General features: G+C 35.2%; 13 protein-coding genes across 20 annotated transcripts; 7 read left to right on the forward strand and 6 right to left on the reverse strand.

The window, feature by feature from the left end:
- The first annotated feature begins 4412 nt into the window (after positions 1-4412).
- On the forward strand, positions 4413-6654 carry LOC102616858 (probable mannose-1-phosphate guanylyltransferase 3). Of its 4 annotated transcripts, none has more exons than XM_015525730.3 (5): positions 4413-4554; positions 4734-4853; positions 5193-5255; positions 5370-5609; positions 5692-6654. In XM_015525730.3, the coding sequence occupies exons 2-5, from the start codon at positions 4743-4745 to the stop codon at positions 6361-6363; spliced, it is 1086 nt and encodes a 361-aa protein (XP_015381216.1). In that variant the 5' UTR covers positions 4413-4554; positions 4734-4742; the 3' UTR covers positions 6364-6654. The 4 variants fall into 4 exon arrangements, with proteins under 4 accessions (XP_015381216.1, XP_006493574.1, XP_015381217.1 ...); XM_006493511.4 differs by having other exon boundaries at positions 4414-4554; positions 4720-4853; XM_015525731.3 differs by lacking the exon at positions 4413-4554 and having other exon boundaries at positions 4561-4853; positions 5085-5255.
- Positions 6655-6894: 240 nt separating this feature from the next.
- Positions 6895-9229, reverse strand: LOC102616561 (CASP-like protein 5B2). The gene is made up of 3 exons (XM_006493510.4): positions 8771-9229; positions 8079-8211; positions 6895-7235 (listed from the first exon to the last, which is right to left on the reverse strand). Exons 1-3 carry the CDS (start codon positions 8899-8901, stop codon positions 7035-7037), a joined length of 465 nt encoding a protein of 154 aa, XP_006493573.1. The 5' UTR covers positions 8902-9229; the 3' UTR covers positions 6895-7034.
- A 6212-nt stretch (positions 9230-15441) lies between these two features.
- Positions 15442-18152, forward strand: LOC102617169 (NADPH-dependent aldo-keto reductase, chloroplastic-like). 3 transcript variants are annotated; one of them, XM_006493514.4, is made up of 8 exons: positions 15442-15676; positions 15767-15817; positions 15921-15997; positions 16150-16237; positions 16354-16425; positions 16886-17158; positions 17373-17612; positions 17736-17880. In XM_006493514.4, the coding sequence occupies exons 1-8, from the start codon at positions 15557-15559 to the stop codon at positions 17748-17750; spliced, it is 936 nt and encodes a 311-aa protein (XP_006493577.1). In that variant the 5' UTR covers positions 15442-15556; the 3' UTR covers positions 17751-17880. The 3 variants fall into 3 exon arrangements, with proteins under 3 accessions (XP_006493577.1, XP_052299651.1, XP_052299652.1); XM_052443691.1 differs by having other exon boundaries at positions 15443-15676; positions 17851-18152; XM_052443692.1 differs by lacking the exon at positions 16354-16425 and having other exon boundaries at positions 15446-15676; positions 17851-18152.
- Positions 18153-20207: 2055 nt separating this feature from the next.
- On the forward strand, positions 20208-23978 carry LOC102617839 (NADPH-dependent aldo-keto reductase, chloroplastic-like). The gene is made up of 7 exons (XM_006493515.4): positions 20208-20503; positions 21559-21609; positions 22170-22246; positions 22395-22482; positions 22795-23070; positions 23209-23457; positions 23544-23978. The coding sequence occupies exons 1-7, from the start codon at positions 20384-20386 to the stop codon at positions 23628-23630; spliced, it is 948 nt and encodes a 315-aa protein (XP_006493578.1). The 5' UTR covers positions 20208-20383; the 3' UTR covers positions 23631-23978.
- A 1558-nt stretch (positions 23979-25536) lies between these two features.
- Positions 25537-27635, forward strand: LOC102618121 (NADPH-dependent aldo-keto reductase, chloroplastic-like). 2 transcript variants are annotated; one of them, XM_006493516.4, is made up of 6 exons: positions 25537-25837; positions 25929-25982; positions 26165-26241; positions 26381-26468; positions 26735-27010; positions 27115-27635. In XM_006493516.4, the coding sequence occupies exons 1-6, from the start codon at positions 25706-25708 to the stop codon at positions 27451-27453; spliced, it is 966 nt and encodes a 321-aa protein (XP_006493579.1). In that variant the 5' UTR covers positions 25537-25705; the 3' UTR covers positions 27454-27635. The 2 variants fall into 2 exon arrangements, with proteins under 2 accessions (XP_006493579.1, XP_006493580.1); XM_006493517.4 differs by having other exon boundaries at positions 25932-25982.
- Positions 27636-45513: 17878 nt separating this feature from the next.
- LOC102618598 (NADPH-dependent aldo-keto reductase, chloroplastic-like) lies at positions 45514-48369 on the forward strand. Its single transcript, XM_006493518.4, has 7 exons — positions 45514-45740; positions 45995-46045; positions 46638-46714; positions 46899-46986; positions 47155-47430; positions 47556-47804; positions 48055-48369. Exons 1-7 carry the CDS (start codon positions 45621-45623, stop codon positions 48139-48141), a joined length of 948 nt encoding a protein of 315 aa, XP_006493581.1. The 5' UTR covers positions 45514-45620; the 3' UTR covers positions 48142-48369.
- Positions 48370-57712: 9343 nt separating this feature from the next.
- On the forward strand, positions 57713-59536 carry LOC102618890 (uncharacterized protein At2g39795, mitochondrial-like). Its single transcript, XM_006493519.3, has 3 exons — positions 57713-58066; positions 58745-59082; positions 59175-59536. Exons 1-3 carry the CDS (start codon positions 57827-57829, stop codon positions 59332-59334), a joined length of 738 nt encoding a protein of 245 aa, XP_006493582.1. The 5' UTR covers positions 57713-57826; the 3' UTR covers positions 59335-59536.
- Positions 59537-60576: 1040 nt separating this feature from the next.
- Positions 60577-63238, forward strand: LOC102619186 (NADPH-dependent aldo-keto reductase, chloroplastic). Its single transcript, XM_006493520.4, has 8 exons — positions 60577-60796; positions 60912-61067; positions 61175-61225; positions 61305-61381; positions 61597-61684; positions 61869-62144; positions 62246-62491; positions 62595-63238. Exons 2-8 carry the CDS (start codon positions 60936-60938, stop codon positions 62679-62681), a joined length of 957 nt encoding a protein of 318 aa, XP_006493583.1. The 5' UTR covers positions 60577-60796; positions 60912-60935; the 3' UTR covers positions 62682-63238.
- Positions 63067-72715, reverse strand: LOC102619471 (delta-1-pyrroline-5-carboxylate synthase-like). 2 transcript variants are annotated; one of them, XM_006493522.4, is made up of 21 exons: positions 72510-72676; positions 70741-70878; positions 70104-70175; positions 69886-69989; positions 69278-69380; positions 69040-69201; positions 67767-68044; positions 67486-67630; positions 67190-67354; positions 66939-67016; positions 66592-66681; positions 66198-66284; positions 66021-66107; positions 65848-65944; positions 65668-65771; positions 65416-65491; positions 64917-65067; positions 64749-64817; positions 63645-63711; positions 63487-63557; positions 63067-63353 (listed from the first exon to the last, which is right to left on the reverse strand). In XM_006493522.4, the coding sequence occupies exons 2-21, from the start codon at positions 70798-70800 to the stop codon at positions 63272-63274; spliced, it is 2148 nt and encodes a 715-aa protein (XP_006493585.1). In that variant the 5' UTR covers positions 70801-70878; positions 72510-72676; the 3' UTR covers positions 63067-63271. The 2 variants fall into 2 exon arrangements, with proteins under 2 accessions (XP_006493585.1, XP_006493584.1); XM_006493521.3 differs by lacking the exon at positions 70741-70878 and having other exon boundaries at positions 72510-72715.
- A 25426-nt stretch (positions 72716-98141) lies between these two features.
- Positions 98142-100150, reverse strand: LOC127903111 (uncharacterized). Its single transcript, XM_052443777.1, has 3 exons — positions 99557-100150; positions 98364-99263; positions 98142-98276 (listed from the first exon to the last, which is right to left on the reverse strand). Exons 1-3 carry the CDS (start codon positions 100148-100150, stop codon positions 98142-98144), a joined length of 1629 nt encoding a protein of 542 aa, XP_052299737.1.
- Positions 100151-111995: 11845 nt separating this feature from the next.
- Positions 111996-112871, reverse strand: LOC102620333 (uncharacterized). Its single transcript, XM_006493525.4, has one exon. It carries the CDS (start codon positions 112869-112871, stop codon positions 111996-111998), a length of 876 nt encoding a protein of 291 aa, XP_006493588.1.
- A 5354-nt stretch (positions 112872-118225) lies between these two features.
- Positions 118226-118705, reverse strand: LOC107174654 (uncharacterized). The gene has a single exon (XM_015525718.1). The coding sequence runs from the start codon at positions 118703-118705 to the stop codon at positions 118226-118228; it is 480 nt and encodes a 159-aa protein (XP_015381204.1).
- An 18584-nt stretch (positions 118706-137289) lies between these two features.
- LOC102620618 (uncharacterized) lies at positions 137290-138618 on the reverse strand. Its single transcript, XM_006493526.4, has one exon. The coding sequence runs from the start codon at positions 138571-138573 to the stop codon at positions 137521-137523; it is 1053 nt and encodes a 350-aa protein (XP_006493589.2). The 5' UTR covers positions 138574-138618; the 3' UTR covers positions 137290-137520.
- Positions 138619-143345: the final 4727 nt, after the last annotated feature.

Below are 143345 nucleotides of genomic sequence, written 5' to 3' on the forward strand. Positions count from 1 at the left end.
TGCTTTCAAGCTTTATATAGTAATTAGTTTTTTATGTTACATTGAGATATAGGAATGACTCATCAGTTAGCAAGAAAGAAGAGAGTCTTGGTAGTCATACAAATTGTGGTTATGATGTTACAAATAATGGAGGATTCAAGGACCCAAAATGGAAATGGTTTAAGGTGCGTTTAAATTATTGAAACACAGTTTCAAGGTTATTAAATTTTTAAAATTAATAAACTTGTGAAATTTTTTAATTTTATTTTGTAGAATTGTTTGGTACTTATATCAAGGTTCACGTTCTGGAGGTCGATAAACCGAAATATAGAATTAGGAAAAATGAAATTGTAATTAATGTTATGGGGGTTTGTTCCCAAGATATGCAATTTATTTGTGTCTAACCCGGATGGGAATGTTCAACTCATGATATGCGTGTATTGAGAGATCCATTAACGAGAAGAAATGGTTTAAAGGTTCCACATGGTAACTACAAATTTTAAAAGAACGTTTCCATTGATGCATAATTTTTTATATTATGTAGTTTATTTGTCTTAATAAGTCATTATGAGGCATTCAAGTGCTCACAATGTCATCGAAAGACATTTTTGGTTACTAAAAAGAGATTGATTGTTTTAAGGAGTCCTTTATTCTATGATATTCAAACACGACACATAATATTTGTTTGTTGTATGTTATATAATTTAATAAGAAGGAAAATGACTTATAATGATATGCAAATAGACTTTGATGATGAACAACTTGATGAATCAAAATATATTGATAACGTTGAGCCCACAAATGAGTGGACTACTTAGAGAGAAAATTTGGCACAAGAGATGTGGAACACATGGAATGCCAGTAGAGAAGCATGAAGTGATTTCTTTGTATTGTTGTTTGTTTTGTCTTGTTATTTGACATTATGGTGTTTTTTTATATTGTTGTTCGACATTATACTGACTGAGATGTAATGCCTTTCATTTTTATTGTATTTCATGACTTTGACGTAATTCCATTTAATTTGATTGGTTTATATTTGGTTGTGTTAAGATTATTTAAATTTGTAAATGAAATTGTTTGTTAATGATATAGAATGAGTTCTTCTACAAGAGGTAGAGGGTTGAACAAGCATTTCTGGACTAAAGTTGAAGATGCGATCTCGGTTGATTCATTGTTGGAATTAAGTCAAAGTCCCTTGTGGAAGACAAATTGTGGATTCAAAAATGGCTATTTGCAAAAATTAGAAGCTATTTTGGAGGAAAAGTTGCAAGGTTGCGATTTGAAAGGAGATCCCCACATAGGATCTTGAGTAAATACTTTGAAGACTAAATGGAGTGTTTTGCACGATATGCTATGTCTCAGTGGCTTTGGCTGGGACAGTGAAGTAATAAAGCTTATTTACCACAAATTTGTTTTTGAAGATTATGTCAAGATATTAGTATTTGTCCTGTTTAAGATTATATTAGAATTATTATCTATTTTTGAATTTTTGAATTATGTGAGAATTATTATCATGTTAGATTAATATTTTGTTTCTATTACAGAAGAGACCAACTGCAAGTGGTTTGTTCAACAAATCATTTCCACATTATTACACTTTGGGTGAGATTTATGGTCGTGATCGTGCTACTGGAGCTAATGCGGGGAATGCTGATGATGATGAAGAGGAGGTACGTTAAGAGGACAATTTGAATGTGAATTTGGGAAATGACTCAACTAATGAGGTTTCAATGAAGGATTTTGGTGATGATATATCTTCAGCAAACAAGAGTGCACCCTCTCAAGCTGAAAATACTCTTAGTAGTTCAACAAATAAGTCCAAGAAAAGAAAAAACAAAGATAGAGATACTGGTGGTATGTACTCAAGTGTTAAGGGAATGACTGAGTCAGTGGCTGGGATGATACCCAAATTAGATGGTTTGATTAATGTTCTTTCTACACAAGATAAGGAGGTGGTAGATTTTCTAGCTAAGGTGTTTGATGAGATGCTAAAAATTGATGGCTTGGATGAAGTGCAGAACATGAAAGCTACTAACATGCTGGCAACAAAGCCTGAACTACTGCGTGTGTTTTTTAATATGCCTAGTTCGATGAAGAAAGGATATGGTGATATGTAGTTTCATGTGATAAAATATGTTTAAACTTTTAACATGATATTTTGGATGATGTTTTTTTGAAGATATATCGTGTTTTAGATGATGTTATTTGAAAGGTATATCTGTAGGTGCTATTTGGGGATTTTATTTTTATTTTTTAATTAATATCATTTTTATAATAATATTTATACATATATCTAGTTAATGAAAATTACATTATTTAATACTATGAGTATTTTGGTAGATTGATTCTCATTCTCATTCCTCATTCCTATTTATTTTGCTAAGTAAACACATCAATGGCATTCCAACACATTTCGATTCCCATTTATTTTTATTAAGTAAACATTGGAATCTCATTCTCATTCACAGCTCATTTTTATTCTCATTCCATTCCATTTCCATTCTATGAAGTAAACGCACCATTAGTCCCTTACTTTTAGCCTAAGGGACGAAGATATTTATCACTTCTTTTTTTGTGGCATGTAGCCCACACACATGTGAGGCCTCAACTTGCTATTATTTAATTCACTTTTGCCCTTTACAATAGACAAATCTATTAGAGTTATCCTCTCTCTCAAATATTACCCTTAGCTTGTCTTAAACTATTCTCCTTTTACGTAATGGTGTGTTTACTTGTGGGTTTGAGGAATGAGAATGAAACATATGTTTACTTGACAAAATGTAATTTGGGAATGAGAATAAAATGTGTGGGTCCCACATAATTTGGGAATAAGGAATGAGAATCCCATTCCCATGGGGGGTTGGGAATGAAAATGTGAGAATGTGAATGAAATATAAATTTACTTTTTTATCCTTATAATTTTTTCATATTTTTTAAGTTACTCTTGTTCAAATCAAAAATAATTTTATTATTTTAAATGTCATTAATAATAATAATAATAATAATTATTATTAAATTTTATTGACTTTATTATTTTAGTTATTATTAATTATTATTATTATTATTTTCATTAAAATTATCATTATTAACAATAAAAATAATGATAAAAATAATAATTAATAAAAATAATTAATTTATCATTATTAACAATATTATCCTTATTGTTGTTATTATTATTATTAATTTTATTAATATTATTAAATTTTATTAACTTTATTATTTTAGTTATTATTAATTATTGTTATTATTATTTTTATTAATATTATCATTATTATTAAAAATAATAATAACAATAATTAATAATAACTAAAACCACAAAGTTAATAAATTTTAATAATAATAATAATAATAATAAATGTTAATAATGATAATATTAATAAAAATAGTAATAACAATAATTAATAATAAAGTTAATAATAATAATAAATGTTAATAATGATAATATTAATAAAAATAATATTAACAATAATTAATAGTAACTAAAATAAGAAAGTTAATAATAATAATAATAATAATAATAAATGTTAATAATGATAATATTAACAGTAATTAATAATAACTAAAATAATAAAGTTAATAAATTTAATAAAAATAATAATAAATGTTAATAATGATAATATTAATAAAAATAATAATAACAATAATTAATAATAACTAAAATAATAAAGTTAATAAAATTTAATAATAATAAAAATAAATGTTAATAATGATAATATTAATAAAAATAATAAAAATAATAACAAAAAAATAATGATAATATTGTTAATAATGATAAATTAATTATTTTTATTAATTATTAATACTATTGGTATTTTGGTAAATTTATTCTCATTTTTATTCCTCATTCCCATTTGTTTTGCCAAGTAAAAACATCAATGACATTCCAGCACATTTTAATTCCCATTTATTTTTGCCAAATAAACATTGAAATCTTATTCACATTCCTTATTTTTATTCTAGTCCATTCTCATTCTCATTCCACTCAATTTCCATAAAGTAAACGCACCATAAAAGTACTAAAATTTTTCATCTTTCACTCTTTACTGCCACATGTCATTTACTGATTGATCCAAACCAATATCTCAAATTTATCCCAAACAAAAGATAATACATTAAAATTTTGTAATGATATGTTAATACTAAAATTTACATTCGGTTTTGAATTCAAAAATACTTTTTAAAGGTTGGGATTGGATAACATCACGTACTAAATACTAGCAGGTATTATTAATACTCGAACTTTAATAATCACAAACACAAAATACATTCACCACGAGCCGAGCTATGCACCCATAAGAGTCGAGACATTTAAAACACACTTACATTATTATAAAATTGAAATTAAAAAAATTACCCAATAACACTTTCTAGCCTCACCATTCACCCAAAGAAAAGAAAAAGAATCATGCTATAGCATTATGCCAGATACGGACGCGAGACGCCAACTCGCCAAATATTATAATTTAATAATAATTATAAAAATTTACTCTCCATTAATTTGTAAATTCGTTGGCTTGAAGTCCGTCCGGTCAAGCCTGATCGAGCCAAAACTCACTCTTCTCTGTAATCCTTTATGTTCGTACATCTTCTCTCTAATTGATCTCACTGCTTCCCTCTCACTTTCTAGACATTTTGGGTTGCAAGATTAATTGTTTTGAATTCGTTTTCTTTGATTTTATTTTACATTTGCTCTTTCTGGCATTGTTGCCAAGTTGAATTTCTTTTTGATCAATTGAAAAGTGTCTGCTGTGAAGGGTATCAGCATGAAGGCACTTATTCTCGTCGGAGGATTTGGAACACGATTGAGGCCTTTGACCCTCAGTGTCCCTAAACCGCTGGTTGATTTTGCTAACAAACCCATGATACTGCACCAGGTGAGCTTCATAAAAATTTTCTTTTGTTGTTAATGTATAATTTCTATGCTTTGGGCTTTTTTATTAGGTTATCACTGGTCATTGTAGCAGTTTTTATTTTTGCCCATTTGTGTTATTCTTCAGCTGTTGCTTCTTAATGACTTAATATGTTGTAACTGTAACAACGAATTTAATTAAACTGTGATTTTTCTGTATGGAAATCTGAATTTTACTTGGATGACCATGATATAGAGTTATTGAGACGAAAAGGATGTTAGGATGATACTTTTGAGACAGTTCAAGCACTATCTAGATATGCTAAAACTTAAGAATCAGAGGTATGTGTTCTCTTTTGACTAGATTGAAGCTCTCAAAGCCGTTGGAGTAACTGAAGTGGTGTTGGCCATCAATTATCAGCCGGAGGTAATTTTAAAGGGTTTGTTGTTCTAAGCAGTTCTTGTATTTGTAATGATGGATCATTGTCGTAATATATTCTGGTCGTTTCTGCAGATTTATCACTGTTTCTTTGTTTTGCAGGTCATGTTGAATTTCTTGAAAGAATTTGAGAAGAAGCTTGAAATTAAGATTACCTGCTCTCAGGAGACAGAACCACTTGGCACCGCAGGTCCTCTTGCTTTAGCACGGGATAAATTGATTGATGATTCCGGTGAGCCTTTTTTTGTTCTCAACAGTGATGTTATAAGTGAGTACCCATTAAAACAAATGATTGAATTTCACAGAGGCCGTGGAGGGGAAGCTTCCATTATGGTTACCAACGTAAACTAATGCCAAGATTCTAGTACTTTTGTCATTAAGCTATTTGACATTGTACTAAAAGAAATGTTGTTTCTGTTGTCAGGTGGATGAGCCATCAAAATATGGTGTGGTGGTTATGGAAGAAACTACGGGGAAAGTTGAAAAATTTGTAGAGAAACCAAAAAATTTTGTTGGCAACAAAATTAATGCTGGAATTTACTTGTTGAACCCATCCGTTCTTGACCGGATTGAGCTGAAGCCTACCTCAATTGAGAAAGAAGTCTTCCCTGAGATTGCAGCAGAGAATAAGCTGTTTGCTATGGTGCTACCTGGGTTCTGGATGGACATTGGACAACCAAAGGATTACATAACTGGCCTGAGATTGTATCTGGATTTCTTGCAAAAAAATTCATCGTCAAAATTGGCAACTGGATCCAACATTATTGGAAATGTTTTGGTGCATGAGGGCGCTAAGATTGGAGATGGATGTCTTATTGGACCAGATGTGGCCATTGGTCCTGGATGTGTAATTGAACCTGGGGTTAGGCTCTCACGCTGTACTGTAATGCGTGGAGTTCGAATCAAGAAGCATGCTTGCATTTCCAGCAGCATCATTGGGTGGCATTCCACCGTTGGAAGGTGGGCTCGAGTGGAAAATATGACGATCTTAGGTGAAGACGTTCACGTGGCTGATGAAGTTTATAGCAACGGGGCTGTTGTCCTGCCTCACAAGGAGATAAAGTCCAGCATTGTGAACCCGGAGATCGTCATGTGATGGTAATTGTGAAATATAGGGGGTGCTTGAGAGTGTTCAATATGCTGATATCCTTCATCCTTGGTTTGATTTTCTCCTAGTTTTCATTTATACAAAAAGTTTTACCAAGCATTTGAACTGCATCACCATCGTGCTTTTCATCTACTGCTGTCTGACCACTTCTCGGCTGATTTTATATGGCCGGTTGAACTAAATCATCATAATTTGTTTACACTTAATCATTTTTGTAATGTGCCTTCATGTTCTTGGGATTATTACGCGTGAGCTTTCCTGAGTGTGCCGTTTGTACCATATTCTGTCCGAAATTAGTTCTGTGGTAACAAACAAGTTGTAAAAATCATACAACACAAGGTCACCTTTTATATTTGGATTGTGAGTAAGATGCTCAGTTTATGTGCCAACAGAGTAGAAGCAAAAACCATTGGCTACACAATCCATATGTCTAGCTTGAAGGACGATACGAAATGTTCAATAACACACTACAATGGAATAGAACCCATGGCAGCAAGCAGTAATGTTGACAAAAGTTAGTAAATCAACAGAGAAAGTTCTAAAAATTGCCCAAAAAATTTCGGTACATTATGGCCAGATAGTAAAGGAAGCATTTACATGTCAAACAAAAGATAGAGTATATATATGTTGATTAGGGGGCAGCAAGAGCTCTGAGTTGTCTAAACTGAGGCTAAGATCCAAAACATCACATGAGATGACAGGGCAATCAGAAGCCAGGTGATGAATGCTAAAATTACTGAAACCTCAAAGCTGTGGCATGCAAGATTATTTTGAGGCATGCAAAAATTCAAATCTTTTGCATAAAGAACTACAACCCCAGCTGAGGAGCATGCAGCCGCAAGTGATAACATAGCCGTGACCTGCATGTTTTGAACTATAAATTTGTTACACCAATTATTGTCTAATGTCAAATCTACAAAGCAGAAAAATAGCAGAATATACATGGTTATGTTGCATCAGTTCTCTCAAATCGTGTAGGTAGTTTCCGTTGAGGTCTTAGTCAAGAACTACATGACATAGTAGGCATTACTATTATTCAACAAAAGACCAATCTCACACCCGTTTTGCCAAAGGACAGACAATCTAATTGTTTAGAATAATTCAATGTCATTTCAGCCTTGATATATCATATTTCAAAATTGAAAAAAAAAGACAGAATTCCAAAGAATCACGCTACGTATACAAAAACAAGATTTGAAGAAAATTAAGAGGAAATGAATTTCAAAGATTGGAAACCTAAAAACTTCAAAATCGTGAAACAAAACTTGATATTAGAGAGAGCTTTTGCACAGATGAGTCCACGTACAATTCTCAGATTAAGTTAATACTAAACCAGCAGTGTTTTTAAACATATTCCATAGTTTTTCTTTTTATCTTTGCTTTTTTTATTTTGTTGTAATAATTTCCTGTGCTCCCTCTTCCTCCTCCCAGTTTAGATATTAGGACTTCATCATCCCAAGCATGAGGAGGTTATACTAGGGAGATTACTGTCCGCAATCAGGAACAACACGAATACAACTAGATATAAAGACAATACGATGATAAGCAGATATTTGAAAAATGATAACAGTAGATATTTGAAAAATGATAACAGCAGAAATTTGCAAATATGTGGTAATATGCAAGAATCTGATTTATGTGAAAAGTCTTTACATTTGGAAAAAAGAGAAATCAGAAAAGAGACCAAGAGACAAGTTACATACCCAATCACCTACAACAAACAGGCTGACTAGGACTGGATTTTGAAGGTCTCGTTTTCTCCTTAAAGCATAAATATCAAGACATGCTAGTCCAAAGCTCCACAGCATTTGAAGCCCCATTGATGCAATCAAATAGCTGAACCAAAGGATACAAAGACACATGATAAATTGTCACAGAAAACAACTAAACATTTATATGGCTTATGCAGTACGTGATAATAAGTCAGTTCCACCTGCCTGGCATTACATATCTTTCAACCTTTTGGAACCATTATGCAGTTCTGGCATTCCACCAAGTTGGTGGCAGATGCCCAAAATAACAAATCATTCTGTCCAATTATCAAATGTTTGCATCTCCATTTCAATCTCCAAGACTGAATTGCATATGATACATTTGAATATGGTTCTTTAGCAATCTGCATTAGACGACATGCTTAACTTAAGTCGAACAAAGCTTAACCAGCCCCAAACATATTAGGCCGGCCACAATAGATAATCCGATTCATCCACAGTGGTACTTCCAGTGACTTATCAATGTTTCATCCCAAACAATCCTTTATGATCACAAAATAAAAACATTGAATCTAGACTCTTATTAACTGAATCTGTTCAGACCCAGCTCGGAGACTCAAAGTCTTGCTTCAAACAAAATAATAACATAAAAATTTAAAAGGCAAAGAAAAATGAAAATTTACCAGAAAGCAGTGTAGCTAGAGAAGCCAGCAGCAGAGGTCATGGCTCCAATAGCGGCAGCAGCAAATCCACATTGCCCGATCCTCAGCATCAACCCACTCACTGTACCCGGACTCCCTACTAACTCCTTCATTATCTACTCCTATGTCTATTTCTCCAAACAACAGGCCCCTCCTTTTCCCCCAAATTTAGGACCAAAAAAGGAGAAACCCTAGATTGAATCTCCCCAAATCACCTTCATTGCATTTTTTTAACAAATACCCACTATCCCGATTTAGCTGAAGTTTGAACTTTGAAGAGATTGAGCTCAGATTCTCATTTGTTCACCGTCTTTTTTTTTTTTTTTTTTTTCCTCCCCTTCTATCTTCTGGTGATTGTAATTTCTTAAGCTATCGAACCTTTAGCTTTAAGAATCCCTATAATCGAGTTCCACTTCCTCATTGGAGTATTAATTGTAATTATATCTTTTTATTCCGTAATTAAATATAGTGTTGATTCTATTTTAAAGTTGGTTAAAGAGTAAAGACAAAGGACCGTCTCAGTCGAGTCAGTCCTACGTCGATTTCTTTCTAACTGCGTAATAACATATGGGTCCTTAACCTTTATGATTTTCACAAATAAAGATGTAGTTTATTAATTCATTTATTATTAAAAAGTTTATAAAAATAACAGGCAGCCATACAGTCACTTCTGGCAGCTGCAAGCTATACCGTCCCCCGCCATTGGCGACCAATCATCGAAGTCGATGAAGCCAAATAAGATCTTGTTGTCCAAAAAATTTGTTTAGAATAGTTGGCTAGTTTAACTCGCCACCGGCGATTGAAGACAAGTTACGAGATAGTGTCATTGTGATAAAGAAGAATGTATGACGCCTAATCTAATGGTGGCGGTATCTTATCTTCTAAATCGCCACCTTTTACCGGCAGTGATTTAAAGAAGTTAACGATTGTCGACTCTTTTTTGGGTGAATAGAATCTTATTGGGCAATAATCTTTGCATTGTTGGGTAACCCTAATGATAAGGATTGCAACAACATTAAATTTGACTTGAATATACTTTAGTGACTTATCACCGGAGAAGGTAAATGATGGCGTACTCTACCGGCGGTGAATTTTTTTATTTTTTAATATTAAATAAATATAATTTATTTAAAAATAGATAACGAATAACCATATAAAATATTTAATTATACAGTACATGCTTTACATTCTGGAGATGGCGAATAGTGCCTGCTCGCGCTCGACATAGACCATTTGGAGCAAACCCACGAGAATGACTCATGTCATGGTGGGCCGTGGACGGTGCCATCCCACTTTTTTAATGTTCCAAATTATTATGCTTCTAATTAAAAAAGTTAAACTCTTATTTCGAATGGGACTCAAACTCAAGCTCATTATAAACTTATTTTAAGTCTTTAACCATTGAGCCAAAGCACTTTTAAATTGAGATACCTTTTTGAATCATCAACTTTAAATTTAAATAGCTTTTGAATAATCAATCTTCTAAATTTATATATTATATTATAATATACTAAATCAATAAATTATAACATTTCCAATAAATTTTTTTAGAATTACATTATATAATTGATTAGAAAAATGTTTAACAAAATTATTACATTTGCATAACATAAAACCAACAATAATAATAAAACTTAATAAAACAATATAAAAATAAATGATAATACAGATTCAATTCAGATTTAATTAATTAATGATTTATAATTGATTTACAATTTAACATAACACAACATTAATTAATAATAATAATAGAACAAAATATTTTAGATTTAATGTTGTTTAATTAATTATGCTATGATATATTATGGAAAGTCATTGTAATGCACCACTTAAATAATTCTCTGTACTTCAATAAAATACCCCTCACCCCCCCCCCCCCCCCCCTCCCCCCATAAATTCCCTTTTTGTCGTTTCAAAATATTTTGTTTAAATTTATCTTTTTAAATAATATATAGACTCTGTCTAACGTGCCTCTTGGGCACCATACCTCCCTGTTTTGTCATCTAGCAAAGTGCCCGTTGGATAAAAAGGAGCAAGATCATGCAGGTGTGAAGTGGCCACGTGGCAGTTGAAGGAAACCGAATGTGCTGGTCACTAGACAGGAACTGTTAATGTTGCAATTATTTGTCCAAGAAAACAAGAAAATGTTGGTGTATATAGCAATAAAATAGTTATATGGAACAAAACAATTATATGCAAAAGCAAGTAATATGTGAGGGACAAAAAAATGTACGTGTTGAACACGTTATTTGTTGCAAGAGGCATATAATGGATCATACTGTAACAATGAAAAATATAGTGAGATTAATTGATGTTAATTAAAGTAATAATAAACAAATAATGAAAAGCTTTGTTTATATATATATTGGACATGATGTTGATTAGTGGTGTTTAAAATGCAGTCGGAGCTAATAAATCCTGCAGGTTGGAAGAAACAGAGCCAAAAAAAAAAAAAAAATCTTGTTGCGATGAAGTAGATGGATTGTTGAAGAGGTTGAAAGCATAGAAAAAATTCAGTCGGTGGATTGGATGCAAGTAAAGCGGCAATTCGGAATTGCACTTATTATTAACAATGGAATAATATAGAAAGAAGAGAACTTGTATAAGTGGCATTATTTGTAGTGTATGTATGCATATGTAAATAATGCGAAAATAAGGAAAAAAATAACAGCACAATATGTATTACAAAAAAAAAAAAAAAGAGGAATGAGGGAAAAGAAATGGGCAAAAAAAAAATAATTGAGAAAATAATGATGTGGAACGAGAAGACAACAAATAGTGGAATGGAGAGAATGAGAAAAATTTTAATAGGAGCAATGGTTGATTAGACTGTGTGAAATTTAAGTCCAATTTAAAGATGTCTAGATTGAATTATTAAAGAATTTGACCGATTTATGGCTAGGATTAGAATAACAAGTGTAAATTTAAAAAAAAAGGTGGAGTAAATATGGAATAGAGTGGAATGGGGAAAATCAATTTGGGGAACAAGAGCTATGGAATTGATGGTGTTTAGAACACCCATGCATGTGCTTTTATATGGCTATCACCAAAGGCGGTGCTTCAAATAAATAACAAATATGAACGAAATTGGGTGGTTGGTTAAGACGCAAACGACCAAATGCACAACATCCGTGAAATAGGTTTGTTGATTAAAGAATAACCTATTTTGGAAGCAATATGATCAAATATAAGCCATCAATTTAACAGCATAGTTGAACTGCGTTTCAATTGAAAATGAGCATACATGAAGTAAATTAAACGGTGGTGCAAACGTAAAATGAAAGGGAAAAATGGAGCAGGCAGGTTGAATATACTATAAACAAATATGTAATATCGAGACAATGCTGCAACTCCAGGGATTATGAAGTGGATTCAAAATGTAAGTTGAAATGTCGGCATAAGAAATAGACAACGAGAGTTGGAAACGCATAATGGTGATCCTTCCACAAGATTGTAGCATATTAGGAACAATTGTGAAATGGTTAGTAAAACACAGTTTAGGAGATCATATTTTGCAATAACTGAATATACAAAGCACACAAAATGTGTATAAATTTGTTGGTTGGTGGAGTTCCTTTGATGGCGGTGATTATAATCGTACAGACGAATAAGTTCATCGTTAGCATCGCAAGAAAGATAAGATGGACAATTTTGGAGGACACAACAGATGGTAGGTTTGAAAAAAGGCATGTTCCCTGAGAGTGACCGCTACAGGCCTGCAATTTTGAGTAAAGAAAAAAGAGTTTAGTGAGAATTCAATTATGAATGACAGTCTAACTCACTCGCTTATATAAGTCCAAGAAGGAGGTTCTGCAAGTTTATCCAACAAATTAGCTTGCAAAAGTAAATGTAGATATGAATAGGATGAATGAAATATTTGCAGCAATTGAGGAGGAATTGCAAGTAATCATTTCATGAGCATCTATCCAATCGAACGAATTATCTTATCCCGAAAAGATTTATCGTAAAGGTGAAAATATTGAGTTATTCTATTGTCAAATACATATTATCTACATCATGGTGTTGCATCGAATGGAAAAAATACGGCTCCTACAAGGTACTAAACCCTAAGAAAAGTAAGGATTGTCAACCATGAAAAATCACTGTCATACTTACAATTGCAAATGGTTACTGTTATAGCTTAAAGTTTTAGTATGCATGCATAGCCCATATCAACAGGGATACCAAAGACAAACACCAGAAAGGAGAAGGTAACATGAAGCAAGTATTGTTGAAACGCTTGTGATGGAGAAAAGTGTGTGAATTACAATTGCGATATATACTAAAAATAACATAAAAATAAGTACAAGAAGTAGAGAAAATGCAGAAAATATCCTATCTTGCAGTAGGGTTGGTAAAATCCAGATCCGGATACGGATGTAGGTTTCTAAATCCGAATCTACATCTGGATCCACAAAAAATTATGTAGATCCGGATGCAGGTAATATTCGCAACGGATGCGGGCAGATATTACGAATATCTGGATCCGCAAAAATAAAAATTTAATAATTTACCTAATAATATAAAATAATTCAACAATTAATAATTCAACATGAATAACATACAATAATTTCATAAATCTATAAATAAAATTTAATTTTTTATTTTTTATTTAATTTTAAATATATATTTTTTATTTAAAATAAAATTCAATAATTTACTTAATAATATCATACAAAATTCAAGCATAATCCAACAATTAATAATTCAACATGAATAAGATACAACAAAATCATAAATCCACAAATAAATTTTAAATTTTATTTAATTTTTAATATATATTTTTAATTTAAATTTAAAATAAAATTCAATAATTTACTTAATAATATCAAATAAAATTCAATCATAATCCAACAATTAATAATTCAACATGAATAATATAGAACAACATCATAAATCCACAAATATTTTTTTAATTTTTCATGTAATTTTTAATATATTTTTTTAATATAAAAAATTAATCCGGATCCGAATATCCGGTTTTCCGGATGCAAGTGCGGGTCCTAAATTTCCATATCCGAATCCACATTTTTTAATATGCGAATCCACATTTTTTTGGATGTGAATGTAATTGCCATCCCTATCTTGTAGTGATTTTTTTTTTTTTTTGCATATAATTACTAATGTTTTTGCACATATATATGTTAGGTTGGGATAGGATAAACATAATGGCCAAGTTTAATACATGGTCAATTCCTTATTTGAACATTAACTGTTTGAACCGAAATTGTGCCAATGGCAGGCTCGATAACTTGTAACCCGATTGATATCCATTGACAGTTTGACTCCTTAATTGACCCAAAAAAAAAAAGAAATAAAGGCTTACTTATTAAATCTTCATCACTGCAACTTGACGGTAGTCACAAGAAGTCATGTGCAACATCGAGAGTTTTGGCAAATATTGCCCTAGACTCCCAAATTTTGCCATTATCTATACAAAATGTCATTTTCTATTGGCTATTTTATCAACAACAAATGATTCACATCACAAATCTCAAATTCAAATTACATTGACCTTAAATTTTGTTAACGCAGTCCCTTTCGCTTCATTCAATACTACTACAACAAGTTGTAAATCACCGCAAGCCACTTCAAAAATTCCACACGGCAGCGCTACTCCAGCCACAATTACACCTTGCCCACTTCAATTTTCTTGTGTCCTAGAAACCACAGATGTCGATCAAAATGCAAGCAAGTGTTTACAGTCCCTAAAGCTAATTTGGTACATGAAACGGGTTTAGGCAGCTGCCCACTTCAATTGATTTGTATCCTTTTCGGATTCCATCCATTGGATTAAATTCATTATAATCTAACGGCTGAACTGAATAATTATAAAATGAAGGGGTACGGCGCCCAAGGGACATAGTAGCTAAACCCATATATATAGTAATATAATTCAAATAAGAATTAATTATAAAACTTGAACGGTAATTTTTACAAATTTTTACTTTTTTTAGTATTGTGCTTTAACTCATCTCAAATCATTTGATGATGTTGGAAGTTTTACGATAGACAATATGTGAAATGAACGATCAGGATTAGTTGATTATATAAGTTGAGTGGTTTGATGACTAGTGAATATTCCCAAACGATAGCTACAGACCAAAGAGGGAGTCCTACATAATGTGGATATATCGCACATGTTCTTTCGAGAAATGGCAAATCTATGATAATGTGCGTGAAATACTGGTCGTTCGATTTGTGGCGTTTAGCACCATGTAGACATACTCCACACAGGTACCAATATTGCTAAATGGTTAAAACCGATTGGCAGTCTTTTCACCATCGTAAAGGGGTCACGGGCGTGGGCCGTCGGGCATGCGGTGATATGATGATACGCCACGTTGTTTAAAACATAATTAAATGGAAAACAATACTATGTCCCTATGTTCTATGATTTATCATACAAGGATACAGTTTTTGCATTTGTTTCAAATGGGTCCTTCTATTTCCCCCCTGCGATTTACTTATAAGTCGTCGTAATAACTGGCTTTATTGCAATGATTTCTCGGATTTGACTGGTTTGACCACTACTACTCCTCAACAATCAGTTACTAAAACGACACCGCGTCACGGCGCAAAATTCCAAAACAAAGATATCTTATTATCTTATGCCACGTCAAGGATGAGCTTAACCGTCTTCCCGATTACATTTCACGATCCTATTGGTCCACTTTTCAATTTCGGGCATATTTTTCGTGCTAACAAGGAACGAATTCTCCATTTCTATGAAGAATGTGATAATGCTAACATACATCTCGCTCACAAATGGAAGAAGGATTTCGTTTCTTTAAATTGAACGCAGGAGCTAAGATCCCTTCGCTTGGGCTGGGAACCTGGGCCGCTGCACCCGATGTTGTTGGTGACGCCATTGCTGCTGCTGTTAAGGTTTTTCCTTGTAGCTGATTTTGCTCTTTTTTTTTTAAATAAGAATTATCATCGATTAATATCCTGTTAATTCGTTTATTGATGATACAGGTCGGGTACAGGCACATTGATTGTGCTCAAATTTATGGCAATGAGAAGGGGGTAATGCATACTTCTCTTTAATTTCTTTGTTATTTGCCATCCCCAAATTTTTTTTTTTTTTTAAATTTTCGGGGGTCTCATGATGATTTTTTGATTTGTCCAGATTGGTTCTGCATTGAAGAAGTTGTTTGATGACGGTGTAGTGAAACGCGAGGACTTATGGATAACCTCCAAACTCTGGTGCGTTTCTAATTTTTTTTTATTATTTTTTGTTTCTGTTAGGCTAAAAAATGCTACAGTTATGAGCAAATTCACCAGTGCTGTTAGTGTTATTACATGAACTATTTTTATTATTATTATTATATTGGAATTAGTGAACTACAATGATGCAGGTGCAATAATCACTTGCCGGAAGATGTACCAAAGGCATTGGACAGAACTTTGCAGGACTTGCAACTGGACTACGTGGATCTCTATCTGGTATGTTTGTATGACACCATTCAGCATCTCTTCATATTTCATTTGCTTATTGAGGTTTCATTGAGAAATTGCTTTTAAAATTTATTGCCGCTTTAACTCAATTGATTTGACCATAGGAGTCAGCTGGGCCAAGTTATGTTGTCACACACGTTGAAATAATTAGGGGAAAAAGACACCTGACCTCTGAGGTAGGTTTGCCCTATGGGAAGTTGGGAACACCCTTATGTTTCAGTAATGGACACACAAACCTCTCTAGTTTGGGCCGTTGCAGTTAGCACAGCACGTGCAATTCCTCCGTTGCTCCTATTTAGAAACCAATCTTACAATTGTGTAAATCTGAAAAACCGTAGTATTATGGTATATTTGATGTCTCTATTTTAATGGAAAACACTAACAAGAGGTTCTCAATGTGTTAATTTTTTAAATATTACGGATCTACTTGCACATTTGGGCAAACTAACAAGAGGTTCTCAATGTGTTAATTTTTTAAATATTACGGATCTACTTGCACATTTGGGCAAACTGCAGGGGTTTGAGCAATCTTTTTTCTACTAGTTATTGAGTTATCTTGTGGGAATCATCTTGCACAATTGCTTTGTTTAAGTATGGCTGTTTTCTTACTTTTAATTTTTTTCCGCTTCCTTTAAGATCCACTGGCCAGTCAGCGTTAAAAAGGGGTCAGATGCGAAGCCTGAAAATCTGACCCGACCTGACATACCTAGTACATGGAAAGCAATGGAGGCACTTTATGATTCAGGAAAAGCTCGGGCAATTGGAGTGAGTAATTTCTCTTTGAAGAAACTTGGGGATTTGTTGGAAATAGCACGTATTCCACCTGCTGTAAATCAAGTGGAATGCCACCCAGCATGGCAACAGACAAAGCTACAAGCATTTTGTAAATCCAAGGGGGTTCACTTATCTGTGAGTAATTTGTTCTTAAGCAGTTTATCGTTGTATGGGAATTGAATGGTTATAGTTGATGTAATATGCCCATTGCTAATGTGTCATGCTCCATAGAAAGTTTTTTTAAGTGCTTTTACAAAGATTAAAGATGAAATTCTTTCTTTTCGGGTAAACGTAGAAAATTTCATTGGTTAAAAAAAAAGAGTAGGTTTGATAAAATGTCATCTCTCAGGGTTATTCGCCACTTGGTTCTGCCAAGAACACACACCGAGTTCTTCAAAATCCAATTGTCAATACAGTTGCAGAGAAATTGGGTAAGTCTCCTGCACAAGTGGCTCTTCGCTGGGGGCTGCAAATGGGTCACAGTGTTCTGCCTAAGAGCGCAAATGAGGCTAGGTTGAAGGAAAATTTTGATATTTTTGATTGGTGTATACCTGAAGACTTATTGGCCAAATTTCCTGAAATTGAGCAGGCAAGTAGCATTTTCTTTTCATCATTACTTCTCTCCTGCATTGTACCATATATATCAATTTTCTTTTGCACTTCCTTGACATTTTATGTAGTTAAGACTGGTTTTTTTTTGTGTTTTATGTAGAGCTTAGTGTCATAGAATCTACCAAGAATCCGAAATGTAGGCTGGCAGGGCAGCCATTGTTGTCTTTTGATATGTTCCAAATGAATTAATCATTTTTACATTTCAAATAATTCAGGAGAGGCTTGTAAAAGGTGCCGGATTTGTGCACGAGAATTTTGGCATATACAGGACCCTTGAAGAGCTTTGGGATGGTGAAATTTGAGGTGGATGTGATATTTCAGACATAGGATTTTGCTGTACTTTCTATTTAAAACCTACTTATGATCAATGACACTAGAGCTCTCAATCAGCATTTGTTGTAGAGAAGTGCAGATTGTGTGAACTCAAATGTAGCATTATTGTTGGACGTTATGATCACAAGAACAAGAGCTCGAAGTTATGTTAATCTGCTAGTGATTTTCTTCTCTTTTCTGCCAACCTGATCTATTGTTGAGTTTTGTTAATTTGCAATCGTTCCAATTCAACATTTCCCATTCTAACGGGTAGCAGGGTTGCTCTGTTTTTCAATGACCATCATGGATTTGTGGGAGTTTTTCGGTTTAGTGAAGCAGGGAGATATTTGATAATTGTCTTTTCTCTTGATTTCTAACGTTGAATTTCTGTTTTTCTTTTCATTTTCTTACTTTTAATAGGCGAAAAAAAAAATCATAAGACTTAAGGTGACGAGAAGTTTTGATGAGTCGGAATAATGTTGGCTACTATAATCTAATTTTGATGCTTGAAATGAATCCAAACCAAACGTCAGGCAGGAGGTTAGCTTGAGGGAAGAACGAAGGATGGGAAAAACATTTTCGGAGAAGACGTGTCAAATTAACGAAATTACTCAGCTTTATGGTTTTTTCGTTCTTATTTTGTTTTGTCTGTCTAGACATCATAAGTGTTCGATCCTATATCAATTTATTTTTAGTTTGAGAATTTAAAAAAATTTTAATTGCGCGATGTCTCTTCACATTCATATGTTGATTTGTAAAAACGATCTGTAATGAATCTGCCTTATTTCGGGGATACTCGCTAGGCGATTCCCCAGGCACAGGACCTGTCAAGGGTAATGCTCTTAAGCGTCTGTTCATATATAGTTATGGTTTCTGAATCCTTATAACACGTGTTGTAAGGATTACACCAGCTGACACGTGTTGTAAGGATTAAAAGAGTCGGGTAATTTTTAAAAACCTCTCCTGAGATTTGGGCTTGTTGCAAGTAGATGGCGAAAATTGATTTATTTGTAAAAAACCCCCTACCGTCAGTTAAGTTTAACATTGACCGTTAGTTGACCGTGCAAAGACAATATTACCCTTAACAATAGTTTGTAAACGAAAATAACTAAAAAAAAACTAAAATTATTGGTGCAAAAAGCACAAACCCTATTTTTTGATAATTTTATCCTTGTCAATTCTAAAAATTTACAATATCATAGTTAAAGATTATGACTATTTCATTTTTAAATTTTTAATTTTATCTTTCTTGTAGGAATTTTAAGGAAATATCAATAATTTAAAGAGGATTTTTTAATTTTAACTTTTTTATAGAAACTTTAAGAAAATATCAATAATTTAAAAAGTGTAAAATAGCTAATAATTTTGGTTTTTTTTTTTAGTTATTTTCGTTTATAAACTATTGTTAAGGGTAATATTGTCTTTGCACGGTCAACTAACGGTCAATGTTAAACTTAAATGACGGTAGGGGGTTTTTTACAAATAAATCAATTCTCGCCATCTACTTGCAACAAGCCCAAACCTCAGGGGAGATTTTTAAAAATTACCCTAAAAGAGTTTGATTATTTACTTAACTAAGAGTGAGAAGTATGGGGTTCTTTCAATTTTAATATTTACATACTTATTTAAAAGTAAGAGTAGAAATCTCACTCTATCTATCTTACTCACTTTTAGAGTGTGGGATGTAATTTTTACTCTTATAGGAGTAGGTGGGAGGGAAATTCTCACTCTCACCTATTCTTTTTTAACTATTTTCTTTAAATAGAGCATAATTATATTTATTGAAGTAAAATATTAAAAATAATATAGTTATATTCATTAAAACACAATAAGTTACATCTATTTAAAATAATAATAAATATTTTATTTTAAGAAATATTAATTTTCTACTATGTTATTTATGATAATGTTTCATTTATATTACTCTTATCAATAATTTTTAATTTACATAATTAAAATTAAAATTAATAAAAATCTGTGATTATATAATTAGAATATTAATAATTATTATTAACTTATATAATTAAAATTAATAATAATATAAATATTTTATTTTAAAAAATATTTTTTTTCATTTTTTAATAAAAAACTATAATTTTTTATATAAAAATAAGACAATAATTTAAAATAATTTACTTCTTAATCCAAGATAAAATAAATTAAAATTAATAAATATGAGATTCTAATTCTTATTCTTTTATTCCATTCTAATATAAATAAATAATTTTTTCTTACTTTCACTCCTCACTTCGCATCCCTCCAAATTTCCAATCCACTACAAAAGTACCGAGCCGCATTCCCTTGTCTCCACGTACCGACCCACTTTCTCTCTTCTAACGAGAGCCTTTCATTTGTCGTCTTCTTCTTCTTCTTCTTCTTCTTCTTCTTATTTTCATTATTCCAGTTAAGAGATTATCGCCTCTTCGAACTGCGGAAATGGCGAATGAAAACGGATACTTTGAGCTGAATACAGGCGCCAAAATGCCTTCCGTTGGATTGGGCACGTGGCAGGCTGATCCTGGTATTGTCGGTAACGCCGTTGATGTCGCCATCAAGGTCTCCACATTTCTACCGTCTGCTTATCAAATGTTAAAATACTGAATTATTTTTGCCTTGTCTTGTTGGTTACTGTGTGTGTGTGGGGTATTTGTTTTTTAATTTTTTTAATCTTTTTTTTTTATTCCCTAAATATAAACTGTCGTTTGGTTCAAAGAGGAAAAACCATTGTTTGCTTTGAACAAGGTGGCACATGATGATGTTGAGATTTTGGTTAAGAGTTGATTTAAAATAGATGATTTATTTAACGGGTTAAATTATGTCACCTATTTATAAATTATGTTGAGTTCGGGTTTTAAGGCATACTGATGCGAACCAGTTTATGATGTGATCAACCTTTCATTAATTACTTTATATTAACTTATTTTTGTAGAATAGAACTATCTTTTATACATACATACATACATACATGCATGCATATATATATATATATACACACCCCCAAAACTGGTTAGAGATTTATTTAAAAATATATTAAAATCCTGTGAAGTGAGGTTTTTTTTTTTTTTTTTTTATAAATAGTGTATATTTAAAAAGTGTTAAATACTCTAATAATATATAGATCAAGTTAATGTTTAAAGTTTTTAACACAATTAAATAAGTGGGCCGAATTTATGTCGGCATATATTTGACATGACAAGCTGATGTCAATTTTGTCACCCCTAACTTTGGTGATAAAATAAAATTGAGACTGAAAGGAAGCTTAAATGCTTCATAACTAACAAAACTATTTGGTTATGTTACATAAAATAAATGGGTAATTGAAAATTTGACTTATGTTGACTTGGTTTGGTCTTTAGAATATTTTTGCAAAGTTCAAAATTAGTTCCTATGGAAGCTCTCCCGGATGTGCTTTTACTGATTTTTTGTCAGCCAAACCAGTTTTCTCATCCCAGATAAGCAATATCCATTTGAGTTAAAAAAAAAAGAGCTAATTTCTTAAACTAGCTTAACCATTTTCTAATTTCTATAACAAATATGGCCAATCTTTCTAGTCAACTTTTTCCAATATCAAATACTAGCACTCAACTACACATGTTTTCATGTGGCTGCAGGCTGGGTACCGCCATATAGATTGTGCTCGACTCTACCTCAATGAGAAGGAGGTAAGTGCAAATTATTCTGCTAACTCTTATTGATGTTGTCGTCATTTTTGGCATTTTTACTAGTATCCTACTTTCGGGTTTAAATTGATGCTGCATGTATGGTTTTACTGTGTCTTGGTTTGGTTTTGGGGATAGCATTATCTATTGGCCATATGGTGATTTTACATTTTGTACGAATAACTATGATGCTGGATACATTGGGAATGTTATTTATAATGCTGTTAAACGATATTCACTTGAGCGGTTGAAATCACTCTCCATTTGGTTGTTCATTTGAGGGGTTGAAATCACTCTCCATTTGGCTGTTCATCACACTTGACTTTTTTTATTGGATTGGTCTCTTTGACTCTCAATTCTAGGGCACTGCTATGTGGTTTCCTGGTAGTGACATGGACATATTAAAAATTTAAGATAGATGCTTTGTGCTGGGAGACTTGAAGTGAACTGTCTATGACACTTGTTGATTTAGCTTCAGTTGTTTATTGTCCTGTTCTGTGAAAGTGCTTAAACTTTTCCAATGACCTTTTGTGATTCTGTGATCTTGTCTATGTTTCTTGCAGATTGGTTTTGTGCTGAAGAAACTGTTTGAAGATGGCGTGGTCAAGCGTGAGGATTTATGGATTACCTCCAAACTCTGGTTTGTCTTTGTCTTAGTTGTTGGTTTGATTGAGTGGGAACACACGATGGATGGTTGAATGCAACAACTCGAAATGATTTAGCTAGTGCACTGACTCATTAAACTGCCAAGGAATGTTCGTACTATCTAAATCTGTCATGATTCACAGGTGTACTGATCTTGCACCAAAAGACGTACCAGAGGCATTAGACAACACTTTACAGGACTTGCAGATTGATTATGTTGATTTATATCTTGTATGTATTTTTTTTGATAAATCTTATCTAATAGTTTCCGTAGCATTAGCTATAATGTTGCTAGGGTCCAATTCTTGGAAGCTAGAGGACAAATTCCGGTTAAAAAATTTATATAGTTGAGCCATTGATCTTGAATAATGCATTGATAAAAAAGTGTACCTTCTGATGCCATATTTAAATTTGTGAAGGATCAGCATCCAACGTAGCCTATATTTAGCTTAGAAATCTATAGCTTGGATTTGGTCATGCAATTATGATTTTATTAAGACACTATTTTAGATTGTAACCATACATGGCTATTCAATTTTGAAGATCCACTGGCCAGCTCGGATGAAGAAGGGGTCTGTTGGCTTCAATCCTGAAAACCTTCTTCCACTAGATATACCTAGCACATGGAGAGCAATGGAGGCGTTATATGACTCTGGCAAGGCTCGAGCTATTGGAGTGTGCAATTTCTCTACGAAGAAGCTTGGAGATTTATTGGAAATAGCTCGTGTTCCTCCAGCTGTTAATCAAGTGGAATGCCATTCTTCATGGCAGCAGCAAAAGCTACATGCATTCTGTAAATCCAAAGGAGTTCACCTGTCTGTAAGTTGGCAATTCTTGATGATCTTCTTCTTTTTATTTTATTTTTTCTTTTAACACTTTCTTGTTTATTTTGATTGGGAAAATTATATTTACTTTGATATGTTAGAGAGAGATTAACTTCTTCTACATTTTGCTCAGGGATATTCCCCATTGGGTTCTCCCGGCACAAGGTGGATCAAGAGTGATGTACTCAGGCACCCAGTTCTAAAGACGGCTGCAGAGAAATTAGGCAAAACTCCTGCACAAGTTGCTCTACGCTGGGGCCTGCAAATGGGTCATAGCGTACTTCCCAAGAGTACAAATGAAGCGAGGATCAAGGAGAACTTTGACATATTTGACTGGTCTATACCTGAGGATTTGTTTGTTAAGTTCTTAGAAATTGAGCAGGCAAGTAGCTATTCTATTGGGTATGACTAACACAATTCTCTTGTAATCTATTCTCCTAAAAGCAGATTTTGCTTTCGACCATGCAGGCTAGACTTATAAGAGGTACTGCATATGTCCATGATACCTTTGGTTCATACAGATCAGTTGAGGAGCTTTGGGATGGTGAGATATGACTTACGAGCATTCCCATGCTCATTATGGCAATGTTTGATTCATTGGAACTCTTGCATTTCAGGACTTTGGTTGATAATTTAGTCGACTTTTATAATAAATTATTGAAATCAAGGTTTTGGCAATTGGGAAGGATGATGAAAAAAAAAAAAAGACACCCACAATTTTTAAACTCTTAAGTTCCATCCTATAGTAACTGCCTTGCATGCCAACTAATTTGGAGGTAAAAAACCTTAGTGATTTCATTTGTATTTTATCTTAGTGTATGTTTGGGAATGCTTTAATATTTTACTTTATGAAATAATCTGCTTCCCGATATATTAAAATAATTACTGTAATTTAGTAAATAATCTGCTTTTGATTTACTGTGGAAAAAATGGCTCATTATTTGATTGACGATACTGTGGAAAGTGTCTTTAATTTTTACATGAGTTGGCATGAAGTAAATTTTACTAGTTAAGTTTTATCACGATGTATAATGATCGCAATAGAAACATGTTAAAATTTTAAATTTTGGTTTGGTTTTATATTAAATATTCATTTTTTACCAACAAAGTGTTGACTCCACTGGCAATGGAGTCCCCTTAAGTGGTTTGACTGGGTTTGCTCCCCAGTTCGAGTCGCAGGGAAGTCGCATCTGTTGGAAGAACATGTGCCTCTCGGTTCGAGCGGGGACTTCTAATCTGAGTTGTGGTACGAGCTTAAAGGTGCCTCCCACAGTTGGGGCCCTCCCCAGGATACCTCATGGTCAAAACTAAAAAAAAAAAAATATTCATTTTTCAACAGCTTCAAAGTAATCTCTTTTATCACTGAGATAGTGTGCTCAAGTCCTCTCATTAGTTGCCTAATTGGTGGTATTAGTATTACTCCAATTCCACATGTGATGCATTTAATTTAATGCACAATTTGTCTAGAAAATTGTTGGAACTTGGACAAAGAATAGCAAGTGATTTGGTCGGCCACCATTTTTCTTTTCTTCACTCTTCCAATTTCGGCGTCTCCCTCTTCTTCCTTCTTTCTTTTATTTTTATTTTTTTTTATATTAAACTATCTGATATTTAAAAACCACATGGAATTTCGACTAATTCATATTCAAGCCAAGTAAGACCACGAGGGCGGCAAAGTTCTCCTAACAAATATTTAACACAGTTGCATTTTTAAACTTCGAACCGAAAACTTTAATTAAATTAAAACAACTTCATACTAGTTGCATTCCTTGTTTCTTTTATTTTTAATCAATATTCACGATTATTGATAATAAACCCATCGCTATATCCAATCAATTATCAAAATCAATAATATATTTCCACGGATAATGGATTCCCGAAACTATTAAGTGTTTTGATTCATATGTCAACTTGAATTTGAATATCATGTTTAACTTATTTGATGGATAATGAATTTCATCATTAATCAAATATTTATTTATCACAAAATAATTGTTTTTATTAATTACTACTACTACTACTACTATTACTACTATTAAAAAAAATTAGGTGAACAAAAATTAAATTTATTTTTTAATCTCTTATCTTCTTAGATTTGAAGTCGAATGGCCAATTAAATTAAAATTTTGCTTATAATAAGCCATTGAATAAATTAATATTATAATAATTAACACTTAAGTTGAGAATCAAATATTAAGATACCTGACAATACTTGTTTAGAAAAATATAAAAACTATTCTTTTAGAAAAATACAGAAACTACGCGATTGCCTTTGCATTTATTCCATTTTCAAATCTCTCCAAAATAAAGTTGAATTTTGCTGAAAGTGATTATTAAGAGAATATCAAAAAACCCAGTGTTTGAGGGATTTGAAAATTAAAAATTTGTAATAATAATCAAATTTTAGATGACCAAAATTTGGGGGGGGAAAAAGTCTAAACCACATATTATTATTTCTTATCCGGTCCCCGCAGATAATTGGCTTCTCACCCAAAGATTTTTTTCCAATTTCTTTCCATGAATATGAAAATTTCTGCCATCTCCCCGCAAATTCAATCTCATCTCTCCACAAATTAAAAGGCCAGTGATCACTCACTGCCCCTGGTCATTTCACACACATAACTTGGGAAATGGACCAAATAGCAAACGATAACGTTCAATACTTCGAGTTGAACAATGGAGCCAAAATGCCGCCTATCGGATTAGGCACATGGCAGGCTCAACATGGTGTTGTTGCCGAAGCCATTGCTATTGCCATCAAGGTTCGCACGTTTTCTTTAAAATTTATTGCAATTAAATTCTATCAAATGTTTAGCTGTCAGCTGTTTATTATTTTTTGCCCGTCGATTGCAGCAGGCTGGATACCGTCATATCGATTGTGCTTATTTCTATGGCAATGAAAAGGAGGTAATTAATTACAATATATTAGCTGTGCAAAGTTAATTATATAATTCTTCAAAACGGGTATATATCCTTTTCCCCTGAACGTAATTAAAAACATGTGATTCTCACTCCACTTGTACTGTATTTTTATTAATCACAATAGTATGTCATTAATTAATGCAGTTCAATATTTGTGCATGTTGTAGATTGGTACCGAGCTGAAGAAACTGTTTGAAGATGGAGTGATCAAGCGTGAGGATCTATGGATCACCTCCAAGCTCTGGTTAGTTTTAAGTTAATTAATATTCTCTTGACAATCGAGAACACGCATGTTCTTGCAAGGACTCATGTCACATGGCCTCTCGTAATCACATATGAAAACCCAGTAGATGCTTTTGGTTTGTACTGTGTATTGTTCGTAGGTGTTGTGATCATGCACCAGAAGATGTACCAAAGGCAATGGACAGAACTTTGCAGGACTTGCAGATTGATTACGTGGATTTGTACCTCGTATGTATAGTACATGCATGCTCCATGGAAATTATACAAATTAAGTTACCATATCTATTTTACCTTTTATATAATACAAATACGAGCGAGTTTTTAAAAAGTATTCTACGGATTCTGCACTTTAGTAAAGTGCCAGATAGACTTTTACACTATTGATGTAAACAGTTTAACAATATTGTGTAAAACTCATTTACAATATTATGGAAGTACAAGATCCCTTACCTCATAGTTTCTAATACAGATATAAGACCGTTTCCTTTATGTAGGTGCACTGGCCAGTGCGAACGAAGAAGGGATTTATAAGCCTCAATCCCGAAGACCTTCTTCAACCAGATATACCAAGCACATGGAAAGCAATGGAGGCACTTTATGATTCTGGCAAGGCTCGAGCTATCGGAGTTAGTAATTTCTCTGTAAAGAAGCTTCAGGATTTATTGAAAGTTGCCCGTGTTACTCCTGCTGTTAACCAAGTGGAATGCCACCCTGGATGGCACCAGGAAAAGCTACATGAATTTTGCAAATCCAAAGGGATTCACGTATCTGTGAGTTTTTTTTTTTTTTTGGGGCCCCCTTAATCAGTTTACTTGATTGGATTCAATTCTTAAGGTAAATTAACTTCGTTCATATTATGTTTGTGATCATGCAGGGATACTCCCCAATGGGTTCCCCAGGCTCACCATGGTTCAAGAGCGATGTGCTGAAGCATCCGGTTATAAAAATGGTTGCGGAGAAATTAGGCAAAACTCCTGGACAAGTTTGTATTCGCTGGGTACTTCAAATGGGTTACAGCGTGCTGCCCAAGTCTGCAAATGAAGCAAGGATCAAAGACAATTTTGATGTCTTCGGCTGGTCTATCCCTGAGGATTTGTTTGCCAAGTTTTCTGAAATTGAGCAGGCTAAGCTATTCACTATGGAGCACTTTTTCGTCCATGAAACCTATGGTCCATACAAGTCTCTTGAAGAACTGTGGGATGGTGAGATATAAGTGATGATCTGTTTTTGGACGTGTAAATTTAGCCAGGATGCTTAATAAGGCATGAGGATAGCCATGCGATGCATTTAAATCAAACTGAAATTTTATGTATATGCGCATGTTTTCTTTGTGTTGAATAATTTCAGGCCATTTTTTTTATAATAATATTAAAAATCTCAATATTAAAGTTCTAACTGGAATTTTAATATCATATGTCAACTCATTTATTGATGATGAATGTAAAAATTATTTGTTAATTTTTGTATAATTCACAAATATCCTATTATGTTTTACGTGTAGGATATTTCGCATTAAAGTAGTTGTTTATTTTGCCAGACCAAATGAAACACAACAAATTAAGTTTATAATATTTTATAATGTCGAGCCGACCTCATAAGTACAACTTCGAGCCTATGTTAGTGACTTGGTTTACAAGTACGACATGAGATTTATGTGAATGACCTGATTTAAGAATACAACCTAAAGCCTATATGAGCGACTGGGAAAGTCAACAGTCCGATATGGAAGTAAAGAAATCCGACCTCGAAGTAAAGAAATCCGACTTCAAAATTTATTTGTCCGACCCGAGAATTAGCTTAACATAGAAAGCTATTGGTTAAGATAATGTGGCCTAATTTCTAGGCAAGTTGTGTAACACGATCTATTTAAACCACCTCTAACTGATAACCACGTGCAATTGTTGAAGAAAGTGGGCAGAAGTTAAGGTGGTAATCACCCACGACCAAGGGCATATTTAAGTTGGAAAGGGCCACTGAGGAGGGGGTTAGCAAAATGAACCAAAGCTTCTACAAGTTTAAACATTAACTTTCTTTACAAGATTTTCAGCCCCTCAACCGGAAAATTGTCTTACTTGAATTCATTCACAATTCTTCATTCTCATTTTTCTCCATATATACATAATTTCTAACTTAAGCATCAGAGGATTTACGCCGGAACCCCACCGGCGTATCCTAACCGTGTTTTCTGGTTGGTAGGTATAGAAAATTGTGATTAGACTGGCGTTTGAGCTTGGATTCGAGCTGTAATCCCCAAAAGAAACAAATTAAGTTGTTGAGGTCGTTTTTCGGCATCATTTTGGCGTTGTCTGTGGGGAACGGTGCGAAAAGCCATACGTTTGAAGATTTAGAAGGAGGAGGCTATCAGATTACGAAATAGCGATGGATGATAATGACGAAGATATGCAGACCTTGCGCCAATTGGCGGAGGAAATGAATGCCACGGCAGATAAGAGATGGAGATAAGGGATCGAGAGGCAAATGACACGATTTGAAGAGATGATCAGGGGGCTGGTTGATGCCCAAGTCAGAGGGGCTCACGTTCAAGCTAGTGATCTAGAAGGTAGTGGAGTACGAGAGAGGGAAGAGCTTGGTGGTGAGCAGCAGAGCGGGATGGGACCACCACAAGTTGGGGTACGACAAGAGAATAAAAGTGCAGAAGAACAAGTGAATTGAGGGGGAGAATCAATGACTTGAATCAAGAAAGGAAGAGGGAAGAGCTGAGAGACCCCCAACGAGCAAATGAGCTCGAGCAGCGAATGCTGAAATTTCAAAAAACTTTAGAGGCATTATAGGTGAAAATAGAGGGTAAGAAAGTGGTAGGAAGGTTGTTACTTGATGACGAGTACCCCTTGGTACGTGAAGTGATGGCAGTAACTTTGCCACCCAAGTATGTGGTTCCAACCTTGGTGTATAAAGGAAAAATAAATCATCACGTGGTGAAGTTTAATGAGATGATCGGGATTCAAGGTTTGAATGATTTTTAAAGGTGTCGTGTTTTTCCTTTAACCTTAGAAGGACAAGCACGGGAGTGGTACCGGAGATTAAATAAGTGAAGCATAGGAAATTTCAAGGAGTTATGTGAACTTTTCGTTGTGCATTTTAGAAGTTCATGCATACCAGAGCAAGATACGAGCAGATTGAAAAAAATTGGTCCAAGGAGAATTTGAAAGTTTGAGGAGCTTTGTGACCAGGTATCATAAGAAAGTTACTGATCTAGGGACCTTTGATCATCCGGATGCTCTGGAGGGATTAAAGAAGGGGTTGAGAATCAATCGATTGTGGAATAACTTATATAGTTAGGGGATAACAACATATGCTAAGGCGTACGACCAGGCAAAATTAGATATGAAAACTGAAGATGCAGAGGAAGAAAATAGGAGAGTGAAAATGCAGACATGGAGTCCGGTGAGAAGGGGAGACCTGAGAAGGAGAGGAGATAACTTTGAGTATAGCTCGATGATGAACACGGATAATAGGCATCATTACGACAGAGGGTTGTTCAATTACAAACAACCAAAAAGGCCGGTTCAAGATTGGGAAAGAAATCGTGAAAGAAGAAAAATCTCATTAGTAAGAAGATGCCGAGATGAAGGAAATAATTATAAGAGGAACCAGCGGGAGAACCGAGTAAGATGCTACAATAGATTGCCACCACCTGTAGACCGGAGATGATCGAGATCTGACCATGGGGTAAACTTATTAGAGCAGAGTGGAAGATACACACCACTAAACACGAGCAGAGCAGAAATATATGTTGCAATAAAAGATAAGGGGTTATTAACACCACCAAAGCTGATTGTAAGGGGTCTGGGCGGAAGTGCTCGCCACAAGTATTGCGAGTTTCACAAGGTGTCCGACATGGAACTGCAGATTGTATAGACTTGAAAGAACGGATTAAGTGGCTAGTGCAAAATCAACATTTAAAGGAGTATGTGGATGACCAAGGAAGAGGTGGGAGAAGAGGAGACATAAGAGATAATGTAGCGATGATGATTATGGGAGGGCCGACCCTAGCAGGAGACTCAAACTGCTCAAGGAGAAATTATGGCAGATACTCATTAAAAAGTTATGAGGTGAATTTTAATATTTCAGCACCAAAGAAGTAGCAGGCTCAAAGGGTGCCAATCATGTTCACAGATGAGGACGAGGAAGCGGTCGTACATCCACATGAGGATGCGTTTGTAGTGAATGTTGCCTTGGCAGGGCAAGAATTAAACCGGGCTCTTGTAGATGGGGGAAGCTCGGTCGACATCTTGTTTAAGCAAACTCTAGACGACCTACAAATAGGAGACCTCAGGCTTGATGTGGTCAGAACATCGCTAAAGGGGTTTGGCGGAGCTGAGCTGATTCCCCTTGGGTTGATTGACTTGCCACTGATAATTAGGTCCAGCCTACTACAAAAGACAATGATGGTGACATGGGTGGTAGTTGATTAGCCGAGCCCTTATCAAGTTATTTTGGGCAGACCGTTCAATAGGATAGTAAGAGCGGTGAGCTCAACCCACATGCAATGTGTGAAGTTTAGAGTTCAAGGTGGAGTTGGAGTGATGAGGGGCCAGCAACAAGTGGCTCGAAGTTGTTACGCTACAACTGCGAGAGAATCCATGCAGATCACAAGTATCGATCCACGAGCTGAGAATAGGTTATGCCAACAACGACCTAACGAAGAAATGAAACAAGTGCCAGTAAGTGAAGATGATCCGAGCAGAGTAGTAAGAGTAGGAATAAAGATTACGGATGACATTTCCAATGAGCTTCAGAATTTATTGGTGGAGTATAATGACATATTTTCTTGGAGCCATGAAGATATGCCGGGAATAGACCCATGAATTATGTATCACCGGTTGGCTATAGATAAAAGACATAACCCTGTGAAGCAGAAAAGAATAATGTTCAACCAGAAAAGGTATGAGGCTATCCATGATGAGGTAGATAAATTGTTAAAAGCGGGGTTTATAAGGAAAATGAATTATCCGGAATGGGTTTCGAATATGCTAATGGTTAAAAAGGCGAATGAAAAATGGAGGATGTGTGTAGACTTTACCGACCTCAACAAAGCTTGTCCTAAAGATAGTTTCCCTCTCCCAAAGATTGATCAGTTAGTGAATTCAACAGCCGGGCATGGCTTGATGAGTTTTATGGACGCATTCTCAGGATACAACCAGATTCGTATGTCTAAGTAGATGAAGAAAAGACCGCTTTTGTGACCGACCAAGGATTGTATTGCTACTATGTGATGCCATTCGGATTAAAAAATGCAGGAGCTACTTATCAAAGGTTGGTAAATAAGCTTTTCAAGGGCTTGATTGGTAAAATGATGGAGGTATATGTAGATGACATGATAACTAAAAGAATCAGATGAAGTTGAATCTGGAAAAATGTGCCTTTGGAGTGGAATCAGGGAAAATTTTGGGCTTCTTGGTTTGTCAAATGGGGATAGAAGCCAATCCGAAAAAAATAGAGGTCATTTTCAAGATGAGGTCACCGAAGGGTCTTAAAGATGTTTAGAGTATAGCTGGGAAAGTAGCTGCGCTGAGCAGGTTCATTTCGAAAGCATTAGATAAATGCCATCCGTTTTTTGAATTGATGAAGAAAGGAAAAAGATTGAGATGTTCAGAAGAATGTGAGACAACATTTCAACAATTAAAGGCGTATTTGGCCAACGTACTAACTTTGGCTAAGCCCTCAGTGGGTGATATTCTCTTGCTCTACTTGGCGGTTTCAAATTATTCAACTAGCTCGGTCCTGGTGAAAGAAGAAGGTGGAGTCCAACATCCGATATACTACACGAGCAGATCTCTTACAAGGGCGGAAGTAAGATATCCTATTACAGAAAAGTGGGCAATGGCTTTAGTTGTAGCCGCAAGAAAGCTGAGGCCATACTTTCGAGGTCATGAGATCGTGGTCGTCACCAATCAACCTTTGAGACAAATTTTGCACAAACCGGACATTTCAGGTAGACTAGGTAAGTGGTCATAGAACTAAATGAATTCGACATCAATTACCGACCGAGGTCTGCAATTAAAGCACAGGCTCTGGTCGACTTCATTAATGATTGTAGTGAAGGGAGTAAAGAAATAGATGCCGAGCAGGAGATTAAAGAGGCAGAAAAGAAGAATGATGTATGGGAGGTTAATGTAAATAGAGCTGCAAACCCAGAAGGGTCATGTGGGGGAATTGTACTGGTTTTGCCAGACCAAGAAGAAGTATGCTACACTCTCAAGTATGAGTTTCATCCTACAAACAATAAAGCAGAATACAAAGCTCTTATTATGGGTCTAAAATTAGTAAGGGCATTTGGGGCTCAACATTTGAAGGTGAAGAGTGACTTACAACTGGTAGTGAACCACTTGAATTGTACATTTCAGGCCAAAAGTGAGAACGTGTCCAAGTATTTGAGCAAAACCCTATAGCTATGGGGTAGTTTTGATCAAGTTACAATGGAGCAAGTTCTGAGGGGAGAGAATTACCGAGCAGATTATATAGCAAGACTGACAGCTGCGGAATGCCCAAAGTTCCCACGAGGAATCTCATTGGAATCAGTTTCAAAGCCATGTATAGCTGATCTCGAGATGGAAGTTTGTATGGTAAAAGATGAGAAGAGCTGGATGGTGCCTATCATGAGGTATATTGAATTTGGGGAATAACCTCAAGATAAAGTAGAGGCAAGAAGGCTGCGATGCCAGGCAACACGTTACTCCATTATTGAAGGCGTACTTTATAGGAGATATTATATTTTACCTTACCTGTGATGTTTGGGCTCGGCTGATGCCAACTATGTGATAAGAGAGGTGCACGAGGGAATTTTTGGATATCACGACGAAGGTGGGGTATTAGCCCATAAAATAATAAGGCAATGTTATTTTTAGCCGACCAGGCATGAAGATGCGCAAGAGTTATTCTGGAGAAGCGATGAATGCCAGAGGTTTGCTGTAATTGCAAGACAGCCACCAGAAAATATTATGACAATGGCGAGCACTTGACCATTTGCACAATGGGGAGTAGATCTCATCGGACCTATTCCGACCGGGAGAGGCCAAATGAAATACGCAATGGTGGCCACTGACTGCTTTACCAAGTGGATTGAAGTTGAACCGCTTCAAAAAATAACTAAGAAACAAACAACCGATTTTATATGGAGGAATGTGATTTGCAGATATGGCCTATTGCAAGCTATTATCACCGATAATGGAACCCAGTTCAATAATGAGAATTTCAAAAAGTTTTGTGCTCAGCTCGGCATTAAACTTCGGTTTAGCTTACCTGCTCATCCGAAGGCAAACAGACAAGTGGAAGCGGTGAACAAAACTATAAAGCAGTTGTTGAAGAAAATGTTGGGTGAGAAGAAGGGGGCTTGGGTGGATGAGCTTCCAGGAGTAATGTGAGCCTATAGAACGACCGTGAAGACTTCAACGGGGGAGACTCAATTCTCACTTGCTTTCGGACATAAGGTGGTAATCCTAGCTGAGGTTGGCATGAAGACACACCGCAAAAAATATTATGATGAGACAATAAACATGGAATAAATGTTGTTGGATTTAGATTTGCTTGATGAGAAGAGAGAGGTAGCAAGAGGTCGAGCAGCAATTTACCAGCAAAAAGTGGCTAAGTTCTACAACAAGAATGTCCCGCTACGACAATTTTAGGAGGGGGACTTGGTGCTCCGTAAAATCAACCAATCAACTAAAAAGCCAGCTGATGGAGTTCTGGGGCCAAGCTGGGAAGGACCATACAAAGTACTACACTTATTTGGCAATGACGCATAGAAGTTAGGTTATCCAGAGGGTAGGGTTGTCCGCAAAACATGGAATGCAGAGCACCTACAAAAGTACTATCAGTAGGCCAATCTCATTTATGATGTTCATGTTTGTTTGTTTTCTTTAAATATGCTAGGAAAGTTTGATTCTTTATTATTTCAATTTTTTATGTGTTTAATTCTGTAATTTTTACTATATTAATATCAATGAGGTTATTCAGAAGTGTAACTTTATTTCTTATCTACTTGTGACCGGTCTTATTTGAGATCGAGATAGACACTTGGGCCTTATTGAGGTCCAGCGTGAAAAAAAAAACTTATCCAATCTTATTGAGATTGAGATCGGTATTTTTTAGACCTTATTAAGGTCCAATGTGAAATTTTTTTTCAATCTTATTGACATTGAGATCGACATTTTTTGGCCTTATTGAGGTGTAACGTGAAAAAATTTATCAAATCTTATTAAGCTTAAGATCGGCATTTTTGGGCCTTATTGAGGTCCAACGTGAAAAATTTATCCAATCTTATTGAGATCGAGATCGACATTTTTTTGCCTTATTGAAGTCTAACGTGAAAAAGTTTATCTAATCTTATTGAGATTGAAATCGGCATTTTTGGGCCTTATTGAGGTTCAACGTGAAAAATTCATCTAATTTTATTGAGATTGAGATCGGCATTTTTGGATCTTATTGAGGTCCAACGTGAAAAAATTTATCCAATCTTATTGAGATTGAGATCAACATTTGGCTTTATTAAGGTCCAACGTGAAAAAATTTATCCAATCTTATTGGGATTGGGATCGGTATTTTTAGACGTTATTAAGGTCCATCGTGAAAAAATCTATCCAATCTTATTAAGATTGAGGTCGGTCGTAAGCTTAATATTTAAGTTTTTGAATTTCTAATTTTGTTGAGGTTGGTCCTTACCTTGTTGAGGTTGGTCACAAGCTTCACATTTAAGTTCTACAATTTTCAATTTTGTTAAGGTCGGTCATTGCCTTATTGAGGTCGACTGTAAGCTTAACATTTAAGTTCTATAATTTTTAATTTGGTTGAGGTGAGGTCGGCCATTGCCTTATTGAGGTCGGCCATAAACTTAACATTTAAGTTCTACAATTTTTTATTTTGTGAGGTCAGCCATTTCCTTGTTCAGATCAACCATGAGCTTAATATTTGAGTTCTCCAATTTTCAATTTTATTGAGGTCGGCCATTTCCCTGTTGAGGTCGGCCATAAGCTTAACATTTAAGTTCTACAATTTTCTATTTTGATGAGGTCAACCATTATCTTGTTGAGGTCAGCCGTAGTATTGACATTTATCTTGGGGATTAAGATAAATTTGTGCAATTGCAAAAGTTCAAACTGGTTTGCAATCTATGGAATCCAAACATTGATAGGCCCGAGCAAACAAAAAGAGTAAGAGTACGGGTTGAATGGCGGTTATCCATATACAAAAGGAAATTAAAGTTCCAACAAAAGTCTACACAAGTTCATGGCCTATACATAACAAACACCATGATAAGGAAAATGAATTCACGTAGGAAGTTTCATCTTAGCCTTCAACAACTCTATTGGTTAGGGAAGTCTCACCCTTGATCCCGACCTCACCGCCCTCAAGCACTTGGTTATGGATCTCTTCTTGGCTCGTACCTAAAGATTTCTTCCTAGCTTTCTCTTTGCTCACATAAGCTGTCAACATCCACTGAAAATCCATGTCCAGATGTTTTTCTTGAAATAACTCAATGCACGTCTGAATGACGTCAGCTTTTAATAGTTTTTTCTCTGACCGGATGCGTTGATCCACCTCTAACTTGACTTTCTCAAACTCATGACTAAGTTCGGCAATCTTGGAGTCTTTGTTCGTATTGGATCATTTCTCCGTTACCAAGTCTTCCACTAGTTGGGCATTTTCGTCATTCCGAGCATCGAGGTCCTGCTTAAGCTAATCTCACTCGTTTGCCATCTTCTCATTATTGAGCTTGGCTTTGGACAATGCACGCTCAAGCTCTTCTATCTTTCCTTGACCCTTTAGTGATTTGTTCGCATTGGATCGTTTCTCTATTACCAAGTCTTCCGTTAGTTGGGCATTTTCGTCATTCCGAGCATCGAGGTCCTGTTTAAGTCGATCTCACTTGTTTGCCATCTTCTCATTATTGAGCTTGGCTTTAGACAACGTACGCTCGAGCTCTTCTATCTTTCCTTGACCCTTTAGTGACTTCATTACAAAAATACAAGTGCGTGAATTCCTTAAAACATTGTTCAACCTTGTTCTGTTCGGCCCACACAATATGCATACTGCCTAAAATCCTCCAACCATTTGGATCAAGCTGACCAGGACTCAGACCCAACCTCACTAACATCCGGGCAAAATAAGGTTGAATTGGCAACCTGAAACTTAGTTTAAACATCTCCATATAAATTGCGGTTTCTCTATGACCCAGTTTACTGGCCATCTCATCTTCCCCCAATAACCTTAGCATAATACCGTCGGGAATGTGATATTCCTTTCTTAACTCTTTAATGTCTTTTTTTTGTTGTATCAAAGTTTATTATGTTTACACCATATTCTTTATAATCATCCCCATCATCACTAAGTTGTGTATTAGATTCGCCACTAGCTTGCCCATGTATTTTACTTCTTGCTCTCTCGGAACAATTCTCTATCGCACTATCATTTAACTCAGCTTCACTATTTCCTCCGTTTTCCCCAACCCCCATTCTCGATTGAATACTATAAAGGGAATCATTATCATCCCTAAATTTCATTATTGCCTAATATGTACGCTTAAAAACCTAATTCCTCATTCCACGCCAATACACAATGCATCAATACCTCCACTGTCAACCCAACTAAATGGCAGCAACCCTTTACTACCGACACCACTTTACTTTACTTATCAAAGCTTACACACAACACAGTACACATCACTACAATCCCAATGCGCAGTCAACTTCACATTCATAAATACAAGAATGCAACAACCAGATAATGCTTGAAACGAGGCAACTCACCAGAGTTGTTTACAAACCCAAATGGATTCTATAGTATGCAGGAATGACAAAAGCAAGCGACACAATATTCACTACATCAATAATACACACTACTATGAGCCCGACATTTGCAAAAAAAAAAAAAAGTTTGGTTTCAATACATGTTTATCCAGATTTGGTTTAAAAAAAAAAAGGAAAGAAGATAAAGGAGAGGAAAACTAAACTCACCAAGACTCGTGTGCCATTCATTCATGCTAATAAAGACGAGCTACCCAAAATCAGCTGCACAAGTTCGAGAGGAGAGAAAACCTAGGTAAAGCTTCTACGAGACGATAAACATAAAGCGCAGGCATGACAATAATAATAATCAAGAAAAACAAGTCATTAAAATCATGGCTGTAGAGAACGGACAATTATGATATTGTGGGGTGTGGCTGATTTGTCAGATCGCTGCAGTCAGGCACGGTATTTGCTATTCAAATTTCAAATTCTCTTTATTTGATTTTACTTTATTTACTCGCCTAGGCCACACATGATGCCCATGATGCATTCCTCTTTCATTTTCATTTTGCTATTTTAACTTTATTCTACTTTTATTCATTACATCTTTGCTAGTTATAAATTCGCACTCATTTCTTGCTTTTATTTTTAATTACTTAGCAAGTTTAATCCATTTTCTCTGCTTTATTACTTATCTCACTTTTTCTTTTTTATCTTCCTTAATTTAACAATTAGCTTTATAATAAAATAAAAGGCTTGCATACTCATTACTTTCTGTCATCATATTGTTATTGATTGCCTAATTATTTTTATTCAAGTTTCCAACACCGATCTTACCTTCTCGGTATTGAAAACTAGGGGACTGGTGTTGAGTTTGAGAAAATTTTTCTGCTTTTAAATAATTAGTTTCCAACACCGGCAATGATTCTAGTATTGAAAACTAAGGGACTGGTGTTTGCATTGGATTTTTCTAAAAAGTCTAGAAATATAGTCGACCCCAATCTACTCAGAACTTATTGTTGTCGACCCGACCTCGTAAGTACAACCTGGAGCCTATGTTGGCGACATGGTTTACAAGTACAACCTAAGATTTATGTGAATGACCTGGTTTAAGAATACAACCTTAAGCCTATATGAGCGACCAAGAAAGTCAACAATCCGATCTGAAAGTGAAGAAATTCGACCTCGAAATTTATTTGTCTGACCCGAGAATTAGCTTGACATATAAAGCTATTGGTTAAGATAACGTGGCCTAATTTCTAGGAAAGTTGTGTGCCACGATTTATTTAAACCACCTCCAACTGATAACCACGTGCAACTGTTGAAGAAAGTGGGCGGAAGTTAAGATGGTAACCACCCACGACCAAGGGCCTATTTAAGCTGGAAAGGACCACTGAGGAGGGGGTTAGCAAAATGAGCCAAAGCTTCTACAAGTTTAAACCTTAACTTTCTTTACAAGATTTTCAGCCCCTCAACCGGAAAATTGTCTTACTTGAATTCATTCACAATTCTTCATTCTCATTTTTCTCCCTATATACATAATTTCTAACTTAAGCATTAGAGGATTTATGCCGAAAAGCGTATCCTAACCGTGTTTTTTCGTTGGCAGGTATAGAAAATTGTGATTAGATTGGCGTTTGAGCTTGGATTTACTCTGTAATCTCCCAAAAGAAACAAATTCAATTGTTGAAGTCGTTTTTCGGCATCAACAAAACCTAAAATGATTAAGATGATGCTGTTTGGTAATTAACCTAGATAGAAAATGAAAGAAAATATAACGAAAAATTAATTTTATTAATCTTACCACTAAGCATGCAATGGGAGAGTTCCTTACGTGCTTGCGACAAATTAATTGCCAAGTTGGCAATCCATGTGACACTCAATCTCAACCACTGATCTTGGGTTGCTTCTCAATTAATAGAATCTAAGAATAAGAAGTATATTTGTTGTATATGTGTGCTTCTTAAATTTACTTAAAATCAAAGGCCACATATGTTATTCTGTAAATAAAATGTACATAAAGATTATTATAAGATGCATCATGCATCCATTATATTACTATTCTTTCAATAGGTCCTACAGAATTTTTCCTTTTTCCCTAATTTGGTGGCGCCATTTAAATATGGCCAATGGGCTGAACGGTACGTGGCACGGCGTGGCACGGCACGCACGTGAGCTGGGTCAGGCTTAGAATTTTAAGTACGCGGACCTTAAAAGCATGACACGATTAGAAATGGGCTAAAGCACGGCATGGAAAATACCCGCAATAAGCACATGTAAACTTTAAATTTTATGATTTTACAAATAACTTGAAATTGAATCTTTTAATATATTTATTAGTGCATGTTTTCTAAATTCATATAATTATTAGTTAAAAAATACTATAATTAATTTATGTTTACAATTTATTAAATAAATAATTGATATCATGATTTTAATAAATAAAATTATAAATATCATGATTTATAAATATGTATTAATATTATTATGAATTATAATTTATGACTCTATGTAAGTCTGAGTTAACAATTAAGTTAACTCTTAAGAAAATTTTATTATTGTTATTGTTGTTAAGTATTAAAAAATAATTCTAATGCATATGGTCAAACTTAATAATTAATATTACATTCTCTTACTATTATTAGTTTATTATAATTGAATATGGACTTAAATTTTGAATTTTGTATTTTATCAAATTTGAATAAAAAGCACATGAACTCAAAAAGGTAAATAAGCTTGAAAACATATACCAACAACTTGGCATGCGCTCTTAAAAAATAAAAAGAAAAAATTTTATCAGACTTTTTTTCTTAGGGGCAGCACGACACGAACACGAACATGAACATGCATGACCTTCCTTTGATAGGTCAAGCTAGTACGGCATGGCCCATTGGCCACCTCTAGTGTTATTATATTTTAATTTGTTCGTGGGGGGTTGCACTGCTAATATGCTAATGTCAACATAGGATCCACGGACCAAGTCAAGATGTCCAGAGGCAAGACATAACACAACATAGGAAGGCTTTATGTCACGGGCCGCTCAAATCTCCCGCAATCGGAGGTTAATTCTGCGTACATGGGTCCATCAGCAAAAGTCCGCCTCGAAGTGGAGTGCGCTCATAAGCAGGATGCGCTTAACAATCAAGCGAGATGTACTTAAAAGCGGGTTGCGCTTAGAAATGGGCCACTAACATAACAACCCATCCAAGGTGCAGTTAGTAAATCACCCACCATGGCCCAAGACCTAAAATTTTCTACAAATTGTACATAAGCTAGAAGTTTCTAGGATTCTCCACATAAGTCCCTAGATATTTATGCAAGTGGGTAGGAACTCTCTAGACCTAGCACTCCCACACCTATAAATATGGGTGGGCACTCCTCATTTGTAAAACAATCACCACACCACCCAACACAAACACAACACACAAAAGCTCTCTACATCTCTTTTAAAACTCTTTTGTAACATACTTTTAAGTGTGTAATATAATTATATTTGGTCATTACGTTCTTCATTCTCCTAGCATTTCCTCAAAGCATTCTTGCTTAGCTAGTTGAGAAGTTCGGAAAGGCTTACTTAGCGACTTGCGTGCTAGAAGTCGTCTAAGTGCCGCACGGGTTGCTGCGCAACAAAACTCATCCCGTGACATTTAGCTTACTTGCGGTTGGCTCAACACAACCTACCAAGCCAAGCCCATGCTTGTAGAATGTCGGTCAACACGGGCCCCCAGCCGCGCCAAGACAAAATCCAACTTAGGCTATCAATCCCGGGGAAAGGGGGAGGTTGGCCTAATTTTTTTTTTTAAGAGGCTATTGCTCATGATATTTACAATCATACAATTACTGAGACCAGTTTACATCAAATCTTATATAGTACCGCCCAGATTTTAACCCTCTCAAATATTCGAGGTCAACTCCACTCTTGGGAGAAAGACTATATTCGAGGGATGCCATACAATTATTGAGACCAATTTACATCAAATCTTATATGGCACAACTCAGATTTTAACGCTCTCAAATATTCGAGGAAAGACGTCAACTCCATCAAATCTTATATGGCATCGCTCAGATTTTAACTCTCTCAAATATTCTGAAGTATTATAAGAGGGGACCGCGATATAGTGATAATATGAAAATAAAATAGATAAATCAAAATTTAGTAGAGTATGTCTTAAGCATATACTTTTAATAATTTTTATAAAAAAAAAAGAACATGTTGATTATATCAAAATTCCGAAGCAACAAAATTTTCAGTTTATCATGGGCAAGGACATTATTGGTGACATAATAACTTCTATACGAAATGCTGACACGAATAGAAAGGGAACGATTCAAATAACATCTACTAACATCACAAAAATGTTGTTAAAATCCTTTTGCGAGAGGGTTTGATCGAAAACGCAAGGAAACTCGTGGAAAACAAAAACAAAAAAAGAGTTTTTGGTTTTAACCCTACAACATCTACATCAAATCTTATATGGCACCGCCCAGATTTTAACCCTTTCAAATATTCAAGGAGAGATGTCAACTCCATCAAATCTTATATGGTACTGCCCAAATTTTAACGCTCTCAAATATTCGAGGAAGAGAGACGTCAACTCCATCAAATCTTATATGGTATTGCCCAGATTTTAACCCTCTTAAATATTCGAGGAGGGACGTCAACTCCACTCTTGGGAGAAAGATTGCATTCACTCAAGCTTTGAATAATGAAATTTAAATTAAACCTCTACAATGTGTATGTGGGGTTTGAACCACTTCTCTCACACTTATGAGAGAGTGGCTCTAGCCACTGAGCCAAGCCCTTGTGGTTGAGGTTGGCCTAATGTTAAAAGAACTATATTACATTATTTTTTAACATAGAACAATTAAATAGGCTGATTTTAACTTTGAAATATAGTCATACATGATTTTTAAAAAATATAATTTATCTTTAAAGATAGAGTGGTCAGAGTCTAAATATAATTTTTAATCCCTTACCTCTTCATGAATCAAATTCGAGTGGATAGCCAAATAAAGAGGTTGAGAGCCCCTCATCCATAAAAATATATGCCAACATATGCCCAGCTACAATATTTCATGCCCCCAAAGCAAACTTCGCCTTAACAGGGTTACTCCCTACTCCCTACGTGAGCTTGCAGAAAAGAACTATTCGTAGAATATTGTGCCTTTAGAACTCTAGCGAACAAAAGAATCCATATTAAGCATTATACACATACCTTTGTTTCATCAGCATCGCCGAATTAAAATAGGTTGTCACACATCAGCCTCCAACATTGCTTTGTTTTAAAATATGATCTTATAGATCTTGAAAAAAGACTCTGACGCCATTGATGTCGTGGTATAACTGTCGGTTGCTCGTGACACGTGCTACCATTTGATTTGTCCTTTTTTAAATAATTAAATTTTAATAATTTTATTGGTAAATAATGAGTAATTTATACCCTACCCCCAAATAAATTAACATTTTGCACCGCGCCCCCAAAAGATTTGACTCGTTGTACCGCGCCCCCAATTCCGTTATTTTCTCCGTTAAGTTTAACGGTGGAGTAAAATTGGAAGTTCTTTCCTTAAATTAATTTTAATAAAAATTCTCTTTATTGCAATTGAAATAATTTTTTTTAAAATTAAAGGAAAAATAATAGTGGTGACAATGTATATGTAACAAGAAGTTTTTTCTTTATTGTAATTGAAATAAAAACCTTTAAAAAAATTAAATGAGCTTAAAATTTTGATTTTTTTTTAAAAAGGCATGTGCTCTCTAATGAACCTTTTATTGGAGGGTATTAACGTAAATATAAAATGTTGGACTAGGTTTTGTGTAATTAAATTTATTTGAATTCATATAGAGGGGCATTTTTGTCATTCAATCAAAAGTCAGATGGAGCCGTTAGAAATAACTGAAAAATTAACGGAATTGGGGGCGTAGTGCAACGAGTCAAATCTTTTGGGGGTGCAGTGTAAAATGTCAATTCATTTAGGGGTAGGGTATAAATTACTCTTAAAGAATTGTTTGTATAGGTTGTGCAATCAAATTTATATTTTTCTCATAATTAATTTGAAAACTATATATACAATGTCTATTTCGATAAATTCCAATACATATCCAAATTTCAATAACATATCAAAAGATGAGGCTATTTGAGAACTCAACAAAATATTTTGTAGACCCACTTTTTAACGAAATTTTTTATTATTAAAATATTGATAATATAAATTAGGGATAAGTTATTCGAACCCACCAAAATACTCAATATACCTATTTTTGAATAAAAATTTTTATTACTAACTAACCAATTGTGTTACTTACTGTTAAGTATACCACAAGAAAGTTAAAAAAAAAGTATTCTAGTCTTGCATCTGTTTCATATAATAATTACTTTAGCACATTTTTCCCATCTTGCATCAATTATCAACATCTTTTTTCCCACGAAAATTGGGGATTTTTAATCATATACCCTTAGTTTACTCCGTTATCAAATTTACTACAACACTTTCAGGGTATATCGGTCGTTCATTCTAAGTTGACAAAATGTATCTATCGTTTACCAAACCGTTAGTTACCACTTAAATATGATGACGTCAGATGGGTAATCTGGTATTTTCATATGATACAAGTGATAATTTAAGGGTATATAAATAATAATAAGAGATTTTAAGGGTATACAAGTGATAATTTTTAAGGGTAAAATCGTCAATTCACTATAGTTCCGTTAATTTTCAAACGACGGCTAATGGTTTAGTGGTCGGCAGATAACTTTTGTCAATTTAAGGTGGACGATTAGTAAACCCTTAAAAGTGTTGTAGTATTTTTGATAAAAATGCAAATTTAAGGTATATGAATGATAATTTCCCAATTTACTATAATGTTTTAAGCCATTTTTATTTGCACATTTGAATCGATTTTTGTTTAACTGCTACAATAATAATCATACAAATCAAGCAAGTTTGTTCAATGGATAGTAAATTCAATTTCAATTTCATGTTTTTGACTAACCGGTTTGTAAATAACTGTAATGAGTTCGTAAAAAAATTATTAATAACATAAGAAATTAGTTTTAAAAGGTTGGTTTTTGTATTTAGGTGGGTGTGCAGAGTATAAATTTTATTTTTAATTTTTAATAGTGAGTATAATAAGTAAATATGTTTAAAGAGTACTTTGGTGGATCCAAATAGTCCCTCTCTATAAATTATCATCATGAACAAATTATTTAATTAAAGAACTAATTTTATACTTACATAGCAAGTTTAACCTACATAGTCATAAAAAATGACTCCTCAGTTCAGAAACCAACAATTACAGAAACCAAGAAAAAAAAAGAAAAAAAGAAAAAGAAACAAAAGAAGTTTATCAGATTTCAAGACAGGTTAATATGTTATCGAAATCCAAAACTACGATGGGATCATAATCGTTGTTATAGTTTTGATTCGGATGGAATTTCGACTTGATTTTGACATATTATTTAATCAAGATTCGTACGAATAAAAAGTTAAATAAAATTTTCAAATCAAGTTACAAAATTTAGTATTTTAGTGGACTTATAGAGTAAAATCTAAATTTTGAAATTTTAGTAATACTTTTATTGAGTAAATAAGTGTGGAAAAACATTTTGGTGGATTAAAATACCTCCACCCCATAAATGAACTTATTTTGATAGATTTAATTACATATCCAAATTTCAATAATGTTATCAAAACTATCTAAATCCACCTTTTTGTTTAGTCACAACCAAACACAAAATGCTTTCCAAGGCAAACAAAACTGTATGATTTAGTAGTACTCCCAAACTGAACTTTTTACTAATAAAAAGCGTCTCTTCAATTGAAACAAAAAGAGGGTTTAATGAGTTACGCAACTACAGAAACACAAAAGGTAGTGAATAGAATCGTCCCTTCCAAACACAATTTATTCACATATCCGTCCTCCCTTCTAACTTACTACCAAATACTAACCGACACTTGAGACTTTAAAAACAGAAGCTAAAACTTATTATGTGCGGGAAAATACTTGATAAAGAAAAACACGAGAGAAAGAAAGAAGAAATAAAAAAAATATATAAAAAATATGAGTGGATAGAGAGAGAAAAAAAAATTCTCGCATTTTTCTCCAGTGCTTCTGTACACCTAGCACTGCTCTTATACGCGCGCGTTCAGTCCGTTCTTCCAAAATTAAAAAAAAAAAAAATATCGAATCAGTGACAAAGTGGTATATAACCCAGAGATCAAGTGCGTGTAAGTGGGTGGCCCACTAAAATGGACGAACGAATAAAAGCTTTGGGAAACGGAAAAAGGGTACTTCTCCTCTACACGAGCAAACTTTGTACCGCACGTGTATTTGGGTCACGGTATCTCATTGTTTTAGTCAACAATCACTCGGTCAAACTTCCCATTTGTTTTTTTTAAATAATCAACGATCGCGAAAGATTTGTGTTGGCACGAAAGGCGTTTCACACGTGGCAGCGCGCTAATGAAGAAATTTCTCGCACCTCCCGCCTTCATGCTACTACTAGAATCCAAGTTAAGATTCTCTCCTTCGTTATATAAAAGGCCGGCCGGTGCCTGCTTTTACCTCTGGTCCACTCATTCGCTCACGCTTTTTTGCTCATTGCTCTCTCTCTCTAACGCTTAGCTTTCGAAAATGGCAAATGAGATTCGACACTTCGTGCTGAACACCGGAGCCAAAATCCCGTCCGTTGGATTAGGCACGTGGCAGTCTGATCCTGGTGTCGTCGGCAACGCCGTTGCTGCCGCCATCAAGGTTTTTCCCAATTTTTCTTTCTTTACTTTCTGTTTCTTTTAACGCTTTGTTGTGTTAGGAGCTTTTAGGACCTCATTGATTTCGAAATTGTTGTTGCAATTTTTTTTTTTTTTGGTTTAATTGCCAAAGTTGAGAGTTATAAAAATGAAATATAAAAAAAATTAAAAGTTTGGATACAATTTCCTAAGAAATAACTCGAAAATAATAAATTATATCGGAAAAATCTAAACATGTTTGTTTGTTGATCAATGCAGGCTGGATACCGACATATTGATTGTGCTCAAATTTACGGCAATGAAAAGGAGGTAAACACACTGTATTATTCTTGCAAATTTGTTGTTGTTCATCCCCTGTCATTGTCACTACAAAACGATTTTCATCACCCCATTTTCCTATAATCTTTATGAGATATATTTATAGTTATATATACTTTTTTTACTTTTCTTTGGGTACTCTGCTCAGCACCTATCTATTTTTGTTTCTGTTTACAAAAGCTAGACGTCCGCCTTTTCTTTTCTTTTTTTTTTTTTGAATCTCTAATGCTTACTGTGTTGTATTTCATGTTGATTGTGACATTTTATATGAATTAATGCAAAAGATGATTTGTACATCGTATAACGATTTCACTGCAAGTGCTTGAGATCAGTTTCTCCATAATTTGTGTTCGCCATGATTAAATTATGATTGTCCATTCTCATCCCACAAAAAAAGTGTGTTGTTCTTTTTGGGGGGGGGTGTTTTTTGAATGTGTTCCAAGAGCTGCTATCTTGCTTCTTACTATTGTGATCTTTTTTAGTTGATGGTGAGAAAATGCTTAACTATTCCTGTTGGGGGAAAAAAGCACTCAACTGTTGCAAGCACTGTATTTAATTCTGACCTTATCTTTCTTTATCACAGATTGGTTTGGTGCTGAAGAAGTTTTTTGAAGATGCTGTTGTCAAGCGTGAGGATTTGTGGATTACCTCTAAACTCTGGTTTGTTTTACTTTATTTTTAATATTGAGTAGGAGTATATATAATTGAGAACTGTTTAATACATTGACTTCAAATTTTTTGATGATTGTTCTGTGGTGCTGGGTGGGATAGCGTATTGAATTTAATCTTATATTAAAATCCAACAATAGTTCTCTATGATGTCTAAATCCGAGATTATTTGCAGGAATGCTTATCATGAACCAGAAGATGTACCAGAGGCATTGGACAGAACTTTGCGGGACTTACAGATTGACTACCTTGATCTATACCTTGTATGCTTTACTTGATCCCTTAGCCTAGTTACCTAGTTTTTATCTAGTCTAGAGATTGATAGTAGAAATTACGTAGTATTTATCTTCTTGTTTAGACTATACTAATAAATTGTTGACTATTGAGGATGCTGTTCTAAAGTTAACTACCTGACTATTCAAAATTTGAAGATGCACTGGCCAGTTAAGATGAAGAAGGGGTCTGTTGGCTTCAAGCCAGAAAACCTTGATAAACCAGATATACCTAGCACGTGGAAAGCAATGGAGGCACTTTATGACTCTGGCAAGGCTCGAGCGATCGGAGTAAGCAATTTTTCTACAAAGAAGCTTGGAGATTTGTTGGAAGTGGCACGTGTGCCTCCTGCTGTTAACCAAGTGGAATGCCATCCTTCATGGCAGCAGCAAAAGCTTCGTGAATTCTGTAAATCCAAGGGAGTTCACCTATCTGTGAGCAGACAAAACTTCTGTTAGCCTGTTTTTTAATTCCATATTTCTTTACCTACTTGTGATTGTGAAGCTTTCATTTTTACTTTGATTTCTTGAAATAAGCTTCATTTTTATTTTTCTGTCAGGGGTATTCCCCATTGGGTTCTCCTGGCACAACATGGATCAAGAGTGATGTCCTCAAGCATCCAGTTGTGAATATGGTTGCTGAGAAATTAGGCAAAACTCCCGCACAAGTTTGTCTCCGCTGGGGTCTGCAAATGGGTAACAGTGTGCTTCCCAAGAGCACAAATGAAGTACGGATGAAGGAGAACTTGGATGTCTTTGACTGGTCTATACCCGAGGACTTACTAGCCAAGTTTTCAGGAATTGAGCAGGCAAGTAGCTGTGACATAATAACTATGACCCTTCTTGTTACTTTATTAAAATGATCATAAAGTTGTACTGTATCAAATCCATTTATAATTCGTCTTAGCGGCAAAACTAGTGTTTGGCCTCCTATATAACGCTTTAACCATGTTTTAGTTGGGTGACTGAACTGATCTCGCTCTTTTAAGGATATATGATGTTGGTACGAGGCATTGCCTCGGAGACACTTTTCCTGAAAAGTTTTGTTCAATTTTGCAGGCTAGACTTCTAAGAGGGACTTCCTTTGTCCATGAAACTTATGGTGTATTCAGGACTCTTGAAGATTTATGGGACGGTGAGATATGAGCAATATGACGACAATCAGTGTTCGGAAGGAAAAGTCTTAAGCATAGCCGTGATGGACGTTGAAACTGTGTTGAACTTCGCACTTATTCTTTGTGCTTAATAATTTTAGACCATTTGGAGAACAATTTGCAGTTTCAGATTTATCTCGCTTTTACTCTGAATGTTCCAAACTTACTTATATCGAAGGCCATGCTATGTGCTAACAGCATCGAAGGGTTTCTGTGGCTACTTTTTTCTCAAATTGTTATGGTAATATTATACCATTATCATATATTCCACATTTTGAAGTGAATTTAAAAAATTACCACAATTTGTAATGGTATAATTACTGCAGTTTTTACAACAATTTTAGATGTATCAACGTGAAAAGAAAATTTTTCTTTAAAAAAAAAAAAAATTATGGTAAGGTGTTGGTTAGTTGTCGACTCTCAAAAGTAACTCGTATCATATAAGACATAATATCTTTAAAAATTCAAGGAAATTCAAATAAAAGAAAATTCTGATGCTTTATAAAAATAGATTTTCAGAGAGAAGCTTAGTTGTAATTGTAACTGTTGCACCGCCATCTCGTAAATTTGATGAGTATTGTAGTACAACAAATTTTTTTATTTTAAAATTATATTATTTAATTTAAAAATCTTATTGCAAAATCTACCAAAGTAGTGCGCCTGCTCCGCCTATTTCACATAAATTTTTCTTTTAGGGAGAGAATCCCTCCAAATGCTCCACGTGACGCCAGTTCGCAGCATGAAAATGAATTTATACACAGCAGAAATTCATATCAAGCGAGAATCTTAAATCTTTCCATAAATCCGCTAAAGCCCTCGAGTTCCCTCCTGCTTTATTCTTAATTTATTTGTACCAAAAGAGAAATAAAAGCAAATGGCACATCTCAGAGCTGTTTCGGCTGTATTTCCTCCGGCAAAAAGAACCTTTCGAAGTGTAGTTTCCACCGTCCAAAGCATTGAGAAGCACATTCTGATGAACCGGTCCAGTTTCATTCCGTTTCTATAATTTTCCACTCAGCGGAGTTTCGATAAGAATCTGATTCGAGAAATTGATTCTGCAATTGATAACGCCGAGAGATCCGAGAGCGTTAATACATACATACATATATATATATATATATAAAAGAACATGTAGAAAGGCCATTTATTTCTATAACAATACAACACCTAATAATTAGAATAAATAGATAAACAAAACTGAGGTACAAAACATTCTTGTGTCGGTAGTGTAAGTACTTCAGACTGTGAATCATGAACAATAGATAGAGGTATTCTGTACTCCATTTCCATTATTTGCTTTGGTATTTTACATTAACTGGAAATGTTTTATCACAATATAGGTAATAAAAAATTGGTCCAGTCATTGCGATATTCGGACCCGGCTCGGGGTTTTGCCAACCCTATTATGGATGTGCTGAACTATTGGCTTGAGTTATCATGAGAGATTTCAAGGGAGTTGAGTGTGCGTGAGAATGAGAGTGAGGTGGTGTGCTTTTTTACCTATAATTGTTAAATATTAACTTTGGTTGCTAAGAAAAAGTTGATGTTTATAATTTTATTAAATAAAATTTTCATTTTACACTCCACGAGTTATAACAAATTTCCTCCACTACAATTGAAAACATCAAGTAAAGTGCAAGCTTGTCCTAACAAAAAAAAATTCGAAACTAGCCGTTGAGAATGCTCTCAACCGAAAACTCTCTCGACAAGAACAGCCCCCCTCCCTTTGAGGATGATAGATCGACTAAGAAAACCAAATTCAGAGCACAAGGGGAGGATGGAGATAACCCATCTATGCTATCATTTCGAGATAAGCTAATGGAACAACAAAGGGGGATGATCGATGCTGAAAACAGTAGAGAAGATTTCATGGGGAGGGAAAAAGACATCGAAATCGAAAAGGAGGATGTGGTCATTGAACAGGAAGGCTATTTACCTTCGATTTCTTTTTCACAAAAAGTCCATGAGCAACTCATAAAACCATGGCAATCCACTGTGGTGGTAAAACTCCTTGGTCGCATGATTGGATACAAAGCGCTTTGCTCACGGCTGGAAATCTTGTGGCCTAATATTGGAGAATACTCTGTTATAGATTTGGATAATGGATATTTTCTCGTTAAGTTCAGGAAGGAAGACGATGCTAACTTTGTTCTTACACAAGGGCCATGGCTTGTGGCGGGGCATTACTTGACTGTCCAGCTATGGTTGCCTCATTTCGACAGCTCGAATGAAAAGATTGAAAAAATCACGGCATGGATAAGGCTTCTAGGTATGCCTCTGCACTATTACCATAAAAAAATCATTAGAATGTTGGGACATGTCATTGGAAAGGTTATCAAAATTGATTATAATACGGAATTGGTGACGAGAGGGAAGTTTGCCCGTATTGCAGTTGAAGTATCCCTTGGAAGCCCTTTAATCTCTCAATTTTTACTGGATGGAAGAATCCAAAGGATTGAATATGAAGCACTTCTAACAATATGCTTTGGATGTGGAAAGTATGGACACATATCTTCCTCTTCCCCGAATAATTTGATTTTGGAAAATAGAGGGGAAAAGACGGCTGTTATGGCTCCAGGTGAACCTACCAACGCAAAGTCCGAGGTCTCGACGATGGCAGTTAATCCGGACAATCCAAAATTTGGCCCTTGGATGATCGTGGCTAGGAGAGGAAACTATAGAGGAAATAAGGGAAGAACATATGCAAAGGAGCCTCATCAAAATAGCTTTGGGAAACAGAGGACAGGTTCCAGATTCGGTGTCTTACATCAGGAAAGTGGATTAGACAATGATGCTGGATGTGTTCAAACGAGACTACCACCATGGACAACCACAAGAAGACCGTTGATCCGACCAAAGACAAGGACAAGATGATATCACGTGACTCTAAAGGACCCACCCAAACGAAGTTGTATGGGAGCAAAGGAAAACCCGTGACAAGCAATAAGAAGGCTGACACACCTGAACACACTGCACCCACACCATCACGTAAATTACACACTAGACCTCCCCCCCACACAAGTGATCCCAGCTCATCAAATCAACACCCCCTAGAGGCCATGGAAAAAAATATCTCAAGAAACAAGTCTAAGTTATCCAGAACCCATCATTTTGAACCAACTTTAATCCCAACGTCTCTGGATCCCAAATATCATTCAGCAATTATTTCCAAAAACAAGCTTGAAAATGAGAACTTTCAGGCACCCCTGTCGATTCCTCCTAAACCAAATCCAAATGAGAAGCCTCTTGATAGAGGAAATAGAGACATGGAACAGATGGGGGAGGACTCATCAGACAGTGAGTATATAGAGGAATCAGAGGAGGACGAGTCTGAAACCTCAGAAGAGTCTCAATTTTTTGTTAAGGCGGATAATATGGATATTAATCAGCAAGGCTTTGAGCCTTTGGAGTAAGTCGGTCTCTCTTTTCCTTTTTTTATATAATGAATCTGTCCTTTTTGTTTTGGAATTGCCAGGGGGCGGCCTCGCAGTCCTTTAGACGAATTTTCAAGATGTTTACTCAAAATCATAAACCTCAACTTGTGGCTCTTTGTGAACCTCGAATTAGTGGAGTGAAAGCGGATGACTTTATTCGTTATAGTGGGTATGATCACTCCCATCGAGTGGAGGCGGCTGGTTTCTCAGGTGGAATTTGGCTTCTATGGAAAGCGGGATTAGACGTCACCATCCTCATTAACCATAAGCAATATATTCACCTCCAAGTGTCGGATACAAGAGGGTTAATTATTTGGGTAACAACGATTTATGCTAGCCCAGTTCCTTCCCTCCAAAACTCTCTTTGGCATGATTTAAATTATTTGGCTGAGACTATTCAAGAGCCATGGATGTTAGCTGGTGACTTCAATGCCATTCTTTCAATCTCAGAGAGCAAAAGAAGCACTAATAATCGTAGCCAGCCTTGTAAAAAATTTCAAGAATGGTTCCACAAACACGGCATCTGTGACCTCCATTATACGGGACCAAAGTTTACTTGGAACAGGGGCTTGCTTTATAAACGCTTGGATAGAGCCATTTGCAATGATAAGTGGTTCAACACTTTTAATAAGGCGCGAGTCTTTCATTTACCAAGATTGGGGTCTGACCATCGGCCTATCCTCCTTAGTCTGAATAATGAGAGCACTGGAAACAGAGGGTTGAAACCATTTAGATTCCTTGCTTCTTGGCTTACTGATAAGCGATTTTTGAATTTTGTTTCTTAGGTGTGGAAGAAGGATGTGGATTATAATGTTTCGGTAAAGGAGTTTACTGGAAAAATTGACCATTGGAACAAGAATGAGTTTGGAAATATTTTTAAGCGAAAAAAGAATATCTTAGCTAGACTTAATGGAATCCAAAAAGCTCTAGAGAGTCACCATTCAGATAATCTGTTAAAGCTGGAGACTCAGCTCAGCAAGGAGCTCAACGACATTCTTAATCAAGAAGAACTTTTGTGGCTTCAGAAATCTCGTTGCGATTGGATCCAGTTTGGAGACAAAAATACTTCCTTTTTTCACCAGAAGACAATGACGAGGAGAAGACATAACCAAATTGTCTGGATGAAAGATGATAGGGGCCAGTGGATTTCGGACGAGGATGATCTTAAGGCTCATGCTATTAATTTTTTCACCAAGTTATACACGGCTGATAATAATTCTATTGATAGCTATTATACTCCTAATGATTTTCCTTGCATTGATACAGGGAGGAACCATGCCATGGAAAAACCTGTGGATGACAAGGAAATTCGTGACACTATTTTTAGCATGAAACCGTTAAAGGCACCGGGAAGTGATGGCTTGCACGCAATTTTTTACCAAGCTCAATGGGAGGTGGTGGGCAAGTTGGTGTGCAAGCAAATTAAAGCTGTTTTCAATGGAGAGACAGTGCCTGAAGACTTTTTGAAGATTTTAATTGTTCTTATTCCTAAAATTGACAATCCAACTAGCTTAAATTCTTTCCGGCCTATTAGTCTTTGCACAATTATGTACAAAACGATCACTAAGATAATAGCTAATAGATTAAAAAACTTTCTCTCTGATCTTGTAGGTCCACATCAAACCAGCTTTGTTCCAGGGAGGCACATCACCGAAAATATTATTAGCACCCAGGAGGTCATTCACAGTATGAGACGGAAGACGGGTAAACGAGGCTTCATGGCTATCAAAGTAGACTTGGAAAAAGCGTATGAAAAATTAAGTTGGGAGTTTATCAAGGAGACTTTGGCTTTTGTGGGTCTTCATAAAAACTTTATACGAATCATAATGGAGTGCATCACATCCGGCTCCATGCAAATTCTTTGGAATGGAAAGCTGACCGAATCCTTTAAGACTTCAAGAGGGATTCGACAGGGGGATCCGATCTCTCCTTACATTTTTGTGCTCTGTATTGAAAGACTTAGTCGTATCATTAATCGAGAAGTGCAGCAGGAACGATGGAAACCCATCAGGCTGTCCAAGAATGGTATACCCCTCACCAATCTTTTCTTCGCTGACGACCTTCTTCTCCTTGCAGAAGCCTCCGCTGATCAGGCGAAGGTGGTGATTAAAGCTTTAAAGAATTTCTGCAACATGTCAGGGGGAAAAGTTAGCACAGAAAAAACTAGATTGTATTTCTCAAAAAATGTGGCACCTACTGTGTCAAAGAAATTTAGTGAGCTAAGTGGGTTTTCAACCTCCAAAAACTTGGGGAAGTACCTGGGCATGCCGCTTCTTCATGGTCGGGTGACCAATAAAACCTATCAAGAAGTGCTAGATCGGGTGGACAAACGGCTCTCAGGATGGAATGCGAAGCATCTCTCTTTTGCTGGAAGGCTGACCCTTACTCAAGCAGTAATCCAAGCCTTGCCAATTTACTCTATGCAAGCCAGAATGATTCCGCGAGGCACTCAAGAAAAAATCAATCACATTTCTCGCCGATTTATATGGAGTGGGAATAGCGAGAGGAATAGCATGGCCATGGCTAGTTGGGAAAGAATTTGTCAACCTAAAATGGTATGAGGGCTTGGCTTAAAAAATCTTCGCCACATCAATGAGGCGCTTTTGATGAAGATTGGGTGGAATATTATTGTGTCTCCTACTAGCCTGTGGATTAAAATGTTATGCTCTAAATACGGAGTTGAGAATGATAACCTCCCCACAGAGCTACCTACAAAATATGGTTCTTATGTGTGGCGTGCAGTGGGTACGGTTTGGCATAAAGTTTTGCAAGGGATTTGTTGGCAAGTTGGAGATGGGTCAAAAGTTCGGTTTTAGAAAGATTGTTGGGTTAGGCAAATTGTCAGTTTGAAGGATTATGTTGTGAGGCCAGTGCTGAGTAATATGCTGGAAAACTCGATTAGGGATTATGTGAACGATCATGGGTAATGGAATTAGGTTACTTTCAGTAATTATCTTCCTCACAGCTTAGTGCTTGCTATTGCGGCCATTATGCCACCTTGTGTCGAGGGTGGTATGGACCACATATTTTGGGGCTTCTCGACTAAGGGTAATTTTACAGTGAAATCAGCCTATCAAAATATTTCAAACAGAGCCTCCAGTCATATTGGGCCAAGATGGGAACTTATTTGGAGCTGGAAAGGGCCACAAAGTGTTAAAACCTTCCTATGGTTGGCTATTCAAAACAAGTTAAAGACCAAAGCTGAGCTTGCTAGAAGACACATTTTGACAGAAAATCAATGTGAGAGATGCAAAGTTTGTGTGGAAGACTCCCTTCATGCCCTTAGAGATTGTGTGGCGGCTAAACGTATTTGGTTAGATATAGTCCCGTGTAGATTACGAGGAAGTTTTTTCTCTTCAAACTTAGAGGATTGGATTATTACTAATCTAAAGCCGAACTGTTATGATTGTAATGGAGTTGACTGGGCGGTAATTTTTGGCACAGCAATCTGGTGGTTGTGGTTTTGGAGGAACCAAGCTCTGTTTAAGAATGTGCAGAGGAGCAATCAGAACATCACTTTAGATATTATGACCAGAGCTGAAAATTCTCATAAAACCATGATGGCTTTGATCAAGCCTGGAGCTTAAAAAATGGTTAAATACTTTAGATGGAAACCACCCCCTGAAAATGTTTTCAAATTGAATACTGATGGGGCCTGTAAAAAGATGAATATGGCAGCTACAGGTGGGTTGATAAGAAATGCCAATGGGAAGTGGATTGCTGGATTCTGTGCGAATATTGGAATTAGTTCGGTTACCAATGCTGAACTTTGGGGTTTATTTTATGGTCTTGACCTGGCTTGGAAGGTGGGTATTCGGTCTTTGTTGGTTGAAGTTGACAGCAAGTGCATCATTGATCTACTTGCAGACACGAGCAATAGCCCTAATAATTTTTCTTCAGTGATTCAAAGTATTAGAAGGCTCATCAACCGATAATGGCATGTGTGCATTAGCCATATTTATCGTGAAGCAAACTTTGCAACGGATTTTCTGGCAAATTTAGCAATAAGGCAACCTCTTGGCTTCCATTTCCTTCACAACCTTCCTAGTGGTGTTGTTAATTGCTTATTTCACGACATGTACGGGAATGCTTTCCCGTGTTTTCTCTCGGTTTAGCCTTGTTTGGCTCCCTTTTATATCAAAAAAAAAAAAAAACATCAAGTCCCTAAAAAATCAATAGAATATGTTAGCTTTAATGGATGATTGACTTTTACAAATAAAAATACCATTTCATCCTAAAAACATTTGCATCTATGGTTAAAAGACAAATTGACAGTTAAAAATTATTTACTTAAAATTACCATAGTTGCGGTTAAAACTCATTTCAACAGATTAAAAAAAAACAAAATAATTTCCATGATTATCAACAATTTTTTGTAATGCATAAACAAAAATTACCAAAACTAAATATATCAATTCTAGGGAAACTAAATTGAAAAATGCTAATCCTAAAACCCAACTGAGGGAAATGCCAAATCTTAATCCTTCAGTTAATTCACCTAAAATTATTAAACTCTAGTGCCGCGGCGTAAGGATTTTGGGCTGTTGTCACACGGTGGCGTGAGGTTTGCAGTATAATGTGCACTGTGTTGATGTTTGGTAGTACTACACACAGCGACCAGAGATTTAGAGTTGCGGCATGTGGCGGAAAGAGGAAGGAACCGTTGCACGAGGTGAGATGAACTTGATTACTTTTTTGAAAAAAAAAAAAAAAATCTTAGTACTAGAGAGTTACAAAATGACATATAATAACAACTAGTAATATTTTCATAATCTCATGATTTATTTCTTTCACAGTCGAACTTACAAAATAAAAATTTACATATGTAATATAAAACTTGTAAATTAACAACAAATGTAAAATAAAAACATGAATTAAGTAAATAAAATATAAAGACTTGTAAATGAAAGGTAAAACAAGTAAATTAATATAGGAGTTATAAATTGGAGCAATATTGGTAAACAAAACAAAAATTTACATATGTACTATAAAATTTGTAAATTACTATTAAGTGTAAAATAAAATATAAATTATGCAAATAGAATATAAAACTTGTAAATAGAAAATAAAACAAGTAAATTAGTATAAGAATTGTTGAAAAAAAAATAATAACTTACAAATGAAAAATAAAAACTCATTAAAATAATGATTACCTTATAAATTTTCTGATTTTGTTTCTAAATTGAATAATAATAGTTTTGGTTTTATGTTATATATGTGATGATACATGTGAAATTTTATTAAAGATAAAATTTATTGTCAAAATAGGATTTTGAAGAACTATTCTTTTCATGAATTTAAAGTTGCTTCTAAAATAAGTTATTTTGCATCCTTCTAAACCTCTTTGACCGTAACCCCAAATAATCTTTAAGTACAAGTAGAAAGCAAAATTAAAATTACATGAAGTATCTATAAAACATAAAAATATATATAATTTTATTGATATATCATATATGTCTAGTAATATATGAAAATAAGCTTGGTCCATATCAAGAAAAATAATTTTCCTTAATTAACCTGTGTAGTAAACAATACTACGATAGGAAATGAAAAAAAGAATTATGAATGTCTAGAATATGTATAGAATTTATAGTTAAACAAATTCTATAAAACTTGTTCCAATTGTTTTCAATTTTTTTTATATTCTGAATTGATAAGTGACTTTTTTCTTTATCTAATTAAATTAAATGAATAAACTATTTTTTGTTTAATGATGTTTAATATTAATTTATATAATTGATATAATTTTTTTTGTAGTTTTAGAACACCAATTTACCATAATTATATCAATTTACTTGTTTTATTTTTTATTTACTAATTTTATGTATAATTTATAAAATTTATGTTTATCAGGACATTGATGCTGTAAATTTAATTATAGCATCATAATTTTTCTATTTCTAATGACGTCCTGAAAATTAAAAAAAAATCGGTATCATAGAAACCCAAAAAATAAAAATAAAAAGGACGTAATTGATTGATTGTGTATACTACCACTAATTATTAAGTCAAAAAACTAGTAGGCCCTATAGCCATCCGCACCAGACAACTTTCCTCGGCCCATTAGCCCAATGTTAAGTAAAAATATAATGAACAACACAAAACCCAAAAGTCAAAACCCTTCCTATCACGTGACTGATTTAAAAAAAAATACTAATTTAAAAAGCCTAAAACCCTCGCTGCAAAACCCTAGCATCATCTCCCAAAACCCTCAACTTCAAACCTAAAAAATTTTGCAGAAAAATGGCACTCAACTTGATGCTTCGCAGAGCTTCCTCCTCCGTACTTCCTTGCGCAATCCGCGCCGTTGGTTCTCAAAGAACCTTCCGCAGCGCAGTCTCCGCCGTTCTCAGAGTCGAGAAGACCACTCTCAGCCGGAGAACTTTCATTCCGCTTATTCAACGATTCTCCACGAAGCCGAGCTCTGACGAGAACCTGATCAGAGTAATTGAATCTGAGATTGATTGCGCGGAGCAACCCACCGTCAGTGCTTGCTTTCACTTCTTTACATTTTTTCTCTGCCCATTTACTTCTGTTGTAGTAATTGTCAAATTTTTTTCCCCTTTCTGGGATCCCAGAAAAAGGTTCCATTTTTTAATGTTCTCTTGAAATTTCTTTGCTTTTAATGTGTTTGGTGTTAATTAACTTCTAAGTCACTGTATAATATCAGATTACTGATGTGTTTCTAGAAGCTGTATTTCAAATTTTATACGCCGTAGTCTGAGCATGTGAATTTGATGAATTGATTAGTTGTTTGAATTGTAGTATTTGTGATGATTTAATTAGTAGTTGGCATTAAGAAGAGATGGGCGGTGGTGCCGCTGTATGAAGATTACATTGGTTCATTGAATCATTTGTAGGAAATTTTTGATGTCTTGAAATGTAGAGGTTTATTTTTTGGTAAAGTTCATTGAATCATTTGATAGTTTGATCGGATCCAGGTAAATTTCTTCCAAGTTAGTGCAACGAAATATGAAAATGCAAACAGATGTCTGTGCTTTCCTTTTCTTTGTAACTCTCATTTATATTTGCGCGTGTGCAACTCTTTTTTATGGTGGGATGATGATCGTTGTCTCTTTCTTTAAGTCATGTTGCTGATGAAATATACTACCTGTTACCATTTTGATCTTATTTTACTCTCGTCTTCTGATACTTGAACAGGCAGATGAAATTCCGGACGAGTTTCCTTTTAAAATTCAAGACAATCCTGGAGAAAGGACCATATTACTAACAAGAGAGTACGGAGATGAAATTATCAAAGTGGAAGTTGACATGCCTAATCCTGATGATATTGAGGAAGAAGAAGGTGATGGCAATGAAGACGAGGGGGCTGATAACCGTACTAGCATTCCTTTGGTTGTGAGTATATCGAAAAAGAACGGTACGTGCCTGGAATTTGGTGTAACTGCTTTTTCGGATGAAATTTCAATTGATAGCTTGTCAGTGAAGCAGCCCGAAGCTTCTGATGATCAGCTTGCATATGAAGGGCCTGACTTTGGGTAAGCTTTCCATAATATGATCTGCTTCCTGAATTTCTCATAACTTCAAATGCTTTAATTCATGTTCTGATTTTTTTATCATTTCTTTTCAGTGATTTGGATGAAAACTTGCAAAAAGCTTTCCACAAATATCTGGAGATAAGAGGTATCAAAGCCAGCACAACAAACTTCTTGCAGGAGTACATGATAAACAAAGACAGCAAAGAGTACTTGGGTTGGTTGAAGAACCTCAAGAAATTTATTGAAAAGTGAATTCATTATGAACCCATGACTCTTTTGTGAGTGGGGATAAGTTTATGTTTTAGGTACTGCTATGCATTTGTTCCAGTACTTTTACCATTCAAGTGTACTTTAATTGAACCCCTACTCTGTTAGGCAGGGGGAGATAGTTCAAAATCAAACAGTGTCACATAAATGTTTTGATTATTAGATTTTTTTTTCTTTGGCTGCTTAATTACGTTTTACAAGCCTCACTTGCGTATTGATGAATTCATTTCTTTCTGTGCCTCTCTAGTTTTTAATCGTTTCTTTGAGACCTTCGTTTGCTGAAATCACGACACCGTCTTGAAATCTGAATAAGATGCATCCTTGGAATAATTCTTTTAAAAAAAAAAAAATTAACAGTTGGACATTTATTATTGCAACTCGAAAGTATTATTTTCGCAATTTTTTTTGAAATGAAAAATTTAGTTATTAGTTTTTTAGTTTGGAAAAGTAAAAACAAAGAACATTAAGGGGTATTTTTTTTTTAATTTTAAGCGTGTGGATAATTATTGAAATAAATAAAATTTGGACTTCCACTCGAACTCAATCTGTAATTAACCATTTTCTCAATAGAGTTTTCAATAAAAACACTGTTTGGTATTGAGAAATTATGATTTTTAAGAGAATGGTATAGTTATGAATAGAGCTGACAAAATGGTCATGCTCGTGTCAATATATATATATATAATGTAAATACTAAATAATACTATATATCAATACAATAAAATATACATGTTTTTCAATATTTTACAGACTTACACTATTAAAGTTCTAAATGTATATAAAATTCAATAAATGAAACAATTGGTATATGTTCATTCTTTCAAAAATAAAAAAATAAAAAGAGAGAAGCATGTCTAATATTTGAGTTTTGATAATAAGAATTTATAAATTAATTTAGAATAAAAAATATAATCGTGTTATAAGACCCGGACGCAGCATATTTAATAATTGTGTCAAATTTGATGATTATACCCATTTATTTATATCATTTTCATGTCAGGCATTCAGATCGTGTCAAATTTTACCAACCTTGGTTGTAAAATAAAGTTGATAGTGCGTTGTAGATGTGATTTTTAAACAACAATTTTATAAAAGATAGTAAAAGTATTATAGATAAGTGTGAGGTAAAAATCTACTTTATCTTATAATTTACAAAATTAGAATTTACGAACAGTTTTATTATTGTAGCTGTCTAACCAATAACACCAAATAGGACCGCAGAATTAATTCACATGGAACTGTACTTCCTAAAAATGTATACTTGAAATTTTATCGAGGCAAGCGAAGATCCTAATCTATTGCCGAGAATATCTATGCAAATCGCAATTAACAGTATCCACATAAGCAGAGATCAATACAATTGAAATTGCTTAAGAGTTAGCCTACTGGCCACAAGTTGCCGAGTCTGAAGCAGAAACATCGCAAATTGGAGCTCACAGTCACAGAGGTAAAATAATTTAACAGAGTTCAACTGTGTAAATCTATCAAAATCAGTTCGTTATCGAGAGTTAACGGCATTGTAATAACAAGACCCTTTTCCATTATGTTGTATGTCATCATAGTTTTGGTCATTACTGTGGAAGAATATGAGTGAAAAAGCTCAACATGGCCCTGTGTATTTTGAGCTCAACACTGGGGCTAAAATACCCTCTGTTGGCCTGGGGACATGGAAAGCTCCTCCAGGTGAAGTCGGCGAAGCTGTCATTGCCGCTGTCAAGGTTCTAGTTTTATATGTATTCAACGATTTTATCTTCCTACAATTAAATGTCGTTAACTTCATTTTTCAAAGAATCATTGAGGTTTTATTTGTTCTAATGTTGTGCAGGCTGGTTACAGGCACATTGATTGTGCTCATGTTTATGATAATGAAAAAGAGGTGAAATTTTCCTCATATGTTGTGTAAAATGTATGTATGTGTTCTGTTTTTTCTTGTTCTTATATTTGATGCAATGCAGGTGGGTGCAGCGCTGAAACAACTCTTTTCAACAGGCGTGGTGAAGCGCGATGAGATTTTTATCACATCTAAAATATGGTACCTGTGCCCTTTTTTTTTTACAAAACTTTCATTACTTACCAGTTTCATCTATTATAGCTAATGAAATATTGTACTGTCACCTAAATGGCCAATTTAGATTAATATATTATTGATCACTTGATAATGTATAGAGGGGTGATATTTAACCTAGAATCACATTTAGCTTGTAGTGAGCTTTTAGATTCAGCTGGCTTTAAATCTGAAATTTACAGGTGCTGCGACCTTGCACCTGAAGATGTCCCCAAGGCTCTGAGCAGAAGTTTAGAGCATCTGCAACTCAACTACATTGATTTATATCTTGTATGTCTCCACTACACGTCAGGGTTCTTACAATTTAGCTAAAGGTTTAGTTTGTCAGCCTTTAAGGGAAGGAAAAAAAAAAAAAAGTGGGACATGTTGCCCTTCTTAAGCAGAACTAATTTTGGATGTTTTCATCTTTTCTGATAGTGTTTTGTTTGAATGTTTTGTGACCTTTGAATCACAGATCCATTGGCCATTTAAGACAAAACCTGAAACGCGAGGATTCGAGCCTGATATCATGCTTCCCTTGTGTCTTCCTGAAACATGGGCTGCAATGGAAAAATTGTATGATTCTGGCAAGGCGCGAGCAATTGGAGTGAGCAACTTTTCAACTAAGAAGCTAAAAGACCTTTGTTCATATGCAAAAGTGAAGCCTGCTGTCAATCAAGTGGAGTGTCATCCTGTCTGGCAGCAACCTGCACTTCACGAATATTGCAAGTCATCTGGAGTTCATTTGACGGTAAAACTTCAGGGAATTTCCACTGCTTATTTAGATCTTCAGCTTCATTTATCCATTGATGCGAGATTCAAAGTCATCTGATTGGTAAATTTTTCTCTCAGGCATATTCTCCTTTGGGATCGCCAGGTTCTTGGGTGAAGGGTGAAATCTTGAAGGAAGCAATATTGCAAGAAATTGCTGGAGAACTTAACAAGTCACCAGCGCAAGTAGCCCTCCGCTGGGGTCTCCAGAGTGGTCACAGTATCCTTCCGAAGAGTGTGAATGAGTCTAGGATCAAGGAAAACTTGAACTTGTTCGATTGGTCTATTCCGCCAAAGCTCTTTTCGAAATTTTCAAACATCCACCAGGTAAATAACCTCTGATTTGCAAACCCCATGTTTCAAATTTCTTCTGCAAGTTTAAATGCAGAAAAGCTCATTTATATTGTACAACATGCTTTCTGTGATGCAGCAAAGGCTCCTCCGAGGGACTTTTGCCGTCCATGAAACCAGAAGTCCTTACAAAAGCCTCGAAGAGCTGTGGGATGGGGAAATATGAGATGATTTGTTAGTTTAGCAAACAACCTCATCAAGGAAGATACGTGCATTGCCATTTTTATAAATTTTTTCAGGAAGATTTATTTATTTATTTATTTATTTTTTGGGTGCAGCCTTGGCAACTCTCTTGGTTATTGGTATGATTGGTTAGCAGTCTCCAGTCTCAATTCACAATTTTTAAAATAATTTTATTTATTATACTAGTTTACAATCCACATGATCATTGCCACCTCCTTTAAGATCAATTTTATTTATTTATTTTGTATAAGGCAATACTTTCAATCTAAGCATAAGCCATAGAGCGTACTTTTCCGATCAAGGATTTCACCTTATTGTGGGATTTCTTCCCTTGTTAGGGGTCAGTATATATCTGTAGAACTTAAAACTTCAATTCAAATTCTGAACTTCATTATTGACTTGAGGAAACTTTCTATTACATGAGGCTCTACCCCAAGCAAGATCCAAGTAATAAAACTAAAGATCTTAATAAATAACATCAGCAAAGTGCAATAAATATACACCAAGTAAATAGAGTCTCAGAAGCAGCTAGCATAATATTATACAAATGACATGGTTTAGAACCATAAGTTACTAGGATTGCAAGGCAAGATTCTTGTGGGTATAGACGACTCCTTGATCACCATCTACGACGTGTCCATTCCCTCTCAATATCCTAAATTTACAATGAAGAAGCAAAATCAGGTTTTATGCACTGTTGTAAATACACAATTCATCTGGCATTCTGACGTACATTAAATAAAAGAACTAAAAAGTTATAGAAGAAGGGACGCTCAGGATTCCTATACCATCGAGTAGTTAGCAATCCTTCAACTCCGACTGGACCGCGAGCATGAATCCTGCTTGTGCTTATTCCAACCTGTTACTCATAAAAAAAAAATAATAATAATAAATGAGAACACGTAATCATCCACATCAATACCAGTACTGCGGGAAGGTCATGTACCTCTGCACCAAGTCCAAATCGTGCTCCATCACAGAATCGTGTACTTGCATTATGAAATACTGCAGCACTGTTTACACAAGAAAAATAAGCCACATGGCAAGTTTACCAACAACGATGTGCCACTACTTAGAAAAATATTTGCAGAAATTGAATAGAAGAAGATTAGCAACTGATGCAATCCTTCTCAAGAGAGATGGTAAATACCAATAAATCTTCCAAAATCCCAAAAAAATTTGAAAGAAATGACCGTAATTCAGTTTGGATACGAAGTGAACTGAAAAATTATGAAGACTTAAAATGTCCTCAAAATGAATTTGTTGAGGCACCATCTTCAGGGAGTCCAGAACCAACTTCACTACCATAAGTATCCTACTACCAGGGACCTTCGGTAGTTGTTGGAATTACATATGAACTTGTTTGCCAAATATTAATTATGCCATTACAAGGTACCTGCACAAGATTTTTTTTTTTTTTTTTGTGGGGGGGGGGGGGGGGTGGGGGGTGTGTGAAAGGACCTGTAACAGAGTTTTGTAGCTCTCGCAACTGCGATTAATTTGTTTATTATGGTTTTCTTGCTGTAAACAGAATTGAGGAAAGTGTTGGAATAAGTTATTACGGAGCCTCAACGGTCATAAAGCCCAAGTGTCAATAGACGAGCTTTGACCATATCCTGGCTTGGAGAAGGAGAGATCAGAAAAGGAAAAGCAATGTGTTAGGCTGAGAGAATTGTAGAATTATTGAGGTGATAGAATAGCAATAGTTGGAGGCTGTTGCTGTAGTTTAACATTCATGATAAATTGGCAAAAAGAGAAACATGTCTTGATATATTCACAGGAAAAGGAATCCCCTTTTCTTTTATAGAGATACCATGTAAAGTAGGAACAAACAAGGAATGTTGCCAGTGTTACTGATTGCCATTCAATAGGAGAATACAGCAATTAGGGTTTCGGCAAAAGGCATACACATGCTTCCTAAGTGCACAATATCTATAAACAAAGATAATCACAGAAAGTATATCAACAATGATCTTATAGTTTGTGGCTAATGAGATATGACATAATCATGTTTTATAACATCATGATCTGCAGTGCAAAACTAGCTTACCTGTCAACTTGACATAAAAATGTTTCAGCAACTTTTTGATCTTCTGCAACAATGCAATCAGTATGGGCACTGCAAGTAGGAGAAAAAAATAAATAAATAAATTACAATGACACAACCTTCATCTCCAAAAAAAGTACCAAGAAATATAAAATGGTATCTTCAACATGCCTTCCATGTTGATGAATATGGTCAATAGCAGCACGCACATCGTCCACAATTTCAACCGTACAAACCATTGAGTTGTACTCATGATGGAATAAGCGTGTCTCAGGAATTTTTAGTAATTTACTTGCTCTTGGTCCGCCAAATAAACCGACACCTGCAACAGAAGAAACTGCAATTTTGAAACTGCCGCTCTTATGTTCCCCAGCCACAGAAAACATATAACTACATTACTTTCCACCCAAGAGATTTTACAAATTTTTACATTTCATGTTCCTGTTCATGTATTCAAATTTTATTTTACATCTGGACTTGCCACAAAGTAGAATTCCTTGGCCAGTTGCAACCCTTGTCTCCACCTACAGTAAACACTTTGCTTCTTGATTGTGAATAACAATCTTGCAATACAATCAGCCAAGGAAATAACAGTCCATGCCAGCTGTTTAACTTGGTGCCGCTTTCCTATATAAATTAGGACAGTGAAAGTAATTAATGCAATGCATACCTTCATGTTGAAGTTCTACAACAAGCTCATTGAGTGCACCATTGCATGCTAAATCCTTGTGTACCAGAAGAGTTTCCTGGAAATAACATGATAAAAAGAGCTATGAGGCAATTCAATGACAAAAATTGCTTTTGAGATAATCCTGTTACAGTGTGCACGTATAGCGAAAACAGGATGACATCTGTCAAATATTCTCATAGGTACACATGAAGGGAGATCTCAATAATGGCATAAATTGTGGACTAAAACTACCATAGCATTGCAGGCTGCAGGATAGTCTATCTTCGCATCAATAACAATGTTCTTTGCCACATCAAGGTTAGCCGATTTATCAACATAAACATGACAAATTCCATCTGGAAAGAAAAGGCTGAGTTTACTAAACACTTTAGTTTGTAAACAATGACAAACAAGTAAAAAAACCACTCTTACCAGCATGACCAAGTACAGGAATTTTTGTTGACTCCTTGATTTGAGAAACCAGCTTATTGCTGCCTCTGGGGATAACAAGATCTATCACATCATCAAGCTGCAGCAAAACAAAAGTTTGTCAGAAAACACCATAATTAAGGAACAATCAACAATTTTCAAAATTCAATCTCCACCTTGAGCAAATCAGGAATCTCTTCCCTGGAAGTCACAAGTCCAATAAGTTTCTCACCAACAGTATCTGGGATAGCTGAGGTGATGACCTACAATACAAATGAAATAAAAAATACCATAAAGTGACTGACTGAATTGTTTAGTACAAGAAATCATAGCCCAGACCCGGCAAACCAAACCTTGTGCAAGATTGCATTTGACCGCATAGCTTCTTTTCCTCCTTTCAGTAGTAGACCATTTCCACTCCGAATGGCCAATGAAGCTATCTGTCGAAACCATTTGGGGGAAAAAAAAAAAAAGGTGGTCAAAATGCCACAATGATAGGAAGAAAACTTAGCTATATGCTTGAAAACCAACTTATAGAATCCAGAAATATTTTTTAATTACTTAACACTGAAAAGACGAACGGCCAATAATAGAAAAAATTAAAGGCATGACGAAAGTTTTCAATGAACGAACATAGTACAAGGGAGGATAATTACAGTCTACCACAAACAACTTAGAAATAAATAAACTCAAAGACAAGCTTTTCAGCATACTTCAGGACATAAAAATATGTACTCTCTCTCTTACCTGGACCAGGGCATCAGGTCGAGATTCAAATACTATCAAGAGGACGCCCAAAGGACATGATGTTTTCTCCAGGATGAGTCCATCCGCAAGCTGGGTGCAAGAACAGTTACCAAACAGTCTAAGTGAGTAACGAACAAACTAAAGAGGCACTTAAATGCTCAATTTCACTTTTATAAGTCCAAACGGCAACTAAAACTTCCATGTTTATTTTTTATACAACAGTGTTCAACTTGAAACCAAAAGCTGTAAAGCAAGCAAATGCTATCATTTTCGTAAGAAGATGCATTCGCACAAATATCCTTGATTCACTGGTTAAAAACAAATAGATTTCTGAAAGGTTTCCTAACCTCTGTTCTCTTTAAAATTTGACCAATGGGTTCTTCCATGTCTGCAAGTATACGAATAGATTTTGCAAGGCTAGAGATCTGCAAAGTACAATAATCAAAATGAAGTACAACTACGAGCTCATCCAAAAGCTATATGAAACAGGTTTTGGTATTAAACAATGCAGTGCCTAATGGAACAATTATATACAAAAACTGAAAAGATGAAAAGTTTGTCCATCATTCAAAAACTCTTATAATTAACAAGTTCTTGCCTTCCCAGGCTTCAGTGCCAAACGTGATACTAGTGATTTCGCATATCCAGCTTCCTGTGCAGCAGCTACATCGGCTTCATTCTCAACCTTAATCAAGCTTTCATTTGCCTCTAAGGCATCAGCTACGTCGAGCAAAATTTTCCTCCTATCTTGAGATTGTAGAGCCTACAATCCAGATAATTTATATAAATACTCAAGCTCTGCCAATCTAACTAATTCAAAGTTTTAATAAAGCATAAACAGAAATCAGAAAGTATAGAGAAAAATGGATCCTGATATAGAGCTTCTAAAATCACCTGAAGCCGTCTAGAACTTTCTCGTGCTGCAACTGCCATCTCACGGGCCCCAACTTGTTTTACCCACAAATGTGCATCTCTATGAAAGAGAGTCCCAACACGCTTTCCTTCAAGTACCTTTATGATGCTGTCCATGGCAAAGCCACTTATAGAAGAGTAGAAAGAAGAGTTAGCTTATCTATGACGATATCATCCACCAAATATGATAATCCAGAGCATTAAGATTGACAACTGAGAAACTAACCAATAGCTAGTATCTAGAATTTTAATTTTAGTCATACCTAGTAATAACAACAGGGATACCGGCGCAAGCTGCACAATAAGCTGCATTGACCTTAGCAGTCATTCCCCCTCTTCCAACCCTTGACTTGTCTCCAAATGTTATTTCTGCTTGGTGTTTTGCTCTTATATATGTATGGATCAGCTTCGAATTTGGCTCACTTGGAGGACCACTATAGAGGCCCTCTACATCACTCAACAGAACAAGAAGATCAGCTTTTAGTTCCAAAGCCAATAATCCTGCCAGACTGTCATTATCCCAAAATATACCAGAAGAATCCTGAAAATTGTTTCTATTATCAAAACTGACAGGCATATTGTCAAATTTAAAAAAATCGAGCAATTCATACAAACAGAAGGGCATCAAATACATAAAAACAAAGGAAACTTGATCTGAAGGGTTTCAAATAATTCTCCAAGGAGGTGTCTTTGTGAGTCACCTAGTAATACAACAGTAAGTGTGATTTAAGAGTTTTGCACTCTTATCATTCGGTTCAAGGTTTTATAACTTTATAAACAATAACTCTGATGAAGTGTCTTCGTTATGACCAAGTGGTTTGGCGCAACAACAGTTGTACATGCTTTCTATGTTTGGCCATTTTTTTCACTTGAGACATCTTTAAACATCCTGTACCACACCAATAGTATGCATAAATGTGCATGCTAAATGAACTTATCAGCAAGTTGAGTAAATTCATCGGTCCATGCAAGTTTCTAGAAGTCAGAGAATAAAAACATCACTGTCTTTCGCTTATACGTTTTTTTGTTCCTAGATTGTTTTAAGTTCTGCACGAAAGATATGAAGAATTAACAAAGCACCAACATGTTTTGAAGTCTATGTGTTTTAGAAACGTGCATGAGCATAATTTAATACACTCCTAAAAACAAAAGGACATGTGGTGCAAAATGGATACACAATACATTTATTCCAATATTGTTAGCCAAGATTAGAATGTGACCCAAGCCATGTAAGAGCCTTTTAAAAGTAAAAATAAAACATTAATAAGGAGTTTCTTACTCCTAGTTATTCATTATAAAGCTTTGAATAAGCGATGCTACATCAAGAGATATACTTGCTATTTTCTTTTTTATATAAATAAATAATAAGAATAAGAATAATACATCAAGAGACAAATTTCACATAGTAGCATACCCCTTAGTCCCAAAAGGGAAGAAAAAGAAATTACAATAATCCCAAAGGGGAAGAAAAGGAATTTATAATAAAAAAAAAATGCACAAGAAGTTTCATTTTAAATTCAGAAGGGAACAAGATACCTCGTATGGTGCTTTCCTAGTACTAACTGCGTCATTTTCATTAAAAATAGGAATAACCCTCAAATCTAACAATGATTGAACAGTGTCATAGAGTTGCTTTCTGAAATCTTCATCCCTAAAATCACTATCCGTCACAAGAAGTTGGGATGAGGTCACATCAAGCTGCATTAAGAAGGATATGACATTAGCAGTTACAAGAAAGTAGCATTAGAAATGATAGTTGGTATTATATTTTCACCTGGCTGAACAAGGTATCATAAAGAGCCATGAGACTACTCTGCCCAACTGCGGCACAAGCCTTCCCATCAAGCTCATTCTGCGGCTTTTGGAGATCAGCCAAGCTGCAAAACCAGAATTAATTTCATTCCACAGGCATTCATGCCTTCATATTCCTTGACACTGAGTCACTAACCTTAAATCAGAGTACCGTTTAAAGTAGAATAAGTAAATTTGTTGCTTGTGTGTATCCAAAAATACCAAATTCAACATTTCTTGAATTTGTATTTATGCTAAGAGACAAACAGCTTGTATTTATGCATGTGGTAATGCAGATGTTAACTCAAATTTTAGATGCCAATGCAACTGTAAATGTCTTCACGTGTCAGTATGTACAATTTTCAAATTCTACATTTCTCAAATTTTTTCCACTGTAATGACCAAATAATTCGAATTTATATATGCTGAATTCCCTATTTGCTCATAATCAGCTAGCCAAAATAACTTCTACCATTTGTCAAAAGATTCAATGATAAAACAGATGAGCATATAATGTGCAAGGAGAAAATGGACATGAAATATGTAATTCCAAGAGTTTGATTTATTAAAGAAAAAGGAGACTTGAAGCACCTGCTATTGACCAATTTTCTGTATCTAAGCCTTTGGCGGCCAACACCAACAGCGCCTGAAGAAACTAAAATAATCTCAAAGCCTTGAGAATTTAACTCTTTAAGCTGAAGACAAATCATTCCAAAGTTACTTCGTCAGAACAAAATTAAGTCATAATCTATGGTTCATTTCAGAAAAAACTACGGAGACTTCGTCAGATAAATAAAGATCACACATACCTGCTCTAAAAGAGCTCCAAGCCTTCCCAAAGCTAATCGTCCATCACTTCGAGTAACCACAGCTGTTCCAACCTTCAACGAATTTAAAAAAAGATCAGCAACCACAGCAATCATGTGAAGAATCAGTTCAAAATTCACTTGAAATCACATCATTTCAAAATCTTACAACCTTAGAAAATGAATTAATGATTACTTATAATTCGTTCTTACCAATGCTATACACAGCAATGAAACCTCACTCTGAATCATATAATAAAGCTAACAAGCAATTGAATCTTTCTATTTTTTTATATAAAAAAATTATTAAGCACTTTTATACTCTGATCTAAAATTCAAAATTATTGAAGCCTGGGAGGTAGATCCTAATGAAGATGATAAAATATTAGAAGCAATAAAACACAACGATATCATCGACCAAATTTTTCGAAGTATAACAAGCTTGCTCTTAATTATACAATGAATAAGCACCACATTTAAATTGTTTTAAAAATAAATAACTGAATCTTAAAAAAAAAAAAAATCAGCGTCCATTTTAAAAAACTCGCTCGCCGCTCAAACGGGAGATGTAGAAATTAGCACGATGCTATAAGCATTGACAAGCCAAAAAAAAAATGAAAAATGAAGGCAGTAAAGAGACCTTAACAACGAGACGCTTAACGTCCTTGACGAAAGCTCTGGAACTGTCCGTTGAGTCCATTTGACGGAAGAAGAAAGCGAGTCACGCTGAGTGAACTCGGAGCGAGCCAGCGAGAGAAGCAAAGGCAAGAGGTTGAAACTGAAAAGAGTTCAGAGCGTGCTCAGGAGTTCAAAGACGAGGCGGCGGTTAGGCGCGTCAATTTGTTGCGATTTTACAAATAAAGGCACTTTTTATCAATCATTTATTTATTTATCACGGAATCTTTATGATTATTATTTTTTGAAGTACGATGGTGGTCACGTCACATCACGTGAACGTAAGAGGCTTTGTGGCTTTTGTTCTCTAGTCTGATTGGATTAGTGGGTCAACAAAGACAAGATTATTGTCAGCCACTTCCGCAGACACAAATGGGTACGTGGCGGCCTTCTACGTGACAGAACATGTAGCATTTTTGGTCATATTCAGTGTCGACAGATTTACAATTTCTTTTTGTCAAAAAAAAAAAGGGAAAATGAAATCAATTCTTTGTTTTTTTGGGTCGTGATCTGAAAGCATACACCGTTAACATTGAGACACTTGTCCAACAACTAATTGCCGATAAATTTGTTTATTTAGTTTCTAAATCATGATAATTATTATATCATTTTAAGAGATCAGTATTTATCCGCTGCATGTTTACCACAATAAGCTTCCATCAATAATTGCTTTCCTCGACAGCTCATTCAAAACTGTGTGATTGTTATTACCATTTATGATGATTTTTTTCCCCTTTCTTTATATTTTTTTTTCACCATTATTAACTATTGTCAATTACTCTCCAACAACCTTTTTCCAAACTGTCAAAGTGATTAAGATATTAATCAAGTGAAGGTGAGATTATTTATACCTAAAAAAATACTTTAAAACACTTAATTTGTTAAATTTGAAAAAAATAAAAATTTCACTCAATTAGACACCCTGGAAAATACCAAATAACCATCAACTTCTCTCATTAATTAGATACTTCAACCTTTGTATTCTCTACACCCATATAAACAATCTTTCTAATAAATCTATTATTCACGGGTTTTCACAGGAAACGCCTAAAGTTTTGTTTGGTCAAAGACTCAAGATTGCTTCAATGGAAAATGGTGCGAAGGGTCATGTTTTCTTGGCATCGGGAACTGGTTTGATTATTTCCCGTTACCTTTAGAAAGAAAGCACAAGCTCTCTCTTTAGTTTACCAGTTTCTAACGAATTAGTGTGAAAATAGACTTCAGATCTTCAACGTATCTCCGAGTTTAAGATATACTTCAGATCATCCCATAATCTTTAAAATACCTATTTAAGTATTATAAACCTCGATTTACATATAAATATTATTTAGTTATGAAACAAGTCCTCAACCATGAATTATCATATTGCTAAGATACATACGTTTAATAGTACTTTCTGATGATCAAATAGCCACACCTTTAAATGGGTGGCAGCATTTCCTCGCCAATGGTAAAACGTACAGAGTCTCAGAGTCTCACCAAGTACTCGGTGCAACGGGCGATAAAAATCGAGATTTTAGTTAGATGGGGGTCGGAATGAATAAACTACAAATTCATGGACGCCAAAATTGTAAAATTCTTAGAGAAAGAGGGTAAAATCAAAATTAATTAGACCACTGGGCCTCATCTTTCCGGTGAAGGAAATACCACTACTTTTTAACGGTATTTTACTTATTTCGTGAATCGGTATGGCAAGAAACTAACATAAAGTTTTGCAGTGAGCAGTTGGCTTACCTTAACAACAACACGCTTGACGTTCTTGAGGAAGTCACGAGTATGATCTTGGAAAGATTCCATCATGTGTGTGTTTTTGTGTGGGGGAGAGGAAGAAGGAAAAGAGAGTTTTGCAAATTAAAACTTTGGGAGCAAATTATCTTTTGCTCGCGGAAATTTAAATAATAACGAGTGGGCGAGAGGTGAGGCGACTCGAGCACGCAATTGAGGGACGCTGTGACTGGCCACCTGGTTTATATAATGGCGTTATGTAATCATTGGTGATTAATTGATTAAGAAAGCTAAACAGAGCAATTAAATTTCAACAGACGGTCCAGTAACAGCTCGCCACGGCATCTGCATTATACGACAAAACTGCGCCAGCCATCGGGTGATCGGCAGCCGATTCACGTGTATAAAGTCTTCTCGGGTGGGCGGGTCATGGGATGATACGTGTGTTGTATTGTCCATTATTTTTTTAACTTATGTTCTTGGAAAATCTATCCTGTAATCTTAAGTTACGTTCTCTACCGTCCATGTATTTCAGGCGACTGGCCCTTGAGTTTTAAAAAAAAACAAAAAATAAAAATAAAATAAAATTAAAAGAAAACAAAACTTTAAAAAAAAAAGTGAAGTAAATTACACACCAATGGAACAATGCCCACGAACAATGAACAAAAGAAATTAATAATTCTATCGTTATCTCTATGGCTCTATGCACCAGTTTGTTGGAATGTGTTTGATTACGTGGTTGATTGAGTTGTTAGAATCTTATTGAAGCTTATGTTATAATATCTTTTCTGTCGACCGAAATGTACATGGCTACATTATTGGAACAATTACTATTTTATTTGCAACAAAATTAGTCAACTAGATTCTCAATTATTGAAGTGCGTTTATACGGGAAAGTTTTGCCTTTCAAATTTATCTTTCCTTAATGGTGATTAAGTTTTGATAGTTTCTTATGAACAATAAATAGAGAAGAATGCATATATAATATAGGTAAATTTAGGTCCTGTCTAGTATTGAGGTATTATACCTTTTAAGTTGCAATTATTAAAGAAAAAAATTATAATTATAAAAATAAAAGTTAATAGTTTGTGGTAAATATAATTTTTAATAATAATTTTAATAAAATTATTAAATATATAATAAATTTTTTATCGTATAAATATAAAATCAAATCAATTTAGTTTTCAAACTACAATAATTAGTGTTTATCAAATATTTTAATACTATATTTTTAAGTTACCACTATCCAATCTTAATTCCAATCACAACCTTAATTGACAAGTGCTATGAAACAGCTTTGGATATAATTCCTACAGCCAACTCATTCCTAAATCTTGTTTAATCAGGTGCTTCTTGACCAAATGAAAAAGAAGAATATGCCCGTATCGGATAAGAAGAAGAAGAAGAAGAATATGCCGAATGGCCAATGTCCACTCATTCTTAAAAACCACCAGCACCTCCAAAGCCCAAACTCAGAGTCAAGAGGTTTGATGGGTCCCATGATAATACACAATTTTTTTTTTAATTAATTAGATCTTGTTAAGTTACAACTAATGTAACTTACAACCATAAAACATGGCAATAAGTCCCACTATCATATAACTAATTTTTGCATGTCTTGCAAGAGTTAAAAGTTATGGAGGTTGTAACTTAACAAAACCCTAATTTCATATGAATTTCATGACATTTAATTTGTGAGTCCCACAATTCTTTAAACTTGCCAAATGGCAAGTTTTGACCAGTCATGGCCGTATTGAAATAGTACATTAATTCATTTAAATGAGTAGTGTTATAAATTTTTAATTTTTTATTCTAAAAAAAATTAAATGATGTGACATTTATCAATTAGTTGATGAGATAAAATAATTAATTTTTTTAAATTGTGTAAATAATTACCAACCACTTAATAAATGACACATTATTTAAAATAAAATTTAAGAATCATTACTCCATATAAATTCTTCAAATGACAAGTTCGGACAAATTGGACGAAATACCTCAGCGGTCCTCCACTATACGAGATTAGATGCATTTTGATAGATGCTTGTGGACGACGGTATAGCAATTAACTTGTCGACAAGAAAAAGTTTCAGGATATAGCATTTTGTCATCTCATTTTGTCAAGGTCACAAGCCAAGCATGACAGAAGCAGGAGAAGAGTGGATTGCATTGACTGCATTAAATGTGTTGTTAATTGGTCAAATTTAATGTCTAAATATGGAAAAAAATTTAAAATATATCGGAGGAATTATATTAGTTATATAATAAATAAATAAATAATATCATAATATATACGTATTTATTTTGAAAGACCGCCATAAAAGTAGTGATTATATTGAATATAATTATATATGTCATACATATATTAATTAGTTGTATATATTACCTCTAATTTATGCTAGAATTCCTCCTAAACATAAGTTGTACAAGCCACTTCAAATAATTAATTAGACAAATTTCGTTTACTAGACATTTCGTAAATAATTCAATAAATATTGATGGATTTCGTCGAGGACATAATTTGTACTTATCATGCTAATATCATCTATATCAATGTGCAAGTTACTTAAATCTTTCACAATTTTTTTTTTTATATCACCATTTGAATTATATACATTTTACTTCATGTACTAATTGTTCCATTTGGTTTGCCAAAGCCCGCCCTAATTTCTTGTTGACTGTGCACAAGTACATTTTTTTCTCTAAAAAAAATTCGTTTCTCTTCCAAAATTAGCGTGCAAGGAAGGAATTCATCTCTTAATCTTGTTTTTCACCGTAAAAACTAAACCAATTAAACTATCTTTTTGAAGATTTGAAGAGCTGTTTCACCATTGATAATTGATATAACTTGCTATCATTACTTGCGTTAATCAAGCCGAGCACTGGATATTATGTGGTCTTTGATGTTGTTTGAATAGTGATATATGATGTAGTTAAATCAATATTAACGTTAAGATGGTTGATTAAAACTAAACCTTAAATTAACAACAATCAACAAAAACATGCTAATACTCTATTTAATCGATCTATCTTTAGACAAAAAGTGAGTGGGTTTTTAATTCCTTTATCAGATAACTGATCACGTACGGGAGATCAATGTATTTGTTCGGGTTTCATTGATTCACAGCCCTCACAAATGAGGGATCCTGATGTGTAATTAAATCATGAAACCAAAACAAACAACTACAGCAAGATTGCTAGGGTTCCAGACTTCCAGTCCTAGACTGAATTGAATAATAATAATAATAATAATAATAATAATAATAATAATAATCATCATCATCATCATCATCGTCGTCGTCATCTTTAGGCCACTCCAAAAAAATAATGTATCAATACAATCCTAATTTTAATATAACCTACTTAGGCTTTCGATCGGCCAAATCAATGCAGGGTTAAAAAAAGAAAAAAAAATCCTCCTATACGTTGGGGTAGAGATCTCGATGATTGATTTGCAAAAATTTTTAAGTTATGCTTAGTTGACTGTACTATAAAATATATAAATTTAAATTGTTAATAGATTTAGATTACCAATCATGAACCATAGATATTCTCTAATAATAAATATCTCTCATATGTTAGGATGCCGATGCTTTTTTTTGTTTTTTATGCGGACACACTTAATTAAAATAATAATTAAATCACATGACTTAATAACGTGTCTGCAAAAAAAACAAAAAAAGATAAAGACGCATGTATTTATAAAAAACTCTAACTCCATTGATTTAAAACCATTAAAAAATATAGATATATAACTCCAACCCAACTCCGATCCCAATAAAAAAATCCATTTTTTAACAGATGAATTTTAATTAACTTAGAATACCAACAAATATTTAAGATCAGATTGACGATGAGATTGAAGAACACGCGGAGCAATTTACACCAAAAGAATGAAGGGAAAATAGCAACAAATTTGTTTTGATTCACCAAGAGACGAGTGCCTAGTAAAGGAGGAGATTAGTCAGATTACAATCTTTTGTGGGAACACAATAATCACTCAGTTTGACTCGCCATTGAATTCACACGTTAGCTCTGTAGTGAGGTCATCTCAGCTTAATTATAAGAGAGAACATACTCTTGTTTTGGCTTTTGTCCATGTAAGCATCGGTGAATATCAGATGCTAACACTCAACTAAATACTATTGTCATACTTGTCAACAAACTTCTTGAACCTTTTAAATAGGTCCAAATCTATTTGCACATTAACCCACTAATATTCTCCACCTTAACAAATAAATTCAAATGATCTACTTATTTACAGCTGGCAGTTGGAATCACCTTGACTAGCATGTCAGCCGAATTGACAACAGTATGAATTTTGGCCACATTCGCAGCCCCTTACGAATGTGCTTGGTTTTTCATAATATGCTTGAATCTTGATCAATTGTATTGCACTCAAATTATCACAAAACACACGTAATCTTCTGATTAAGCCATTAAAAGGATCCTTGAGCCACACAGAGTCCTTGATGATGGCTTCAGTTGCTACAACAAACTCAGTTTTAGTAGATGATAAAGCAACCATATATATGCTGCACTCAAAATTGCTTAATTTCTAGTTGATCAGGCAATTGTTGGACACAAATAAGTATCATGTGATTAACTTTCTTCTATATAATATAGATCACCAATAAAGTCAGTGTCTACTTATCTCATGATTTTACTTAGTTCATGCTTGAAATTGAAGATCAACTAAAGATTATGTCACAGAATTAAAAATTACGGCTTAAGAGTTTCTGTACCTGACTAGGTTAAAATGGAATCCTACAAAAAATATATCGCATAGAATTGTTATTTGTAATCTAGAAGAATTTATTTCGAGAAATATTTAAGTTAAAATCTAAGGTTAGATATGTGCTGTAAAAGTGGCCATGTCACTTACATTGTAAAAGTCAAGTAGTTGTAGAATGTGGTAGGAAAATAAGGTTTGTGATACATATCGGTGGGTAGTTAGAATGATGATAAAAGAATAAGTTCGTTAAAAGTTATGGTTAATAAAGTGTTTGTCAAAATCGGTTCTAAGTCTTAGGGTGGGTAAAAAATAAGTTACTTAAAAGTTATGGTCAGTAAAGTGTTTGTCAAAGTCGGTTCTAAAGTTTAGATCGGATTAGGATTAATCCGATTGGATTTTAAGTTAATCGAATTGGGCAAAAAGTCATCTGAACTCAATTCGAATTTTTGATTCTATCCTATTCGATCCAAAATATATTTGGATTGGAACAGATAGGACAAACAATTCGGATTGAGTTTGGATCAAATTCGGATTAAAAAGCATTCAGGTCATATGGATATCCATTGTATATCTCTATTGCCTTATTAATTTCAAAATCTTTTTTTTTTTTGACTGAACCAATCAAGCAAAACAATAAATCTCATTACATAATTTCATTTCAAACTTTTTCCATTAATTATTTAAAATAATATATTCAAATACCATGAAAAACTTGTTGATGGTGGCTGTCAAGGTGAAGGAAGCTGTAGCAGTTGCAGTAACTAGTGGAGCACGCGGCAGCAACCAGCAGCGGTCGAGGTGCTGCAAATCGCATCGGGAACGTCGCGGTAGCAGCGATGGCTTAGCTTCATGCGGTTGCGTCAGTGATTGCCAGCTACTGCTTTGTTCAGTTGCTATTTGGCGTCTTGATGTCTCCGATCTCTGAGGCCCGAGCTCTATGTGCATGTGCTTGTGTGTGGTGCAAGTGTGTGGTGTGACTTTGTTTCATTAATTTATTTTTTTAATTTTACAGGCAACTCGATCGGTTTTCACCCGATCTGATCATGATCCGATTGGGTTAGTAAAAATGTGTGTTCGGGTTTTATTAATAATTTGATCCGATTTGAACCCAATATTGGATAAGATAGTTTGTGTTGTTCTACTAAGGCCTATAAATACAATGTAAGGAAACTTTTGTCTTTTAGTCAATTATAAGGATTTATGGAAAAAATAAAATATAAAATTATCAAGGAAATTTTTAAAAATTTACTAAAAGACAAGTATTTTTTCCATGGTTTTGCCTTGCTTATGTTCCTTTATCATTTTCCATAATTACATGGTCATGTCTCCAATTGTCCCTTGAAGCACCCGAAAAGGCATAAAGTTAATAAAATGCTCACGTTATTTATTTATTTATTTATTTTTAAAAATTATCTACCACTTCTCTTCATCTTTAGCCAAATATTCTTTAATCAGATAAATTTTCTACTTTAATTATTCTGGCCTGCTGGCTTCCCCCACTCCAACAAGAATGACTTTCTAAAGGAAAATTGTAGCAGAACATAGAATCAAGAGTGACTGGCATCATGCAGGTGCTGTAGTAAGTACATAGACCCAATTCAAACTATCTTGATAATCTAAAATGAAAGTCGAGCTGAAGCCTACCTTCGTGCTTAGATGTACCACGAGCGAGGACTGAGAGACCAACTAACTTAAGTGGCAAAAGACTTTGAGAAAATAACTTTTTATGCAAAAAACAGTATGCAAAAATGGAACAAAAACATCAGAATTGAGGTTATAGAAGATGACCTTGCAATTGCATCTCTATGATCTACCAACAACAAAAACATAATACAAAGTCTCCCTCATAATATCAAACTCAAGATAATCTACTTATACTTCTACTTAGGAAAAATACATATCCAAACATAAATCTACAAATACCGCATATACGATCAAGAGTCGTAGAAAAAAAATTACGATATTGGGGAATTGTAGGAAAGAGATCTAAAGGATCTTTTTCCTCAAATTCCTCTTTGGCCTTATTATATCATCCCCCCCTCTCCCCGCCAATTAATATTTTCTTTATATTGTTTTGTTCATTTTTGTTCATTCAATTCGAATAGCAAATACCAAGAGTGATAAGTTGAATAAAAATTCTTATAGTATCACAGGCGGGTGATTAAAAAAAAAGAAAAGAAAGATGCTTTATAAAATAATTCCCCTTTTAGTTGATTTTAGTCAATTCTTCAATTCAACGATTGACCAAAAGAGAATATTAATATAATAAATTGCATGGCCGTACCTCAATCAAATACTGATATTTAGTTCTATGCAATGATTCGCCCCAATGAATTCGTCTATTTCGATTGTAGCCTGGTGGATAATGATAACGAAAAGGAATAGAAAAAAAAAAAAGAGATTTATAAAAAACGGGGTGATTCGGCGAGGGGTACATAATTAGGTATATGGAATCAAATGCCAACTCTTGTGTATTTTTTGAGTTTTAAAAGGGGTTCGAGAATACGATTGACTTTAAGATACGAATACTTGGAGTCTAAGATATTAATAGTTGGTTTACGTTCTGTAAGAAAGACATGTATATGGGATATTAGATATTGCTAGTTATATATGAACTAAAGATATATCTAATCCACCCTACTCTTGTGATTATTGTGAATTTCGATAGGGATTCTAATAGAAATTTAGAAATTGTTCGATTTCGTCTTTGCTTTGATGCTTTGACTGGGAATTGAATCAATAAAAATAAAGAGATGAAAGAAAGAAAACGAACGAAGAATTCAAAAAAGGGTTCCGAAAAAAGAAATGGAAGAACAAAAGTCGTATGGATTTACAAAAATCCTGTGTTGTGCCTGTGGATCGAAACTAAAAAAGAGATATCTAAAAAGTTTTGATGGTTCAATAATAATATTATTATTACGCCAATTGGGAGTTCTTAGTTACTTCGGCTGGGCGAATCCTAGTGACGGAATAATTAAGTCATAATTTATTGGACGATTGTATCATTAACGATTTCTTTAGTTTTTCTTTATTTTAGTGCGAGGGACTTATCATGAATCCACTGATTTCTGCCGCTTCCGTTATTGCTGCTGGGTTGGCTGTTGGGCTTGCTTCTATTGGACCTGGAGTTGGTCAAGGCACTACTGCGGGCCAGGCAGTAGAAGGGATCGCGAGACAGCCCGAGGCAGAGGGAAAAATACGAGGTACTTTATTGCTTAGTCTGGCTTTTATGGAAGCTTTAACAATTTATGGGCTGGTTGTAGCATTAGCACTTTTATTTGCGAATCCTTTTGTTTAATCCTAGAAATAGGAAGGGCAATTTACTTATTTTTTTTCTCTTATTTATTATATCCGTGTTTCTGGCTTTTTTGAATTCTATCAAGATTTAACTCCTCCAATTGGAAGGACTGATTTGAGGATGGGGAATTAGGATAGGCATACCAGTTCGCCTTTTTCTTTCCCTTTCTTAGTCTAAAGGAAACCCTCTTTTTAAGTGATGCTGCAACAAACGAGGGGTTTTGCAATGGACAGGAGTCCCGGCCCCTAATACTAATAAGTATCCCTCTTATCGGGAATCCCCAATTGCCAATTCAAAGAAAGGATTTCGAAATCGAATTTTTGACCCTGTTTCGAAATAGGTAAATTACTAAAAAAACAAATAAATTAAATAAATATATATTACGTAGAAAAAAAAAAAGAACTGCGTTCTTTTTTTTTTTTTAGTCTATCTAAAAGAGGAGATCATATGAAAAATGTAACCGATTCTTTCGTTTCTTTGGTTAACTGGCCATTCGCCGGGAGTTTCGGGCTTAATACCGATATTTTAGCAACAAATCCAATAAATCTAAGTGTAGTGCTTGGTGTATTGATCTTTTTTGGAAAGGGAGTGTGTGCGAGTTGTTTATTTCAAGAATAGGCTGGACCCAACCAGCTGCACTTTTTTTCGTTATAACTAGGACCAAAGGGAAAAGGGTGCATGATTCCGCGAATTACTTCTGAATAAATTTCAAATCATATTTAAGAACCATAGCATTTCGTGATTTGTTGGTAAATCTATTTTGATTCTCTATCAACCAAACCAATAATGTGGGACCATTAACATGGTTAAAGCTAAAGTTTGAAGTCCAGACACAGCACGGTACTCTTTCTACTACTATGTTTTACTATAGAATAGAAATGTTTTCAAAATGAATAATTAATAAATGAATAATTAATAATAATTATTGGACTTTTTTTTTTTCGATATAAAACACTCATGTTGATAAAAAGATTTGAGCCTTTTATTGGTATTGGAAATTTGATTGGAAAATATTGGAAAAATAGGTATTTCAACCAACCCTTATTTATGCTGAATCGATGACCTCCATATAAAGTAAGAAGAATTCTTTGGATTTGAAGAAAAAAAGAAACAACTTTGCTGACAATTATATATTTTGATTTGGTCAGAAGAGTCCTCCGAATATTCTGTTCTTGGATTAGGGATCAGTCGCAAGATTCATTTTGGAATATGAATAGAGAAGAGAGGGAGAGGATAGGCTCATTACATAAGTAGTAGCTAGCAATCACTGACGCAAATCATTTATTATCAAGAAGTTAAAAGCAGTAACAATTCCTTTCAGCTTAAGCCTTAAACCAAATCATCCATTCAAATAGCGTCATATAAAATCAAAAGGCATCTAGTTGGAATACCGTTGTCCTGTATTTACACATCTTTCTGATTTGCCTGGAGGTAAGGAAAACTTGGGCATAATATAGTAAAAAGCATTTTGGCGTCTTGCTGTCTCCGATCTCTGAGTCCCGAGCTGTATGTGCATGTGCTTGTGTGTGGTGCATATACAAAACAAATAATGTGGTGCTTTTTTTTTTTTTTGTAAACCACATCTAGCGAGAATAGCACTTGAAAATTAAAATAATATTTATTTAATTTCTAAATATCTTTATGAAAATTTTTAAAATTACAAATTATAACTATTGCTATTTTGAAAATTATTTAATTAAATGTAAAAGTTTTATGTTGAACTACATTGAGTAGCGTCGCACGCCAATGGGCACTACTATTGATCATCATCACTCGATCTTTCCGTAAAAGAATTAAATTTCTTGGCAATAGATTTACTATTTTATATTTATATTATTAGTGTTTGAGTTTTTGTTAACTAGAAAATTAGAAAGAATGACTGAATTTGTTGTAATTAACTTTATGATGAATGATACAATTATACGATATTTTTATTGTTAAGATGGTACTACTTAAAAATTGTTCACGTGAATTTGCGTATGCATTGGGCAAATAATTACGTACCAAAACATGATTAGAAGTAGATTAAAATCCGGATATAATAATATTAATTCAGTTGGGCCGGATAATTAATTGAACGTGAAAGAATCTGGACTTCTGTAAATTAAATGTAATTGGGCTGGGCCGAATATTGGTGTTTGCTGTTTGAAGAGTTTTTCCACCCAGTAGAGAAAAAGAATATAAATGAGTATTCTAATCATTTCAACGTTTGCTGATACATTCTAATTAAAATGACAATTCATTTATTAAATAGTAAATATGTAATTTTGAAAGTTATGAAATCTATGATTTGATAAATAAGCGAAATATTGCATTAACAATCAAGTTAAGGCTTTAATGTTAAGAATTTCTGTCAATATTGATAAGCAAAAGACATTTCATATATATTTTTTTCTTATCTTGCACTAATTAAAGGAAACTCCTTTCATTGTTTTAGGAGAAAATTACTGTATTTTCCTTGAGATTGGAGGACTTGAACTTGTTTCTTTCCAGTAATGCTACATCTACTTTCCGAAACAAAGAATCTAAATTCAAGTCTACAATTTTTTTTTTAATTTTAAAAAAGACAACAAACAAAAGGGAAACTAATTTGAGCAGCTTTTGTTAAGCTGGAGTAGATTGCAGGGTATATTGGGGATCCTAGCTATCTTGGTTATTGATACTCTGCAGCAATAAGGTGCAAGGCCTCTTTGGTGAACAGGTATTGTGAGCTAAATCTCTTGTGCTCCTTATTATTGCTAGTGTCTCGTGTTAAGTGAGATTTTATTGTAATTTTGGTCGATACATTTTGCTTGGATGTCTGCCTAGCATTTGTTATTTGCTAATTCTTTTCTGGGAAATTTAAAGTTTCTTAGGTTGATATTTTAATCTATGATTCATTGACCTTGTGAAGTTAAATGTGTTTACTCCCGAAAGAAATGTGCTACAGATAATTAAATTGCTTGAAAACAGTTGTTGGCATTGAGGTCCAGTTAAAAAAAGATTCCCCAATTTTCAGTGAATGCATGCAATTACAGCTGCTGCATGTACATGATAGTGCTGTATGTTAAGTTTTAGTATCTACTAACATTTCGTTTGTATAGTTTTCTGCTGCACTCACATCATATGTTGCCGCTTTAAGGATGCATTTAGAATGTGGTTTTGTTTTGATATTAATCGATGTCAGGCTATTTGATGTTGGAGGGTGGCAGAAAGAAAGAGACTCCTATAGAAATGGAAAGAAGAGTAGGAATTAGAGATTATGGAATTACAGTGGAGAAATAGTTTGAGAGGGCAAAAGATGCATTTTCAGGAGAAAACCACACGTTCATCCAAATTTCCAATAAGCGGACAGAATTGTGTGGATTATTGAATTTTTTTGCGGCACTATAGACCTTGTAAATCCAGTTTTCGCATGTTTGATAAGATTAGTCCATTCTACCGAATGTTTGAGGTTCCAAGATAAATTGACTTGTTACCATCAGTATTTTCGCTGGATCTTATTTGTTGTATGCAGCATTGCTCATACTTGTCGAGCTACAGTCAGATTTGTTGCGGGTTGTCTATGCAATGTGCTTGGATATTGCGTATCCATAGGGACTTGCTTCATGTTCTTGTTTTATTGACAACGGCATAAAGTTTCCACTTCCAGCTCAAAGTTACGGGGAGTAAGTCCCATGCCTGTACATTGCTTATGGACACTGGACAGTGTGAGAATGCGGCATTGATTACCCGTGTGAGCACCAACGTGTAAACTGGTGCATTGGCTGTCCGTGCACTGTTCAAAGTCACTGTGGCTCATTGTACCGGGAGCTCGAGCTTCAGAGCTTATAGCAGTCAATTGATGCAAAAGAATCAAAGAAAGATGATATCACTATTAAAGATAAGAACCATATTCCAATTACTCTTGCAAAGACACGGCTTGGAATGAGTTTTGAGACCTATAACATTAGAGGTAATGATCTTGCTAATTTTTTGTTAATCTGCAGTATTATAAATTTAATTTCCCTAAGACAGATTGTGTGTGTGGGTAAATGTAGCGTAATAATCGCCGTGTTTCTTTCTTAGAGTGCGTTTGTGATTGAGATTGGGCAGCTGTAACTTTTAAGTTACAACACTAAAGTGTTTGGTAAACACTAGCTGTTGTAGCTTGTAAGCTATGTTGATATGATTTTTCACTTGTATAATGAAAAATTTATTATTGATTTAATAATTTGTCAAAATTATTATTTAAAATTTATATTTACTACATATTATTAATTTATATTTAATAATTATAGCTTTTTTCCACAACAATTGCAGCTTAAAAGTTACAGCACATCAATCACAAACGGGACCTTAGGCTTTGTCTGTCAATTCCCCAAATTCTTGAAATGTTTGATTACAGTCTATCAATATCGTTATTTATAACAATAAGTTTGTTGGGAGCTTGAAAATCTACCTTGATAAAAGAGAAATTTAATCCAGCAAATTATGTGTTGTGCTACTAGTGAGAACTGAAATCTCTTCCAAAGACGGGGATGGGAATTGAGATTCTTATCCTTAACAAAAACATCCAGTTGCCTCTCGTACAAAACTCTCCCAATATTTCAATATTTTTAGTTATACATCTATAATGTTCAGGGGCAACAAAATATCATTTAAAAACCAAATAATAACCATCATCTTTCATAAGATATTAGTTCGTGTTATTAGTTTGTGAGATTTTCTGTTGCCATGGTTTAAGATATTTTCGAGCACAAGCTGTGGGGTTAAGGAATGGTTTGAGCTTCTTGTAATTTGCAAAAATGAGTGGATCTAAGAATACGAACTCTTATCCAATTACTCTGTGACTGATTTGTTTTCATTTATCAATACTTTCATGCCACGGTAATAATGCTGTAGCTAAAGAGGTTGTCATCGGGGACGATGCTTGCTGCTCTCCTTAACTGCAGTTGCGATCGAAATGGTTTATAAGAGCCTCAATGAGAGCTAAATAGCTGAAATATGCTGCTTCATCAAGTGTTTGATAGAAGAAGCAAGGTGTTTGATGAAAGTCCTGAAGCACATTTTGGTAATAAAACATTAGACCTCAAACCTTGAAAACAAGCCGTGCCTCTACTGTTATACGCATTTGGAAGAGCTCAATGCGAGAGTATTTATAGCAAGAATTTACTCAGAAATGATGGTTAAAATACTATGCTGAGTCCCAAAGCAATACTTTTACAATTGATGTACAATAAAAGAATACAGTAATATAATAATCTAAAACCTTGATAGCTAAGGAAAATTCAGATGAGGAGAGGTAAAGGCCCAATGATTTGATTCCTAAGTCAGAAAGGATTTCTTATTCCTCATTGAATTTGGTAAAAAATACTCTCTCCTATTCGCTATAAAAAGGTGGGGGGGAGGTGGGCAAGGAGAGAAGAAATGCAAAAAGAAAGGGTTAATTAAGTTCTCTTCACAACTGTAGGATGATGGAAACAGGAGGGAATTCTCTACCATCTAGAGGCTGACGGCATGAAGAGAAAGATTAGTCACTTTTATGACCCTGAAATTAGCAACTATTACTACGGTCACAATCACGCCATGAAACCTCAGAGAATCACAATGACTTATGCCCTGCTTTCCGAGTACAGCTTGCTTCATCACATGCAAGTTTTTAATCCCACTGAATATCTTTGCAAGTTCCATGAGGAAGATTATGTCAAGTTCTTGAGGTCCGTTGCTCCTGAAACCAAGCAATGATCATTTGACATGGATTAAAGGATTCAATGTTGGTAAAGACTGTCCTGTTTTCAATGGCCTTTACTGCTGCCAACTACGTACTACTTTTGTTAAATACGTGTTCGTCACATAACACATAATAAATTAAGTACTTTGCATGAGCCACATTTTATTTTATTTCATCACATCCAAAAAATTAAAACTGTAGCAGAGGCGTTTATTATTACAACTAGGATGTACTAGTACTTAAATCAAAACGTTAATTTACTGTGAAAAGAATATGCTTAGCCATGGAAAATGAATTCAAGACTATTTGGTTACCAAAAGCTACGAAAGTCCAATAACAGTTGATTAATTAGTTAATTTGTGATCAACCTTTCAAATCTTGTACCATATAAGGAATATGGTAATTGATCACTAGAAAGAAACCTATCAAGCTATATTTTATGATGTTAATTAACATGTAATTAAGCATTTGTTATTATAGAACTGGTTCATAGCATGAAAGTGAAATAAATTTAACTAAATGATTGATTGATTGATTAAAACCAAGTACAAACATCGTTAACAAACACCGAAATTGTCTAAATTAAAAAAAAAATATAATTCACGTAATATGTAGTTCTTACATCTAAAGCATTACCTCACAAGGTTTAATGAGAAACGAAAGACGAGTTTTGCTTCGAACAATTAAAGTTGCTGCTACCAACCTCGGCAAAGATGAAGAAGACAGAACAGGAAGCTAATGCCATCAATGTCTTCTTCATTATAGCTGCTGTGCATGAAGGTGTAATTTCTTCATTTGAAGCTGTTTATACAAAGGCATTTCCCCTTCTTAGGCACAAATAAATGGATAACCTTGAAGGTTTTTTATTATTGGCATCAAAAGGATTACTAATTGAGCAGGAATTTATACATTTTTTTTCTCAATTTCATCAGGAATTCCCTTTGAAAATAGCTGCCAAAACAGTTAGTCAGCTTTTATACTCTGTTTCCTAGAACAGAGTCCCAAGTAACTTATGTAGATTGTTAGAATTTTGCGGTAAGAACACATAACAAAAAAGCCTCTATCAACGTATGTAGACTCTGGGATTGGATTGGATTGAGTTTTCGTTTGATAGTGAAGAACCTCTTTACTGTCGCTATGTAGAGTATGGATTCTTAAAATTACGGGTGATAAAAAGTTACTAATAAAAATATGTTTAACTATTCATTTTAAATTTTTTTAATAATTTTCTGTTTACCATTTTAACAGCTATAAAAAAGTGCCACATCAACGTATCAATTGACTTAGAAATTATTTTTGAGTTATTTTGTTATCATGTGAAGGTAATTAAATAATTTTGTGAAATTCATTTGGTTACGGCGTTATCATCTTGTGCTAATTCACTAAACTCTTCTTATTCCCTTTCTCAACCGTCATACCCTAACTCTATTCCCTTTGTCCCCACTAAACCACGCTCAATTCAGGCCATAGATTCTCCCGGACCCACGTTAACCCAACGGCTCACAGTGACCGACAGATTCTCCATCTCCATTTCAAGCTCCCTCTTCAACTGGCCTCTGCTTTCGTCGTACTCGGGTTTTTTATTTAAATATTCCTAATTTACCCTTAAATATCAAATTTATATCCTATTACATACATATACCTCACAAAGATAGGAAAAATAAAAAATAACCTTAAAAAAACAAAGAATTCACACATTTCTTCCTCTCATTGCAGGAAGAAGTTGAGTACGAAGTTGGGTAAGTCGAGAATTTAGTCGAGTAAGAATTGGAGATAAGTAAGTCGAGTATATAATCTAGTAGGAAGTCGAGTAAGCATATTAAATGAGTCGAGTATTAAGTAAAAGTCAAGTAAATTTTTTGAACAAGTCGAGTAAAATTTATGTAATTTTTAAAGAGGTCGAGTATTAAGTCGGGTAAGTACATTGAGTCGAGTATTAATATTTTTAAAAAAGTGAAGTCTGGTAAGTTGAGCGTTCAGTCGAGTAAGAAGTGAAGGCAATTGAATAAGTCGAGTATCTAGTCGAGTACAAAGTCAAGTATGAAGTCTAGTAAGTTGACTATTTAGTCGAGTAAGAAGTGAAGACAATTGAATAAGTCGAGTACGAAGTCGGGTACGAAGTTGGGTATGAAGTTTAGTAAGTTGAGCATTCAGTCGAGTAAAACATGAATACAATTAAATAAGTCGAGTATTTAGTCGAGTACGAAGTCGGGTATGAAATATGGTAAGTTGAGTATTCAGTCGGGTATGAAGTAAAGGCAATTGAATAAGTCGGGTATGAAGTTTGGTAAGTTGAGTATTCAGTCGAGTAAGAAGTGAAGGCAATTGAATAAGTCGAATATCTAGTCGAGTACGAAGTCGGGTATGAAGTCTGGTAAGTTGAGCGTTCAGTCGAGTAAGAAGTGAAGGTAATTGAATAAATCGAGTATCTAGTTGAGTAAGAAGTCGAATAAATAGGTTGAATGAGTCGAATATTAATTTTTTATTAGCATTTTATTAAGGTTATTTTTATATTTTTCTTAATTTTTTAAAATATGTATGTGTAAAGTTATAAATTTTAATTAACTGAGGTATATTTTAAGTATTATGAGGGAAACGGGCATATCCCATGCAATTCCCTCGTCATACTCTTTCTCGGATTCGGAGTCCGTATTTGCTCGGTGGTTCCACACAGCTCCCTCTCACTCCAATTGTCACCCAACAAGACTAATTGCTTAATCATGACACAGATCAAAAAGAGGATGAGAAATTGAAGCAAGGATTTGACAATTGGAAATCGAAAACGTACGCATTGACCGTGCCTTTGAGAGTCGTTTCTCTTCAGAATTCATTGCCTCAATCTTGGGTTAAGGATTTTATGCGAAGTCAAGGAAAGAGATTGAACTTTTAGATGAATTTGTGTGCTAGCATTGATGGGATCGTTAACAATTTATCTGTGCCCTTTAACAAAGTTAAGGCTAAGTCAGCTTCTTATATGGCTGTTGATTTGGTTAGTGTTGGTGATTCATGGCTTAGTTTTGCCATTAAAAAGAGATTGATTGAGCCAATAGCTGGTGCTGAAGACCTAGATTGGTTCAAATGCTTAAGTCACAAATGGAAGGTAACATCTTTGTCTTTGACCGATAATTTTTATTGTCTTACATTGAAATTTGGTAACGTAATTTGTTCTCTATCTGTATCACCCTTCTTAGACGTTTTATTTATTTGTTTATTTGCTTTTATTTGCACTAACGAAGTCTCAGGTATATCTACGCAAGAATGATGCAGGAGAAAATGATCCTCGAGGTGAAATATGGGTGGCACCATACAGGTGGGGCACAATGGTGAGAGCCTACAAGAAAAGTAAATTTCAAAAGCATAATTTGGCTCCGATTGAGGTAATAACTGTCTTTAAACTCATTTAGTTTTATATCAAACAAAATCAAGGCTGCCTTTCTCCTCAATATTTTTTATGATAATATCTTTAGAAGCATCTTATTGACGGGTAATAATGGTATCGCTGAAAGAGTCTATAAACTCAATGATATTATCTTCCACAAATGGTTCATTAAAAACAATGAGAAGCTATGCCACTGTAGCATGTAGTGATGGCACTTAATAAGTGAGTTGCTTGGATGTGAACTAGAAAAATTAAATATTGTCTCCTTGGGTATGCTAGCTCGTAAGTCATGGTTAATATTAGACCTTAAGATACTATAACCATGAGAAGCTATTGACTGCCAATTAAAATATCCTTTAAAATGTCTAGGAAGTTATGAAGGTGGAGGTATCTTCCGATTTCTAAGGCCACATGGTAGACATCATCCATGATCCTAGGAAAGTGCAGTTAACCTCCTGCTCGATGCAATTAATAAATTTGGTCAATGCCATTGAAACCTGCTAACTGACGTCACAATGCGACATGAGCACTTTAAAAATGGGACAGATAGTCAGTAGCATTAAATTTTTCTTGCCTAAGATTGAGCAATTGGTCTAACTACTAACCCCTATTGTGGGTTGATCATTATTTTTTCAATTATGTTCAGATTGACCCAAAAAGTTACAGAATCTCGATCTGAATATTGTCACTGAACACTGTCAATGTCGTTTAGCATAGCCAACTAACTTGAGTTTGGTAAAACAAACACACAGTGTGTCTCATGTCTCACAATTCAAATTATCATCTATAATGACGGAGAATTTTTCCAATATGAAGTATGCTTTGATACGAGGGTTACCTTGGAGAAGATATCTCAAAATAAAGAATATGGGGAGAAAACAGTTCAGTAGTTTATTATTCTGTAGTCAAGTTTTGTCTCGAAAATGGTCAAAATTTAAATGAATAAGGACAGGGGATCTTCATTCTTTTTTCCCTTTTTTATACCAAGATATCTCTCAACCTTTATATAATCCCCACTGCATATCTGCTTCTAATAATTAAAATAAAAATTTCACCCACACAAATAAATACTGACCAAGCTCTAACAATAAAAAGTAACATCTTTAGTCAAGTAATTTTACAGTTCCTCATCATCTTAGTGTGAGTCTATCAGTATGATCTAAAAACATAATGAAACTGGTTTGATCCTTGTTAAGTAAATAAAAGCACCAGGTCGGTCATGCTACTATTCCGTCCCGGCATGGATCACCTCAGCCAAATGGTACGAGCAGAACACGGGGACAAATATGAGCTGACCAGAGACGAGTACCAACCAGGGGAGTATACCGACTAGAGGTATATACCGAGCCGATACCCATCCCCCGAAAAAGCGGGAACACGATCCCACAGAATCACTGTAGTTGCGCTTTTCCCAGAACCGTTGCGGGAGACGCGAGATCCCACGTTTGCCCATAATGTAGCCGTTAGAGTCCCATGAGGGGCTGCCACCACCCGAAAAAGGAAGGATGAAGGCTAAACGGGAACGTGGGACAGCGACTATAAAAGAAGAAGAAATCGATGAAGAAGGGGGATAGAGAAACTGAGAGAAGGGAAAACTTTGCCAAATTGTATCCAAACGCTTTTTAATACCGAGAGTGAGCTAATTCTAAGCAATTATTTGAACCCTAATTGCATCGTTTTCCCGTAAACACCTTGTGCTAACTTAGGCATCGGAGGGTTTACACCGGCAAAACCACCGGCATCTCTGATCCACTTTTGTGAACGCAAGCTTAGTGAGAAAAAGAGGGATAACTCTAACTTCAGTGGCTGGAGCAATCGTTGAAGCAAGAAGGAATTGATATCTTCATTATTGATAACGTGAACGTTGGTGTAAAAATCTTGTCGGGCAAAGGGCGAGCAGATTTCAGCATCAACATTTTGGCGCTGTCTGTGGGGAGCTGGATAAAAAGCTACCACCGAATTATTAGTTACCGGAGAAGCAACGAACGATTAGACATGGATGTGCCGAGGAATGATGCTTTGAGGGATAATAACGAAACTGTGGAGACAATCACTCTCCGGGAAATTACAAATGAAGCCCGGGAGAGGATGATGCAAGATCGATTGGAGTGGATGGAGAAACAAATGGAGACTCTCGCGACCATACTGTATGAGCTGAGGGATGAGCGGAGAAAGGATTGTGAAACCCCCGTGGAAAGAGATGATGTTGGAGCAGAACCCAACTTCCGGAGGCGTAGAGTTGAGGAAATTCCTCCAGCGGCAAACCAACCTAATGGGGTGCATCCCCACAGAAGCACTGGTCGGGTTCCAGGAGAACGAGTAGATGAAGGGATGGACCAACCTAGCCCCGGACGGGTACCAAAAATTGATGGTCGAGGGGCCAGTATTGATGAAGGAAAGCTCAGACAGCGGTTGCAAAATGCCGAGCAGGAGCGAAATCAGATAGCTACGCGTGATCCTGACCGTGCTGTAGAATTGGAGGGAGAGGTGCGTAGATTAGCGCAAATGATAGAGGAGATACAAGGCAAGAGGAAGCCCTCGAGCTGGAGGATAATGCTAGATGAAGAATCCCCACCATCAACTGAGATCATGGGTACTATAATCCCAAGAGATTTCCGCTTCCCCGACCTCAAATACTCCGGGCGAAGTGATTAATTGGTGCATATTGAACGTTTCAACGACATGACGGGTGTTCAGGGGTTAACACCAGCTCAGAGGTGTAGGGTGTTCCTATTGACACTGGAGGGACGAGCCCGAGAATGGTACCGCAAGCTGTCACGAGGAAGTATCAGAGGGTACGAGCATATGTGCCAAGAGTTGGCCGAACAGTTCCGAGAAGCAGTGGCCCCAGAGGATGATATGATGGAACTAATGGGGATGAAGCAGGAGGAACAAGAATCCCTTCGAGATTTTGTAAAACGATACCACCGAACCGTACTTGATTTGGGAGCTTTCAATCACCCGCAGGCGTTGAGGGGATTAAATGAGGGTGTGAGGATAGGCCGGCTATGGTATAACATGAGAAGTCCCCTGGTGCAGAATTACTAAGCGGGGTATGAGCAGGTAAAGAGAGACATTGAAATCGAAGAGGAAAAATCAGCAAAGATAAAGAGTGAACAACTAGAGGAGCTGAGACGAAAGGAAAGGAGAACCCCAAGTGGGAGCAGGTCGGGAAAGCGAGCTGAGAAATCCTCAATGATGGGTACGGTATCAACTCGGTCTCGCTCTTACCCCATGGCTCAGAGACCGCAACATGTCTAACACAATCGGGCTCAGCCCCCGCGCCCCCATTCTTGAAGCGACAACGAGAATTCCGGCAGTTGGCTAACCATCCTTATCACAACGCTTCCAGAGCACTACACATAGCCAACTCCAGAACGGGACAATCAGGTCAGCTACCTTCAATATCCACTCGGGACGATATTCATGATAGCCGAGCAGTCCAGTTGATTGACCAGAGCTCAGCGTACAGACAATAAACCCCGTTAAAAGTCCCTATGGAGGAGTTGTATGAGAGAATCGAGGGACGAGGCCTGTTGTACCCTCCAGCCTCTATAACAAAACCTGCTCACCGACGGGATAAGAGCAGATTCTGTAAATTCCACGACACTCACGGTCACACAATCAGCCAATGTCGCGACTTAAAGATCCAGGTGGAGGATTTGGTGAGAAACCGTTATTTGGATGAATATGTAGATGAGGTGTCCCCTGTCATTGAATCACAATACACGCGGGATGAAGGAGCTGAGAGGGGCCTGTAACGTGAACAGCTGACTATCCGTGTGATAGCAGGAGGGCCAACATTGGCTGGGGATTCGAACAAGGCACGGAAGAACTATGGGAGATACGCCATGACTAGCAAAGAAGTGCTTTTCAATTTGCCAGTAGCCAAGAAGGAAAAAGTGCGGCAAGTTCCCATTATGTGGATAGATGACGATGAAGAGGGTATCTTATATCCTCATGAGGATGCACTGGTGATTAAGGCAATGGTGGCTGGTACAGAATTGCGACGAATACTGGTAGACATGAGCAGCTCGGTTGACATCCTGTTTAAGTCGGCCCTAGATGATATGGGAATTGCAGACTTGAAATTGGAACGGACAAATACATCCTTAAAGGGATTTGGAAGGGGACGGTTAACTCCTATGGGGATTATCGAACTTCCAATTACTGTGAGAACAAAGCCGTTTGAAAGAACGATGATGCTGGACTTTGTCGTGGTAGAGGAAAGAAGTCCTTACCAGATGATACTGGGGAGACCTTTTTTGAGGATAAGCCAATGCGTTGTATCTACACATTATCTGACACTGAAATACAGAGTAAATGGAGTGGTTGGCGTAGTAAAAGGCGACCAGAGGATGACAAGGAGTTGTTATGCTACTCGGCCAAGGAGACACTATAGGTTACTTCTCTAGATAACTGAGGAGAGTCTAAAAAGGGCCGCCAAGAACCTGTTGAGAAACTGGAAGAAGTTGTGGTAAGCAAAAGCAACCCGAGTAGAGTGGTTAAGATCGGTTCATGATTGGTTGGGACAGTAAGAGGCGAGCTGGTAAAGTGCCTACAGTCTCATGCAGATATATTCGCCTGGTCTTATGAGGACATACCAGGAATTGATTGCGGGGTAGCTTGCCACAAGTTGGCAATCAAGAAGGAGGCGAGGTCGATGAGGCAGAAGAGGAGATGCTTTAACCAGGAAATGTATGAGGCCATAAATGCCGATGTGGAGAAACTGTTGAAAGTAAGATTTATAAGGGAGACCAAGTACCCGGAGTGGATTTCCAATGTAGTACCGGTAAAGAAGGCCAACGGAAAATGGAGGATGTGTGTGGATTTCACAGATCTTAATAAGGTATGTCTGAAGGATAGTTTTCCCCTATTAAAGATAGATCAATTGGTGGACTCAACAGCGGGTCACAGTCTGCTCAGCTTCATGGATGCCTTTTCGGGATACAACCAGATACCCATGGACGAGTAGGATGAGGAAAACATCACATTTATAACTAACATGGGTCTGTTTTGTTACAGGATGATGCCTTTTGGCATGAAAAATATAGGAGCCACCTATCAAAGGTTGGTGAACAAGATCTTCAAGCCATTGATCGGTCATACTATGGAGATATATGTGGATGATATGATCACAAAGTCCAAAGAACCGAGTGATCACGTGAAACATTTGGAAGAGACCTTTGAACTACTGAGGAAGTATGGAATGAAGATAAACCCAGAGAAATGTGCATTTGGGGTCAGTTCGGGTAAATTTTTAAGGTTCCTGGTGAGCCACCGAGGGATCGAGGCCAACCCAAAAAAAATACGGGCGGTAACAGAAATGAGGTCCCCACGAACAGTTAAGGAGGTATAGAGCCTTACAGGGAAATTGACAGCATTGAACCGATTCATCTCGCGGGCCACAGATAAATGCCACATTTTCTTCCAAACCATAAAGAAAGGGAGAAAGATGGAGTGGACATCAGAATGTGAGGAAGCGTTTGGGCAGCTGAAGGAATATCTGGCCCACGCCCCATTACTATCAACTCCGAGAGAAAGTGACCAGCTGTTTTTGTACTTGGCAATCTCAAAATGGGCCACCAGCTCAGTGTTAGTCCGAGAAGAAGAAGGGAAGCAATACCCTATGTATTACACTAGCAAAGCCCTGGTAGACGCAGAAACTAGGTACCCGTTGATGGAGAAATGGGCACTGGCTTTAATAACAACAGCATGAAAACTGCGACCATATTTTCAGGCCCACCCGATAATTGTGATGACTGACCAGCCTCTTCGGCAAATGCTCCAAAAACCAGATGCATCAGGGCGGTTAGTAAAGTGGTCCGTGGAGCTGAGCGAATTCGACCTATCCTATAGGCCCCGAGGAGTAATCAAGGCCCAAGCCCTGGCTGATTTTATGGTTGACCGCGTTGAACCAAGGGAAGAGGTCCATGAGGAATAACTAGTGGCACAGGAGGATCCAAATGGGGTGTGGCTGGTAATGGTTGATGGGTCACGTAGTGAACAAGGATCCGGAGCAGGGGTTATAATCCGAAGTCCAGAAGGGGTCGAGGTATCTTATGTAGTAAAATTCGAGTTCTAGCTTACGAACAATCAAGCTGAATATGTGGCCTTCATTACTAGGCTCGGGCTTGCACATGCATTACGGGTAGAAAGAGTAGAAATCTGAGCAGATTCCCAGCTAATATGTAATCAGCTCAGTGATCAATTCCAAGTAAGGGAAGAGAAATTGGGGCTTTATTTGAAGAAGGCAAAACAAATGGTTGAACTCTTCAAAAAGGTAGAGGTGAAGCAGATTTCTCGGAATAAAAATTACCGAGCAGACATATTGGCGAGAATAGCTGTAACAGTAGATCCCAAATTACCTAAGTCAGTTCCACTAGAGATGAGGGCCTCACCGAGTATAGGAAAGGAAGTAGAGGTAATGAGAATAAGCACTGAAGAATCCTAGAAGGATCCGATTCTCGCATACATTTGCGATGGCATTTTACCGAAGGACAAAAGGCAAGCAAGAAAGTTAAAATGCCGAGCAGCGAGGTATGCACTGCTTGATGGGGTGCTCTACTGCCGAGGATTTATCTTGCCCCTTTTGCGATGTTTGGATGATGAGGAAGCAGACTATGTACTAAGGGAGATTCATGAAGGAATATGTGAAAATCATTCAGGAGCAAGAACTTTAGCCTTCAAGGCACTCCGGCAAGGATACTTTTGGCCGACCATGCACCAGGATGCGAAAAGGATGGCAAAGAGTTGCAAAATCTGCCAAATCTTCTCAGTGGTTCCCGCACAACCCTTAGAAAAGCTGACCACTATGACATCCCCATGGCCTTTTGCTCAATGGGGAATCGACCTGATTGGTCCGTTACCGAAAGGCCGAAGAGCGGCAACCCATGCAATTGTAGCAATAGACTATTTCACCAAGTGGATAGAAGTGGGGGTCCTTAGCCAAATCACGGAGAGAAAGACAACGGATTTTATTTGGAAGAATATCATCTGCAGATACGGAATCCCTTATACCATCATCACCGATAATGGGAGGCAATTTGACAACAACAACTTCAGAGAATTTTGCCGGAACCTAGGGGTGGACCTGAAGTTCTGCACCACCGCACACCCCCAGGCAAACGGACAAGTAGAAGTAGCCAACAAAGTGATAAAAAAACTCCTGAAGACTAGACTGGGAGAGAAGAAGGGAGCTTGGGTTAACGAGTTACCAAGGGTACTGTAGGCTTACCGGACAACTCACAAAACCGCTACAGGAAAAACCCCGTTTGCCTTAGCTTTTGGTCATGAGGCGGTAGTCCCAGCAAAAATTGGAGTAGGAACACATCGGACGGAATAGTTCAATGAGGAGTAAAATGGCGAGCAGATCTGCTTGAGCCTGAACCTGCTGGAGGAGAAAAGGGAAGGGACCTAGCAGAAAGTGGCCCAGTGTCAGCAAAGGGTCACACGTTATTACAACAAGAACGTACGCGTGAGGCAGTTCCGAACAGGAGATTGGGTGCTTAGGAAGGTGAACCAAAACACCAGGGATCCCAACCATGGCGCTCTTGACCCGAAATGGGAAGGCCCGTACAGGGTGATACGAGCAACTGGACCAGGAGCTTATAAGTTAGCGTACACAGATGGACGAGACGTAAAGAGGTCGTGGAACACCGAGCACTTGAAGAAGTATTTCCAGTAAGCAAAGTGCTCTACTAAGTCTTCATAAGTTATTTCTGTTAAATGCATGATGGCTTGTTGCACATGCATATATTCTGTGTTTCTATAATGCATTCAAATTTCAATAAAGATGAATTCAGCACGAAATCCCCCTGCTAGCAAACCCAATAAAAATAAATAAAAAAAATTTACAAAGGCAAATAAATGCCTGCTTCTGCTCGGTCAACGAAAGACCAGCAGCTAAATTTATGAAAATTCTACTAAGGCAAGTAAGTTCCTGTTTCTGCTCGGTCAACGAAAGACCAACAGCTAAATTTACGAAACTTCTACTAAGGCAAGTAAGTGCCTGCTCCTGCTCGGTCAACGAAAGACCAGCAGCTAAATTTATGAAATTCTTACCAAGGCAAGTGTGTGCCTGGTCCTGCTCGGCCCACGAAAGACCAGCAGGTGATTTTACAAAATTTCCACAAAGGCAAACAAGTGCCTGTTCCTGCTCGATCAACGAAGACCAGCAGGCAATTTCAATAAATTTTTACAAAGGCAAATAAGTGCCTGCTTATGCTCAGTCAACGAAAGACCAGCAGCCAATTTTACGAAAATTCTACTAAGGCAAGTAAGTGTCTGCTCCTGATCGGTCAACGAACGACCAACAGGCAATTTTATAAAAATTTTACTAAGGCAAGCGGATGCCTATTCCTGCTCGGTCCACTAAAGAACTAGCAGGCAAAACCAGATAAATTATCAAATTAATTTGCAGAAACAATTCATGAGCAAAAACCAGACAAGAAAGCCAATAAAGAACATCTAAAAATTTATAAGCATTTAAATGTTTACAAAACGAATGAGAATCTAGAGTCTATACAAAAATAGACCTAAGGATTAGGAGGGTCAACGGCTTCAGCAGGTGAAGGATCAGCTAACTCTGGAGGTGGAAGATCAGCAATACCGGGAGGAGGAGGCACAGACCCTTGTCCCACTTCAAAAGCACGTCCCCCAGCTCCCCCCTCCTGTACCCCATCTAAAGGAGCCTCCACCTGATCCTGCTCACCCTGCTCCTTATCTGCCTAGCCGATCTCCGCCATATACCGCTGCACTCCAGCCTCCAGGTTGCTTATATCCAGCTCGGGATATTCTTCCTTAAGCACAGACATGATGCACTTATAGGAGAAAGCAACCCCAAAGTCATACTCGGCATCCAGCCGATCGTCCACATCAGCAGATTTGCCTTTCTCCTCAGCCAGCTGCTCACTCAGGGATTTGATTTCTCCCTCAAGGGCAGTCCTCAGAGTATCCCTTTCACTTTGAGTAGCCTGAAGATCAGACTTCAGGTCACCCAACTCACCCTCAAGTTTGGAGAAAGTAAACTCAGCAACCGTAACTTTCTCATCTAGCTCCGTAATCTGCCTGTTCAGCTCGGCCAGCTTCTCCTTCGACCGAGCAGCAGACTCAACCCTCTTCTTCAAGTCCTGGTTCTCAGCTTGGAGCTTCATCTCTTGGCGCGTGATCCTATTCTTGTAATAAGATACTATGGTGGCCAACTTAAAGGAGACCCTTTGGACAGAACCAACTAATTCATTGAGATTCATGCTCTCATTGTCCTGGACCATCTTTGGTCCCACTGACTTCCCATAGTCCCTCTGATACGGGGTCAGGTAGTCACCCTGATCACGAGCCTGAAGAGGGGAGGATCGGTCCCCAGAGCGTGTGCTGACCTCAGAACTCTTGTCAGTAGTTTTCTCTCCAACACTCTTACGAGGTAGAGGAGGGGGCAGAGCAGGAACAGAAGCCTTAGAAGGGCCAACACTGACTTTCTTCGGAGGAGGTGGAGGAGGAGGGTTGCTAGAGCTGCTCGGAGCCCGACCACGCTTTCTGCTTATTGCACTGAGGATCTTGTTATCCATCCCGGCAGCAATGTCCACTAAGCCCGAACCAACCAAGTTTGTTGGTGACAGCAGGTCTTGGCAGGTAGACGCGTTCACCAGAGCAGTTTCAACCTAGTGCAAGGGTCGGTCTTCAAGGTCTTTAACCAAACCCCAAGATTCTGAAAAAACAAACAAGGTTAAAGAACCCAATATGTGGCAATTTTAATTAAGAATATAGGCAAAAATGAACGACTTAGGGTGACAAAATGCTTTGGAAGGTAAATATCCCCACCAAGCGACCGGACTGCTGGACACCAGTTTCCTCCAGTAAAGAAGAATTTGTTCTTCTAATTCTTACATGAAGAAGGAAACTCAGTGATCGGTTTCCTTTTTGCAGAACTGGACATGAAGTAGTACCAGTTCACCTCCTTTGGGCTGCTCCACAGCTGGTACAGATGCTTCAATTCAACAAGGGAAGGCTCCTCCGACCCGCACCTCTCCCACAACACAAACATAGCCGAGAGAACCCTCCACCCGTTTGGGTGTAGCTGACCTGGGGCTAGGTGCATACCGCCCAATATCTTGGCAAAATAACGTTGAAGGGGCAGCCGAGCTCCTAGTCTGAAACTCTCCAAGTGCATCGTCACGTACCCCTTCGAAGACCGACTAGGTACATCACCTTTCCCAGGAACTACAAGGAGAACCTCCTCGAGAATGCTGTAGAGGTTCCTAAGCTTGAATAGATTAGTGAGGGTAGTGGCACAAGCTATGAAATCAATAGGGTAAGAATCCGCCTCCACCCTGTAGCCAATGTTCCTTTTCCTAGAGGGTCCACTCGGCTCGGAACTGCTTCCCTTGCCATCACCCATTTCTTCAGGGACCCCAACCCCACCATAACTGTGATCCTCACCAGAGCCGGATGCGGGTCCACCTCTATTCCCCACAAGCTCTAATTCAGGGGAAGACGAAATGGTCAGAGGGCATGGGTATTCAAGGGTATTCAAGGGTATTCCTGCCATGGGAATGACCTACACTACTGGAGGGACCTAAGAAATCGGTGAGTATTGACACATTAAGGTCTGAATCCCCTGTTTCTTCATTACTCTCATCAACAATTAACTTCCTTTTTCGATTTGACATATCAAAATCCCAAAAGAAAATAAAGAAAACTCGAATATATGGATACAAAAGGGGGCAACACAGAACCCAATCAACAACAACCAGAGAAGAGATTAAAAGCAATACCTGGAATGAACTGACCCTAATAACGCTGCCGTGACAGAGAAAAAACCCAGCAAGTAGATACTCCGGACGCGAAAAGTGTGAGTAAAGTTCAAAGAGGGGGTAGGTTAACGACGGAGAGATGAATAATAAAACGATGATGATGTAAGTCTAGGGATTTGAAATGAAAAGGAGGAAATGAAAGCATTTAAGTGATGGGGATGCCAGCTCACTTACCGTATATCGAGGACGAATAGCCCGTCGTTTCAAATTTCAAATACGAAGAGTCTGGAGATGCCACGTCACTAACCGTTACAAGAGGCCAGGCTAGATGCAAGCCCAGATATGCAATGGACATGCTCATTAAGGCCCATGCTCAGGTCGGAACCTCCCCAGAAGAAAAATGGTAACTCAGGTTCGTCCCAGTAAACAGAAGACCAGATGAGAAGCCCACAGGTTGGTAAGATTTGACTATCAGATTCTACTCTTAACTCATTTCACTCGCAAGACCAGAAACTAGGGGACTGGTGTTAAGTAAATAAAAGCACCAGGTCGGCCATGCTACTATTTCCGCCCCGGCATGGGTCACCTCAGCCAAATGGTACGAGCAGAACACGGGGACAAATATGAGCCGACCAGAGACGAGTACCAACCAGGGGAGTATACCATCCCCCGAAAAAGCGGGAACACGATCCCACAGAATCACGGTAGTTGCGCTTTTTCCAGAACCGTTGCGGGAGACGCGAGATCCCACGTTTGCCCATAATGTAGCAGTTAGAGTCCCATGAGGGGCTGCCACCACCCGAAAAAAGAGGGATGAAGGCTAAACGGGAACGTGGGACATCAGCTATAAAAGAAGAAGAAATCGATGAAGAAGGGGGATAGAGAAACTGAGAGAAGGGAAAACTTTGCCAAATTGTATCCAGACGCTTTTTAATACCGAGAGTGAGCTAATTCTAAGCAATTATTTGAACTCTAATTATACCGTTTTCCTAAACACCTTGTGCTAACTTAAGCATCGGAGGGTTTACGCCGGCAAAACCACCGGCGTCTCTGATCCACTTTTGTGAACGCAGGCTTAGTGAGAAAAAAAGGGACAACTCCAACTTCAGTGGCTGGAGCAATCGTTGAAGCAAGAAGGAATTGATATCTTCATTATTGATAACGTGAACGTTGGTGTAAAAATCTTATCGGGCAAAGGGCGAGTAGATTTCAGCATCAACAATCTTATTTATTGATGTTTAAATGTTGTTCATTGTGACATGTAGAAATGATGAGGCGAAGTTTCGTTGGTCATCAATTAGTAAGATCTTGTCTGAAGTTGTTTTCTGAAATGAACTGCCAAATGGTAGTTTTTTTGGGGCATTTGATGGCTCTTTTATTCCTCATTTTAAACAAGTGCCTGCTTGGAACATGAAGAATTAGGCTGCAGAGTTGTTATATATTTTGGCAGCCTGAGCTCACAGGAAGAATTTTAATGGTTAATTCTCCCCGAGAAGTTATTGGTTCAGTTTTGAAGTATATGGGAGCATCATACAATTCAAACAATATTCATTCACAAGTTGCTGGTGGGAAGATTGCTGTTCAGCAGAGTCTGGCATTATTGGCAAACCAGGTACTGTTAAAGAAATGATATCTGGTCATTGCACGTTATTGCCTGACAACTGATTTTGTTTGTAAAAGTTTGCTTCTTCATACATATGAATGCATATGTTAGTGTTTTCTTCTCATTTTCATACATATGAATGCATTATGTTAATGTTGTCTTTTCCTTTTCATACATATTAATGCATATATTGGTGTTCTCTTTTGAGATGGATGCAATAAAGGCTTTTTCTCCTAAATTTAGCTGAAGAAATGGCAAGGGATGTGAGATTCTGTCTCATTAAATTAACAAAAACTCAAAACAAAGAAAACCCATAATAATGTGGTGTGGGTAAATTGGCGACATGTGGTTTGTAACTTAATGTGAATATGCGAGCAATAGAGACTAACAAAATAAAGTGACAATAGCAAGTCAGTGTCCTTTGATGGATGCATTTTTAAGCAAAAATAGGTTTGTAACAGGCCAAATTTGTCTGGCATGCCAATCAGGTGGATCCAGGAAAGTTCAACAAAGTTCTGGTATGGCGTAGTGAAATTGGTTTGTGCAACTCAGGAGTCTTTCTAGTGAACGAGATGACTTATGATTTGTAAATGTTATAAATCTACTGTGCATAGTGTTCTAGTAGAATCATCTATAAATTCAAGTTACTGAAATTGTCTACTTTGTCCAGTTTGCATTAAGGGCACATGTAATATGAAAAATAGTTGTCGAAAATTGTAGGTTACCTAACATTCGATTGATCCTATTACGAGGCCTTCAAGACGTCTAACAAAATGTAGAATACCCCCGCTCCTCCCCATTGTTTATCTTATACAATAATTTGTTGTAGATGCTAATATCTTTGGGTTTTATATAGGTTTGACTGTTTGACATTACACACTATCTGAAGGCATTTGGAATTCGAGATGTATGGGCTGCTGTTGGGGGGAGTAGTGATGTTCTTCCTGCTGTCAAATATATGTCTAATGTTGCAGTTGTTGTTCCCAAGTCTGGTGCTAGCTTATAGGCCGATCTTTGGGTATACCCATGCCCTCCATTCTACTTTGATATTCACTTTGTTATCCCCTTCATTTAATACATGAAAGGTTACTAACAAATTATCTTTGGTCATATTCTCTTTTACGAAACTTCTTTTGCTAAATTATTGGAATTATATAATTTTTGGTATTTGGCATGTTTGGATGCGTATCCTGAAAAATAAAAAAAGGGGCACGGATGCAGTGCAAATGAAATACATGAATTTGCGACTGCTAAAGCCGTCATATTCTTTGTGACCCAGTTTTACCTTTTGTGACGACTTTTTGCAGTCGCAAAGACCTTTTCTCCCGCCCACAAAACATTCGCGTAAGCTTTTGGGACGCCCGCGTATGGAACCACTGTTTGCAGTCCTATTGCGGTCACAGAAGATCTTATGTGACGTGAAATTAGCAGTCACATAATCCACCTTTTTTTGCGGTGTATTTACTTGCCCTTGTTTGTTAATATTCATTCTTGGAGAGGAATGAATTACAGAACTTTAATAACAAGGAGAGTTTGTCTCTAACTTTTCTGAGCCTTCTTTAGTGTGTGTTTGGGATTAAGGTTGGACAGCTGTAGTTTAAAAGTTACGGCACTAAAGTGTTTGGTAAACACTAGCGGCTATAACTTGGAAGTTATGTTGATATAATTTTTCACTTGTATAATGAAAAATTTATTATATATTTAATAATTTTATCAAAATTATTATTTAAAATTTATATTTACTATATATTACTAACTTTTGTTTCATAGTTATAACTTTTTTTTTCCACAACAACTGTAACTTAAAAGCTACAGCACCTCAATGCCAAATACACCCTTAATTGCATTAACAATATCCCCAGCAATTTCAGAAGTCAAGAATAAAATCATTGAGAGCATTAGTTATGTCTTATGAAGCTTTAATTTTAATGAAGTTAGATATATCTACTTAATTTAGAGCATCACCAAAAGACTCTTCAAATAAGATTTTATTACTTATTTGAAGAGCCATATCAATATTAAAAACTCTAAAAGACACTCCAATTAAGATTTTTCAAATAAGAAATGATTCTCTCTCTTTAAATTTGGAGAGTTGATTTCTCCCTCTTCAATTTATATTTTATTACATTTCATTGGAGAAAGAGAGAGAGGTGCTTTAATTACTATTGATTTTTCCTTAAAAAAAATTATTTGATTAAAATAATATTAACTTATTTCTATTTGAATTTTTTTGAAAAAATATAATATTTTTTCACCCTTCTATTTACCACATAGGTAAGCAAATAGACATTTGAAGAGTAAAATTTATAGAGGCTTTTAGAGATGCTCTTATAATCCCTCCGGCCGCCATGCATGGGCGGACCCAATTAAGGCCAAGGAGGGGCTTCGGCCCCCCCTGGACTATTAAGTTAATTTTCTTTTAAATGTACCCCAAGCCCTTCTGAAAAAGTTAGATAAAAGAATTTGGACACATTTTTCATACATTAAAAGACTTGTGGTTCAATGGTAAGAGTGTTGTCTAATGATTTTAAAACCTTGGTTCAAATCCCATTAGCCATATTATTTTATTTTTTTAAATATTTTGTGAAAACTACTTCAAAAAATAATATTTTCACGCATTTAAAATACTACTTCAAAAAATGATATTTTCACGCATTTAAAAATAATAATTTATTACTATTATTATTTAGAATTTTAAAAAAAAGTAATAAAATTTGAGTTTATAAGACTTAAAATGTATTTGAGTGAACATTAAAAAAATCTAAATTAAATAATTTTTTTTGAATAAGCCCCCCTCATTTTAGTTTCTGGGTCCGCCATTGCCGCCATGTACCATCTTTTTATGATTTAGCCATCTTCAAGAAGATTTTCCTCAATTTTCTCCAAGAGGAGTTGCAACTGTATCTCTGATTAGCCAATGAATTAGCAACAATATTGAGATAACTGAGAAAAATTTGACCAAACCCATATTCTTGAGATAACTTAAACTGTGACGTAATTTAAACTCAGAAGACCAGAATTTAATAACCTTTCTGCTAGGCCCCCGATGAATTTTTTAGAGTACAGCTTCTGCTTACCTCTGTTGAGTTTCTCTTTATGTTTTTCTTTCATTTTATTAACAAAGTCAAATAATAACTTAAAGAACGGGGGAAGATTTTTCCAAGTCACGCATTATTTGATTACCATAAATCAAGAAACCGACCAAATTAATTTCTCTCCAAGATTTCCAAAAGCTAGAAAATTTTGTTATTTGAAAATAGAGTAATGATATAGCCACAAACTCTTGTACAAACTTATTTTGTACAAACTGACGTGGCATGATAAGATTGGTTGAATTAAATATCACTTGGCCCACATGATTTGTTTTTATTATTTTATATTTTCATTCAACCAATGAATTAATGCCATGTTAGTTTGTACAAAATAAGTTTGTACAAGAGTTTGTGGCTGTATCATTACTCTTGAAAATAACATCATTAATTATAGAGTGATCAAAATCGCGTTATTATCTTTCATGAAATTAATGTCTTCTCAAGAGTCAAACTTTTTACTTACGCAAACAGTGGACATCAACTTAACTTTCTTATTTATTTTTTATTATTATCCTATTTATTTCAATCCTCGATTGTTTGATAAGAAACGACTTCCAAAAACTAGGAAATTTTCTCATTTGATAATAACATCATAAATTGGAGTTGATCAAACCGCGTTATTTTGAAATTGATGCCTAATAGTGTCATATCTTTTTTTTTTTTTTTTGGTAAAACGAAGTCAACATTCACTCTTTTTTTTATTTTATAATAAATTAAGAAGATCATTGGATAACCTATGTCGTGGGATTTGGGGAGTCTGTGTTCCTACCATTTGAGATAGCCTTTGCCTCAACTTGAACTTTATTATTTTTTTGCACCACTAGTCCATATCAAAATTCAATTGCACACCTAAATAAATTGATTATCGTTATTCCACCACCAATATTTCGAAAAGTCATTAAACCAACCCTGCGACCTGTTGACTATCTTTACCATCTTAAAATATACACTTATTCGTTTGATTATATGATAAAATTATGTAAATATCCATTTTAGCTTAAAATAACTTGAATACTAAATAAACATAACTTAAATTAGTAGAACGAAATTATCAAGTATACATTCTTACTTTTTGAAGAATTTAACATATACAATACTATACTATTAATTAGTTCAAATATTTTATACATTTATTAATTGTAAAATATTTTATGCAGTTAGTTAAAGGATAATGATTTTTCAGGTCTATATTAGTTGGAGCATCTGGAAGACTCATTTATTGACCATAATGACCTAAGGAGTAATTTACTTTGGTGCTTGGCAAATATAACTTGTTAACTCATTTCCCGTACGTATAAATAAAGTCGCACAAATATAGCTAAAGGATAATGATGTATAAATAGAGATTGAAGTTGTTGCTTCTTCTAATTAAATAAAGTAGCACAATTTTACCAACTTGGAAGAATTGATATAGGTGGACTGGTCCCCTCTCCATATGTAAAGCCATCTTAAAAGATGATTTTATTACTTGTTTGCTTTTAAGTTAATTTATATTTCAAAACAAAAATGGTTTAAGCCACATATATTATGGTGAGAGTTTTTTAAGAAAAATTCCATTCTTTGAATAATATTGAAAAAGTCATAATTTAGAAATAAAATAAATAGGTTTTGATTTTATCATGATTTTCATTGATTATGTGATCGAAGTGACAATTTCATTTATTTTTTGTTCAATATTAATTTTTAGGTTATTTTAATTTCAAGGATTTAGAATATTCGATCATAGATCACACACATGTTAATTTTTTGGCCATTGATTTTCATATTCTAGACTTAATGGTATCTTTCTTGATGAAGGGAATGACTCTCTCTTTTCCTATTATAAAAATTATATTATTTCGTTTCTTGTTATGGTAAATAGTCTTTAAGAATGGAAAGATTTATTGTTTTCATGACCAAATTATGCCTGCCTAAGGCAGCGACTTTCAACAAAATTAATATTTAACGTATATATATGTTAAAAGATTTGTGACTTCATGCGTTTATTAATTGTTATAAGCTGAAGGATGAATTATTAATTGTTACAAGCTCAAAACGCGGTGGAAAATTATAGCAAAATGACAAATATGGAAAGAAAGCGAACACAATTAATGAATGAAAGACGTGCAGAAGACAACCAAGTAAGTCAACTGCAAGCTAGCTAGGTGTATAAGATGTCTTAAAATTAAATAGTGAATGACGTAGAGTCCTCTTGTGAGCTATAGAGAGAGAGAGAGAGAGAGAGAGAATGTATTTTTTAATAGTTAAAGATGTAGAACGGGTGGTTCAAAAAAAAAAGATAATAATGTTTGTTCTGTTATTAATAATAAAGAAAAAAGTAGGTCTAAACATTATTAAACGTACTCCAAAAAATAAAAAGTTACTTAAATTTATTTTTATTTTAATCATTATATAATAAAATAATACTTTTATAATAAAATTTATCAAAAACACTATTTTTCAATTTCACAAAAACAGCACAATTTACTGAACACTTTAATCGGCAGTTTATCTCATCCGCACAATAGAAGTGGATTATTTAATCCGTCATCATAATCCCAAACTGACCCATACTCAAAAAAGGATTCTTTGAGCAACCTATTAGTGGAGTTGGGCATGACGTACAATGAAATTGACATTTTTGTGGCGCCTAAATGCAATTGTAATATTGAAGAAAACAAATTTTTTTATTAAGTGTTTAAATCTAAATTTAGACAATGAATTTGGACCTTTTTTAATCCTATCCTAATTATTAAACAGATTAACTTGGTTCTAATAATTTTTCAATGCAAAATAAATAGCTAAATTCATAAATCATTAACGAATTTTTAAACGCATAAATTGTTAACTAGTTTTCCTGACATATATAGCTGAAGTTGTAAGTTGCTTAATTTCATCAACTTGGAAGAATTGACAGTAATGGAATGGTCCCATTTCCAAATATAAAGCCTTCTAGCTAAAATGATAATTTTACTAGTTTTTTACTTTTAAGTTAATTTTTATTTCCAAAAAAATGTTTTAGTTATATGTATATTATAGTGAGAGTTTTACAGAGCAATTCCCTTCAAAAATAAAGAAAAAAGTGGTAATTTAAAAGTAAAATAAATAGATGTTGATTATATATATCTTAATTTTCATCTATTATGTGATCAAAGTAGAACTTTTGATTTATTTCTTGTTCAATGTTAATTTTTAAATTATCTTAATTCCAACGATTTAGAATATTTGGTCATGAATTATGCGTTAATTTTTCTAACATTGACAGTAGGGCTGGGCAAAAAATCGAGACCTAGGAAAAACCAAACCGAACCAGTGGCCCTGTTCGGGTTCAGATCGGTTTTAATTCTTATAAATATCCGAATATTCGATTTATAATAAAAAAATTGAAATACCGGTTCGAATTTCGATTTGCTCAGCTGAACCGAATAATTGAACCAAAGAACTGGGATGTTTTTGTAATTTTACCAAAACATGAGATATGTTATATGTTAATCGGCTATGCAAAATGATTACAATAAACCTGCTCACACACGATTGTTATTTTTATTATGTGTTGTAATTATTGCCATTTTTATTTTTCTTTAGAACTTTATGTTTATTTAGATAGAACATTGGAGTCTAGATTAGTATTCTTAAATCTTAATATTTCATATTTATTTAATAGTAGTTAGTAAGACAGTAGTGATAAATGTGTTTTGAATACTTTGTGTTTATTGTTTACTATTTGTAATGAAACTATGATGGATTGATTACTGAGAAAAATTACTCCAATAATGAGGCCCAATAGGCTAAAAATTTAGAATTCAAAATAGGCCCAATAAACCCAGAATCAAAAAAACCGAACCGAACTGAATAGAACCAAATAGATCGGTTCATGTTCGGTTCTTTATTGTATTCGATTATTATTCGGTTCTTTTTATAAAATAACCGAATTTAATCGGTTTTGTTCAATCTTGATCCAAACCGAACTGTGCCCACCCCTAATTGACATTCATATTCTATGACTTGAGGGTATCTTTCTTTGAATAGAGGTGATGAATGCTCTTCCTCCTATTATAAGAATTACATTAATTGTTTTACATATTGTTATAGTTAGTAGTCTTTAAAAATGGATAGATTTCTTATTTTCATGACAAAATTATGCATTCCTAAGGCTACGACGACAATTAGTAAACTTATTGTTTAATTTATATGTTAAAAGATTTAAGATTTTATGCATTTATTAACTGTTCTAAGGTAAAGGATGAATTATTTTTCAGATAAATGCGAGGGGTGCATCTGCAAGGGTTCTTTCTTTTTTCTTTTCTTTTTTTTTTTTAACCATAATTTGCCTTGGTGCTTGGCAAATAATTAGTATGACATCTCCTTTCAAGTTTGATACATCTCTTTCTATCAACTTATTGGAAAATATCTCCTCATCTCCCCTCATTTATATTATGCCAATTGAAGATCTCATATTTTCAAACTATCACTTCCAAATCTCAATATCACTTGAGCATTCTTGAACCATTCAACACTCAAGTGTGGAAATACCCAAATATATGCAAAAATAGAGTCACATTCTTTGGCCCCCCAAAATTCTAGTGTAAGTGTGTGGTGTGACTTTGTTTCATTAAATTAATTTTTTAATTTTACAAGCAACTCGATCGGTTTTCACCTGATCTGATCATGATCCGATTGGGTTAGTAAAAATGTGTCTGATCGGGTTTTATTAACAATTTGATCCGATTTGAACCCAATATTTTTTAGATTGGATCAGATAGTTTGTGTTGTTCTACTAAGGCCTATGAATACAATGTAAGGAAACTTTTGTCTTTTAGTCAATTATAAGGATTTATGGAAAAAAGAAAATATAAAATTATCAAGGAAAATTTTAAAAATTTACTAAAAGACAAGTATTTTTTTCATGGTTTTGCCTTGCTTATGTTCCTTTATCATTTTCCATAAATACATGGTCATGTCTCCAATTGTCCCTTGAAGCACCCGAAAAGGCGTAAAGTTAATAAAATGCTCACGTTATTTATTTATTTATTTATTTTTAAAAATTATCGACCACTTCTCTTCATCTTTAGCCAAATATTCTTTAATCAGATAAATTTTCTACTTTAATTATTCTGGCCTGCTGGCTTCCCCCACTCCAACAAGAATGACTTTCTAAATGAAAATTGTAGCAGAACATAGAATCAAGAGTGACTGGCATCATGCAGGTGCTGTAGTAAGTACATAGACCCAATTCAATCTATCTTGATAATCTAAAATGAAAGTCGAGCTGAAGCCTACCTTCGTGCTTAGATATACCACGAGCGAGGACTGAGAGACCAACTAACTTAAGTAGCAAAAGACTTTGAGAAAATAACTTTTTATGCAAAAAACAGTATGCAAAAATGGAACAAAAACATCAGAATTGAGGTTATAGAAGATGACCTTGCAATTGCATCTCCATGATCTACCAACAACAAAAACATAATACAAAGTCTTCCTCAATGAAACATATATTCCTGTTTTGGTATCATTGCCTTCAATTGGTGAAAGTATAGCAACAAGTGTTGCGGCAACCATGGTGAATAATTCCCCAGTTGTGTACCTTATTTCTCTTATTAAACCCACAACGAAAAATTCGATGGAAAATCCTCATTACTTCAAAAAAAAAAAATCATCAAGAACTAATCATCAACACCCAATAAGTCTCAAATTTAACTCCAATTCCATAATTTAGAATAGAAGAAAAAGAAAGGAAAGAAAATAGTAGAAATTGATTGACTAATGTATATCAATAAATATTTGTAGTATAAAAATATTACTATACTAGATAACACCGTAAATATATATCTATTTAAACTTTTAAGTATATATAGCACTTTTAAGGATGTAAGTGTAATTTAAAATTTTTTGCGTTTGTAAAAACAAACATATTATTTAGACATATGTACTCATACTTCAATAATATTCAGTCCCATTTTAATTTTAAATAAAAAAATAAAGGCTATCTAAATCTCCTACATTTAGAAAAGAAAATCTCTCATGATCATTAACTATTGATGACTTTACATATGGTAGATAGTAGCTTATTGTCGCGGGCTGCTCGAGCATAATCAACCCGTAACATTACGCATGATTATATACTTTAACTAGCCATAATGTCCCTACTAAAAGTGTAAATTAAGAACTTGTTGCAGAGGGGAAGAAAAAAATTTTCATTAATATTATAATGCCTTGACTACGTACGCGTTTTCTCTTAGTTGAACTTGCCTGTCATGTTTGATATATTATGTTCCATGTATATGTTGGTTAAAGTATGAGTCTAGATTTGAAGTTGTAAACAACCCATTTGATTAATCAGATAGCTAGACTCATTCTCTATTTGACCATATCATGCTAGTATCATCTATACCAATGGGGCAATATCAAGGTCTTTCTCCATCTATTTTAGAAATATATGTCTTGATTAAGCTGACGAACAATGAAATAAGAGTTAGAGTGATTTAGTTAAAATGATATTTACAAAATAGTTGTTAATTATAAATCACATATAGATAAAGCCTTTGAATTGATGAGAGTATTTTCTAGTTTAAACTAATAAAATGCTTTAATTTTTTAATGGATATTTGGATGATAAGGAAGGAGAGGTTTCAATTCCTTAGATTAGATAGCAGGTCCTTGAAAATAGAGATCAATGCATTGAAAACCATGTAATTGACGGCCAATTAATACATATAAAATCTCATCAAATAGCCATTAACATAATTTCTTTCTCGAATTAATTTTACCGGCTTGAGAATTAAAACAAGCAAATAAAAAAAATTTTGAGGGGAATATTTCAGAATTATTTTAGGAGATTACAATGCCAGCATTCAAAATAAGGATTTTCAGGTGAAAATGAACAGCTTACCTATACCATCCAAAAGCAAATTAAACTTTTAGAATCACATTCCGGTGAGTTTGTTGCTGAAAATCAGAAATATTTTCTCATACTCCAAAAACAGCATTGGTGAATACTCCCAGAGCTATATTCCCCACAATCTTAAACATTCTCCTGCGAAAACGACCCCCACCGCCGCCAGCCTGCTGCTCATTGCCCTGCTGTTGCTGGTGAGACATCACGCTATTGTACGGACCAAAACCATACGGCACCCCGTAGGCATAGTTATAAGCACCCAAAGGTGGTGCCTGGTACGGATAAGCATAATTATGAACACCATTACTAAAGGATGGAACCCCATAATTATAATTAGCGTAATGAGCACCAAAAGCAGGCGGCGCCGCCGGTTGCCGAACAGATCGTGATCGAGTCGTTGACGACGAGGACGTTGACCTCGACGCATGATCACACGGTGTTAAGAGACACTCGAGATGAATATCAACTCCGCAAATCCCGCACCTGTATCTCCAGGAAGTGCACTCATTTCTACAGACCATACACCAAGCAGAGGAAAATGGCTGCAGCGTCAAGGGGTGCGCCGCGTCCAGTACGTGCCGCACTTGCGGAGGCAACTGGGTGCACACAGGGTGCACGTCAAACTCACACAGCTTGCATCGATAGAAAAGGCCTTCGATGGAGTCGCCGCACACATCACAGCTGCGCGCGTTCTGGCGAGTGGCCTGAGGGATGCGATTGACGAGGTTCAATTGGTGCTGTGGATGCATGAATGAGGAAAGCGTCATGGGACAGATGCCGCAGTATTCATGCAGATCAAAGTCGCAGCCATGGCATCGGAATCTCTTGCTGCTTCCAGGAGTCTTGCATCCACCACAGAGGTACTCGTTATCGTCATTTATTTCGAGTAATTTATGATTTGGATGTGTGAAATGATGTATGGTTTTCTGGCCGTGCAATGGAGCCATTTCTTTTTCTTTTAGTTTGATGCTGAATCTGGCAAAGGGAAACAGGGCTGATGAAGAAACCCTGCACAAACGCTTGACTTATTTGTTTGGTGAAGTCAATCACTTTTAAAATTTTGTAGCAGTGCAACTTGAGGGTTTTTATTATTAAGTTGACTAATAGAAATAATATATATTTTTTTTTTAACATTACGATCTATATATTAGAATAAGAACTCTGAACTAAAACTGTAAGCTTTTAGTACACCTAAAAGGCTAGTTTGAAGATGAAGGAAATTCTTAAAAGAAAGTAAATAGGCCTTACCTTTTTCAAATTATGCAGCAGAATAAACAAGTGTTGGATCACGTTACTAGTCGGAAAGAAATCACGAGCAGAAATCTTCGTCAAGTCATAGTATATATGTCTTTTACGGATTGTTCAAAGAGCTTGTTTTAATCTTGATGAAGAAGAGAATAAGATGAATCTTCTCTGTATTTTGTTCACCCACACACACACTGTTTTTCGAATGAAAATGGGGAAAACTTGTACATTCAAAACAATGGTTTTGGTAGCATATATAAGCAGCGGTTGGGAAGTTGAACACAAATCAACTTCCCTCTCCCAAACGCATATGGTAACCAACAAGTGGTTACCATTTGTGGGTCGGCCCATTTTGGGCGCCCACGCATCCAACATCTCCTACTCGCACATGATGGGACGACATTGAAACAGCAGAGCAGTGAACAAAGAAACAATGAACAACCAGATATCTCCAATCATACATGCAAATATACCGTATGACCATGAAAATATCCAAAAATTCATTTGGGGAGCCAAAAACATATCTCAATTGCTAACCCAGGCAAAAGATGTCTCAAATGCAATCATATGCAAGAGAACTCAACATATGTTCATTGTATCACATATTTAATTTACTTTGATACTCAAGCATATTAAATCCCCTCGGTATGCCAAAATTGCGCAATCTCTTTATGTATTCACAATTGTAATATCACAAATATATTAAACAATTGGTCGACCGGTGAATCGCATAAAAGGAAAAATTAAATCTAGAATAGTCGCTTTCCTAGTCATGTTTCATAGACCAAATCATGTCGAGGTCATAAATAACATGCTAAAGTAGCAGACACCAGTCTGAAATCTCAGAAACATAATTGATAGTCATAGGGATACAAGAATTGACTTATAGAAAGTCATATGGAACTTACACAATGAGGAAGAAGGAAGATTCTCTCATTTTCTATTTTGGTCACCAAGCACGCACGGTATGATACACGCATTACGGTGAATCTTCAATTTCAGGTTGTATATCTCATTAATCCAATTCGCTGTACAGATCTTAGTCCAATCGCTCTTCTACAGCGCATGACCTAAGTTTTTAAATTGAACGCTCTCTTTTAACGTCAAAATAAGATCTTACTTCTAGCTTCAATCAGGTCTCTATGATAGTGGGGTACATCATAGTTCGTCAACGAGAAAATATCATATGTGACCTCATTTTGACTCTAGTCCAGGCAACAACATTTGTAGAATATTTCTTCGTTCTTTGGCTCTTAGACAAAACACATTTTCTTATTATTCTACTTGTCTTATCTCAGCTTATTCCTAGAGCAACTGAGGTGACCGCTCATGTAAGAAAGTCGATCATTGACTTGACGACATACTCTCATATGTGTGTAATTATGCATTTCTCAAACTAAATTGAAATAAGAGAACTTAAAACATCATTGTATTTCAAAATAATTCATGTAATAAAAGTGTTTACAAATTAAAATAATCTTTATAATGCAAGATTACAATCTACGTAGCCCCAATGATCTAGTATGAGAGGCAAATACATCCCTCGTTACAACTTTTGTAAGTGGATCAGCTATCATGCTATGTGTGTGTATATATATGTGTATATATATTGTATGGTTACTTCATTCTTTGCCAAAATGTCTCTTATAAAATTGTATTTAGTCTCAATGTGTTTCGACTTGCTGAGGTATTTGGCGTCCTTAGAGAAAGAGATAACAACTTGACTATCATAATAGACAGTCATTGGACTAGTAGCGCTAATATTAATCTTTAAGTCCTCCACAAATCTCTTAAGCCACACAGCTTCTTGTATTGCTGTAGAACATATAATATATTCGACTTCTATCGTCGATAAAGCTGTGCATGTTTGTTTCTTGCTACTCCATGTAATTGCTCATCTGTTTAGCAAGAATACATATCCTGAGGTCGATTTGTGCTCATCCAGATCGCCACCCCAGTCGGCATCTGAATATCCAACAATTCGCAAACCACTTCCTTGATAGTATAAAGAATAATCTACAGTGCCTTTGAGACATGCCAAAATCCTCTTAATTGCACTCCAATGCTTCTGTCCAGGATTCGACTAGTATCTACTCACTAATCTTACAGAATAACTGATATCAGGCCTTGTACACATCATGACATATATAAGACTTCCAATGGCATCTGCATAAGGAACTCTAACCATTCTTTCATTTTCATAAGGAGTCTTGGGACACATATCGAAACTAAAAGATTGTATTTTAACTACTGGAGTATCCATTGGCTTACAAGTAGCCATATTGAATCTTTTAAGAATCTTCTTAACATAAAGTTCTTGTGACAGTGCCAGAAGTTTCCTTGAATGATCCCTGAAAATTTTGACTCATAAGATATAAGCTGCTTTGCCTATATCTTTCATGTCAAAATTTGATTATAACAAATCTTTAATAGTTTTGACAAACTCTTTATTGTTGCAGCTAACAATATATCGTCCTCATACAAAGACAATATCGAAAAATCGTCTTTAGACCTTTTAACGCACACACAATGGTCTTCCTCAACCATCCTAAAGCCATAAGAAACTACGGTTTGATGGAATTTAATGTTCCATTGTCTACATGATTGTTTAAGGCCATAGATAGAAATTTTGGGCTTGCATACTTTGCGCTCTTGGCCTTTAACAACAAAATCTTGTGGTTGTTCCATATAAATTTTTTCCTCTAGTTTTTCATTGAGAAATACAGTTTTTACATCTATTTGATGTAACTCAAGGTATAGATGTGCAACGATAGCCAAGATTAATCGTATAGAAGCAAACTTTACTATAGGAGAAAAAGTCTCTTCATAGTCTACACCCTTCTGTTGGGTATAGCCTTTAGCGATTAATTTTACTTTATATCTCTCGATTGTCCCATCCGCCTTACGCTTTATCCGGAGAACCTATTTATTTCCAATAACTTTACGATTAAGCGGAAGATCAACCAAGTCCCAGACCTGATTGACATTCATAAACTCCATCTCTTTCTTCATTGTTTTTATTCACAAATTCTTAGTAGGCGATATGAGAGCATTATTATAAGTATTTTGTTCATCACCATCGCATAAAGCAATCATAATAGCTTTTCCCTCAATCTCAAAATGACGACGAGGAATTGGCCTACCATTACTCTTTCAAGTTGATTCCCTAGCTGGAATCAAAGTGTCTGGTGTTTCACTCACTCATAGTGACAATCCCTAAAGGATTCGTACTAACACCAACACCATCATTAAAAGTGATAATCTCATTTGGATCCTATAATTTATAGAATTGAAAATTCTTATCAACTTCTCCAATGCTAGGAAATTCATTTTCTAGAAAACTGACATCTAATTATTTCAGTTCAGACGTAGTTTCACTTGCTTGTTCACCAATGAACACATATCCTTCAGAGTGTTCCGAGTATCTAATAAAGATACACTTTTTACCCTTAGCTCTTAACTTCCAAACTTATGAGTATGGTTATGAATATAAGCTGCAGACTCTCATGGCTGCAGATGGGATAGTTTAGGTTTATATCCGTCCATAACTCATATAGGGTGGAACTAACTAATTTTGAAGGAACTCGGTTAAGTACATAGGTAGCAGTTAACAAAACATCTCCTGAATAGAATATTGAAAGATTTGCTTGCGCCATCATTGACCTAATAATTTCCAATAAAGTTCTATTCCTTATATCTGCTACACCATTTTGTTGCGGAGTTTCAGGAATTGTCAGCTGGCTTTTTATCCCTTTCCCATTACAGAGTTCCTTGAACTATTCCGAAAGGTATTCACATCCTCGGTCAGTTCTTAAAGCTTTAACATTGTTGTCTAGTTGATTCTTTACCATGTTCAAATATAATCTAAAGCAATTCAATGCTTCTAATTTATGAAAAATCAAGTAGATATGACCGAAACGTGAATAATCATCAATAAATGTAATAAAATATGAGGCTCCATATTTAGTCTTTACATTCATTGGACCATATATGTCGGAGTGGATTAACTACAATAGTTTTTTGACTCTAATTCCTTACTAAATAGTTTTTTAGTTGTTTTTCCAACTAGACAATTTTCACATATGGACAATTCAATCTTGGTGAGTGGGACCAACATGCCTTTTCTCTCAAGTCTATACATTATTTCTTGCCCTATATGACCTAATCTAGCATGTCAAGTGATGGCATCTATTTCATTATTACTAGAAGAAGTAACATAAGAAAAAAAACTAGTATCATTACTTGAACCATCAAGTATTGTATCTAATACAATGAAACCATTAATTAAATGTCCAGTTCCAATGAGGACTGAATTTAAGAAGATCTCTAAAGAAACACTATGAAAAGTTAAGTGATATCCTAATTCAAGAAGAATATGGACAGAAATTAAGTTTCGTCGAATCTCCCGTGCATACAGGACATTGTGTAACAAAAGAATACGTCAACCACGCAAGTCAATTTACAGGTGCCTATTCCTTTTGCCCCAACTCTAGAGTTGATGCCCACGTATATCCATCTACTTCCTTGATTGATTCGACGATATTCCATAAATGCATCTCGATTATGAGCTATATGGTCTATTGCTCCTGAGTCTATAGTCCGCACATGATGAGATTCGGTTAGGAGTATAGAACTCATAACTAAAGTATAATTTAACAAAGTGTAGTTGGGTCTCACCTTTTTCGGCTTAGTGCACTCATGAGTAAAGTGACCCCCAGCTTGCTACAATTGTAGCATCTCACCTTGGATTTGTCTTTTTTCTTGCCAGCACCCTTACCCCTTAAGCGCTTTTTAGCATTTTTCTTCTTCTGATCAGGATTAGATCCCTTACCCTTTTGGTTATATTTACGGCCCTTCTTAAGCTTGAAGTCCGAAGCTTTGCACTATCTTGACTTGGCCATAAAAATATTATCAGAAAGCTTAGCTGCCTCAAGGCGTTCTACTTCCATCTCGAGGTGATGCTTAATATTTTTAAAAGTTCTGATATTCTCATTATGAGTCATATTCATCTTCATGTGTTCCAAAGTATCGGGTAGGATTTTATCACTGCCTGAATTTATTGTTCATCAGTCAGAACATGTTCAACAGACTGAAGCTCACGAACCATGTTTGACATCTCCTTCAGATGCTGCCTCATAGTATGGTTCGGGCACTTTCGATAAGAGTCGAATTTTATCATAATTCTCCTGAGTTTAGTGGTCGAGGTACCACCAAACTTGTCTTTCAGAGCGAGCCACATCTCTTGAGTAGTCTCATACTTCTCATACTCGCACATGAAGTGATCTTGCATGTTGCTCAACAACGTTATGCGAGCATTGCTATTCTTCTTTTTCCAGGCCTGATAGGCCTCAAGATCCCTCCTGTGTTGAGCAGTATTGCCTTGCTCAAGCTCAGTTAAGGTGTTGTTAAGAGCTTTTAGAATCTCTTGCTCTTCAAGGATGTATTGAATTTTGCGGTGCCAAATATCGTAATTGTCACCATTCAGTTTCTCACCCTTGTTCAGCTCAGCTACAATATTTTTAGATGCAGAGGTCATTTCAACTATAATTCAACATAGAGATAATTCAAAATACAATCACTCACGGCATAAATAATAATTACACACAAACAATTAATTTTGCCGCAAACATAAAAAAATGACGAACTAATATCGGGAATAGAATCAAAAGGTTGTCGAGGCCTCCAATCACCATCCAATTCCCTTTATTATATTCATCATTAATTTTATTTTAATGCGCAAAATTATCAGTTCTAATTATGAATTTATCAAATTCAATTTAATTAGAACTCCCACTCAACGGAACAATTCATGAGATATGACAAAGAGTATGTAAAGTCGAGCAACAATTAATGTAGAATATTATTAAAGAAGTCATAGCAACATATAGTTCAACCAACAAAATAAAACCAATTTAAAAAAAATAATAATCAACAAACAAATGAAATAACCTAACATGGTCAAACTAATACATAGAATCTTCTATATGTTCTTAAAATATCTCCAAATAAAAATAATTGTTCCCTCTTGATGGTCCTGTTTATGGTTTTCTCATACCATAACTTCTGCCCTCTACCAAGACGACTAGCTTGTCTCCCATTTCGAAGGTTCGTGTGAATGTTAAGCACTGATGTTCGTCTCATCTTTGAAACAAGTCGACGCTCCTCCATCAACTCAATTTCACACCTCAGCATATAATATATGTGTGAGGGTTTCTCAATCTCATTAAACATGCGAACCTTAAAGACAAGCGTATTGTCATCATCAGGTAATGATTGAATGAGTAGCCATTGATAATAACCCCAGTTCATATACACAGTAGACTTATTTGCGTACATTAAATGATTAAAAGCCTCATATAAATCCTATATGTTCATGCATATAGAACGATCAGGGTCCATCTTATAATTCTCCATTTTCTCGTTAAGTTCTACAAAAGATAGGCTATTATTAATCTCAATTAGATCATTAGGTGAAACCTAAGCTTTAATTGTCATTAAACCCTCTTCCTCAGTCCACAATTTACTAACGGGAGGCATCTACGACAAAAAAATATAAAAATCAAATTAGTGATTGTTAACAAACAACTAAATACGAGATTATATTTTAGCCAATTCCCACAATATAATATTTTAAACTCCCATTAGAGTGAAATATTTATTAACATATAATACTCATCCATGAAACTACATATGTTAGATCCAAAATTTTATTTCAAAAATCAAGAAATGATTAAAAATAAATATTTTATATTAAAATAAAATAGAAAACTAAATTTCGGATCAAACAATGAAAACGACGCCCAAATCAGAGTCCTGAATAGCAAAATATGTAAAAATTTACAAATCTGGATATATACCCTACTCGCGCTACAGTGCTCACAGTATCACTACAGTGCAAAATATTGTTCTACAGTGTGCTACAGTGTACAATTGTACAATGCGCTTTCAACACACAACCGGCACAACGGACCCACGCACGGCCTTATGCCGCTCCAGTAACGTTGGGTCCGGCACCATCAGACTCCATTTTTCATTATGAATTCAATAGTGCGTCCGGGTTTTCAAACGGAGGTTGGAATAGGTTGGAATCGTTTAAAAACTAACCTTAGCACTGTTCACCATCTTCTCCAAAATAGGGTTTTTAACCATTTCCAAACCCTAATCTGACCAGAATCGTATTTTGGCCATAACTTTCTTGTCTTATGTTTGTTTTTAACAAATCACATACTATTGGAAAGCGCTCGAAAATATCTTTCCAATGATATATAACACATATTGTCAGGTATCCTAGATGAAAAGATATGAGCCATTGAAGTTTTGGGTTTCATATATATTTAAGGTTCATGCAATCTAAACCCTAGGCCGGTTTTAATAATATCAATTCCATAATTTATCCATTCATATTAAACATTCCAGAACACTTAAAATAAAAAAAAAAAAATCATGTTGTTCATGAATTAATTCCAACCAATGCACGAATCAAACACAATTCAAGCTCTAATATCAATGAAGGAAATTCTTAAAAGAAAGTCAATAGGCCTTACCTTTTTTGAATTATGCAGCTGTAACGACCTACCCCGAGCTCCATAGGGCGAATCTTACTGTGGCTCAAATATATATTCTAAAAAAATAATAATAAAAATCCTTTTACAATCCATAAAAATTTAAGTCTCAAAATACAAATATATTATACAAACTGCAATGGAAGAATTTAAAATTTATGCCAAACCATCTATTTCCTCCATTCAAGTCCTTCTCGCCGCTCATCATGAATCAATCATGATTTACGGAAACTGAATTACAATAAACTATAATGGATATGAAACTCAGTAAGCAAACCAGTTTTTCATATACCAAAATACATACATACATACATACATATAATGCAATTGGACGACGTGCCATGGTATTTGAAAACATTATAAAACAATTCATTGAAATCTCATTATGTCATTTTTAAACTTTCATATTCTCTTTCAAACCACTTACTTGAGCTACCTTCATTCAATTGCCGCTTAGTAGGGCACTCCATTTACTTTCATAACTTTCATACACTTTGGGTTTCTTGCCAACACGTCCCTCGCCCACTTATCTCATAACAATAATATAACATCCAGAGTATCCTCCACTAAGCCAGTAACGAATTCAAGCATCCAAGCTAAAACTGTAAAACAATCTTTCTTTCTTCAAATTCCGTTTGGCTAAAATCAACTTTCTCATTTTACAGAAAACATAATACATTTTCATGCTCATGCCAATGAATCATTCACACATACATATGCCCATGCCCATAAACACATATAACAACACATCATGTCAACACATCACAAAAACACATGAGCAGAATATATAAATCAATATTTGTATATATCAAAATAAGCTTTTCAAACATATCAAACATATATACTGTTTATTGTGATTCGTTTAGAAATCTAGTTTACTTACCTCTTGACATTCTCAAGTAATAAATGCGTATCGGTATCATCGACCTAAAATAAATAAAAATACTCTCATAAGATAAAATTAAATCATAATCATAAACTCCAATATTTTCAAATTCCTCAATATAACCACATTCCATACTTAACCTCAAATAATCTCAGTTTAAATCATAAATCACCAAAATACTCATAATTTCTAAAATTACAAAATTACCCTCAAAATCAATAAAATTACCAAAATGCCCTTGAATTTAAAATTACCAAAATACCCTCAAAATCTTAATTTACCAAATTAACCTCAAAATCATAAATTACCAACTTATCCTCAATTTCAACAATTAATAAAATAGCCCCAAAATCTGAAATTACAAAATTACCCTCAAAGTGTGAAATTACCGAAATGCCCTTACCGGTCAACGGTCATCGAAATTTCAACCGATGGTGACAGAAAGCTCAAAACTGAAAGTTCTGGCCAATCTGAGTCCAATGGTTGCGGTGGTGACCTCCCACGCATGACGACGACATCGGAATCTAGCTAAAAAATCGTGAATACTCAAGTGGCCGATCAGCGTCAAAACGGCGTCCTTGACAGCAGTGGATGGTCAAAAATGGTAGAGGGGTTGGTGAGGAACAAAATCCAAACGGCAGCATCACTGAAAACCGATGAAATAGAGAGGATTCGAGGCGGCGATTCCAGAAATTCAAGGCTTCGATCAACGACTTTCCAGACGTTTTCTGGTGGCAAGGATGCATAAAGATGACCAGCGGCTCAAGAGCATTCGATCGGTACCAAGCTTGACTGAAACATTTACCGAAAATAGGAGATCCGGCCAGGTCATGCTCGCAAGTCGGGTTGACCCAGTTCGGTTTCTCTTCTCTCTCTCTCTCTCAATTTATAAGGATGCTCAACAGGGGGTGAAATCGGGTGTGGGGTGCTACAACAACAAAATAAACAAGTGTTGGATCACGTCAGTAGTCGAAAAGAAATCATGAGCGAAAATCTTCCTCAAGTCTCAGTATATATGCATTTTATGGATTGTTCAAAGACCTTATTTTAATCTTAATGAAGAAGAAAATAAGATGAATCTTCTCTGTATTTTGTTCACCCACACACACTAGTTTTTGAATGAAAATGAAAAAAACCCGTACATTCAAAACAACGATTTTGGTGGCATATATAACCAGCGGTTGGGAGCAGTTGGGAAGTTGAACACAGATAAACTTCCCTCTCCCAAACGCATATGGTAACCAACAAGTGGTTATCATGTGTGGGTCGGATCGGGTTGCTCCATCTTGAGTGCCCACCTGTCCGTCAAAAGAGATATCTACTCAAATGTGCTTGTAAGATCGGAAATGTTTTTGAGTTTTCATGCTCAAATTTGGGAGCTCAATTTTGTTAGAACAAGAAGCCCACATAAGTCAGACTGGGATACCGAATCTCTCAACCTAAACTCTATTATATGGTTAGAAAATTAATATAATCTGATCATTTAACAATACTCATATTCTGGGATACGGTACTTCAAACATGCCATGGTTAAGGCACCACGACTAAGTCAGCATCTTAATGGCATTTTTCTCTTTTACAAAAAAATTGGAGAAGACTTTTGCATCTGGCTGTTTGTTTGTTGCTGGTAGGCACCAACGTTGACAATATGCCAAATTGGCCAAAAACATATGTACATTTTATTTCCAGGAACAGTAGTGATGAGTGTACAAAAATTTGTGTCTTCTATAAATTTTGTGTTAATTTTTGTACTCTTTTGGGTACAAACATCGTTATTTTTCTCGAAATAACCAATGAATCAATTTCAAAGGTACATTTATGGCTAAGATGTTGTTAGTAGATTGTAGGATTTTAATTATTTTAGAATCTTTTGATATTTTTTATTTTAATTATCATGGATGTATTTAGTTTTTTATTTTCAGTATAATTATAATTTCATTTCTCTTAATTTAGAAAAGTAAATTTACCCTATTTATAAATAGGAATATTTTGTTCTTATTATCATAAGCTTTTGAACAAACCCCTTGTCCTATTTTCTGCATGTTTAATTTGATTTTATTACTGCCTTTATTGATGGCATTATAAAGTTAACATTTTTTTTTTAATTTTTTGGCAGCGAGTGTAGTGACTGAGTTAGGGAGACTACTTATGTATAAGGCTTGGATGGATTGGCTGGTAGATTGTTACAATTAAATGTAATTACTTAAGCCCTATTTGATAGGGGTGGGCAAAATCGGATTCGGGTCGGGTTCGGGTCAATCCGATCGGGTTTCGGGTTATTCGGATTGTGCAAACATTGATCCGAATACAACCCGAACTTACAACCCGACCCGATCCGATCTGATATATATTCGGATCGGTTCGGATCGGGTTAAAAATCGGATTGAATTCGGGTTGAATCGGTTCGGATTAAAAATGGATCATATTGAATTCGGGTCAAGTTAAACTAATTCGGGTTGATGAAAACGGGTCAATTCAAAACATATATACCAATACACCATGAAAGCTTCAAAATTCAAAGCACATAAGGGACTAAAGGAGAAACTCGGGTCGGGTTGGAGCTTGAGCCTTGGAGCAGCAGATCGGCGGCTGGGTTTTCGGCAGCAGATCGGTGGGCGTGCAGCAGCAACTTGCGTACGGCTGGACGTGCAGCAGTTTCCTCGCGATGGCTGGACGCATCAGTAGATGGCTGGACGCAACACGGCAACAGCATGACAACAGCACGGCAACAGCAGATCGCTGACGCAACAGTAGATGGCCGGACTTGCAACACGGTAGCAGCAAATTGCGGGAAGGAGAGAATGTTTTCTTGCTTATTGAGGGTGGGTTCACGGGTTGGGTGTTGTGATTTTTTTGTTTTTGTGTGTTTTGTGTTTATGTAAACTGTAAAGTGTAACTTTTGAGTATGTGATTTCACTGATTTGTGTGATTATGTGTGGTGTGTTGTGTGCTGTGTGCGTGTGTTTGGGCGTTTGGCCATAGATTTTTTTTTTTTTAAAGCAACCCAATCGGGTTTTCGGATGGGATCGGGTTTTATCCGATCCGATCACAACCTGATCGGGTTTGTAATATTTCATCCGATCGGGTTATATTAACAACCCGATCCGATCCGAACCCGAAATTTTTCGGGTCGAATCGGGTCGGGTCGGGTATTTTGCCCACCCCTACTATTTGATATTGTAGTTGGGCAGTCATAATTTTTAAACTACAACACCAAAGAGTTTGATCAACACTAACTCTCATAATTTGGAGGTTAAGTTAATTTTATCACGTACATGTATGATGAAAATTCTAAAATATTTTTATTATTTTTATCAAAATTATTATTTAAAAATCATATTTACTATATACTAATAATATTAATTTATAGTTATAATTTTTTTTTTTCTAAAAGAGCAGTAATTTTTAAGAAAAAACAACTTAATACCCAATACCGCCTTAGTTAGGTTGAGTCGGAAATGTAATTTCACAATTCTCATGCGGGAACAATCTATAAGAAAGTTATTTGAAATGTGCACTTCTCACTTCCGAGGGACGAAAGATGACGACCCTGAGTTTTGGTCTGCTATATAATTAGCAATTTCTTAATGTTTTTAGCCTAGAGCTTTATTAAAATTTATTAGTTGCCTCAGTGGTTTTATCCCCGGCTGCACGTTCTCATTTATCTTAACAAGTTTTACTATATAAATTACAAAGTTAGATTAATACAAAATTAGCTAATTTTACAACTTAGTAACATAGTTTAATATAATTTGTTACTACAAATTAAAAAAAATTAAAAAATAAAGAAGAATCTCTACAAGTAACCAAAATTATTACTGATATTAATTTTTAGGTAAAAAACTACTAAGTTCCTGTATTTTGAGGTTAGTGCTCATTTAGTCTTTATATTTTTAAAAATATTTCAAAATATCTTTGTATTAAACTATTGATACCTCTGCCATTACCTTTTGTTCCTTTTAACTCATTTTTATAATATTATCCTCTTACAATAATATTTTCTTTTTAGACATTAAATTACCAATTTAACCCAAAAATAAAATAAAAATAAAAGAAATATATATTAATTTTTTTGGAATACTCTGTTGAGGAGTTAATATATTAATTATTTTTATTAATGTCCAAAAATTGGCAATTTTATTTTTTTACAATATTAAGTTTTTTGGTCATACATGAGCTTCCACAAAAATTAATATATATTATTTTTATTTTTATTTTATTTTTGGGATTAAATTGGTAATTTAATTTTTTCTTTTTGTTAACATTAAAAAAAAAGAAACATTACTGTAAGAGTACTAGTATAGTAAAAATAAGGCAAAAGGAACAAAAATTAATGGTAGAGCTGTCAACAATTTATCGATATGGACGCTTTGATGTATTTTTAAAAATATAAGAATTAAACAAGCATTAACATTAAAATATAGGGACTAAACGAGCTTTTATCCTTAATTTGTATCTCATAAGCTCAAGAAGCACAGGGAGTAATTAATTAACAAACAAAAAGAAATTAAAAATGTAATTAAGCAGCAAAACGTAGCCTCTAGCAATTAAAACTTAATGATGAATGTGTTCCTATGATTTGTTTCAAAATGAACGCAGCACCCACCTTAATGGATTTCAACAAATTTCTTCCATTTCTTCAACCAATCCAGGCCCTCATTGATTTTTATTTCTCTTCATAATATACTCCCAATTGAAGTTTGTTGTGCTTATGTTGACACCTCTAACCTCTAGATAGTTATAGAGAAATCCTTTAGCAAATTTTCATCCAAATCACTGTAACAACAGATCAGAAAATGAATCAATAAGTATAATAAACATATTATGATAAGCTTAATTTCTCGGGTAATTTTCAACCAATTATAATGTTGAGATGGGAATGACAAATTATGTATTGGTAATATTGTCAGGGAAAACAGTCGCATAACGTTTCGGGCTCGCAAAATTCTTTTTTCATTGCCAATATTTGCTTTTGATACCAAATTATTTTGTTAGATCTCTCTCAAGGAAGCTGTTTTGGTATTGCAGCCTTCAAGTGTGTCTACACACAAGCACACATTCCAAGATCCTGAATTTGTTAAACATTCGGAAAGCTATTAAACCGGATAATTTAATAATTTTCTCGGACTTTAGTAAAGTATAAAATCCTGGATAAGATCAGCATGACATATATAATTGCTATTTAGTAAATGTTTCATTACTTTAATATGATTAGGGACAAGCTATTAGATAGAAAAACACATATTTTAATAGAGTAATGATACAGCCACAAACTCTTGTACAAACTTTTCTTGTACAAACTGACGTGGCATTAATTCATTGGTTGAATTAAATATCTCTTGGCCCACATAATTTATTCTTGTTATTTTGTATTGTCATTCAACCAATGAATTAATGCCACATCAATTTGTACAAGATAAGTTTGTACAAGAGTTTGTGGCTCTATCATCACTCATTTTAATATACTTCAGGATAAGATACACTGCATTAGAGTATGTGTCTATCTTGCCTTTTAATTTATTCTCTACTAATAAAATGAAGGATCCCCTATTGAAAAATTATTAATGTCGTAAATCGATTTTTATAGTGTTGTAAACTAATTAACGATATTGTAAATATGTCTTGGAATCCTGGATCTGATGACACACACACACACACACGTATCTATATATATATATATATATATATAGAGAGAGAGAGAGAGAGAGAGAGAGAGAGATTTACGGTATCGTAAAGCAGTATACAATAATATAAAAGTCAATTTTTGACAACATAAATCTGTCCCAGACTTTAATCCTAGATTCTAAGTCTGGATTAGAAAATTTTTTATATATATAGGGGGCGGAGGTTTGGCGAGGGTGGTTGAAGAGAGAGTCATCACTAGTGCTAATGTCCACATATTTTAAATATGGATTCGGGATTTTACTACATTGTAAATTGTTGAAAAATTATTTTACAATATTTTTAAAGCCTTCACATTATTGTAAAATCCCAAATACGCAATTAAATATATATCTATAATCTATACTGGTATTATATTAGTAAACAACACGGTTTAATAATTTTTCTGAACTTTAATAAAGTTCAAAATCCTAGAAAAGATAAGCACTATATATATTTATATATACAAGCAGATCAACAGTCCCTAAAAATACTCTTAGTTTTACATCTCTTAATATCTATTGGATCAAAGTTGAATAAATGGATGAGATTTATTAAAATTAAATATTTAAGATTTTTAAATAAGTAAAACCACTCATTTATATAGGAATAATCTTTATATAATCATAAAAATTTCTGATCTCAATTTTGGCAAGTTATAAATAATAATAAACTCTAAATTGTAATAAGTTATAATTTTTATAGATTCATGTCATCTCAAGCAATTGTCCTTCATATTGTAATAATGATCTATAAATTGCAAAAAAAAAAAATATATGTTAATTTTTTAAACTATATCTATCTCTTTATCCATGTTTAAAAATTAAACAAGAAGATTCAAGCTTGTGGTTGATTCTTCCCCAAAAGCTTATTCAGCAGATTTCTCACAAAACGCAAAGAAGGGTTTAATTTGAATGTCTGAGTAACCAAGTAATATGAAAATTGGGATGTTGCTCTTTGTTGTGTGCAAGTGCAAATTTTTTCAATTAGCAGATTTTAGTAGCCACCAATTATTGATGCAAGAGTCTGTTAATTGATATAATCAGCGGCAGTGTGGTGTTCGACTAGCGCAATTGCGATATTGGGACTCAAATTTGGAATCTAATCTGCTACTTTAGAATCATTATAAGCTGAAGAAACACTACACGAAGCATGAGTTTGACCGTATTATATTGTTTATGCAAAATAAGGGGCAATTAAGAGATACTAGGTAAGCTGCAAGTAATTATCTTAATAAGCACATGCGATTAAAGAAAAAAAGAATGATTTCACATAGAGTTTCAGAGGAATCTGGGGAATAAAGAAATTTGTAGTTGGTATTTTGTGGGTTGTTTGTAATTTGATATTTGTAGTTCTTCATGGTAAATGATTGATAAGAGAGTATATTCTAATTTAATTAAACCAACTATTTATTTTGTGCCCTAAAAACATGTGATAAAATAATAGTTTTTGAATTTCATAAAATTTATTTATTCATTATTTACTTGAGCGTACATTATTAGCTCTATTTATAGAGTAAGTAATTTATGTATTGGGCATATGATGTGAATACTAAAAGATATAAATCGCAGTTTTTTTATAAATAAAAGATTTTTCACAACTATTAATGAAGTGGACATTTCATTATATAAGGCTGTAACTTTTCAATTTATATTGTGAGTGATTTTTTCTTGATCACTTAAGTGGAGACTTCAAGTAGAAAAGTGGTGTATATGTATATATTGTGTGTCAGTGTGTGATATGCATATTAAAATGGACTATAGTGATGTGATTTAGTTTAATAAATGTTGTTGATTATAATTCTCATAAGCTTTAAGAAGCTTAACTGACCTTAATTTTAAGTGGGTAATGAACTTGCATTCATTTATTATGTCTTTTGAAGTATCAGGGAGTGAAATCCATATAAACAGTCAAAGCCTCAATAACTTGGAGATATAATTTCTTGGATCATGAGAACATATACTTCTAATATGGAGTCTATACAAATGATGCTTACCTAAGTTGTTTGTGGTACTTGATCATTTAAATCTGTGGCCATAATTTATTCAATAAATTGTTTATTGAATAATAAAATTTGTTTGTAATTTATTTATAAATATAGATAAATTGAAAGTGATCATTAGAACCAATAGTGACTTAGGCTAAATATGTAATCATAGAGGCTTGACATTTATCATGGGCCTAGCTTTAATTAAGAGCATCAAATAAAGGGTCAATTGACTGGTTATTATCAGTCTAAGACAGTGGCGGATTTAGAAAAATAATTTATCGGGGGCTAAATTAAATAATAGTAAAATATAAAAAATTAAAATTTTTATATATAAAATATTTATAATTAATCTCTACGCATTTTTATATTTTAAAAATATTATGCAATAAACTCATTATTAATATTATTAAATTTATTGTTTCTTATATAAACAACCAAACTATCACTTATCCCATCCGATTCCAAAGATGATTCTTCATGAGTTTTATTACTGAAAATGTTTGTTCTACTATTATTATATAGACTGGAAGAATTAACTATATTTTTTAGAATAGAAAATATTTTGAGTAGTGGGCTATCATTATTTTTAATTAAAATATATATTTTTATATTTATTAATAGTCAAAGTTTAAATTTTATGGGGTTTATATTTTATAGTGGCTATTTTAATAAATTTAATGGAGCTAATTAGAAAATTAATTTTTTTTAAAAAAAAATTTTTTGGCCAGTGGGAGCTTGAGCCCCCACTGGTCATGTGCAGCATCCGCCTCTGGTCTAAGACTAAGGCTAAAATTAATTAACATGAGTTTTAATTAATTAGATGTTTATTTAATTACATAGGTTACTAGAGTGCAACTTTAGACTTTTAATACAATAATCTTAAGTTAACTTAGTAGTTTTGGTGTGTCATGAGATGACTAAACCTTGACTGCTAAGTTAGAGTTAGAAAGCCCATGAACCTGCAATCCCTTACTAGCTTAATTTCTAATCAATTCCTTTAGTCAGTTAAATAAAATTATTTAAAAATTAATAGGATAAATACTTGAAGGGTTTATTTTGAGCTTAATTAGAGCATCCAAATTTCGCCACGTCACCAATGTTTCTAGTCCTTGATCAGAGCATATTTAATGGTCAGATTTCATAAATTTTTGGGTCATTTAAAAAGGCCAACTCCATTGTCCACTTTTTACAGCCGCCAACTGCAAAAAGCAAAATAACAGGGATATATCTTTGCATTGCCGATTTCGTGGACGCCAAAAACAAGTGCTAAGGCCAAAAGTTTTGAAGTAGAGATTAACCATGAAAGTTTGGGTAATTTTATTTTGGGGAAGAAACTAGTGAGTGACTTATTATCTTTATTTTCCTAAAGTTAATTTTTAAGCCCTATATTTTAGAGAAACATTTTTCTTAAGGGTTTAAGGCTAATATTTTAGATTGGCGTTTTTTTTTTGTGAGTGCAACCTATTTTATTTTTAGACACCAAGAATCAAATAAGCCTAAGTTATCTTCTCTCAGTTTTTAGCTTAGTCAAGTTCATATATGTGATTTCTTTGAAATTGGTCTTGTTAAATTTGAAATGATATTATCACACCCATTTTGCCCTTTTACCCTTATCTCATGAGCAAATTATTTATCTCGTGAGGGGATAATTGATCTCTTGAGGAGATTGTTTATCTTGTGAGGAGATTTTGACGCTTGATTCATGCAGGGGAAATTTTGTGAGAGCTATGAGAGTTGACGAAGTAAGATTTAGATGCTAGGTACTTACAGGCATGATGCTTTGTAAGTATTCTTGATGCATTGTAAACTCACATTATTTTCATAGTGAATTGTTTCATCTACACGTGGACATTATTAATCACGTATTAAGATCTTCACCCTAGATCATGAGAATCAAAGGTTTCCTCATAAAATCTTCGTGTTGTTGATGTCATTTATTTTGCATATTTATTTTCATTACCATTGATTAACATAATTTTTGTAATTGGTGGAAGTTGGGATTTGACGTATTTGAGATTATTGGAAGTGATTGTATTGAGTGTTTGTTAAAATGAAGTTATTAGGAATTGTTTTGTTGTGAAACTAACCTTGTTGACACTGGATTAATCACAACCCAAGATCTAATTCAGACTCCAAGATTTAAGAATCAAACCTAAGCTAATCGAAACAAACACTAGATCAAAGAAACACAACACAAAGAATCAAGAATACATAAAGACTTAAGTGGTTCAGCACCTTTGAGGGTGCCTACATCCACCGGAGAAAACAAATCAGGGAGCAACTTTATTAAGCTTCAAGGTTACAAAGGTGATAACTAGCAATATATAGAACACTCATAAAAGCTTCACTCTCACTAAGGCTTCCTTATCACTCTCTTCTTCATCTCATCAGAAGATACCAGAACCAGCAAATATATCAGCTACTTCTGGCATTTCTAGATCTAAAAGATTCCCTTCAAAATTAACAACCTTTAACAGATTGATCACGAGCTCCTCACGCGTAACTTAACACCTTCCTCAAATGACACTAAGCCATGCCGTTTAAGCTTTGTATAGGCATATGTTACCCACGTGAGTATTTACTGAATTTTGACAACATCTTCAAGTTGTCGGTTCTGGATTCTTGATTAGTTGAAATGACATGTCACTCATTTTTCCAACTTTAATACGACAAGTTGTTCAAATGAGTTTGAGTTCATTTCAACAATCTCCACCTTAAACTCAACACTCATAGCTTCCTCCTTTCTCATTGTCTTCTCCCCATCTGCAACTTTTTAAACCTGCAAATTCCTGCTAAGTTCATGCAAATGATGAACTTGGCAGTAGGCACAACCTTGGTTAACATGTCAGCTGGATTTTCTTTAGTATGAATTTTCAGCAACTTCACAGCCCCCCTTGACACCTCAAGCCTCACAAAGTGCAACTTAACATCTATATGTTTTGTCTTCGCGTGATGAGATTGATTCTTGCTAAGATGTATAACACTCTGGCTGTCACTGTATACTGTTACAGTCTCTTGCTTAGCTCCTAACTCAGCTGTCATACCTTGCAGTGAAATTGCTTCTTTGAAAGCTTCAGCTGTTGCAGTATACTTTGCCTCTGTAGTAGACAAAGCCATTATGTTTTGTAATATTGCTTTCCAGCTAATTGTGCAGCCCCCCACAGTAAATAAATACCCTATCTATGACCTCCTTTTATCAAGATCACCAGCAAAGTCAACATCTACATAACCAATTATTATGTGTCTATTTTTACCTTCTCCACCATAAACCAAACCAACCTCCAAAATCCCCTTAAGGTACCTCATAATCCACTGAACAGCTCTCCAGTGTTCATAGCTTGGATTTGTCATAAACCTGCTCACCAGACTCACAACATATGAGATATCAGGCCTGGTGAGTACCATGGCGTACATGAGGCTACCTACTGCACTTGAGTAGGGCATACATGCCATTTTCTTTTGTTTTGCTTCAATTTGAGGGCACTGAGCAGCAGACAGCTTGAAATGGTTTGCCAATGGTGTCTGCACTTGCTTAGCATCATTCATTCCAAACCTCACTAGAACCCTCTTAATGTAGCTCTGTTGAGTTAAGAACAAAATCTTCTTGCTCATGTTCCTGATAATATCCATTCATAGAATCCTCGTTGCTTCCCCAGGTTCCTCAATTTCAAATTCCATGCTCAAGAGTTTCTTTAGATGATTAATCTCTTCCCTATCATAACATGCAATCAGCATATCATTTACATACAGCAGGAGATATATCATTCCCCCTCCACTTGTCTCTTTGAAGTACACACAACAATCATAACTGCACCTGTTAAAGGCATGTGTTATCATGAAGTTATCAAACCTTAGATACCATTACCTAGGTTATTGCTTTAATCCATATATAGAGGCTTTTTAAGTAAGCAGACAAGATCTTCTTTACCAGAAACCACATACCCTTATAGCTGCTACATTACAATTTCCTCTTGTAACTCACCATGCAAGAAGGCTGTTTTTACATCCATCTGCTCAAGATGCATATCCTCAACAGCCACAAGTGCAAGAATAATTCTGATGGAAGCATGTCTCACTACAGGGGAAAATACTTCAGTGAAGTCAATTCATTCCTTTTGTGTGAAGCCCTTTGTCACTAGTCTAGCCTTAAATCTTCTAGGCTCAGCTCTAGGTATCCATTCTTTTATTTGAAAATCCATTTACAGCTTACTATATTCCTCTTAGCTGGTTTTTCAATCAATTCTCAAGTTTTATTTTTCATCAAGGATGCCATCTCTTCATCCATTGCCCTATTCCATTCTAGCTTGTTTTTGCCTGTGATAGCTTCCTGATAAGTCGTAGGTTCATCATCATTCAACTCTTGAGCAGCAATCAAAGCATATGCAATTAGATCAGCCATTGCATATCTTTTAAGTGGTCTCATGGTCCTTTTATTTTTTCCTCTTGCCAATTGATAGGTGTCCGCTTCACTTTCTGCTGATTCATGTGCAACACCAACTTCAGGTTCTATTTCAACACCCTCAATTTCTAGCTCAAGTTCTTTCAAGTTATGAGGCTCCACCTGAAACTTCACTTTATCAGACTCAACACCTGATTCAGAGTTGTTAACAGGACTCTTTGGTTTATTCAAAATCTCATTTTCATGGAAGGTTACATCTCTGCTTATAATGTACTGTGGTGGCTTTGAGTCAACACACCACAATCTGGATACCCCAGAAACCTGTATTTTAATGCTCTTGGTTTCAACTTACCTTGCTTTAGATGAGCATATGCCATGTAGCCAAAGATTCTGAGTTTTTAATAATTAGCTATTCTCCCTGACTACAGTTCCATTAGTGTTTTACATCCTATAGCAGTTAATGGGCTCCTATTGACTAGATAGCATGCTGTGTTTAAAGCTTATGCCCAAAGAGTTTTTGGGAGCTTAGAATAGATCAACATGCACCTTACATTCTCTACCAAAGTTCTATTTATCCTCTCAGCATGGCCATTTTGTTAAGGAGTGTAAGTGACAGTTTTGTGCCTCTGAATCCCATTCTTCTCACATAAATATTCAAACAACTTATTGCAGTACTCCATGCCATTATCTGTCCTCATAGTTTTCACCTTCAAACCAGTTTGGTTTTCAACAAAAATTTTCTACCTTTTGAATTTTTCAAGAACCTCATCCTTACTTTAGAGTGCAAAGACCCAAACCATCACCATCTATAAAAGTTAGAAAGTATTTACACCCATTTAATGAAGTCACTTATGTAGGCCCCCACAAATATGATTGTATGTATCATAGCTTCTCTTTGTTGGTATGAGCTACAGTCTCAAACCTTAGCTTGGAAGACTTTCCTAGAATACAATCTTCACAGAACCTCAAAGCTCCTATATGATCTTTGTTCCCTCTACTGTTAGTTACACTTGCCTCTTCAATAGCAGTATGTCCATCCAACACATACATGCCATTTTCTTTTATACCTTTCATAATCACCATTGAGCCTTTAATTACCCTAAATACCTCTTTTTCAGCCTTAATCACACAACTTATTTGATCTAGCATGCCAATTAATATTTAAGTTCCTTTTTAAATCAGGAACAAACCTAACCTGTGTTAATTCCCTTACCACACCATCAAACATTCTAAGGCGAACAGTCCCAATAACAACCACTTTGCACATTGAGTTATTACCCATTAAAGCCATACCTCCATCACACGGCTGATATGAAGTAAAATAGCTTCTATTTCGACACATATGGAAGGTACAACCTGAGTCAAAGACCCACTGACCTTGAGGCTTCTGATTTGAGGCAATGAGCACTCCAACTGTTTCAAAGCTTACTCTTCTATGGCTATGGCTGCATTTTCTGTCTTTTCCTTAGTTTCTTTATTATTGTTCTTTCTTTCAGGGCAATCTCTTTTGAAATGCCTTTCTTTATGGCAATGAAAACACTTCAAATGCTTTTGTTTGGACTTTGATTTGCCTTGTTTCTTTCCCTTGCTTTCCCTCTTCTCAGACCTGCCTCTAGCCATCAGTCCCTCACTTGATTCACTTTCTGGATTATCTTGCTTGTCTTTCAATTTCTTGGTACCAAGAGTAGATTTAACATCTTCCAGGGATAGTGTTTGCCTCTCATACAACAATGCATCCACAAAGTGCTTGTATGACTTTGGCAAAGAACTAATTAACAACAAAGCCTTGCTCTCATCACTCAGTCATTCATCAATAGTCTCTAGTTCATCACAGACCTTATTGAACTCATCTATATGCTCATCAAGTGATGCTCTTTCAATCATCCTCATTGAGAACATATTCTTTTTTATGTAAAGCCTATTTGCTAAAGACTTTGTCATATACAGATTCTCTAACTTAGCCCATAAACCTGCAACAGTCTTTTCTTTTGCCACTTCTCTGATTATAAAGTCACTAAGACTCATAATAATTGTGCTTCTGGCTTTCTTATCTATCTCTGTTACTTGTTCTGAGGTCTTGGATGATGAAGCTTCATTTCCTTCAAGTTTAGAGACTGGATCTATGGCATCTCCCAGGCCTTGAGTGATCAAGAAAGCCTCCTTCTTGATCTTGCATTTATTAAAGTCATTCTGCCCTGTAAACTTCTCAAGATCCACTTTTGAAGCCATCATTGAACCTTGAAATCAGAATTAAAGCTCTAATACTAATTGTTGTGAAACTAACCCTATTGACACTGGATTAATCATACCCCAAGATCTAATTCAGACTCCAAGATTTAAGAATCAAACCTAAGCTAACCAAAACAAACACTAGATCAAAGAAACACAATACAAAGAATCAAGAATACATAAAGACTTAAGTGGTTCAGCACCTTTGAGGGTGCCTACATCCACTGGAGAAAACAAATCAGGGAGTAACTTAATTAAGCTTCAAGGTTACAGAGGTGATAACTAGCAATACATAGAACACTCATAAAAGCTTCACTCTCACTAAGGCTTCCTTATCACTCTCTTCTTCGGCTCATCAGAAGATACCAGAACTAGTAAATATATTAGCTACTGCTGGCATTTCTGGATCCAAAAGATTCCCTCTAAAATTAACAACCTTTAACAGATTGATCACGAGCTCCTCACGCGTAACTTAACACCTTCCTCAAACGACATTAAGCCATGTTGTTTAAGCTTTGTATAGGCATATGTTACCCACGTGAGTGTTTACTAAATTTTGACGACATCTTCAAGTTGTCGGTTCTGAATTCTTGATCAGTTGAAATGACATGTCACTCATCTTTCCAACTTTAATACGACAAGTTTTTCAAATGAGTTTGAGTTCATTTCAACATGTTGTTTTAGATATATTGGGAGTGTTAATATGTTCTTATTGTGATGATTGCTTTTGAATGAATTATATCCACTCTAGATTGTTTATTTTCTCTGGAAAATTTCACATAATACCTTCATCCATTTCTATTATGAACCAAAAAAAAAAACTCAGAAACGGAAGAATGAGATGTAAAAATTAAAAAAAAAACTTTTGAGATGAGAAGGACTAAATAGGAACAAGAGCTATTGCCAAAAAGATTCTTCTCTTTCCATTTTTTCTGAAAAAAGAAAGATTAGAATAAAATTGAGGGAACAAAAGAGATCCAAATGATTAGAAAAGAAAAGAAAGGAAATCAAAGTATGAATTTACTTGTACTTTAAAGAGACATGCAATGTGAGCCAAGTTCGAATTTCATACTTTTTGTTTTTAAACGCAAAATATTTTACGAACTCAACTAGTTGTGGCTTTTTTTTAACAAAAATATCCAGAAGTATTTTTGTTAATTCACTACTTTATAGTTACAATAAATTCATGGTTATTCATAAATTTATGGTTAAAACTATTATTTAACAATTTAAGGACATAACAATAATTTTATGTCTATTATTTGATATCTCTATTAGTGTATTTTACCATAAAAGGTAAATTTTGTATTTTACTAGTCAACTATTTGGTAAATTAACTATTCTAATGGAAAAGTAGTAAAATGAAATATTTTGTAAAATTATAGTAGTAAAATAATAGGGAACAACACTTCTTATAATCATTTGATATTTTACAAATTTTATATTTTACAAATTTTAAAGTCGTAAAATGATAATAACCCTTTCCGACCTTAACAAAACAAACAAACTGAAAAGAAAATCCAAGGAATATTTCAGAGTTCTTGGAAATTAGGACCCCAGTATTCAAATTTAGGACTTAACAAACAGTTTGCTCGCACCATGTAAAAGCAAATTAAACTTACAATTAATTATCATCATTAACAACTCCAAACACTACATTGGAGACGACTCCCCGAACTATATCACTCACAATTTGAGACACTGCCCTGAAAAATCCCCACCCACCGCCAGCGTGCTGATGCTGATGAGAGGTCATGTTATTGGAAGGACGAAGAGATGGTGTCTGCTGGAGCGGGTTAGCATAATTATAAGTACCAAAAGATGGTGTCTGCTGGTGCGGGTAAGCATAGTTATAAGTACCAAAAGATGGTGTCTGCTGGTGCGGGTAAGCATAATTATAAGTACCAAAAGATGGTGTCTGCTGGTGCGGGTAAGCATAATTATAAGTACCAAAAGATGGTGTCTGCTGGTGAGGGTAAGCATAATTATAAGCACCAAAAGAGGGTGCCCGGTACGGATAAGCACCATCACTAAAAGATGGAACCCCATAATTATAATTAGCATAATGAGCATCAAAAGCAGGCGGTGCCGGTGGTTGCCGAACAGATAGTGATCGAGTCGTTGACGATGTGGACGTTGACCTTGGCGCACGATCACACGGTGTTAAGAGACACTGGATATGAATATCAATTCCGCAAATCCCGCACCTGTATCGGCCGGAAGTGCACTCATTTCTACAGACCACACATGTAGAAGAAAGTGGTTGCAGCGTCAACGTCAAGGGGTGCGACGGGTCCAGGACGTGCCGCGCTTGCTGAGGCAACTGGGCGCACACGGGGTGCACGTCAAACTCACACTGCAGCTTGCATCGATAGAAGAGGCCTTCGACGGAGTGGCCGCATACACGACAGAAGCGCACGTTCTGGCGCGTGGCTTGAGGCATGCGATTGACGAGTTTCAGCTGGTGCTGTGGATGCATGAATGAGGATAAAGTCATGGGGCAGGTGCCGCAGTATTCGTGCAGATCAAAGTCGCAGTCATGGCATCTGAATCTTGTGCCGTCTCCGGCAGTCTTGCATCCTTTGCAGAGGTACCAGTTATCGTTATTGAACTGAAATAATTTATGGTCTGGATGTGTAAAATGCTCTATGGTTTTCTGATTGCTGGGTAATGCCATTTTTTTTCCCTCTTTAATTTGATGTTGATGATCTGAAGCTATCGAATTAAGAGAACATTTTAATATTTAAAAAAAAAAGAATTGACTTGACTTGACTTGTTATCTTACTTAAACGACGTCTAACTTGTGGCGGAGTTTGTGGCAGTGCAACTTCGAGGAAATTGTAACTACCCAAATGACACTCTTCACTAGGGATGGCAATGGGGAGGGGAGGGGAGGGGAGGGGACCGATCTCCCCGTACCCATCTCCGATATTTTGCGTATGTCCCCGTCCTTTCCCCGTCCTCGTTAGAATTATTTGAGAGAATCCCAATCCCCTCCCCGAATAATAACAGGGGATCCCGGAGGGTCCCCGATCCCCGAATAACTAATACATTTTTTTTTATTTTGAGTTAATCATATTAAAATAAAAAATTTAAATAAAAGTAAAGTTCGAAATATATCTTACATTAATATCTATTACAAAAGTCACATACATTAAATTAGTAAGTAACGCAACATGTAAGGGATACAAACTTCTTTTACAAACTATCATGAACAAATTAATAGTCTAATACAAAATTGTTACAAATAAAATCAAATTTAGATTTAAAATTAACTTTTTCAATGGTGGCGTGGGCACTTTATAAATGTGGACTATTCCCTTTACAACACAATAGTTAAATCGGAGCAAATCAAAAGTAAATATTAGATTAGATATTAAAATTGTGATTCATTGTGGGCAATTATAACATCTATAAATAAATAAAAAATAGATTTAAGTTTAAAATATTTAAAGAATATTAAAATTTAAAAAAATGTTTGGCTATTAGAATCTACTCGATCTTTTTAATGTCCTAAATAAAAATTTAGGACTTTAATTAGTTAATTAGGCCTAAAAGTTTAATAATATAAATATTTTGATATTTTTTATTTTTACCAATATTTATAATTTTATAATTTAAATTTTATTATTTATTTACTACTAATTTTAAAAAATTAAATGGGGAAATGGGTAGGGGATGGGGATTCCACCTCATCCCCGTCCCCTCCCCGAATACGAAATTGGGTAAAAAAATTTCCCCGTCCCCTCCCTGAATAAGAAATTGGGTATGAAATTATCCCCATACCCTCCCCGAATGGGGAAAATCCCCGAGGGTACCCGTCCCCGTGGGGATTTTTGCCATCCCTACTCTTCACGCGTTTAACTCCCAGCCGAACTCCACAAGGGAAGTGGGTAGAAATAATAAACAAGAGTAAATATTTAGCTTAACGTGAATCGTTGTGTCTAGCTGCTTGGTCGCTGCTTCGGTGGCATGTTTAGGCTCCTAGTAGTAAATATTTATTTTTAATTTTTAATAAAAAATAAAGATAATTAATAAAAAATAAAGATAATTTTAAAATAAATGAGGTTATATTAATAAAAAAGAAAAGTACAGTGAGCCCCTTAACATTTGGGAAAAAAGACATAAAGCCTCTTAAAGTTTTGAAACAGACATATAACCCTATTTTTGTTAGTAAATTCCATTTGTTTTAATAGTAGACTTATTTTTAATTTACAATTACTATCATATCTCTATAATAAATAAATCAATATATTGACCTAAGACAATGAGCCCCCAATTTTGCTTCCTATTTGCCCAATTTGTCTTTCAGCCATAAATAAGTTTATTTAATATGTCATTTGTCCAATTTGCTCTGGAAGAAAATAAAATTGATTTTAATTTTATCTATTATTCATCGCTTTTTATCATCTTATCATTGGGAAGAGTATATTCCTAATTTAGAGTGAATAATTTGGGAAAAGGTAATTACATTTCAATTTACATTTCAATTTTAAGTTTTAAATAAAAATTATTGGTTGTGCTCAGAATGTAGAATCAAGCGCACTAAATAATCACAAGAAAAAATAAAGGACACAAGAATTTAATGTGGTTTGGCAATATGCCTACTTCTACAAAAGTAAAATGATCATATTATTAATAATTATTAAAGTACAAAATTTGAGTAAACAAAATCTCACTTTGCAGAATCCAAATACACGTAGTACTCGCACACATACTTGAAAAGAAAAACCTCTCAATTGAACACTCTCTTCAATTGCTCATGCTCTTAACAATTCTGTAGTTGAATTGTTATTCTCTAAAATTTGGGATGCTTACAAGTGCAAAATGCATCTCTATTTATAGAGAGCATTTTGCATTATTACAAGTTTGATGCCCACCTATCAATTTGGCCAATTTATCAAATTGACAAAGTTGTTGTGAAATTGTCAATTTGCCACATGCTTCACAATCATTCATTTGGCTCCAATTTTCTATGATTTCGGCCACATGCTTCACCAACAATTCCAATATTGCGGCTAGAAGCTTCCCCGTGTATGTGATTTTTGACTTTCCAACATCAAAATCTTGCCTTTAGAGGACATCTCATCCTTGTAAACATAAATGAGGATCATTGGAGCCCTTTGAGTAGAGTTGTAATACGTTATATTACACCATTGAATAAAATTCTTGGTTGAGCTTTTTCATGTTTCTCGGCATTCATTGTGTAAAAAAGATCTAAAATACTAAGTTCACGATAATTTGCAGAATCAACAGTACTCCAGGTTATTTCACTTTTCCGGATATTCTCGTATTCAACGAAGTATGGAAAAGATCGTTGGCCTATCAAATGGAGATGGATGTACCTGTCTGGAAACTATTCAGTAATTAGGACAAATGAGAACCGAAAATCAAGAAAAAGAAAAATGGTCGAATCTTATTTGCTTCGGGAAGTCAAAAAACTTCGCGCGCCAAAAGTTCAAAACTCTCCCTTTATTGGCAAGTATACAATGTTATACGATTATTGTAGGATCATCTGAAACCTTCAGTTTTCCTTACTGAATGTTTATCGTGATGTGCAGCTGAATTTTAATTTTGGTTTTGGTGCCGGCTTTCCCATTCTCAGATGCTTTGAAGCTTCTGTGTTATCTGAAGGAGTGGACTTCAAATCCTGATAAGGCTCTTCCATTTCCATCAACAGATAAACAGAAACATCATAATTTATAAAGCCGTAATTATATGTACTTGCATTTATAATGTCGATTTGCTGGGGAATCAATCGCTTGTTGTTATTTATTTCTTTTTCTAATTTCTTTTCTCCCCGTCTCGTTGTTGCTCTCTCCGTATTTGATAATTGGCATACCATTGGATATTATCTTGCCTTAAAAAATTCTGTATGTCATGAAAAAAATATAAAACATCAATATATTTCTGTGAAATTTTTTGCCTTACCTGTGGGAATGCAAGTAATAACTTGCAGTGCCCGTGGGAGTGTGTGTATTTTGGAGAATTCTTCCCGTACGCCTTTCTGTTTTTGCTGTAAGTTTAAGATTAATTTCTTCATTTCTTGCTAATAATCATTTTTGTAGCCTGTGCTTATTGAGGTAGATGTAATGCTATTTTAATTTATGTGCAGGTTGAGCTTGTTTGCAGGGTTGCGGATACATCATCATCAATTAACTAGTAACCCATCTGCCAGACATGCGTTGACTGTTCTCTGAGACATTCTATATGCAATACCAAATCATGAACAAAATCATGTAGCTTAAGCTGTCCAATCACAATACCAAACATGGCAATATATCACTTGGTGTCTATTATTTATATATGAGATTTTCTAAAGCACAGCAATTATGTTGAATTGTCAAGGAAACCTATTTATTGGATTAGGAACAAAGCTAATTAACTTAACGATCCTTAGCTGAGTTGTTTCAAACTTGTATCAGGAACGCAAAGATACTCTAGTCCTGCCGCAATGGATCACCTAATTTGTTTTAAGTGTTATTATTTTCAGCTTGAACTGATTTATGAGAAACAAAGGTAAGAATTTATTTATTGCATTTGCCTTTCATTTCAACAATGAATGGTGCTACACATTCTAAATTTTTTACCCTAAAATAGTATCCTAAATTATGTGACATTTATCAAAAGAAGATTTTGACTTTCCATTCTGTTATTGTAAATTTTAATTAGGGGCCTGTCTGCATATTTTTGTAAACGTGTTATATTTATGAAAATTTTGTCATGTGATTGCATTTAATGACTAACATAATGTGGCAGCTCGCGTTCGTGTTCTCAAAGCTGCATGCTTGTTGCAGAAGCAGAAATTGGTTTGGAATTTTAAGGATTCAGAAGGGAGATATTTTGGGTGGGTGAAGGAGACAGCAGAGAAAGGTAAAGAAACTGAACACTTGGATGGGTCAGGTTGCTGTGAGAGTGCAAGAATGTTCAGATGCTTAGCCTTGAATGTGTTTCAATGAAGAATTAACTGCTTTGCAACTACTTACTGTAGAATTTCCATGGACAAGTCTCTTATTTTGGGCCTTTATGTAACATTTTTATGATAGTATATATTGAAAGCAGATCAGCTAATCTTCCTAAAAGTTTGAATAGGCATGCGCATTTGCTTTATGCTGATAGAAAATAAAATAAACTGGACACTAGCCTTACATAAGAAAAACAGGAAAATAAAATTCTTTAATTTGGTCTTGCAAAATGAAGCCTCTTTAGATTAAAAGAAACTGGGATCTGCCATGCTAGTGGGTGGAGATTCTGTTGTAAACCCGAACTCCTTGCAAACTCAAGCTATACAAGCCTCCATATCAACACTCAACCTCCATATTTGAAAGACCAAAGCAACTACCTCAGACATCAACTTTACCAGAAAATCAGTAAGGCATGAATTCATTTTGTTGTCAGCATACATTGACATACACGTCATTGATAACATGTCTTAGGTTAATGTATTGA

Source organism: Citrus sinensis, chromosome 6 (genome assembly GCF_022201045.2).
Source record: "Citrus sinensis cultivar Valencia sweet orange chromosome 6, DVS_A1.0, whole genome shotgun sequence".
Taxonomy (NCBI): domain Eukaryota; kingdom Viridiplantae; phylum Streptophyta; class Magnoliopsida; order Sapindales; family Rutaceae; genus Citrus; species Citrus sinensis.

Excerpts from the sequence above, each read along its gene's own strand:
- LOC102616858 (XM_015525730.3), top strand. The coding sequence starts at position 4,743 with ATGAAGGCACTTATTCTCGTCGGAGGATTTGGAACACGATTGAGGCCT. Across the intron at positions 5,256-5,369 it reads CCATCAATTATCAGCCGGAG|GTCATGTTGAATTTCTTGAA; the intron begins GTAATTTTAAAG and ends TTTGTTTTGCAG. Across the intron at positions 5,610-5,691 it reads CTTCCATTATGGTTACCAAC|GTGGATGAGCCATCAAAATA; the intron begins GTAAACTAATGC and ends TTCTGTTGTCAG.
- LOC102617169 (XM_052443691.1), top strand. The coding sequence starts at position 15,557 with ATGGAAGAAGGATTTCGTTTCTTTAAATTGAACGCAGGAGCTAAGATC. Across the intron at positions 15,818-15,920 it reads TTTATGGCAATGAGAAGGGG|ATTGGTTCTGCATTGAAGAA; the intron begins GTAATGCATACT and ends TGATTTGTCCAG. Across the intron at positions 16,426-16,885 it reads AAAGACACCTGACCTCTGAG|ATCCACTGGCCAGTCAGCGT; the intron begins GTAGGTTTGCCC and ends GCTTCCTTTAAG.
- LOC102619186 (XM_006493520.4), top strand. The coding sequence starts at position 60,936 with ATGAGTGAAAAAGCTCAACATGGCCCTGTGTATTTTGAGCTCAACACT. Across the intron at positions 61,382-61,596 it reads TTTATCACATCTAAAATATG|GTGCTGCGACCTTGCACCTG; the intron begins GTACCTGTGCCC and ends TGAAATTTACAG. Across the intron at positions 62,145-62,245 it reads CATCTGGAGTTCATTTGACG|GCATATTCTCCTTTGGGATC; the intron begins GTAAAACTTCAG and ends TTTTTCTCTCAG.
- LOC102618890 (XM_006493519.3), top strand. The coding sequence starts at position 57,827 with ATGGCACTCAACTTGATGCTTCGCAGAGCTTCCTCCTCCGTACTTCCT. Across the intron at positions 58,067-58,744 it reads ATTGCGCGGAGCAACCCACC|GCAGATGAAATTCCGGACGA; the intron begins GTCAGTGCTTGC and ends ATACTTGAACAG. Across the intron at positions 59,083-59,174 it reads TATGAAGGGCCTGACTTTGG|TGATTTGGATGAAAACTTGC; the intron begins GTAAGCTTTCCA and ends ATTTCTTTTCAG.
- LOC102617839 (XM_006493515.4), top strand. The coding sequence starts at position 20,384 with ATGGCGAATGAAAACGGATACTTTGAGCTGAATACAGGCGCCAAAATG. Across the intron at positions 20,504-21,558 it reads CCGTTGATGTCGCCATCAAG|GCTGGGTACCGCCATATAGA; the intron begins GTCTCCACATTT and ends ATGTGGCTGCAG. Across the intron at positions 21,610-22,169 it reads TCTACCTCAATGAGAAGGAG|ATTGGTTTTGTGCTGAAGAA; the intron begins GTAAGTGCAAAT and ends TGTTTCTTGCAG.
- LOC102618121 (XM_006493516.4), top strand. The coding sequence starts at position 25,706 with ATGGACCAAATAGCAAACGATAACGTTCAATACTTCGAGTTGAACAAT. Across the intron at positions 25,838-25,928 it reads CCATTGCTATTGCCATCAAG|CAGGCTGGATACCGTCATAT; the intron begins GTTCGCACGTTT and ends CGTCGATTGCAG. Across the intron at positions 26,469-26,734 it reads ATTACGTGGATTTGTACCTC|GTGCACTGGCCAGTGCGAAC; the intron begins GTATGTATAGTA and ends TCCTTTATGTAG.
- LOC127903111 (XM_052443777.1), bottom strand. The coding sequence starts at position 100,150 with ATGGCAGGAATACCCTTGAATACCCTTGAATACCCATGCCCTCTGACC. Across the intron at positions 99,264-99,556 it reads TGTGGAGCAGCCCAAAGGAG|GTTGAAACTGCTCTGGTGAA; the intron begins GTGAACTGGTAC and ends CCCTTGCACTAG. Across the intron at positions 98,277-98,363 it reads TAAGCAACCTGGAGGCTGGA|GAGGGGGGAGCTGGGGGACG; the intron begins GTGCAGCGGTAT and ends GATGGGGTACAG.
- LOC102619471 (XM_006493521.3), bottom strand. The coding sequence starts at position 72,575 with ATGATGGAATCTTTCCAAGATCATACTCGTGACTTCCTCAAGAACGTC. Across the intron at positions 67,631-67,766 it reads ATCCCTGTTGTTATTACTAG|TGGCTTTGCCATGGACAGCA; the intron begins GTATGACTAAAA and ends CTCTTCTATAAG. Across the intron at positions 66,682-66,938 it reads AAATTTTAAAGAGAACAGAG|CTTGCGGATGGACTCATCCT; the intron begins GTTAGGAAACCT and ends TCTTGCACCCAG.
- LOC102620618 (XM_006493526.4), bottom strand. The coding sequence starts at position 138,573 with ATGGCATTACCCAGCAATCAGAAAACCATAGAGCATTTTACACATCCA.
- LOC102616561 (XM_006493510.4), bottom strand. The coding sequence starts at position 8,901 with ATGAAGGAGTTAGTAGGGAGTCCGGGTACAGTGAGTGGGTTGATGCTG. Across the intron at positions 8,212-8,770 it reads TCTAGCTACACTGCTTTCTG|CTATTTGATTGCATCAATGG; the intron begins GTAAATTTTCAT and ends CCTTTGGTTCAG. Across the intron at positions 7,236-8,078 it reads TGTTTGTTGTAGGTGATTGG|GTCACGGCTATGTTATCACT; the intron begins GTATGTAACTTG and ends CAAAACATGCAG.
- LOC102618598 (XM_006493518.4), top strand. The coding sequence starts at position 45,621 with ATGGCAAATGAGATTCGACACTTCGTGCTGAACACCGGAGCCAAAATC. Across the intron at positions 45,741-45,994 it reads CCGTTGCTGCCGCCATCAAG|GCTGGATACCGACATATTGA; the intron begins GTTTTTCCCAAT and ends TGATCAATGCAG. Across the intron at positions 46,987-47,154 it reads ACTACCTTGATCTATACCTT|ATGCACTGGCCAGTTAAGAT; the intron begins GTATGCTTTACT and ends CAAAATTTGAAG.
- LOC107174654 (XM_015525718.1), bottom strand. The coding sequence starts at position 118,705 with ATGACCTCTGCATCTAAAAATATTGTAGCTGAGCTGAACAAGGGTGAG.
- LOC102620333 (XM_006493525.4), bottom strand. The coding sequence starts at position 112,871 with ATGGCTCCATTGCACGGCCAGAAAACCATACATCATTTCACACATCCA.